At 46.8% G+C, this 144,179-nt stretch overlaps 1 protein-coding gene across 6 annotated transcripts; it reads left to right on the top strand.

The window, feature by feature from the left end:
* Positions 1-30,211: 30,211 nt before the first annotated feature.
* Positions 30,212-126,733, top strand: LOC146201136 (protein alan shepard-like). Of its 6 annotated transcripts, none has more exons than XM_084595661.1 (12): positions 30,212-30,487; positions 52,694-52,872; positions 56,205-56,263; positions 67,792-67,883; positions 85,564-85,724; positions 89,311-89,372; positions 96,705-96,802; positions 97,815-97,852; positions 113,564-113,858; positions 115,302-115,397; positions 124,953-125,038; positions 125,112-126,733. In XM_084595661.1, exons 1-11 carry the CDS (start codon positions 30,398-30,400, stop codon positions 125,016-125,018), a joined length of 1,236 nt encoding a protein of 411 aa, XP_084451787.1. In that variant the 5' UTR covers positions 30,212-30,397; the 3' UTR covers positions 125,019-125,038; positions 125,112-126,733. The 6 variants fall into 6 exon arrangements, with proteins under 6 accessions (XP_084451787.1, XP_084451785.1, XP_084451784.1 ...); XM_084595659.1 differs by having other exon boundaries at positions 52,691-52,872; positions 124,953-125,034; XM_084595658.1 differs by having other exon boundaries at positions 30,214-30,487; positions 52,691-52,872.
* Positions 126,734-144,179: the final 17,446 nt, after the last annotated feature.

Genomic DNA, 144,179 nt, shown 5'->3' with positions numbered 1-144,179 from the left:
CGAGGACTCAGCTCGTCAAGTCGTTTAGTCGTCAGCAGCGGTATTAACGGCTTGTGGTCCGTTTCCACGTGCAAGGTTGATCCCAGCAGGTATTTGCGGAAATGTTCGCAAGCCCTTGTGATTGCCAGTGCCTCCTTTTCGATTTGGGCATATCTTTGTTCTGTATCCGTAAGGGAGCGTGATGCATATGCCACAGGTAGGAGCTTTTCGTGCGACTGCTGTAGAAGTACAGCCCCAAGACCGTATGAAGAAGCATCCACAGACACTGTGTGAGGCGACTGAGCATCGTAGTGAGTGAGAATCGGCGTCCTGCTTAAAGCTTGCTTGAGTTTGTCAAAACTCTGCTGCTGAGCTGGGCCCCAGTGCCAGTCGGCGTCTTGGTAGAGCAAGTCTCTGAGAGGCTTCGTAAAGTCTGCTAGCTCTGGAAGAAATTTCGCTGGGTGGTTTGCAGAGCCCAACAAAGACCAGACTTCTGCCACATCACATGGTGGGTCGAGCTGGACTATGGCCCTGACCTTTTCCGGGTCAGCGCTGACTCCTGTTGAGTTTACGACGTGTCCTAAGAATGTTACTTCTGTTTGTCGAAAGGAGCACTTGTCGATGTTGAGCGTAACACCTGCATCTTCCAGCTTCCTCAGCACCAGCAGTAGGTTCGTGTCGTGTTCCTCAGTTGTCTTCCCTGAGACAATGATGTCATCTTGTAGACAACTCATACCATCTAGTCCTTCGAGCGCACGGAGCATTTCTCATTGGTAGAACTCTGGCGCTGTGGATATTCCGAAGGGAAGCCTCAGGAACTAGAACCTGCATACTGGTGTGATGAAGGTTGTGTATTCGCGAGAGTCCTTGGACAGTGGCACCTGCCAGTACCCTGCTCGTGCATCTAGGCGGCTGAAAACTGTTGGACCTGCTAATTTTGCAAGACACTCGTCCACCGTAGGCATGAGCACACGTTCGAGTATTATTTGTTGGTTGAGTTGACCATAGTCAACGCAGATGTGCACCTCATTGTTCTTTTTTCGTGCGACAACCATATGAAAACACCACTCGGTTGCTCGCTCGATCTTCTGGATGACTCCCTAGTCTTCCATCCTTTCCAGTTCTTTCTTCACAAGTGGAAGCAGTGGAAGAGGCACGCGCCTAGGATAACTGACTGCGTATGGCTCAGCATCCTTTTTGACTTTGATGCGGTAGTCAGTCTTCATGACTCCAAGCCCAGACGTTAGCTTTGGGTATGACGCCAAGAAGTTGGGGACATCAGTTGATTGTGCGAGGGTTTCGTCCAGCTCAAGAGGGCGCTGTAGAATCCCAGGTGATTCTATAGCTGGTCGAGTGAGCAACGGTTCCTTTAATCCTTTGATGATGAAGACTGCTTCTTAGACTTCCGTGTTGCGCCAGGTGACTGTTGCATCGATGTAGCCAACAGTGGCTATCGCTATCTGGCCTGGGCCTATCAACAGCTGTCGCGTTGATTTGATGGGTACCATGACTGTTCTGTCGTACTGGTCATGTGCGATTGCAGTCACATCCGCGCCGGTGTCGACCTTGAAGGTAAAAGGCAAGTTGTTCACGGTAGCAGTAATCCTCCACGGCGTGTTCACTCCGACTTTGATTTCGCCTAGATATAGCTCTCCGAGATCTTTTGGTCGTTGTCGGATACTCGAGGTCTCGTCCTTCGGCTTAGACATGCAGACACGGGCGTAGTGGCCATTTTTCCCACACTGGTTGCACGTCTTGTCTATCGCGGGACACTGTGTCTTCGTGTGGTCACGCACACCACCACACCACTTCGCGGAAAATCTGGATGCGGCAAACTCGGGCATGATCGATTGCCAGCTTACTGCTCGTTGGATGGCAGCGATCCAAACTTAGCGTCGGTTCGCTTCGTAAAGCTTATTCGGGGACGTGAAAAATATTTAATCAGGCCAGTGAAAATGTGTGCAACAGCCAGAGACTGCAACCTAGCAATTCATTTGTGACCATAGAATGCCGCGAATCGAAAGAACGAACGGCGAATGCTCCCCACGCACAGCAGATCCGCCGCGCCTCCGCTACACGGCCAGGCGCACGGGTCACTCCAAAACTGTTCTTCCCGCCGCGAGGGGCGCGCGCGTCGCACCCCTCTGGGGTTTCGCTCTGGGGTTTAGAGATACCAGTGGCCGGGTGAATAAACCGGCGGTGGAAACTAGCACAAAACGACTGGAAGATTGGTGGCTTAAAAGCAGAGAAGTGACATAATGCTAGTAATGTAGAAACAAGTATTTAATAAATAGAGTGATGGTTCAGTTAACCAATCTAAATCAATAATTAGGATATAGAGAGAAAAATGAGCATGATAGATACTGCTACCGCCCCGTCTCAAAGGGGACGCTCCTATATTCCATCCATCCATCCGACTTACTCCTGCACGGTGCCCATACACGATCCCGTAGCGCACCTACAGGTCAGCAGATCTCCACCTTGTACGTGATGCTTAGCACCGCGTTTAGGTCTACCGTCAACTCTTCCACAAACTATTCCAGGTGTGTCTCCAGAATACTGTTGGGGAGCTTGGGGTAGCCCACCGGCCGCTTGTCGATGGTGGCGAAAAGCAAAGCGCCCGTGAGCTGTGCGATGTCAGTGCACGTTAATGAACCCCAGGTAGTCGAAACTATCGGTATCCGCCAATACGACGTCTCTCACAGCATTAGACGCTTTAGGACGTTAAACCCCAAAAGCCAAACCAGACTGCCACCGGACGCCACATCCTCGATTCTCTCAGTGATCATGGCTAACGACCCCACACTCGATCATCTCTATCCCACCGCTTATACCCTCCAATATTCTTGTCAAACTACTTAACTGAACCATCCATCCGCAACAGCATAAACCACGCCGCCGAGCCTGGACAAAGGCTGTCCATAAATATTACGGCTTCGAGACGGATGCCGTATACGGGCAAAGGCCGCCTGCTCGGGCGAGAAAGCAGTGACAACCATGGTGAACAATAACCTTCAGTCTATCGCCACTCTCCCGCTCACCTCTGTCACCTCGTCAGAAGTGGCCGAGGGGACGGCTGTCGCCCTTGCGATTGCCCACACTGAAGCTCGATATGTACTCTCAGATTCAAAAACTGCACTACTAAATTTCGCATGCGGATGAGTTCATGTCCCTGCTTTTTTCATACTGGCCTCGCCCGCTACCAACCCGCCCCGCCACGTGGAGCTCATGTGGTTGTCTGCGCACTGGGGGAACCGAGGCCACTACCAGCTTAGCCCGAGGTATGATACGCCGGGTACAGGAGAACCCCGCGTCAGAGTTCTCCCAGGAGTTCATGCACAGGTTCAGTGAGTTGACTCAGGCCCACCAAACTGAGAGACAGCTCCACCTCCACATCTCTCCTCTCTAAACTATTACCACCATAACCTCCTTTATACTCTCTGTGCCTGTCAACGCGCCGCACGAACAATAGAGCGGCGCCGTCGAGTGAAGTTGCGCGGCGCTGCCGCTTCCCTCGCGCGCTACTGACGTAGAGGTCGAGGCGCACGGGTCGCACGGGTACGAAAGTCGGCTCGGGGCGGAAGCGCTGTTATTCGCTAGCGGGATAACTGTTCCTAAACATGAATCGTGCATATTAATCATATTTACTTGTAAGGCCGACATCCACTAAGCATGATACTTGTTAGGCAATAACACCAACGCTATATGACATTTTATGTCAGGCAGTTTCAAGAAATTGCGCATGGCTGGCAAAACTGCATGACTGCTCCGCTAGCGCCAATGGTAATAGAAAACTTACAATGCTAGTCTACGCTGCAATATAAGAAGAAAGGCACCAGCATTTATTTACACATTTCACAACAGCAATTGTGCTACAAGAGTACCATGTGGAAGTGGTGTGATGAATAGTTGCCACAAGTAGGGAAAAATGTTCACAGTGACTGCTCACTGATAGCACTTCAGAAGCCAGCTTGATCTACAGATAATTGGAACAACTGCATCTCGGTATGCCATTGAGATCTGTAAGAAGAACCATTTCGGTATCACCTGTTACTTTCAATGATTCAGCGCGTCGTACAAACTTTGTTTTTTAACTTGAAAAACAAAAAAAGACAAATATACACGTTGCATATTTTTGTTTCGATCACTCCAAAATAATCATCACAATAGGCCAAGCTGTGTTTTTGTTTTTTCACAGAATTGCGCAGTTAGCGAAGCGAAAAAACTGCGCTGGAGCACATGTAACATACCACACAGACGAGCTAACCAGGGAAGAAGTTAGTATCGCAGTCCAGAAAATACACGTGCAAATTTAATATTATTATTACCTTACTGACGCGTAATAAACACACTTATAATGCTGTCATTATTTTTCACAGGCCTTAATGCGGTTGAGTATGAGTTTTGCGGAGTTTGCTAGAGAGGGACAGCGATTTAGTTGACAAGGGAAGCTAATATAGGCTTTGCACGGTTCGGTTTAACTCACTTTAAAGTAGTTATCTTCACAATAGGTATATCTTGTGTTTGTATTTTATCACAAAATTTCGGAATTAGCATATACTGCAAAAAAAAAAAAAACTTCGCAGGAGCACATCTAACATACTACGCAGACGAGCTAGGCAGGGAAGAAATTAGCATTGCAGTCCAGAAAGCACAGGTGCACATCTAACATTACTATTGCAGTATTAACGCTTAATAAACACAGTGTTTGGTGCTGTCACTATTTTTTACACGCCTCAAAGCAGCTGAACACTTCGCAGCGATTACCGGACGGACAAAGCAAAGCTGGCACTTACCAGTTGGTGCAATGCTGTATTCCTGCAGCACCCGAAGGCAGAGAAAAGTAGAAGCATGACCTTGCACGCCTTGCACACCGCAGAACAGTCCACGAAACAGCGAGAAAGCGGCAGCGCGTGGCTAACTGGACCGCTTTGCAACACGCCGCACCCGGCACTCGCCTGTCGAGGGTGGATGGATGGATGGATGGAATATAGGAGCGTCCCCTTTGAAACGGAGTGGTAGCAGTAGCTATCATGCTCATTTTTCTCCCTATATCTTAATTATTGATTTAGATTGGTTAACTAAACCATCATTCTATTTCTCAAATTTTTTGTTTCTACATTACTAACATTATGTCACTTCTCTGCTTTTAAGCCACCAATCTTCCAGTCGTTTTTTGCTAGTTTCCACCGCCGGTTTATTCACCCGGCCACTGGTATCTCTAAACCCCAGAGCTTCAGGAACAGTTACTGCGCCTGCATCAACTTCCGGGTGGATACCACTACATTTGAGTATAATATGGTAAATTGTTTCACTGCAGTTACCACATACAGCACATGCGTCATCTTCATTGTTAAATTTCTTTTTGTAGCTGCGTGTTCTAAGGCACCCTGATCTAGCTTCAAAAAGTAGGGCACTGCCTCTTGAGTTATGAAAGAAAGCTTCCTTCCTGATCTGCATTTTCCACATTCGGTATAATTCCACACTCTGCTTCTCCTCCATCGAATTTATCTAATTTTTACCTTCTGTGTTTTTCACCTGTTGCTTAATGCTCTTTATTTATCCGTCCTTGTGACTAGCATACTTACTAGTTAGTTTCCTAGTTCTTTTCCTCCATTGTGAGTCAACGCTTTTTAAGTACAGGTATTTAATTACTTTAGCTGCCCATCTATCATTGTCCAACTTCCGCAGGCGTTCCTCATGTAATATTTTACTCTGAGCTTCCCGTACTTCGAAAGATGCCCAGCCAATATCTCCCTGTACCGCTTCATTTGTGGTTTTGCCGTGGGCACCTAGTGCTAATCGTCCAACAGCTCTCTGATTAATTTCTAATGTCGACTGTACCTCTGATTATAGGCACAAAACCGCATTTCCGAAAGTAAGTCCGGGCACCATAATTCCTTTCCAAATACCCCTCAAAACTTCATACCTGTTGTATCCCCACAATTCCCTATGGTTCATTATCCCGGCATTCCTTCGTCCTTTGGCCTTATGTGATTGCTCAGGCCTTCCAATGTATGCCAATCCTTCGTTTACCCATACCCTCAGATATCTGTATTCTGCTACTCTGGGTATTTCATGGCCTTGTATTTTAAGACCCTGAACAGTTGAGCCGTTGAAAATCATCAGACCCGACTTAACTGCGCTAAAACTGAAGCCTAGAGCTTCCCCTTCGTCCCCGCAATACTTAACTGGAGTTTGCAATTCTTCCAGACTCTCAGCTAGCAGCACAATATCGTCTGCATACATCAAACCGGGGAGGCGCTGCTCTACCGCCTTTCCACCTAACCTATTAGACAGGTTAAAACCTAGATTACTATCTTGTATCCTGCGTTCCAGGTTTAACATATAAAGCATGAACAGCAGCGGTGATAGAGGACAGCCTCGTCTTAATCCTTTGTATACTTTGACATCTTCCGTACTTCTTATCCCTTCCCATGTAATTTCTACTTTGTTATCCCGGTATATTTCCTGTAGGAACTCTATTATCTCATAACCGATACGTTCTTTTAATATGTTCCACAGGAGTTCCCTGTTTTCGTTGTCGTACGCCCCGTTTATGTCCAGGAAGGCCAAATACAAAGGTCTATTTCCGCTCTAGATATTCCGATGCATTGGGTAAGCACGAACAGGCTATCATCTAAGCGCCTACCATTTCTAAAGCCATTCTGAAGTTCTCCGAGTATCTTGTTACTTGCTACCCATGATTGCACCTTTAATTTCACCGCCTGCATGGCCAACCTGTACATAACAGATGTTATGGTAATCGGCCTGTAGGATTTTATGTGCATCCTGTCTCCTTTCCCTTTATAAATCAAATTCATTTTACTCTGCCGCCAGCTGCCCGGAATTTGCTTATTCGTTATGACTGTTTCCAGCGCTTTTAACAACGTTTCCTTACTTTTTGGAACCAGTTCATTAATCAGCTTGATCGGAATTCCATCTATTCCTGTAGATGTGTTTTTAGGAATATTTTTTTCTGCCTTTTTCCAGTTTAGATTGGTCCGTTCTAAGCTGCTTTGTATTCTGCTACCTTGTGTTGCTTCCTGATTTGCGGAGATTACCCTATCGTCGCTTTTAAATGACTCGGCTATAACTGATGTAATGTAGTTCACTGCGTTGTCTCCCTTTAAACAATTTCCCTCGTTATCTCGAATCCGATCCTGCTTTCTTTGATTCTTCTTCCCTAGCCAGCTTATATGGTTCCAGAATTTTCTTGCTCCGCCTCTAGAGGCATCGTGTACAGCCATCCAGCGATCGGTGGACTGCCTTATTTTACTTTGGACGAGGGCGTGCACCTCAAGTTTCTTTTGTCGATACGATTCCAATTTTTGGTCGATTTCCTCTTAAGATACCTGTGCTTTCTTTGCCATTCGGTGTTCCCTTGAAGCAGCCCGTCGTTTTTCAATAGCTTCCCTGATTTTCTTATTCCACCAGCTCCTTGGCTTCCTCTTTCCATTCCAGCGGTTTGCTACTTTAACGTCCTTAATTTTACTCCTTATGAGTAGTTCTACCTGTTCATAATCCCAGTCTTCCATGGGGCTTTTCTCTATTGCTTCCTCTATGTCTGCTGCTATCTGCGCTATTTGATCGTCGTTTAATTTTGCGTTTACCTTTTGTCTAAGTTCCATTTCTCTTTTCATCAAGGGTCCCATCTGCAGACTAACACGTTTATGATCACTTCCCAGACTACACTCCCCTTCTTCGTCTATTTCCATTTTTGTGACCTTGCTATAATTTCCCTGCGACATTAGACAGTAGTCAATGGTCGTCTGCCTGTTGCGGAATTCCCACGTGATTTGGCCTTCACATTTTGCTTCTCTATTTACTATAACTAGATCGTGTCGCTCACAGAAATCTAGCATTAGCTTCCCGTTACAATCCATGTATCCATCCAGATCATCGATGTGGCCGTTCACGTCCCCCAGCAGAATAATATTGGCCCCGTCTTCAAACTGGCTTATATCGTCACTGAGACATTCAACAAGATCCTTGTTTTCTTGCCTGCATTGGTGTCCTGTTCCTAAATAAACTACCCCTAGCCATGTCCTTATGCCGGCAATTGTTCCTGATACCCAGACATGTTCTTTACAAGATAATTTAATTCTTTCCCAATTTGTTCCCTGGTGTATCAACATACCTACCCTCCACCCTTTTTTCCATTCTCGTTCTGTGGCACCCTTCCCAGACGTAGCCTTCTATAAACGGCGGATCTTCTAGATCCCTGAGATGAGTCTCGCAAAGAGCGTACACACCTATTTTGTCACCCTTCAACTGCTGTTCTATCTCTAGCCATTTCGCTGTTTTTCTTCCTCCTTGCATGTTTATGTAGCTGATCCTAGTGCTAAATTTCTTTTTTGTACTTTTCTTTCTCGACCTCCTCCTTGCCATTTTTGGGGGCTCAGCCTCCGTTATTACACTTTCTTCTGCTTCACTTCTAACTACCTCTGTGCACGGAGTCCTCGCGGACCCCCTAAAAAAGCTACAGCCCTGCCTGCCAGGCGCCAGCCGATCTCTGCTCCCACCCTTCTGTTAAAATGGATGCCATCTCGCTGAAAAGCCCTACCAAAACCTGCTTTATGTACCTCCCTGTTTACCTCAACCACTTCGAAACACTTCTCCAGGCTTAACGTTCTTATGTCCTGAATAACTGTCACCACGTCCTTTTCCAGCTTTCCGTTCAATCCTAGCACCTCCGGTACTGTGCATACAACTATCTACGTTTGCTGTGCTATCTTCTTGAAATCGTCAACTCCCTTAGCTAAACTTTCCACCACTCCTGCAGCTTCACCATTTAGAACATCGTTTAGCCCCGCGGCTACTACCACCATACTGCGCTCTGCGGAATTTTTCAACAGCCTATTTTTACTCTCTTTCTGCACTGCCCTAATTGTGAGTGAGTGAGTGAAAAACTTTATTAAGTATATTTGAGGGAGGGGGATGTGTAGGTGGGGTCCCTAGTCCGGGACTCCAGCGGCTGCCGCTGCTACCTGCGCACGTGTCACGAGGGCCCGTTGGGCCTCTAGTCCAGAGCTGGATAGGGCAGCCTCCCACCCCTCAATTGTTGGCACTGCATTCGGATCATCTGGAGGATTGTGTGGGCAGGTCCACACCATGTGGTGCAGGCCTGCCTTTTCCCCGCAATATTTGCATTTGGGGTCGCAGAACCCGGGGTGTATTGTGTTTAAACGGGCTGGTGTGTTATATGTACCTGTCTGTAGGCGTCGCCATCTAACTTCCTCCGCTTTGGAGAGCCTCTTGGCCGGGGGTGGATATTTTCTGCGAGAGAGTCTGCAGTGCTGTAACCTCTCCGCATACGTCGCCAGAGGGCCGGGATAGGGCGGTGTGGAGGGTGGAGGGGTCGAGTCCCGGGGGAGGAGAGCTCGGGCAGCGGCATGGGCGCACTCGTTCCCTTCCACGCCTTGATGTCCCGGTGTCCAGACGCGGCATTTGCCTCGGGGTGTCCATAATTTTTCAATATTCTGGCAGCCTGGGGACATATTCGCCCTTTGATGTAGTTGCGGTAGGCAGCCATAGAGTCTGTTATTATATAGGCGCAGGTGATATGCGTGGCGGCTAAAGCAATGGCCACCTCCTCCGCCATTTCTATATTGTCATCGCAGATGGTGAGGGCATCAACCAGTTGTTGTTGGTGAATCACAACCGCTACCGTGTACCCCGCTTCTGACTTTGCTGCGTCTACGTAGTAGGATTCAGTGTCCGTCCCGTACTTTTCCTGGATGTATTTGGCCCGCGCCTTCCGGCGCCCTTGGTGGAACAGAGGATGAATATTGTGAGCTAGGGGATTGGCTATGAACGAGTCTGACCACCCGGGCGGTATAGCCTGTTTTTGTACGAGACCTTGCGGGCTAGTCAGGTTAAGGTCCATAAGAACGGTCTGGCCCGTGCGGGTTGCTGCTAGTCGATTTATCTGGGTGGCGCGTTGGGCGGCAAGGAGTTCTTCGGCTGTATTGTGCACCCCTAATTGCAAAAGACGTTCTGTGGAAGTGCTTTGGGGCAGGCCCAGCGCCTTTTTAACTGCGTTTCGTATAATGAAGTCGATTTGCTTATAGTCTCCCGTTTTGAGGTGCAGATACGGTGTCGAATACACAATTCTATTAATGATGAATGCTTGAACCAGGCGCAGGGTGTCTTGTTCGAGCATACCCCTGTCGTTGGTAGTGACCCTGGCTATCATACGCACAACCTGCAACTGGTGTTTTTGAGCCGAGTGAGGGCGTACACATTTCTGCCCTTGTCGTTGACTTAAAGCCCTAGAACCCTGATGGTGTCCTTCTGTGGTATTGGGTTTCCATTGAGGTTGACTTCAACAGTGGGTCTGCGTTGGCAGGAGCTGTGTAGTATCAGCAACTCCGACTTTTCGGGGGAGCAAGTAAGGCCGCAGTTAGCGGCGTAGGCTTGCACGATGGTTACGGCCTCTTGAAGGCGGTCTTCGATTTCCGCGGTAGAATAGGCCGTGGTCCAAATAGTGATGTCATCCGCGTAGAAGGCATACCGTAGATGCGATACCTGATTTAGCTGGGCTGGGAGTTTGATTAAAGCAATATTGAAAAGTAAGGGTGATAGAACAGCACCCTGTGGCGTGACGCGTGTGCCTAGCTGTATTTGGCTGGGTTCTGCCAGACCGAGGTCGGCGTAGACGGTACGACCGTGAAGGAAATCTTTTACGTATGCATAGGTCCTTGCACCACAATTGATGTGGCTCACATTTTCCAAAATAGAGTGGTGCTTTACGTTATCAAACGCCCCTTTGAGGTCAAGAGCGAGAATTGTCCTGAAGAAAGGCTTGTTAGGGGGGTTTATGACTTCTTCCTTAAGCTGGAGGAGTATAACTTGGGTGGATAGGCCAGGCCGGAATTCGAACATGGTGTGTGGGTACAAGTCGTTTTCTTCAAGATATCGGGTGAGCCTGATGTGTACCGCCTTCTCCATAACTTTCCCTACGCAGGAGGTGAGAGAGATGGGCCGTAGATTGTTAATATTTATGGGTTTGCCCGGTTTGGGGATGAAGTGCACCTCCGCAGTCTTCCAATCATTTGGCAGCCGGCCCATGCGCCAACAGTTGTTAATGTAATTCGCGAGCTGCGTGAGGGCTGCGTCGTGGAGATTGGCGAGGAGTCCCACCGTGATCTTGTCTTTCCCAGGAGCTGTGCCTCTGCACATGGCTAGGATGGCGGCCTGTATTTCTTTGACGGTGAATTCCGCATCTAGTTCCTCGTTTGGCTGCCCATTATAGGGAGGGAGGGGGTCCGTGTCGACTGTGGTGCAGAAGTACTTTTGTTTGATGGTTTGTATACGAGATCTCTATTGGAGCCGCGGTAACCATGCAAGGTTCTTGCGTTGGTCGCTTTTGGAGTTGTTGGGGTCAATGAGGCATCTGAGTAAGCTCCAAGATTGTTTCCAGCTAAGGTTACCACTCAGGGAATCACATCTTGTCAGCCAATTTGATTGACCAAGGTTCCATGCATAGTCCTCTGCAGCTTGCGCTAGGGTTGCGATGCGGCGTTTGAGCGTTCTGTTGTGGCGCTGGTGGCGCCAACGTTTCACCAGGCCTCTGCGGGCGTCCCACAGGTGCAGGAGATGGGAGTCAATAGCAGGGCGGTCTAAAGATGTTTTCAGGGTTCGGGTGTACTTAGAGGACAGGTGCCTAAGGTGCGATGCCCAGGAAGCGTAATCAGTGATATCTGGGTGATCAAGGTCAGCTTGCTCTTTTCGAAACGCGGTCCAATCAGTGATTTTGGCAGTACCGCGCATATGTCGATGCGTTTTGCTTGCAAGATGGATGATCAGAATGAAATGGTCACTGCCTAAAGTTTCCAGTGTGTTTTCCCATGGGCAAGCTTTACCGCCGTGGGTTAGTGTGAGATCGGGGCTGGTGTCACGCGTGACACTGTTGCCAAGTCGAGTAGTTGGGTCGGGTCGTTCAGCATGGTAAGCATGAGGTTTGATATGGTGTCTGCTAGGATGCGGCCTTTCTGGTTTGCTTTCGGGTAGCCCCAGGATGGGTGTTGCGCATTGAAATCGCCCAAAATAAGGAACGGAGCTCCTTGGGCGACAGTGAGTGCCTTTGTGAACACCCTGGCGCAAGGGAAGGCAATTTGGGTGGGTTTACTGTAAATGTTGAGAATGTAGGTGCCCGTACCGTTGTGGTGTCTAGGTAGGATTTGTACAAAGTCGTACTACATCATCTTCTTCTTCTAGATCTAAAGCAAGTGCAAGTGCGGCATCAGATTAAATAGTGATGGTTATGAATAGTGATAGCTAATGATGGTGACTGTTACGGATATTAATAGTAAATGATAGTAATAGGCCCAGATAGTGAGGTAATAGTGGTCGTTGCGAATAGTGACAGTTATGATAGGTCACTTGACGGCATCAGTAGATATAGCGATAGATAGGATAGCGATAGTTAATTAATTGGTAGTTATATGCTTTCTCATTTCCGCACGTTGAAGACTTATATGCCCCCTGTTTTTTTTGTATTTGATTGTTGCGTTCAATGAAATTACGCTCTTTTACATAGCGCATGAGGCCGCAGCGTGCTTGCCTCAGAACTTCAGTGTGTCGGCAATAGGGTCCACCACTTCTCCCAGTGTACCCTGCTGTCATTTAACCACACGCGAAGTCAGTGAGTGGACGCGTACTCATAAAATTATTTAATTCCTCCATCAGCATCATATCAAGACTGCCGTGGCAAACCTGTTCCTTACCTCGAAGCGGCAAGGAACAGCTCAAAATTTGGTTTTATACAAAATTAACTAATTAACGCAGATTATCACGGATCGCTAACTAGCACAGTGCCATTACACTTGGCCTAAGCTTGCCAACGGTATACAGTTCGATGTTGCAGCTAAAATTTAGATTTTAATTGCAATTTACTAAATATCAATTAATTTGGCCCAGTAATTGATCAAAATACATGTACAATTAACCAATAATCAAATCTCATGGTTGATCACGTGACATATACTATCCTTAGAGAGATAGCTTGACAGTAGCGAAATAGACTAAGTCCTGCTTTGACCTTCTCTGATCTTGAAGTTCAAAGCACCAGCCTGGATCGTTTTCCGAAGTTTTACCGCGGTGAAAGATTTCACGCTCTAAAAAAAACACGAAGTCAGAGGCAGTACTAGATAAGGTGCACAAAGTAAAACCGTATCATGTGACTTAAAAAGTGTCTGCTGCACAGAACTTGCCCGAAAGCTTTGTTTATCAGTATTCTCCATTCAAACAGGTCAAAGAAGAAACCAATCAATCCATGAACTTTACTTTCGGCATTCTCAATGCTTTTCTCGCAATTTTTCACAAATTTTGTGCACTCCTGGAGCGCAGACCTGGCCCAGAAGCTCGCGCTTCACTCACTGCTGCGGCCGGCCGGTGGGCGACAAGGAGAAAAAGCGTGTCGTGCGCAGCGCTCGCCGCCGCCGCGCGAGGAGAATCGAGGAGGAAAGCGCGGCGCGGAGGAGAGTGTCGCTACTTTCAAATTATCAAGGGATTTTAGGCAGACCTAAAGAGGCAGACCGCATGAGTTCCGCCACCTGTTGTTGTAGGCGCGCTATCTTAGCGTCGTGAACTCGTTGGCCATCTCTCGGCAGCCAGCGGCGTAACTTGACAACGGAGGAGGAGCGGCGGCGACGGCCGTGGAGCGCGGAGTTGCCAGGCACAGAGTGTATAAAGGAGGCTATGTTCTATGGCACCACCTCCAGACGAGAGCCCTCCCATCCCCTTTCATTAGATACCGGTACTAAAGCCCCTCCAAGGAAAGTAGCGCCAACCACTTTCCTTCTCCCTGCGCTGATATTTTTGAAGAAAACTTTTATTTATCTGGCTTTAATGATACCTTATAAAAATTGCGCAAGAAAATGTGTGCAAAGGACCATCATTTAAAGCGTAAAGCGTCCGCAAATTCAGAGTGCGCATTATTGAAGCGCGACGCATGCCCGCGGTATGCTCAAACACGCGCGTAATGTCGCAAAATTACCAGAGTTTCAAGTTTTGACTACATGGCAGTATGTAAATGTGGTTGGGAAGCCTCATTTGCGTACCTGTTGTACAAGCAGATTTTTGCGTGCCCGGCGCATGAAAGGTTAACTAACTTCCCTGGGTCAGCAATGCCTACGGCAGCTGGGCTGCTGCCCTGTTACTTTTAGAATGATGTAAAATTGATGCTCGAGTTCTTGCGAACATGAGCAATGTTTTCACTAGTGGACGGTATCGATAATGCGAACAATACACTGGCTGTTCTCGTAGCGCAAGGTATCGCTTATTTATTTATATTGCATGTGATTAGAATTTGATAACAAGGACGACCTTGGTTAAAAAAAAAACTGGACGGAAGTTAAAAAAAAAATGATCTCCCCATTAGCACCAGTAACGCTTTGTTGAAGTGCTAATTCTATATCTGTACACAGCGTGCACTTGCATTCTTTCCCAATGTAAGGTTTCGCCGAGAAGCAGCGTCCCCATATTTTAAACATCATTTTAAAAATAACAGAGACACATAATTCTTTTAATGAAAGGAAAAATCACGCGCTCAATATTTATCGCACTAACCACCACGGCACATGGAAGCACAGAGTGCGTTCGAAACATTGCCATCTGAAACGTACGTCGACTCAAAACGAGTAGCAGTGAATGTGAAAAACTGATGATAGGCTTGCGATAAAAAACTTACCAGAGCTAACTAATAACTAATAGCTGTATCATTATTTATTGTTTGTAAAAAAAGACGAATGAGAAAGATGAGAAATCGCAGCAAGTGAGTTAATAAAAGAATATTATTAATAGCGCAGATTAGAGTAGACGCTCAAATTTTCATAAGGAGCAGATTGATTTGCCCATGCAAGCAGTAAACTTGACTGCCAAAATAGCTACATGAACAGCAAAGGACCCAGTAAATGAAAACAGAAGGGAAAAAATGAATGCTGCATTCAAAAACGACATACATGACTGCTGTGCGCGCCACTTCCACAGCGACTCCATCCGCACATCATAATAAAAAACGATAAATTTACTGTGGCAAGCTATCACCGTGAGAGAATTCACCCCATGATGCAAGACAACAAAAGCGCATATGGCGTATACGAAATCAATTTGCTTAATCAGGCGCATTCCAAGGTAATGTGTTTAAAAAAATTAAGAGTGAAAGGAAAGCTGCAGAAGTTTTAGATTATGGCAAAGCTATTAATCCATATCAGGGGCCTGTGGTAGTTAACAGCATTTCTCTGTTATGATAAACCCACACACAAAACGTGCGAGCAGCAGCTCATCCCCCCAATTCAAGGTCGCGTCACGAAGTAGTGGGATGGAACGAAATGCAATATGCCCACGTACTATATACGATCAAAGTGCCCGTGAAATACCTGAGGTGACCCAAATAATCTGGAGCTGTCCACTACAGCCTCCCTCATAGCTTAAATTGCTTCGGGACCACGAACCAAATTAATACGCGTGAGCGTGCGGGGAAGCTATAACCGAGTGTATTCATAAGCCGAGCCTTGCAATCGTGTAGATAATGAAGCTTAAATCATGGCTTGAATAAAGTCGCTCTTATGTCGCAGCTCTCGTGAGAAAAAGGTCAACTCAAATGCGCTAAAACCCGAGCACAGCATAGGCACATGAAAACGTATCTTTAAAGAGTCAGGAGTCAGCAAGGTAAAAAAAAAAAAAAAGCTAATGAACCATGGCACTTACTTCACAAAGCCATGCATTTTTTTTTTTTTTTTAATTTCCTTGAAGTCAGCCCGCCAAACTTTCCTTCTTTTTGCCTTGCACTGGCCGGATGGGAAACAAAAAAAAAAAAAAACACTTTGCAGCAGCACGGCATTGCGATGAAGCTTTCACGTGCAGCAGTTTCGTCGCACTGGTTCGAAAATGGCGTGCGCCGGCAATAAAAAAATATACGCGGAGGAGGCTGGGGAGGCAGGACGCGCGGCGAGGAGGAAACTCCGGGGAGAGCGCGGTGGCGGAAATATCTAATAATGGCAGTACTTTTTGAAGGATACAGCCACGGAACCATCACTCAACCCCCCTGATCATTTTGCAACCAACCGACAGCGTACTTACCCGCGTCCTAATCCAATGCTCGGCATATACTCTCTCGCGAGGCTTGGAGCACCTCACCCCGCAGGAGAACTGCAGGAGACTCTGCTCCACTGTGAGGACCCAGTTCGGCAACAGACCGCTACGCACCGGACTACCGACTTCATGAACCATACGAACATGAATGTTTGAGTGTAGCGGGGCCATGCAGGGGCCTGGCCCCGCTTTAGGTCACCTGCTCCAAACTCCTGTTTTAATAAACGTTTCTTCTATTATACCACTGCACGATAAAGGTCGATCCCCAGGTGGTCAAAATTATTCTGGAGCTCTCCACTACGGCACCTCTTTCTTTCTCTTTACTTTTGAAACTTAGCTTACGTTTTATTTCGTTTAAGCAGCCTGCAGTGGCCAGGCGGCGCTAGTGGAATGCAGCGTTCAGCGCCGCCAACGGCGGCGCGGACTAATCTGAGGCGGCCGGCGCGGTCGGGTTGCGTTCGCCATTGTACGGCGGGAAGCATCTCGACTCTCATTTTCTGCGGTTTTAAGGCAATCGAATACCTTCAGAGCTACTTCCGAAAACCACTACTGGCAAAATGACACCGCCTGTTCGAGAATGGTCATGTTTAGAACGTGAATTGTGTCGACGTCACCGCGAAGTGTGCGCCGCTCGCGACGGAACACCCGCGCGCACAACTTTGAATTTCGCGTGAGTAGACGGAAATATTTTTTTTTTGTTTTTGTAATAAAATTCATTGCCTTAAGGCTTCAGTCGGATATGTGATGATGCATTAAGAAATGAATAAATGAATGAAAACCTTGAAAGTGCAGAGAGAACCTGAGAAGAGATTGATCGCCGTTTTTTTTTTTCGTTTTTTTTTTTTGTTCTTGCTGTTTGATTACAGCAGCATAATTTTCTCGCGGTTGCGCTTTGCAGTTTAATACCATGATGAACACGTTTGTTCGTGGTGCACCTTTAGACAGTGCCGCGGAGGTTACAGGAGGCATGGTGCTGTACTCGCCACGGATGTCGTGGCGATTGCAAGCACTGTGCGGTTGTAGCGTGCGTCATAAACGAAAACTGGCATTTGGTCACGGAGGCCCCGGCCTCCGTCCCATAGGCCTGTGTGTCGGGGGCGGGGAGTATGGGGCCTCTTAGATCAGTGGAAAAATAAAGTTCTTAGCAACAACTACAACTGGCATGCATTTTATACCTCCGTACCACAACCTTGGGGAAAGCCGGCGGGAAATGCTGGTACTCAACGGCAAAGCTTCCGTAAATGAGGTCGTTAGAGTTAGGATTTTTTACTGTTGCTACTAATGATCGATGGAACGGTCTATCGTCTGGGACAAGAAACTCTTCAGCAGCTTGAGCAGTCGGTGCAAGAAATGCTTGGCGCGGAACGATAGAATGAAGTTCCATGCTCCGCGTATAAGTAAAACGGGCCTCCACACTCCGCCACTTCGACTTTTTCAGCACCTTAAGAACTATTTTACAGATAAATATGCTTATCCAAATCTGTAATTGGAAGTTTTGAACATATTTTAGCTTTGAGGTTCCTAATTGACACCGCATTAGAAATACGATTCGCAGATTCACGAGCATTCTTTTTTTTTTTAAATTACGCCTCCGATGAAACGCGGCTGGAATTCGATGCTGCGGCTGCGCGACTTTGTTGCTTTTCTGGACGTTACGTCCTTTAAAATGACAATGCCACTCGATCCTGCACAGCCTATACTAGTACACGACAGATTTTACAGCGCGGAGCACGTACTGAGGAGAGTGCCCCAACCAGCGTGTGACTCCCGAGTCAGAAGTTTATAGCGTTTCTTTCGCTCAACGGACAATCGTCTTATTTTAGCTCCTTGGCGTCTGTACGCCATTTCGAATTTCAGTTACATTACTCTCTCACAGCCACAATCCCCTTCTCTCATCATTCTCTCCAGGTTCTCCCGGCAAGCGGTACGCTTGGGTTTCCTTCGCGATTGTGGCAGTCTTTCTCGCCGCCCCTGCGCTTATTTTTATTCTTGTTCACATCCGTAGCAGTCGAAGTCTCGCACGAGACCCCTGAAGTCACTAAATGAGTAAATCATACTCACTGGGATAACAAAACGCGAACGCAGAAGGAACACAGCGGCCGCAACATACACGGCGTCAGCTTCTGCGCCGCCTCAGTATTAGCTCCCGTCGGCCGCCAGGTGTCACCACATGTCTGAACAAACTCCATTGCAGGTTGCCTATAGGACGCGAGCCGAAGAAGATAATGTGTGCCGGCCTCAATTGGTCGACAACCGTAGTCCGGACTGCCGCAAGTGCCAGCCGCCTTGCGAGCACTCGCCGTTGGTCGAACGGCCCCGACCAACGAGCACCCGAGGGGAAAGGCCTCCCAAGCCTCTTCAGTGGAGTTAGGATGGGGGGGGGGGGGAGGGTGAGGACTAGATTGACATGCCCACACCGTGTGGGATAAGGACCAACGACTCTTTTCACAGTGTGGGCAGTCGGGTTTAATATTTGGGTCGTAGCGAGCAGCCTGGGCCGGAAACCAGAAAGTGTTGGTCTGCTGCTGTCGCAGAACGCTATTTCGTCGGCCTTCGACAGTTCCTTCATCGGAAGTGGGTACCGTTAGTGCTGAGATTTGCAGTCGTCAATAATTTCTCGGAATCGCAGCAGCGGTCGGCCTAGCTCGTCATCGGGGGATCGGAGGTAGGGTGCCCGGAGAACAGGCGCATGGGCCGCATTCCCTGGTAGTCCGTGATAGGCCGGCGCCCACACGATGCGCCTAGGCTTTGATTGCACGTCGCGTACCGCACTGTAAAGCAGACGGTGAACCAGTGTGCCCACCTCACCGCGCATATTAATTTCACAGGTGAACCTCGAGTCGGTGATGACGGTTCGGCATTGGGGGTTAGAAACCGCGAAAGCAACTGCGACTTCCTCGGCCAGATCAGCCCTCTCGGCTCGAGGAAAGAGCTCAATGATCTGTGCGCTGCGGTGCACTACCGCCGCTGTGTAGCGGCCCGAACGGGTCGGACCATATCTAAATAACAGCGCTGGGAACAACACGAATGAAGAAGAACCACAGACACAGGCGCTGACTAACAACTTTCTTCTTCGTTCGTGTTTCGTCTTGTTCCCAGCGCTGTTATTTAGATATGCCATACCAACTAGCGCGACACCTCGCTCTCGGCTCGGACCAGCCACAATGGCGTAGTAGACCCCTGATTTGCAGCCGCGTTTAGAGTGCAGCGCCCGCGCTCAAGCTAAGCGATGGCCTTCGTGGCGGTCCGGATTCATGCAATATTGCATGGGACAGAGTATATCCACAGCTTGTGTCATCAACTCTCGGGGATAAGGCGAGTTTCGTCCTCCGGAACACATGATGGTGCGATTTTGAGGAGCTTGAGCAGATGTCCCCGTCTGCGCCAAACGTGTATACTGGCTAACCGTACGGGCCTCCCGCAACTCCCAGAAGGTGTAAAACACCCCCAGACCGAGAAGTCGGTCCGTGGAAGTCGTGATTGTGTCACAAGCTGCCTTACGTATAAAGTGGAAGTTACGGGATCTCTCCGCTCCTCCGAGCATGCTTCGACATGACTCTCCGGGGCAGCGACCAGCTAAAGCGCGTCCTTGACGATGGGCCGCCGCGCAACCAGTCGAGAGTATAAAAAGGCAGACCGCAGCACGCTCGCTGGAGTGCGCTCTGGGGAGATGTAATCTCACGACCAAATCTCGCGGCCGCTAGCTCTGGGAAAGTGTCTTGTTTTTTCACCGAGCCCGATCAACTCATCGTACCTCCTCATCTTGTACGGCCGCCGCTAGCGATCAATCTTACGACTACGACACCTCATCAAACAAGAAAGCCGTGAGAATTATTTTTGCCACAGGCTATCGGTTAATTTAATATCGTTTTCTCCTTTGTTTAAAAACCTTGATCTGGTGTAGTATTTTACACTGTGTTTTCTGTGTAACTCTTGACTCTACTTACTATATCTGGAATACTTGCTTTGTTATATTTATAGTCTTCTTTTATCGCAGTGCTTGTTCATTGTTGGTTTTTCCTCTTGCCACTTACCGAGTCGTTTTGTATCACCATCGTGTCATGGCATCTTTTTTTTTTTTAATATTAGGCGGTGTAATTTGGACTACTATCTAAAATATCCAATTGTTCGTAAAAAAAAGTGACTTTCTTGAACTTATTCCTCAATCACACACCGACACACGTACTTCACGGGTTGACCGTCCTAACTTTTAAATGTGTTCTCAAACCTCATAGAGGGACGACGGGTAACCGTAAAGGGGTCACGCGCCTCTGTTGACCGTAAAGGCGCGGGTTTATGACAGATTGGAAGATCCAATGCCCGCTTCGCCACTTTCCTAATGATGACGTCGAGTTGTCACATATGACTGCGGTGAGGTGTAGCCACGGGGTAGAATATAGGATGCTGCTGGTAACATGGGCCTGCCCCAGACGGAGCGCGTGACGTCCCCGGAGACCTCGCGACAGTTCGATACCCGCCGTAGCATGTGGCCCACCATGTCCCCGGTGTGCTCATGTTTAGCGATTGTATTGTCTGTTTAAGCCAACGGTGAATAAGGAGACCCATTACTCGGACCGCATCCTCCTCGCGCATAGGCCCCTTGCGCAGGGAGATGTTTATCGAGACGGGATGGGTCTTGGCGGCGCGAATATGTATAGCAGCTCCGATTTGGTGAGGGCGCAGATGAGCCCGCAGGTGTTAGCATAAGTCTCGACTGTAGTGGCTGCTTGCTGGAGGCTGTCCTCCATGGCGCCTATGGATCCTGTGTTGGCCCAGAGTGTGATGTCATGGGCGTAAAGTGTATGGTGCACCCCCTAAAGTTTGGGAATGTCCATCATGGCTATGTTGAACAAGGGAAAAAGCACATCACCTTAGGGTGTACCTCTGGTTTTCATACGGTAAGGACCACACTCCTGATCACAGATCTGGAGGAGTGTTCGCCGCTGGGAGAGGAAGTCCCGGACGTAGGCAAACGCCCTTGGCCCGCAGTTGGTGCGGCTTAGGTTAGAGTGGATAGAGCCGTATTTTACATTGTCGAACGCCTAGCGCACTGATGGCCCTGTCCCTACGCTTGGCGAGGATGACGTCTCCTCGGAATTGAAGCAAGATGTTCTGAGCTGACATATGTGGTCTAAAGCCATTTATTCCAACAAAAGGCAGGTCTGGATGCTCCTTTCACGCTTCACGACTTTAAGGCAGTTCTCGCTATGAGGGGCGGTATGGCTACCGGCAGAGACCGCCAAGCTGTTGGCGAATTTGCCGGATCAGGAGTACGCCCGACTCCTCGAATGTGCCGATCATATTGGGTATGGCTCAGGGCCCTTGCCGGAGGAATGGAAGACATTATTACCTCGTGACTTTCATCCGCAAGCCCGGGAACGCGGTGCACTTTGATAATCAGCGCCCATTTTCCCTTACTTTTGAAGCACAAGATTCACTGCGTCATGTAAAGCCAAGGTCGCCATGGGGGGCCGGAGCCGCTACTGCGCATGCGCCGTAACCATGGCAAACATCTGCGCCGTTCCACAGATGTTCCGCTGCTGCTCGGCATCTCAGAAGATTCGCGCGCCGGCACGGAGAGCTGACCAAGTGGAGCGTGAAAGCGTCTGCCAGCTTTGCATGCGTAGGATATGAAAGTGGATTCTGCCTAGAACGCTGGTGAACTTTGATGCGTTCAGCGGAATGCTGGTTGTGATCAATGCAACGCTCGGTCGCTCGCAGCCAAAGCTTTCGCTCCATATTCGGGTCAGCAGCGTTGAGCCCCTATAATTTTTGATGGCTGCGTTTCGATGGAGGCGAAACGGAGTGGCGTCCGTGTGCTGTGCGATGTCAGTGCACGTTAAAGAACCCCAGGTGGTCGAAATTTCCGGAGTCCTCCACTACGACCGGGTTCGAACCCGACCACGGCGGCTGCGTTTCGATGGAGGCGAAACGAAGTGGCGTCCGTGTGTTGTGCGATGTCAGCGCACGTTAAAGATCCCCAGGTGGTCGAAATTACTGCGTAGCCCTCCACTACGGCTCCTATTTCTCTCTTTCCACTTTCATTCCCACCTTCCTCCCTTCCCTTACGGCGCGGTTCGGGTGTCCACAGAGCAAGTGTGACAGTTACTGCGCCTTTCCCTTCCTGTGAACCAATTTAACTTTAACTTTAACTCCACTACGGCGTCTCTCATAGCCTCAGTCGCTTTGGGACGTTAAACTCCACAAACCAACCAACCAACCTATAATTTTTGAAGCGAAAGCTTCGCTGGCCGCGATGCAGCGATTTCGCTGTGGCACCACTTTCCACCGTAGTTGCACCGCTTTTAGCGCCGCTGCCTAGCAACCACCTCCTCGCCATCTAGCATGTATACGACAAGAGCCGTGCTGGTCGAAATTACTCCGCAGCCCTCCACTACGGCTCCTCTTTCTCTCTTTCCACTTTCACTCCCACCTTCCCCTCTTCCCTTACGGCGCGGTTGCGGTGTCCACAGAAAACAAGTGAGGCAGTTACCGCGCCTTTCCCTTCCTATAAATAAATCAGCTTTGCCTATAGCAATAGCCCCGCCGGGGTGGTGCAGTGGTAAGACGCCCGACTACCGTGCCGGAGTACCCTGGTTCAAACCCGACCTCGGCGGCTGCGTTTCGATGGAGGCGAAACGAAGAGGCGTCGTGTGCTGTGCGATGTCAGCGCACGTTAAGATTCCCAGGTGGTCGAAATTACTCCGTAGCCCTCCACTACGGCTCCTCTTTCTCTCTATCCACTTTCACTCCCATCTTCCTCCCTTCCCTTACGGCGCGGTTGCGGTGTCCACAGAAATCAAGTGAGACAGTTACCGTGCCTTTCCCTTCCTATAAATAAATCAGTTTTTATAGCAATCGCCGCAGTTGATGGATCGTCTGGGATATTCTCCTTCTCTAGCACGAGGATGATAGGCTAGTCAGCTGCGCATTTCCGGCGAGCATGTACTCAGCAATTGGACAGGATTGGACTGGACTAGGTTAGAATAGACTGCATTAGATTGGACTCGATTGGACTGGTTTGGATTGAATTGGACAGGATTGGATTGGATTGTATTTGACTGGAATTAACTGTAATTGACTGGACTGGTTCGGATTACACTAGATTGAATGGGATTAGAGAGAATTTGTTTGTATTGTGGGGTTTAACGTTCAAAGCGACTCAGGCTATGAGAGACGCCGTAGTGGAGGACTCTGGAAATTTCGACCACCTGGGGTTCTTTAACGTGCACTGACATCGCACAGCACACGGGCACCTTGCTTTTCGCCTCCATCGAAAAGCGGCCGCCGAGGCCGGGATTAGATTGAATTGGAGAGGAGTAGGCAGCCCAGCGCCTGGAGCACATTTTTTCTCTACGTATATCCAGGCCTAGCTAAGCTATTTTCTATCCTTCTCTTGCAGCTCAGTTTAGGTTTCCACGAGATGTGTGGCAGATACTACACCTTTTCATTCCTAAAAACCAATTTACATTTACAGGCTAGCAAGCCTCGCCGCGGTGGCGCATTGATTAAGATGCCCGACTACTCTGCCGGAGCACCCGATTTCGAACCCCACCGCAATGGCTGTGTTTTGATGAAGGCGAAACGGAGTGGTTTCCGTGTTGTGTGCAATATCAGTGCACGTTAACGATCCCAGGTGGTCGAAATTACTCTGTAGCCTCCGCTGCGTCACCTCTTTCCTTGCGCTTTCACTCGTACCTTCCTCCCTTCCCTTACGGCGAGGTTCAGACCGCGGAAAAATGTGTGACATATACAGCACCTTTCCTGTAAACCAATTTTGTAGCGAAAGTTGCACTAGCTCGTCAGCGGCGCATTTCGGGCAAGCGCCACTAGTCACGACTGCGCATGCGCCGTAACATGCATGGGAGCTGTTTCTCCCTGGCACAGAAAAAGGGAGGAGAGAGAAAAGAAGTCGCTCAAATGGACCAAGATGCGGAAGATGCCCCGCCAGGGTGGTGCAGTGGTAAGACGCCCAACTACTGTGCCGGAGTTCCCGGGTTCGAACCCGACTGCGGCGGCTGCGTTTCGATGGAGGCGAAACGAAGAGGCGTCGTGTGCTGTGCGATGTCAGCGCACGTTAAAGATCCCCAGGTGGTCGAAATTACTCCGTAGCCCTCCACTACGGCTCCTCTTTCTCTCTTTCCACTTTCATTCCCACCTTCCTCCTTTCCTTACGGCGCGGTTCGTGTGTCCACAGAGCAAGTGTGACAGTTACTGCGCCTTTCCCTTCCTGTGAACCAATTTAACTTAACTTTAAAAGAAGACAGAAAAGGAAAGGCGAGAAAGTAGAGAAGACAGGGAGAAGAAGCCGGTCGAATGGTTCAACACCTTAATGCCTCTCAATTTCATCAAAAGGCCAGCGTTGTAATATACTGCCGGCTTCTTGTTCGTCTTCCAGATTTTACCCCAATTTTCCAGGCGGAGGTGCTGGCAGTGGTGCTTGCTCTGCGCAAACTAGACCCACCATTCTCAACAGTGGCTATAATTACAGGCTCTTATTCCTTGTGCTTGTCGCTTTCTTCGAATATGGATTCGAGAATATTAAACACCTTTCTTTCATTGCTCTCCTCACATTTGAGCCTCATACATATAGTGTGGGTGCCACAGCAATGTGACAGTCAATGAGGATGCTGACAGACTAGTTAGGCCCCGTGTTGCCTATCTTCCCGGCAACAGCGTACATAACAGCAGCGCGATTTCGTCGGCGCTCCTTATTAAGCACGCCGTCGGGATCTATTGCAACATCGGACGAGTGCCTGCATCTAGAAAATGATGACAATCATTGCAGACTGAAGTCTTTTTAACCAGGCTGCGCTGCCGTATTCCGCCACTAAATTTCTATATGCACAGGTCTGGCTTGGCGCTTACTCTCGTCTTCGCATTCTGCGCGGAGCCGGAAACAATAGATCATTTCTTGATATTTTGCCGCCGTTTTACCATGATGAGAAAACGGTATTTGGAGAAGCCGTTGCAACAGCTGGGTCTTAATTTGAGCAGCCAGATTTTATTATCTTTCGGTGCCACCATGCTTGGGTACAGCCACAGGTCGGTTTTTAACGCCATTCAAAACTATTTAATACAATCAAAACGTCTGCCTTGCTAATATGCTTTCCATTTTGCAATCTGTACACATACAAATCTCAGTGCTGTCCTACTGCGGGCGTTATTATTTACCCTTTTTATTTTGGTCTTTCATATTTTTCTTTCCTTCTCTGTTCCCTAGCATTTATTTCTTTTTTTTTTGCGATGTACTTGAACATCACAAAATCTAATATGTGTGCACTCTAAATCTTGGCCGTTCCCCCTGTGTGGGTATGTGCCATTAAATAAGAGGAAAACAACAACAACAATACCCCCATGTGGATATGTGCCATGTTTAAAAAGAAGGAGCAAGAAGATTCGGAAGACGCCAAGAAGACGTGCCGAAACACCTATTACATCATGCGGTTGCTCCCTGAAACCTTAACCGGCAGTCAGGGGAAGGTGGGAGTGAAAGAAGAGACAAAGAGGAGCCATAGGAGAGGGCTCTGAAATAATTCGACCATCGAGGTCCGGTCCGAACCCAACCGCGATGGCCGCGTTTTGATGAAGGCAAATGGAGGTGCTGCGCGATGTCAGTGCACGTCAAAGATCCTCACATGGTCGAATTATTCTGGTGCCCTCCACTCAATACAGAATGCCTGCGTGAAGCTCGGTTTGTTTCTATTTTTCTTTTATTGCGTTTAATCGTGACTTCTAGCAGTGGAGGGCAAGGGCGCATGTGTCTCTGAGAAAAGGTGAGGGAGGGCTTGTAGGCTCCCTCCTGGCTGATGTGCTGGTGGCCGAACTCACACAGTCAGTGGAGAGCGTGCGCTCTTTCCTTGACTCGTTTCAATGGCTAGTTTGTCTGCCATCGAGGCAGCCGGTTATCTGGCTGCTCTTCCGGTAGCGGGCGAATTCTCCCTTCGGCCGCCGTCGCTATGCGCCACGTGGCGGCGGCACGGTCATCACGTGTGAATTTCCGTACACGTGGCCTCTACGCGCCGCGGCAACGACGGTTTTCATCGTCCCCTATCACGCTGCTGCTTTGCAACGGCTACAGCTGTCATTCGAGATTTTCCGATTTTTCTCAACGGCGGCCCCTGCAGTCTTTCCTGCAGCCTACTATCATCATGCCACATGTGGAGGAAGTTGCTTCTTGGAACACTAGCTGTCCAAGCCGCCGCGCTGCTGCGTTGCTGCAGCAGTTACCAACGGCCGCTTCAGCTGCTGCCTGATCTCGTTGCTACGATGATTTCCTGACGACATGTTCGTGATGCCGCAGTCTTCTTTGTGTCGCTGTCCCTTTCGGAGTATAGCACCAGGCCACGCCTGGCTTCTCCGCTGGCCCTAACAAGCATGCTTGCCTCATGCAAGCCTGCTGTTGCCTGCGTGCCGCCCCTGGCGCGTAGCGGCCTTCGCATCCATATGGACCCTCCTGCTGTCCGGAGCGGCGACTGTACGTGGTGGCGGACCGCGCAGGGGCGAGCGACTTCCAGAGCTCTTCGTAGCATTGCCTTCTACCCAGCTTCCGGCATGAAAGCAGATAGCTGTTGGGTGGCAGCCTACCTCAGCGAGATGGTACCTTCGGACCGACACTTACGCGTGAAATGGCAGAAAAGCGAGCACCTTCTTTTCGACATCGCTGCTTCCGCGCAGTGGCAGCGCCCTTCCCGCACGCGCGTGCCTAATGCTGTCCTCAGCTGCACTCTCAGCTCAGCCCCTGGCCGCCTGGTCGCTAACCAGGTGTACGCGCGACCCCCTCCCCCCCTCCATGGACCCCCTCGTTCAACCCGCGTGCACTCCTGAGCGCATGGGCCCCCTATGCACCGCCGGCAAAGGCGGTCCTTCGCGCGATCCGCCGCGGTCTCATCATCAGCGGTCTCACCTGCTGCCACGCTTCCTATCACCACGGCAGCCTTCTGCTGATAGCTTCGGCTTCCAAGAGACCTCGCTGCACCCTTCCCAGGTCGCCCTTCCACCGCATGGTCTTCAGCGGCCTGCTGCTTGCACCCGCGAGCCCGGAGCTGTGTTTTACTGCTGTCGTGGTGTCGAAACCCCTCCCGGATTAGTCAACGGCCACTTCAAGCGTTCTTTCAGGTGATAGAAAAATGCTCGGAATATAACCAACCCTTATACATAGCATTCATTGATTACGAAAAAGCATTTGACTCAGTTGAAACCTCGGCGGTGATGCAGGCATTGCGAAATCAGGGGGTAGACGAGCCGTACGTGAAAGTGCTAGAAGATATATATAGTGGCTGCACAGCTACCATAGTTCTGCATAAAGAAAGTAACAAAATTCCCATAAAGAAAGGTGTTAGGCAAGGAGACACAATCTCCCCAGTACTATTCACAGCTTGTTTAGAGGAAGTATTCAGAGGCTTGGAATGGGAGCAGTTAGGGATAAGGGTAGACGGAGAATACCTCAGTAATCTGCGATTTGCTGATGACATTGCCTTGCTAAGCAACTCGGGGGATGAACTGCAAATAATGATTGATGACCTAGACAGGAAAAGTAGAAAGGTAGGCTTGAAAATCAATATGCAGAAGACTAAGGTAATGTTCAACAGCCTCGGGAAGGAACAGCAGTTTACATTAGGTAGCGAAATACTGGAAGTAGTAGGCGAATATGCCTACTTAGGACAGGTAGTAACCGCAGATCCGGACCACGAAAAGGAAATAACAAGAAGAATACGATTGGGATGGAGCGCATTTGGCAAGCACTCGCAGATTATGACTAGCAGCTTACCGGTATCGCTCAAGAGGAAAGTATACAACAGTTGCATCTTGCCTGTACTCACCTATGGGGCTGAAACGTGGAGGCTAATCAAGAGAGTTCTACTTAAGTTGAGGACAACCCAGAGGGCTATGGAACGAAAAATGGTAGGGGTAACATTGAGAGATAGAAAGCGTGCAGAGTGGGTCAGAGAAATAACTCAAGTTACCGACATTCTAGTAGAAATTAAGAAGAAGAAATGGACATGGGCAGGACATGTAGTGCGAAGAGAGGATAACCGATGGTCGCTGAGGGTAACAAACTGGATTCCAAGGGAAGGAAAGCGTAGCAGGGGGCGGCAGAAAGTTAGGTGGGCGGATGAGATTAAGAAGTTCGCAGGGGTCAAGTGGATGCAACTAGCACAGAACCGGGTTAAGTGGAGAAATATGGGAGAGGCCTTCGCCCTGCAGTGGGTATAATCAGGCTGGTGATGATGATGATGATGATGATGACTTCAAGCCATGGATTATCTGCGTCTTATCGCTCTGCTGGTCTCTTCAGCGCTGTTTGCTTGATGCCGGCCAATTTACCCCCCCCCCCCCCCCCCTTCCTCCCCCGCACACACCCTATCCAACCCTCCCCATTCCCATGGTCACAAAGAGTGACGTCGCATTCATAAGACCAACATAACCTGTGACCATGTACTCCATCCCCATAAAATATCCTCAAAGTAACAGCAGCAACAATTACATATCAAAGAACTTCTGCACCGTGAAAAGGCAAACTGTAGCACGGCCGGTCTCGACTCTCGAGGGAGAGCGCGCGCTCTTTATTTAGTAAGCGATTAGCTCGATTTCATGAAGGCGGAGGTTACTTTTGCTGTAGGTACAGAAGTGAGGTGGTGCTCACAGCTGATAGCGCGGATGCAGGCCGCACAACATTCCCCGCATCCGCCACTTGCCTAAGACTCGTGAAAGAAGGCTAACCGGTTTGAAGAACTTCCTAACTGTCTTTCTTTCTTTCTTTCTTTCTTTCTTTCTTTCTTTCTTTCTTTCTTTCTTTCTTTCTTTCTTTCTTTCTTTCTTTCTTTCTTTCTTTCTTTCTTTCTTTCTTTCTTTCTTTCTTTCTTTCTTTCTTTCTTTCTTTCTTTCTTTCTTTCTTTCTTTCTTTCTTTCTTTCTTTCTTTCTTTCTGCAGTGTAAAGCAACATTATACAAACTGAAACAGCATATGACAAAAATATACGCAAGAGGAAAGAGCAGTCATTCCGCATTCGGATTGCCATACCACGGCCGCTCGAGGGAAGTGCACCTGGTAGAGATGCAAACAGTCTTCTTAATTGCTCTAAATGCATGACGTGAATATATGACTGAGGATAGGATATCATTCCAGCCCCTCACACCACAAAAAAGGCGACATCGGTTGATGACCGTAATATGATTGCTTTGTGCTGGAAGTAATAATTTCCACGTGCGTCTGAACGAGAACTTGGTGAGGAAAGGGACTGGTGATACGATTTCAAATAGCTTTAGTTAAAAAAAAATGTAGCTAAACGGTAGACTCTTATAAGTTACGTGGCATAATGCTATTTTGTAAAATAAAGGCGGCGATGGAGTTCTAGGTACGACGAAATTAATCATTACATATAAGCGCTCGTTTTTTGCATTTTCATCTAGGCTGATGTGGAAACTGGGCTGCATTCAGGGTGGCTGAGGGCAGGCTGCGCGAAGTCAGTTGCGTCTCGACCAGAATACCGCTTTGATGTGGGGAATGTGGGCATCACTCACCGTAACGACACTTTTGCTGCCTTTGCGAACTGCGAGTCCGGCGTAACGAGCATCCTAAGAAGCCGTTTGCGTGTGGAAAGCATGCTGTTTCGCATTTCGCCAACTCGGAATGAGAAGTCTGCTAGGTGCACTGAACGCAAAAGTGCTTGCCTGCGATATAATTCAACCAAACACCGCGCTCAGAGACGAACGAAAAGCGGCTGCAGCTCCCCCGAACGGTTTGAAAGCGGTGAAAGCAGTGAAAACTGCTATGGTGAAGCAATATGTCTCGGTGAAGCTTTTACTGTGAATGATTCTGCACAACTGCCAGTCATCTTTGATGACAGCCTAAATAGTGGAGTTTCTGCGCGCATTGGACGGGCTAGAAAAATATATTCCATGGTTATTTACTGATGAGTTTCAAAATGCGTTTGAAGCTTGGAGAGTTTCGGGCTGCGTTGACCGCGCCGACCAACAGCAGAGTAACCGTTTGGCAGTCTTTTGTAGGGTACCCACGAGATGGAGCCACCGGTCAGCAAATCTGCTCTTGCGGTGGCATTCCTTGAAAGGGGGGGAGGTGCTAGGGGAAAGGCGGCCACGTGACGTCTGGGCGGCCGGCAGCAGCTTTTCCGCTAGCATCCCCTGGCGTGTCAGGAGGTCCTTATCCCTTGCGCCGCGCCCTTATACGTTGCGCCGGGGCCTAACTTTCTCAGGAGCTGCAGCGAGAGAGGAAGCGCTCTGTGGACGTGGTGTGTGCCGTGTGTGTGCCATGGCCAGTGGATTACGGCGCTGAAGAGGACCCAGTGCGCCCGCGAAGGATGCAGCCTTCGTACCAGGCCGGCAAGCAGGCGGCTGCCTACCGGGAACCTGCCGGCCGGAGGCCCGTCTACGCCGCCAACCCGCGAAAGGTGACCCAGGGTCCGGGGAGGGGCTTGGCTGTCACGGGCCCCCTGTCAGCCAGCAATCGCTCGCGCCGCAATCGCCGCCTGGAAATCGAGCGCGCGCGCGGCCATCGGGCGCCGTGGGCCGCTCTTTTTATCGTTGGGCCCGGTGCAGTGAACTCTCGGCGGATCCCTCGTTCAGGCATCGCTGTTGGTCTCATGGCTCTTCTCCCTTTTTTTTCTTTTTCTCCTCCGCTTTCCCCCCTCCCCCCTCTCCACGGAGGAAATATTGCGTGAGGCTTTGACACAAAGCTTTCGAGTGGCATCCGAGAATGCCCACGCCGCGGGCGGAAATTAGCCACTATGCCTGCCGATTTTTCTGCCCGGCACGGCGAAATCGCGTCGGCTCGCTGCGAAGAGGAGGGGGCGATCGGGCCGCAGCGGCGGCGGGGGAGACCCACAGAGCGGGCAAACCCGGGCTGTTGACACGGCCGTTTCCGAGTCCGTCGGTAGGTGCGATGGCGGCCTTCCCCCCTCCTGTGACCGTCTTCCTCGTCCGACTCGAAAAGCCCCTGGGCCGCGCGACATGTGACCAACTTGTCAGAACCGAGATCTGGCCGCAGGCCTGCCTGCTCAACTGTTTGCCGGCACCGGGCGGGGGGCTGGGAGGGGGAGGACTTTTTCGGCCGCTTGTCAGAGCTGTCGAAGGCCGTGCGGCCGATTACGCACTCCTGTCGCCGCCAACAATCCGCGAGCATGATGGGCATTCCGGATAATAAGAGAAAGAAAAACGAGGAGAAAAACCTCTTGCCATTGCGTTGTGTGGACTCGTCAGTGTGAGCTGGCTTGTTAACACAGCGCTCGAACTCCACATTGCTGCAAGCCTGCGCTGTGGACTCTCGCGCCGATGGTCTTCCCATAGTGGAAATCGCTTTCTTAAACTAGAATAATACCCCGTTTTAGAATCTTGTTTTGTCTGAGCAGCATTGCGGACCGCGCGCGTACTGCTTTTTCTTTCTTTTTACGTGACGAACCGACTGCGTAAGGCTTAGTGACGTCGCGTGAAATTCCTGGTTTTCCGTCTAGAGTGCTCGCCTCACCATTTACAGCGACTTCTCGCGACTAGTTCGGGGATTGTTTTGTCGAAATAAGTCGCGTGGTGTAGCAGCGCCTGTTGTGTTGCGGTTTTGTTCGTTTGTCGCCGCCAACTGCTCTATGTAAGTGGCGAGACTGGGTTGACAATAGTGATCAGTTGTTATCTATTCTCATTATCCACCACCAAGTCAGCGTTGGCTCCTCAAAATGTCCGAGGCCCACAACTTCCGCAGCATTCACAGTGGACCAGGTGTAGATGGCAAGGATGTTTCGTATGAAACTGCTGAGGAAATGAAACTGGGCTCTCGGAGGAATGCAGGATATTTCTGAGAATTGTGCATTTTGCCCTGATGTGGATGCCGAACGTGTGTTTTTGCACTTTGTCTCTTGGTGTGACTGCCATCTCCTGTTTCCGTCTGTTTTCATGATCTTGCGCCGCTTGGTGCCAAGAAAGAGGTTGTGCTGTCATTTGTGCATCGTAAAACTCCACGCGAGACGTCGCTTAATCCACCAACCATGTGCTTGTTGGCTCGAATCCTTGCCCTGAACATTTTGCAGGCAGCTGCAGATCAATACTGTTGGTGATGGACATGACCAGTTTTGTGTTCTGCCAAACAATCTTCCTGTGTAGTGGGGCACACTACACAGGAATCTTCCTGGTGTGTGGGGCAAGGAAAACAAACTGAAAAAAAAAAAAAAGCAGATAACAAATGATATAGCACTGCTTGACCATATTTATGGAACTCAATATGACTTAGTCCAGTTGAAGCAATTCATGTATACATTTCATTTGTTTTGGATGTGCAGTATGACTTGATTGTCATCTGTATCACTGTATCTGTTTAGCCAGCATGTCCTTTTTCATCTATGAAATTTCTTTCGTTGATTGTTGTTACAGGCCTTCATCATCATCACATTTCTGTTTACTGCTATTTCCCTAACATCTGCCTCCATTTTCGTGAATTGCCGAGAGTCTGCTGCGGCAAGGTTGTGGAGGATGCCTAGTGAGGTTGATGTTTTTGAGCCTTGATAGATGACCGTGTTCTGTCTGTGCGGTGAGGGGCCTATTTAGGGAAAGGCTTGATTTCATTTGTAGAGTAGTGTGGAAGCAAATCTTTGGCATGCTTACAGTCAAAGGTGCAGTTCTAAAGGTGACGGGTGTTGTGTGTATTCATATTCATAGCGTAATGTACCTTAGCAGCATTGTTAGGACTATTTGTGGTGGCTGTGTGGGAGGGAAGGATGGGTGGTGCCGACTTAAAGTGTGATTATGTGCAATTATGTGCGTGCCGTCCAACGTTAATACCAACTAAACCGCTGAGTTTTTGTAGCTGGTATTCTGCATAGAAATAGCGTTTGGTAGTCAGTATCTTTTATGCAAATTTTGTTTGGTGTACTTGCCTCAATCGATCAGAAGTTGGATGTTTGCATCGTCTGTGGCGGTAAGGAAGCAAAAGAAGCCGCTGCTGCAGGCCACAGCGATTACACCGGTAGCGCCACCTCGTTGCCTTGTGGGCTCGAAATAACTTTTTGCAACAAAACTCTTGAAATACAGCGCAGGTTTGGCCAATCTAAACTTGATTTGTTATTAGAGATAAATAAGTTTATAAAGTTCTTCAAACCTTCTGCAAAACAACTCTGCCCGCCTACGTTCCTTCGCTGAATCTGCATGCGGTCTGCTTTGATTAGCAGCCGACACAGACGATGCGAACATCCGACTTCTTCTGATCGAATGAGGCAAGTATGGCAAACACAAAGTTTAGCAACCCCTCTTTGAAGGATTTTATTGCAGCAAAACACGACGAGGAGGTGTTGGTGGCGCGCTGCATGCATGCACATGACTGGAAGCGATACATTGCCACGCTGCTCTTTTACTGGGAATGTGTATTCCGAGTACATGAACAGTTGTGCACGGATAGTGACAAGAGCTGGCTGCTAGGGCATGTCCGGAAGATTCCAGTCCAGCCCATTTTGACATGCATTTCTCATATTTCATGATACTTGTGCGGTTGAGCTGGTGAGGTGTCTCGTTCGTGTGTACTTCCGTAACCTTAAAATGCCGAGGTCGTTCGCGCAGCTCTTCAGCTTCCGTTGTTTACACTGTGCACACGTCTATTACAGTCTACGATAGCTCAATAAACAACTTATAGCTGCGGATGCCACTGCTTGTAGAACCGCTCGACAGCACTTGATACGTACGTTTACCCTGTTCGTTCCGTGGACACAAAAATGGCCAGCTGCGCCTCAGTTACCCATAATGCACTACGTATAGCGCGTCGGTGAATGCCCCCTATATGTACTGTCAGCTCTCAGAAGGACATTACAGTAATGGTTTTACACTCTATGGAAGTACATTGGTGAAGGTATTTGTATAGTGTGTTTTTGCTCAGTTTGTGAAACACTGAATGGGTTGCGTTCGACCAAAAGCAGTGAGTTGTCTCATTTGAAGAGGATGGGCACTGAGCTACATCGTGCTACATAATATAATACTTTGAGAGTAGGCACCTCTTTTCACCAGTGAAGAGCTGTAGATAGCAAAGTGAGGAGAGAAGATTGGATTACTGCGGCTGCAGCTGGTGCTGGACAAGGTAGGTTGGAAGATCAGGTTAGGTGACCTTTGTCCTGCGATGAGCTGTCTATTTGAGGATCAATAGCTGCAGTGGACACTTGAAAATTTGCCAGAGGTTACTCCTGCTTCTAAAACATTGAAGGGGGAATAGAAACAACTTAGGGAATTAAGTAGTAGTCATTAACTGCATTACTTAGAGGGCATTTCTGACAGCCAAGTATGGGCAGTCTTGCAAAATGTGTGCTTAGAAAGCATCATCAGCGTTGTGTGTTTGCGGTGAAGGAGTATGGGAGAGGAGCCCCTTCTGTATGATGCATTCATGAGGAGTAAAAATTAATTACTTGTATTATGTAGTATAATACACGTCAGAGGCAGTCACCCCATTCACAACTGAGGCCCCTTTGTAGTGATCTCTGGTTACCCTTGCCTAGAGGCACTGAGCAGTTTTTAAAAAACCCTGAGCACTACCGCTCTTGCACTTGAAAAAAATGGGATGGCAGAAGGCAGTATATTAGGGCACCAAGCGTAGCCATGAACAACAGACTGATGCAGTAGGAACAAAACACTCACTTATGTAATAGCAGAATTAACAATGATAAAACAGCACGAAGCGGTGGTTTAAAATTTTAGGTTACCTTACTGGGACCGTCAACTTCTTCAGTGACAGATCTTGCTGCATGTATTCTGCATCTCTGGCAGCTGGAAATTTAAGCTTGCTGTGACAAATATTTAGTCTGTTATACTGTTGAAATCTTGTAATCTTTGACATAAATTATGAGCATCATGGGGAGGCTTTGTGTTCATAGCATGGCGTTTCAATAAAAATGACTGTCGGTGTTGTCTTGAGTCAGGTTCCCTCAGTTTTGTTTTGTGCATCTGTTTTTAACTGTGCACCACCTGCCTGTGCGTCTACACAACTTGAGAACAAAGGAGCACATGCATGCCCCCCCCCCCCCCCCCTTCTCCCCCTTCTCCCCCTTCTCCAGATAATGGCACCGACCTAGTGCCATGGTGTCATGGCTACCGGGTGCAAGGTGACTGTGACATAATTGCAGTAGATCGGCACTATTGGCTGGAGGCCTTCTCTGAGGGGCATCTGCCACTAAATTGTCTAGTTTGTGTCATTGCCAGTCACCCACATTTAAAGGAAAAAAAAAGAAAAGAAAGAAAAGTGAATGAAGGATTAGCTTTGGCTTTGTTCAGTTAAACTGAGACTAGCACAGCAAGCTCTGAGATATTAAGAGGACCGACAAAATGCGTTGCCATAACATGGGTTGATCCATCTTGCGGCAAAACCTTGCCATCACTGGTACATCCATTCACTTACCTACGTTTTTATAAAATACTATAGCTGGATACAACACCGGAACGAAGCGGTCAGTGGCCCTCAAGGGAGGCTCTGCAGCCAATGGCACTGACCGATGTCATGGATAATCCCCTTGGACCTGATAGCATGACATATCAGTTTGTGGCATATTCACCATAGCTAAATTGAATCAACTGCTGCGGGGCGAAAATTGGTCAGCACTATTTGGCTGAAAAAGGTCTCATTTAACAGCATCTGCGACTTTGTTCTTGAGTTATATCCGACTGTAGCCATATGTGGCTGAGTGCATGGCGTTATTGTTCTTCAGGGGGTGTTAACTGATTGCGCTCTCTCGTGTGCACTCTGCGATGAAAAGCAATTCTTCCGCCGCATTGCCGATGGAGCACTTTCAGCTTTCGTTAACATATGGTGGTAACACAACCTTTTCCTTGCTTCATTTAGGTGCTGAATGTGACCCACTAAAAGTGTCGCTAATGAGGTGTTGCTGGGCGAGTTGGTGACTGATCATGGTAGAAGAAAATAGATCAGGAGACGAGACAAGGAAGTAGACACAACACGAGCGCTGACTAACAACTGAATGTATTCGAAGTGGGAACGTATGAGTACACTGAGTGACAGATGCTCAGGAAGAATGCCAACACGAAAAACTGCCATGCTCATCATTAATAGCTAAGATAGGCCAGCTCGTGGCATGACAACGAAACAGAAGGTATGCTTGCACATGAAGCCCCTTTGCGAGCGATCATAAGGGCTTCAAAAATTTCCCTGGCATGTTTTTTGAGGCGTACATCAGTCTACTGTGGTTGAGAAACTGAAAATGCTTTGGACAGTGTGCCAAAGCCGTCTCTTACTGCCTTTCGTCACTTTTGCTAGCATGCAGTCGTCATGCTTGGCTACCAGCATTGTGATACTAAAAATGGGTGCATTTGCTGGTAAAAATTCTCACGTTTATGCCTAAAGTTTTGTAGAAGGGGGTCGAACAGTAAGCATTCCATCGTCGGGAACAAAATTGGGTCCTTAAGAATTCACTTGTTGGTCCCTTGAAGAGACCAGTCAGAGAGGTCAGGGAACGGATGCAAGTGAGCTATGCTAGCTGAGGCTAAGAAGAGAAAATGGTCATGGCCAAGATGTGTAGTGTGGAGAGCAGTCAGTCATGCTACGCCAGCCTACTACAACTATGGCAAGATACAACATAAAAAAAGAATGTCATTTGGTAGCAACAGGTTATGGCCCTGCAGATTCTGTACCACTCTGCTCACCAATGGCAGCAGTAGTTGAAATCATAGCTAGACTGCCTCGGACTAGCCAGAGGTGTAGCAGGTTTTGATCTTTCGCCTTGTTGTAGGCTTTTTATTTGGGTCGGAAGACAAACTTTAATGACCACCTCTTATATACAAATGGATTCTGTGTGCACAGAATTAATATTAATTAAGAATATGTACACAGGAATTCACTGAAGAGAATATTGTATTTAAGAGTAATAAGAATGCTCAGTGCAAAACAGCCATTCTAATATGAAGGATTGAGTCTTAGGTCACCTGTTAAGAATGATGTTTGCACATTAAAGCCGAAAAGGTGGTGACATTGGAGACAAATGGCCGGAAGTGATGCCGAACTCAGATTCAGCCCATTTTCTCACTTTATGTGCTGCTAGCATTGTCAATGTTTTTTACTATTGAATACCAAACCATAATATTAGCCAGGTTGAGGCTGTTTAAGCATGCATTTCACAAGGTCCTTTGCATGCATTTCAGTGCTCTCCCATTTGCAGCAGTAGTGGTAATGCAGGAGTCATGCTCTGCAAAATCACAAGTATGCTATGCATGCTTGAAACCCAAGGGTTACTTCATGCATACAAAATCTAATAATTGTGTTATTGGTGCCGCTTGTTGAAGCTTTGACCCTTCAGTCAGCTGCAGAAAAAAGTTGCACACTTTGGTGTATTTGTTAAAAGATTCTGGTTTTGATTAGCACAGTGACTGCCTTACCAGTGTAACCTAGGCATTGCTAATACTGGCATTTGGGACTTCTCTGCAGTGTTACACGCTTGACCACTAGTTGGCAGGCTGTTTCGTCTTTCATTCATATAAAATTGTGATCTGAGTGCTAACTCATAGATACCTGGTTTGGACAGAACGCTGAATGGAAACACATCTCGGCTCCAGCACCTGATTAGTGCATTAATGGAGTGATTTTGGGTACTTGGTGCTGGAAGCTGAGGTATACAGCACAAAAGAAATCTCTTGAAGACAGGAATGTGGACGTGAATGCGCCCAAAGAAACAAGTGACAGGTGGCATGTTTGTAAGGAACGCGCAGCAAATAATAAGCAGGAAGGGTAAAAAAAGAAAAAAAGAAGCAGTTGATAGCAGTGAAGGTGCAGTAAGCTTTAGCAGGGAAGGTATAATAATAATGATAATAATAATAATATAATAATAATAATAATAATAATAAAAGCTCTGCTGTAACAGTTAACTGGGGTACTTTCTGTTCAGCAGATCACTCTTGGTGCTAGGCAGTAATTTAGGTCTTTTTTTTTGTTATGTTGTGTTTGTTTGCTCTGCAAAACAGCTTTTGTTCTCGCAAATTAAAAGGACGTTGAAGATGTGAAGTGTTACCATTATTTGCTGCTAAATTCACACTTGTTATCAAATCTGCAGTAGCATCTTATGTACTGGAGAGATTCAGAGCATTGATCACACAGTCACAAGAATTGCGAAAACTTTATAATAATGTGCAGAATGTTCAAATATGTAGGTTGTCTTAAGCTACCTGTTCCTTCATTTTGGCTGAGCTGTGCGTGCTTGTGTTGTGTGTGGAACTTTGTCACTTTAAGTGTCCGGGAAAAAAAGAAAAATGAAAGCCACCCTGAACTACCTCTGGACTTGCATAGAAAGCATTGCTGAATGTGCAAGCACAGGAATCCAATTTGTTACCCTTAGCGGCCATCAGTTATCCGTTCTTCACACTGCATGTAGTGCCCATGCCCATTTCTTCCTAATTTTCACTAGCATGTCATCAGCGCTAGTCATTTCTCTGACCCACTCTGCAAGCTTCCTATCTGTTATTAATGTTGCACCTACCATTTTAAACACTATGTTCGCTGTAGCATAATTGAGGAAGTCTGCCTTATGCACTTTTCACAGCAAGATGGTTCCTGCATGAGCAGGAACCATCTTGCTTTTTTGAATTCAGTGACATGGAAAATTTCTAATTAAACAATTACATTATTGCTTATCTAGTTGTCATTTGTGCGGTTGATGTGTTTGCCAGTTTGTAGTTGAATATCCTTTTAAATAGAGGCAATAGCATGCAAATCTTAAAGACCAGTTTGTCGTACACATTTAAAAAAAAAAATTTGCAGGTGAACTTTCGCAAAAGCTGTTGTATAAACTTGTGAATAGATTTGTTCAATTCTTTTAGACTTTTGTCCTTCCTTTTGTTCCTTTTGAATTTCTTTGCATTCCACTGGAACCTTGTTTGTAGTTTGTCTTAATTTTCTCTCGGAGAGAACGAACACTACTTGCATAGTATAGTGTCGGGTACTCAGTGTAGTGAAGCAACACAGGAGGTTTGAGAGGCGTGGCCGCTGAATAGCTTCAGTCATGTGGAGTTCTTTAAAGGTACATGCTCTGAAATTGTACAGTACATAGGCGTTCTTGCGTTTCACCTACGTTGTAGTGGGGCCACAGTGCCTGTTTCTTGGTTTTTCATACCCAGAAGCTGAACATTTAACTTCTGAGCTGATGGTGAGATGGGAGAGTGTGCCTAAAGTATTTGGTACAATTAAATTGACTGGCACCCAGCATCGACAGTTATGTAAATCAGGGAAAGTACTACTTGCTTATGTTATGTACAAGTGCTGCCAATAACATAGTAGGGTGAAAAGTAAAAGGTGTAGAAAGGTTGGATTAACACATGGGATGTAATTGGAAACTTGTATGACCTGACAGTTAATATCACGAGAACATTAAATTATTCAGTGAATTGTTTCTAGTGCAGTTTGCCAAAGAAAGAAGCCTGGCTACCAGTGAAAACCAAAAGGTTGCCATGTTTTATAGACTACTTACTTAGTTAATCATGCAGAATAGTTGTGCCTTCTTGGCAGGTGGTAGTGGCAAGCACCATGCGGCGTGGCCAGTTTCGAATATTGTGAATCCCTGCACCATTGGCAAAAGCGATGCGCTATGCAGTTGTGAGTGGTGAAAAATTGGCACTACGGTTTTCTTGCTGAGGAAATGCAAAATAGGGCTAGGCTAATTTGCTGTAAAATTTTGAATCATTACACTGCACCATTGTTATGTGGCAGCAATGTATTGATTGAAATAATGATGGCCTGAAAATAATGTTAATGTATGTCATTCATTGAAATTTTTTTGGTTGCTTTATTGATGATTATTCTGGTTTCCTTTGGAAAGCTGTACATTAGTGTCATTGCCTTGTACTCTCGATGAATTAGTCATATGAGTGTGCTTACAGCTAATGTCTTATTTAGTCATAATTTTGTCTTAAAATATAGTGCTAGTCTTGGCTTGAAAGATTATGTGATAAAAGCTTGCAGGTAAAGCCAGATACATGGAACACTGCCTCGTTTTCTCGCTTTCATTTTGAATACATATTCCTTGTCTGCAAGCTTATTGTGTTGTATTATTTCAGTTCACCATTGATTGAGGTTGCTTTTGCCTGCATTTTTGGCTTTGCCTTTTGACCTGCTTCTTGCGAACTGATGGGCTTTATATTCGTGGATTTATTAAATATTCCTGATGTGTATTTCCTCGAATATCATGGAAAGTTGGGCAGCAGTGCTTTTTTTTTTAATCTTAAGCATAGACACTGAGTGTGATAAATTCACACTCATTCTCCTTCACTTGTGCACCTTGATACTTTGTTCCAGGGTCTCAATCGCATGGTTGACTCTGAGGGCCGTATATTTCGGGAGGACTGGCTCTATGCATGTTGGGTTTTTAAAGCAAAAGCTTTACTACGCTGTTCTGGAGCTTGGTCGGTATGTTTTATGTGGCCTTGAATTTGCCATGCACTCGGCGCTGTTTGCGCGCCACTTGCGGCGCTTCCTTCTCCTGAATCGTACACCTGTTTCTTCTTCACACACCTGGAAAACTTTATTCGTACCATTGTAGCTCCCAACTGTGCGAGCTTTTTCTTCTTGTTCTCTGCCAGCTTGTAAACCAGGTGGCGTTAATCCCTCCCCTCAAAAAAATAAAGAACGAAATCACGGAAGCGTGAGGTGTGGCAGTACAAGGTAATCAATGCTCGGAGTCACACCACGGTATCACACATTGCCACATTGCCACGACATTGGTTTAAGTCGGGCGATGTGCACAACATCGGAGCGAGATTGGTGATGGCTAGGTTGGCTAATTAACGCGCAAAGCTAACAGCTACAAATACTTAATTGTTGCCTTAATTTGTAATCCTAGAACTTGTATATTGCCAGCTGGTAAACCAGGTGACAATATGCAAATTCTAGGACGTTAAGGTAGCATGTAAGTTATTGTAGCTCTTAGCTTTGCGCGTTAATTGAGGAATTAGCTTTGCACATGTATGTACATAAGCGAGGATCTGCAAGAGAAGCCGCAGATGAGAGCCATTAAAGCTCTCATGCCCTATCCTATCTTTTATTTTTCATCTACATTATGGTTTAAAATTAGCACCGCCCTTTTGGATTCTTGGATAACACCTCTGTTTTTAGTGACTGTAGTCTCTTGGTGGTAATCAACCAATAACACCAAGGTCATGGGTTTCAATGCCAAGAAACAATTGCATCTGGCCATGGCAGGTGCATCGCAGTTGAGGCGAAATGCAACAGAACGCCTGCATCCCTCGTGCGTCGTGAAGAACTTCATATTGTTGGAATTATTTAGGGGCCCATCGCTACAGTGGTTCTCATAGGCCATGTGCAACCCGTGGAGGTTGAATCTCGCCTGCCTGATCAGTCAACCAATAGAAGCCAAGACCAGTTTTTCCCAGGCCCCCATAATGCGAAACATCAAAAAGAAATGGAAGGTTATCCTGTTTTGTGTGTAGTCTACGGCAGTTAGGTCTACTGCGTTAAATATGCACAACATAGCTCTGCAGTCTTATAGTTGTCAGGACTGATAGCGGCGCAGATTAACTGCACTTGTGATGTGACCCAGCTGAATATTTATAAACTACTCTCCTGAACGAGTATGAAGAAGAACTGAACAAGGGTAAATGGGGTACGCCTCAGTTCGCAGATGAGCCAACATTTTGACAAGTGGACTTGTCTTCGTCTGAGCAAAGCGATCATCACTGGCAGGGGTTTAAATATGCTTTTGCTTCCGAAGAAGAAAAGCTGGGGAGGGGACAGTGGGTGCGAAGAAAGTAGGTGTGAAGGAGTGGGGAGGAGAGGATGGATGAGAAGAAAGTGGGTCATGAAGTGAAAGAAAAAAAGAGAAAAAGAAAAAAAAAAAAATCTTCAGTATGCATTTATCAGCCTGGAACCAGGGATTCTGTGGCCTGCAAAAGAAGTAAAACCAGCAGTACCAGGAAAAACTACAATACCGGGTAGGTGATTAGTCACCACTTAGGCAGGTTTGGTGCAGATACACCTTATAAAGGGACAGGCTATGCAAAGGGCCCTGATAAGGCATATATCTAGGGGGACAATTCTTAAAAGGTAGGGGGGGGAGGGAGGAGTACAAAGTCACAGGATAATAACCGCACAGTGAACCACAACTGACAAAAAAAAAAGATCTTAAGTATGTATTTCAAACTGGAACCAGAGATCCTGTGGCCTGCAAAAGAAGTAAAAGTGGCAGTGCCAAGAAAAACCACAGTACCGGGTAGATGACTAGTCACCACTTAGGTGGGTTTGGTGCAGATACACCTTACAAAGGGACAGGCTTTGCAAAGGGCCCTGATAAGGCATATATCTAAGGGGGATAATTCTTAAAACTTTCTGCAAAGGTGAAAAAGTAAGGGGGTGGGGGGAAGTACAAAGTCACAGGATAATAACTGCACAGGGAACCGCAACTGACATTAAAAAAAAAATTAATAATAAAAAAATATATATATTTACAGTCGTGCCTCGTTAATATGTACACTTTGGTTTCCAATCAAAACTGTCCATAAAGCGAGTCATCCATAATAACGAGTCATGAATAAAAGCAAAGGATTTTATTGAGAAAAGAGAATTGTAATTAACGACTGCTTTTGTACATAACGGTGCGCACTGGACTCAAAATTTCACAGAACACCGGCAATTTTGAGTGCATTATCTTTGCCATTGTTGTCTTCTAAAAATTGTAGTGCAGTCTGAAGCGACTCGCTTACCATGACACCCGTGATGTTGGGCTTTGTGTTGGTCGAATTTTCGAGCACGAACTCCTCACTGGCCGATGAATCAGCGTCTGATTCTCTACTCACCGCCACTTCTAAAATGGCCTCTTCACTGAGCAAAGTAGCCGCTAAGTAGCTGCTTGAGATTCTCCTGAGGCGAGGAAACAGCTGAGCTGTCGATACTAGTCCCTCGCAGCTTGGATTGACTGAGATGGCTTTGGCCACTTATATTCACAGATTTCTTCGCGCCTGCGTTCAGCTCTATTCTTTTGCGTTTAACTCCCGCCATGCCAAAACCCAGACTCAAGTTGAGGGTTACAGGCTCCTGATGCTGTGCACTGTTTTGCCTAGTTAACCTTTCTGCCTTTTCGATCTTCTGATTCTTTCTTTTTTTTGCCTTGTGCTGTTTCTGTAAGGAAGCAAGGGAGTCAAGTTGGCAAGCTGCTATGCAGAGGGTTATCGAACATCCCATCTTCTTCGCGCTATATTTATGTGTTCCCATAAAATAAACACTGCAAGCTGAAGTATAGTTTAGAACGACAGCTAGCCGACTACGAAGAGCTCAGACCTTGTCAAGGTCGCATCGTTGACTCGAAGCGAAGCCGACATACGGACCGCCTAGTGTGCATAGTTTGGCAGTTCGGCAGCGCAACAGGGACGAAAACCAGGAGCATGAGAGGAAAGCGCCTCCAGGACGGGACCAGTCCCGGTTGCGTGTTCGTACGTCGCCTTTCTTTTGTCGCTCTACTTTGTGAGTGTGTCTTAACTCTCACCGAAAAGCGTTAACGGCTTCATGGAACACACATTGCGCTTTGGGAAAGAAAACTTCAGTTCCCACCGCCACTGTAGGCACTTGTCTTTCTTCCTGTCATTTCTTTCTTGCGCTTTTACCGGCCTCTCTGTTCACGTTCAGCAGAATTTATTGCAATCACATGTTGCGGTTTTCCCGACTGCGGCGGCACTTCCGCTGCACCCAGAAATCTCCTGGTTCCCCCCTTTTGGGGTCTTTCTTACGTTGACCCTCGGTTTGCTGTGTACGTTCTACTCTGCTCTTGCGCTCCCCCTCCCTTAGAACGGCGACACGCCCGCTTTGGTTCTTTGCAACCCTACAGGACTCGTTCAGGCATCCCGCCGTATTGGCTGTCGTGTAGGTTCGCGGGCGGCGCACCCTTCTTTAACTTGCGTTCGGACTCCTCTGCTTTTTTTTCAAGCACTGTCCATATTAACGAGACAAAAATACATGGGCCCAAGGGGGGCGCGTGCATTCTTCCCCTATCCATTGTCCGGACAGCGAGTTTACATATTAACGAGGCATAAATACATTGAAAAGGTTTCATCCCCAGAAAAACTGTCCATAATTCGGGTCGTCCATATTAACGGGTGTCATTAACGGGGCACGACTGTGTGTGTGTATGTATATATATATATATATATATATATATATATATATATATATATAGAGAGAGAGAGACATGGTTTGCTTGTTACTAATGGGCCAGAGTTAAATTCAAACAAATTCTACCTTGAAGAAGGACGGTCCACCGTCCGAAACTGTTGGAATAAAGTAGATAATCGGGAAAGTTGTGTGACATCCTGTTTATATGTATATAATAATAATAATAATAATAATAATAATAATAATAATAATAATAATAATAATAATAATAATAATAAGAAGAAGAAGAAGAAGAAGAAAAAAGAAAAATGTTTAAGGATAAATTCAAGCAACAAGTGATAAGGAGGAAATGTGTTTAGAGGAACATGTAAGGTTACGCTATTGCGGGAGGGAATAGAGTGTACATGCGTTGTGAATAAACTGTACAATTAACGCTATATGGGATTGTTTTCCTGAATAGTTATGATGCTGAACGAATATACCTAAGGGATTCTAATTTTCACTTAGATATATTTATTCCTGCTGGTTCCAATGCTCTAAATTTATGAATTAGATATGCCTCTCTATATTTTTTGTCCCTTGCAGATTTAAAGCCTGACTGGACAATATATAATTTAATTTCTTCGAACTTATGATCTTTCTGATTGAAATGCTGGGAAACTGTTTTCGGGAGGTTTTTGCCTGCGTCTGCCCGATGTCCATTAAGCCGTATGTTGATTGGTTGCCCTGTATCTCTGATTTACTGTTTGTGACAGGAGGAGCATTCTGGAGGGTAGATAACGTTTGAAGATGTGCAGTTAAAGCCTGATTTTATGTGAAAAGTGAAATCGCTTGCATTACTTTTAACCGTGGTGTCTTTTTGTATATGACTGCACGTCTTACATCTAGGTCGAGAGCAAGGGTGTGGTTGTGTTGCATGCTTGTTGTTGAGTTTAGAATGTACTAGAATACCTCTGAGGTTTGCGTTACGTTTGTATGTTACCCTTGGTGCCTCCGGAAATATTTTCTTCAGGCGTTCATTACACGTTAGCATGGAATGGTATTTCCGCAGAATATTGTTTGTTTGGAAGGGCATTGGAGTATTTAGTTACAAAAGAAGGCTGGCGTTCAGTGTTCGCCTTTGGCCGTTTCGTAAGCACATCGTTGTGGTTTGAACTGCTTGCTTTTTCAAGGGCCATATTAAGGCAGTTATCGGGATAGTTTCTCTGGATTAGTGTTGCTTTCAATGAATGTAGTTCATTTAGTTAGTCTCTATCATCGCTACATATTCTTCTAAGCCGTGTCACCTGTCCTACAAATATTCCTTGCCTACAATGTCTCGGATGATGACTCATAAAATCTAAGTATTGTTGCTTATCCGTTGGCTTTCTGTACAAAGAAGTTTTAAATTTTCCATTTTCCACTGACACCGTGGTGTTGAGAAAGTCTACTTTTAATTGCGACGACTGACAAGTGAATTTAATGCTAGTGTGATGATTATTAAGATGCGAGACGAACGACAAGTGATTCTGATCCATGCTGCTATATCATGAAAATATCGTCAATATAGCGAAGGTATATAAGTGGCTTTCCTGGGAATGAATTTAGTATATTGGATTCTAGAACTCCCATGAATATATTCGCGTAAGCCGACGCGAATGGAGTACCCATGCTGGTTCCAAATATCTGCAAATAATAGGATGAATCAAACTCGAAATAATTTAAAGTTAGGACTAGTTTAATCAGCGAGAGATAAACTTCAGAGGCATGCAGATGGTGGTTGTTGATTAATACTTGGGAGAGGGCGTCGATACCTTCATCGATAGGAATATTAGTGTAGAGTGCCGCGACGTCAAGTGTGACAAGTATACAATCATCTGCAAGATTGGGGGTGTTATTAATATGCTCAATAATTCGGAGAAAGTGAGGTGTGTCCTGCACAAACGAAGGAAGCTGGGTCGGGAGTCTGCTAGGTGTTGATTTAAGAATATTGAGAGGTTTTCTGTGGGTGTATTATTGTTAGAAACAATTGGTCGTCCTGGTATGTCTGTGGTAAACAATGTTTCTGCGGAAACCTTATGGATCTTGGGCAGTAAGTAAAATTGACCTGCTTGTTTGTTTGACGGCTGAAGAAATTTATAGTCCATCTCGGTAATTAGTCCCCTGGCTAATAGATCTCTTATTTTATTCAGGATGACTTCACTGAACTGTTCTGTTGGATCGGTATTTCACTTTTCGTAGTGGCAAGAGTTGTTAAGCTGTCTATATATGCCTTTTTTTTTTGTAATTTTCAACAGGGAGAATCACTATGCTACCACCTTTGTCTGCAGGCTTGATAACTAAGTCAGTTCTAGAAGCTAGGTTGTCAAGAGTTGCTCTTTCAGATATAGAAAGGTTTTTGGGCGTTCGAGCTAGCTTTGTTTTTTCAATAATTTCTTTTGAGACGGATTTAATGTATAGGTCCAGTTCGGGGCTGCGCTCTGCATCAGGAAACCATGTGCTGGGGGCTCTGAGTAGGTTAGAGGCTTCCGGTACATTGTTTGGATTTTCAGCGAAGAATTCCTTAATACGCATTCTTCTTGCGAGTTCAGTTATATCTCGTTGAAGTTCATATTCATTAAAGCTGTTATTCGTTGGGCAGGAGGTCAGGCCTCTCCTTAGAATCTGTTTATCTTTATCGCTTAGAGATTTAGAAATGTCAATGATGTTGCTATCATCTATGCCCTGTCTTGTAGGTGATATCCGTCGTCGTCGTGAAACTGCAGGAGGTATTCTTCACTGCCAAAGTGTGTCATTATTTACCGACAGCTGATCCCTTATGAATTTACGCTGTTTTTTAACCTGAAGTTTTTGTTCTTTCCTTTCCACGAATTCTTTTAGTACTTGATGCTCGTCCGCTGTTAGTGTTAGTTTGGCCATTTGGTTTGGCCTGAACGAGGTCACACACTCAGGGATTCGGGATTAAGGGGATTAATCAGTGTATTAAGGTAAGCATGGAGGTAACAAAGCATGCCTAAACACGCACACACAGTGCTAAAAAGCATGTGTACTGGCTCCAGCCTAAAGAATTCCACTTTCTTTGAAAGAAAAACATAGCGACAGACTGCTTGCGCACAAATCTTTGGAACTTCAGTCAGACAAGCTTCAAGTACTTTATGCTTATTTTGACTCCCTGTTAACATGTATGAAGGGTTTGGTTTGCCGAAGCCTCTTTTGGCCTTGCATAACTAATGTGGCTGCGTGTGTGATCCAGAGCAGAGGATGGCAATAAACAGGCGGGCCAGGTTACGGCTAGTAATGTGCATTGTGCTATGGCTACAGGGTGAGACTGGCATCAGCGACAGCTGCTTACAGTGAAGGGTCAGAGATGAGTGTTTCTCTCATGGAACCTTGTCTCTGTCCTAATTGCTCTTTTGGATTCATATTTAAAAAAAGAAAAATCACATTGGTTTGATGGGTGCCGTTGTTTGTTCAGGAGCAGAAAGTTTTGTTTTCCAGTCGACATTGGCCACCAGGGTTCCTGTAATCATGTGCCGCATTTGCTTGCTTCAGCCTTCTCTGGGGAAACGTGCATTTCTAAGCCGCGCACTTTTGACTCATTTTTGACCAAGTTGCTCTGATCCGTATTGATTTCCATTGTGGCTTACATTTTTCTGCTATCATCAGTGATGTTTGACTTGCCGAGATAGCACAGATATCTGTGGGGGGAGGCCTTCAGTGTGTGTGTGCTGGTGTCCTTTTGTTTCCACTGCTGATATGATAAGCAAAGCCAAGGGTCGCAGGTTGCTGCACTGAGGCGGAGGATTTAGAAGCAGCGCTGAAAAAGAAAGAAGAGCATAGCATGCACTTTCACTTGATTCCAAGAGCAACCTCATTAGTGCAAGTACTCTTGACTCCTTCACCGAATAGAATGTATTGGGAAGCCATAGAAAGCAAGAAATTTGTAATTGGTGGTAGTATTGAGTGTTGTAAAACTTTTGATTGTCCAGATAGTGGACCTTGTCATTGGTAGACTGCATTTACTATGCTAGACATAGCTCCTCATCTCCATTGGAAGTAGAACTGGGACGACTTCAAAATATCGGAATCTGATCTATTATCTATTTTGCTTGTAGTGTCTTAATATGTTAGTGCTTTTGAGGTTAATGATGCTTATTCCCATTCCTACAAATTGTTTACTGTAATGCTGGACTCTGAAATTTCCTGGCATATATATATATATATATATATATATATATATATATATATATATATATATATATGTGTGTGTGTGTGTGTATTTTTTTTTCTTTTTTTGCTTGAAAAGATGACAAGAAAAACTGTCCACAGATAAAGTGTATCTATAGCACATGGAGTGAAAAAGGCCCACACAGTTGCAGCAGTAACTAGCTCAAGTGTGTGCCACACACTGTGCTGGGTTGTATTCAACAGAGGGAATGTTCCTTAGTTGTGGGCAGTTGGAAATTTTCCTCTAAAGCATGGGCCATATTGTGGCATGGCTGCTTGCCTTTTAAAATAACAGAGCTGTCAAAATTTTTTATTGCTGTCTTAATTGTTTTGAATACTGTACTTGTCATGTATCACCATGCTGAACTAGTTGTTCTGTGATAGTTTGTATCATTGCTGCTGGCAAACTAGTATGGGACCATAAGCGTCCATTATCCCTTTTTCATTTCGGATCCATTTGGTCTTCTGGCATTAGTCACTGTTGGGTGAAGGAGTAAGTCATGGCTTTCAAAAGTCAGTAGGGAATGACCGATGGCTCAATGGTGGTCACACTTCTACAATGGCTGCATTATATAGCTAGAGTTGAGCGGATGTGTCACAAATGGAGGTGCCCATCATCGACAACTGGGTCTACATGCAATTTTTGTGATTTACTGCTCATTACTTTCATCTGATGTTGCTGTCGTGCTGAAGTGACACCAAATAAAAATAAAAATGGGCATCTATTTCAAATGGATCCTTCTAGAATTTGGCCCCCGGTTGCTGAACGACCGGTCCGCATTGCAGTATTTACATTCAGAGGCAGTCTGTGTGCGGCATAAGAGATTTTGATGCTCAAAGCCTCACTGATGAAGCAATCAAGACAACAGAAGGTCTGTAGATATAGATAATCGCAATATAGTCAGTGGTCTGATGGCACAGCTTCCGCTCAGGAAGCAAGGCTTGAAGGAATTCGGGCACAACTCGATTGTTCAGTCGTGAACAGAGACGCTGTAGCCCTTCAGAAATGTCTATTCATTTTTTTTTATACAAGCCAATGGCCGATTAATTTTGTTTGATAAGGGAATGAGGTAAGAATTCCACATTGTATAGCGTATGAAGGCAAAATTGCATGAAGACAGAAGGGACATGCACGTAATAATGATGACAGCAAAGTGGGCAGTAATTTCTCTATTTTGGTCATGCTTTAGTTGGGAGCTCTTTTGCAAGTTTTCTATTCTGAGCCGCATTTGTGGCTGCTGTTCCCAAGGTTGCAGGTTCAATCTCAACTGTGATGGCAAAGTTGTGTGGTATGCGTAGGGTTCTCCCCATGGTGGGCAGCAGTGGTTTTGCCGCCCACCTCTTCAATCACCCGCCACCTTCGACAACTTTCTTTGTTGTGTAGCCAGTCACGCCATTTCAGACTGCACTGCTTGTCACTGGCTCTTTATATTTATTTCGTGATGGCGTTCAAATGCCTACTCACATTTTTCTCTCATGCATCCATGTGCTTCCACAGTTCCTAGAGTATGCTGTGATGCAAATGGTTTTCAGTAATTTTTTAGGGTCATTCGATTAAGGCGAACTTTCATACAGTTTGGAAATTTTTTTGAAATCCGAAGTAACGAGATTTTACTATGCTGGCAATGTGGGCGCTGCTTTCTTTTGCTTGCTTTCAGTATTGTTTGTTTCTGAAAAGCTGCATTTTTCTTTTCATGCATTGAGCATTAAATTCCAAAATGTTCCCTTTCTCACCGTGGTATGGTGCCACTGAACGTCCCACATTTTTGGACAAGGCCAACGTAAATCTTGTGCGTTCTAGTACTAGTGGTGCATTGATGTGTAGACAAAGCCAACATGCTGTTTGTAGTTGTGCCATGTGCTGTAATATGGGCCCAAAAAGAAAAGCTGTGCAGATATCTTTGCTGTCGTTTTTTCCTCCCTCAAGACGTGTGCTGTGTTGTCACTGTGTTATTACTTAGTTTATACATTCACTCCCCGCCCCTACCTCCGGTCCTCAGATGTCCACCTTTCAGAAATCTTTGGGAGAACCCTGGGGTGGTGTGCTTTGCAGTTTGTAAAAAAACTATGGGCTCAGTGTGTGTGCCATTGCTTGGCATCTGCACATGGTGTCATGATAGGAAGCACATTGACATTGTCCATGTCACAGAGTGCATGTTTGCTGCATCGGTTGCACTGCTACTTGTGCATAGTGCATTGCTACAAAGCTGGCTTGAGATTTTTGATGGGGATGTGCAAGTCATACTGCTCCCAAACTTAATCAAGTACAGTTTAGCTACAATGCAAACTGGACAGTGATAGAACCCAATCGAATATGAACAGAATATTTGCACTAATATTTGCTACTTCTACGAATATTCACACAAAAGGGGCAATTGCACGAGATGGCCCAGCAGTGACGCTGTGATACGGCTCTATAATGTGTGGTGTTGAAGGTATATACCAACGCTAATTTTCACAAATTCACAGAGATTGCAACATTGAGCACATTAGTCTTAAGAGTGGCAAGTAATACATGTGGAGGTACCTTTTCTCGTTGATAAAGTGAACTCAAGCCACACCTTCAGGCATCAGGCCTATATATTAGACTTTGCCTCCGCGTGAGGCTGGGTGGGCTGAACTTGCATGACCCCTGCTGCACTGTCTAGTCTTGGCGTAGTCGTAGTGACCATGTATGAGTGTTATGAACCCCTACCGCACGAATAGACCATTTCACTGCGTTGAACCCTTGTGCATGCTGATGACAGCGGGATGGTACAGGGCATCAGTATGGTCCCTGCTTTTAAAATACAGTATACTTTATTCGAACCTCATGTCATTGACTCTGATTTTTTCGGATAATTGACTGGGAGGATATCCAGTTTGCTATTGAAATTTTTGAATATTTCACACCTGATGTTTGAAAAAGGTTTATTATTTTGCATCTTTAGATATTAATGGGCTCATGTTAAGCAGTGTTGGCATGTGCGTCAGAGATACTGCATTTCAACTACTGCTGTCGTGACCCTAATCCAATTTTCGCAAGTAGGAGCTCTCTGTGTGTCAAAGTGTTCCAGCTATAATTTCTTGTAGATTTAAATGTGCTGTTGTAGGACTAGTAATTATCATGTTGATGCACATACATCGTAATGATTTTGCCTGAAGTGGGTTTGAAACTGACGTGCACATGTTTGTCTTCTCTGTACTCCCTCTGGCTTCTGTCATTTGTCAGGGCTCCGTTTTTTGCTTGAGGAGCAACCTTTACAACAAAAATAAAATGTAGAAAGCGGAAAAGCTGAAATTCTTAAATGTCATGTTCCTCACTCACAAGAACAAAATCTGATTGCCATTACACACCTTCAGCAGAGTACAGTGCAGTACCACCAAAGTGAATATCACTTGAGCAGTATTTTGATTGACAATGGCCTTTTGTTGCAAAATCGTGCCAGAAATATATTCAGTAAGTATTAATTTCAGTTGAATGAATTTCCACAAGCTTCACGTGTATCAAATGTATGCATGTATCATGCGACATTCTTATGTGTCATGTTGCTGCGAGGTCAGACTACTTCATTCTGGCAGCATGCAGATGTTTTCATACAGGAAACTTCGTAAGCTGCATAGCTTTTTATTGCTTCAGAGTACTGCTTGCAAAACTGAGGGATGCCAGAATTAAATCTAGTGGCTAGCACATTTGCCTTTTCTGTTATTGAAAAAAAAAATTACATTTCAGGAAGACGAGCACAAATGCGGCCAAAGAACTCTGGAAGGGGGGGGGGTATGTGACCAGCCATCATTTGCTGTAAAAAATAAAGTGCATAAAAGTACAAATGAACTCATCTGTATTGGATCATATTGATGTCTAATAGAAAAGTTGAAGAATAACGGTATTTTGTTAAAAGCGGGGCACAGAGCACATGCTTGAAGGAAGATTTTCTGTATTGTGAAATGGGGGAATGGCTTCAGGAACTGTTTGCATGAACTTTACCCTGACCCATCAAAATGATTGGCTGCATGCTTATTTTGCTTCATCACTTTCACTTGAGCAAACACTTCCCTAAAGGCCGCCAATTTTCGTCCAGGCTCTCACTGTACTGTACCTTCAAAATTGCCAATGGCATCCTTTACCTTTCCATGTAGCCAGTTCGCATTGCTTTCTTTCTTTTTTCACTACAGGACATTTGCTAACAAAGACTGTTGTCAGCTTCATAGCAGTTGTGATTTGCTACTCATTTTGTGATGCAATTTGAGTCTTTGATGCATTTTATATATGGGAGCCCTGGAGAGCAAGTGAACCTTCAAGGTCTTTTGGCTGACTGACCCCCCCTTCTGTGTGCAGCAGCAAGGGACCTTCCCGGCGCGGCTGGGCTCTCCGCCCGCATCCAGCATCAACTCAGGCGGGTCGGCCGGTGGCAGCAGTAGTGGTGGCTCGGCAGGCGACCAGCTGAGCAAGACCAACTTGTACATCAAGGGCCTCACCCACACCACCACTGACAAGGACCTGCTCAACCTCTGTGCCCCGTACGTGCTGCTTGGCATCTTTGCAGATTGAACGATTCAATTAGTAGTTGTAAATCAGCACAGGCTGATGGAGGCAGTGGGCTTGAACAGAATGTGAAGTGTGCAACAGAAGTAAAAGAGGTTCAAAGTCTAGACCAAGGCTAGTGCAGAGCTGGTCCAAGGATGGTAATTGGAGATCACTGAAAGTCACCTTCTGTCCCTAATTGAGCATAAAAACTTGCCTGGTGAAAAGGTTGGCATTTCTTACGTGTGTTGAATAGCAAGCCTAGGCATGTTGCAAAGTGCTGTAGAGGCCCAAGAGCAGCCCTGGTTGTCAGCACAGCTTTTCTCTGCTGTTGGCATTGGTAGCAGGCAAGGAAAAAACAAGTGCGGTTCAGTGTGTGTGCAAAACAGCCCATGGTCATTTGATGCTTCACATTGTTGGGGGGTGCTTGTGTATATGTTTAGGAACAGGCTGTTTTCTTTTACATTGAGCGTGACAGCTTCTGTTGTCTATCATGAATGATGTAACAAAAGAAACCAGTGGCAGTTAGGAATAAACCTCTCTCAGTTCACATCACCTGAATCGGAGCACATGTTTCTGGACCTATGGACAAAACCTGCAGTGGACTGAAGGGGCTTGAAATGGAAGAACAAAGGCTAGGATGCATAGCGAGGCATGTCTACACGGAAGAAGGCAGTGAGCAGTGTTCATTACTAGAGAAACTGGTTCAGAAGCATAAAGTGGATGATTTTGCCTATCAGGTGACGCCTGTTTGGTGTTTACATCAGGGAGGGGTATATTGAATCCGCTGGACACAGTGGATTCATGCGTGCTTTTAAGGGCCAAGAGACATTATGGAGAGGAAATGTATTAAAAATTGGCTGCGGCTTTCTTGAAAGTGAATGATGGTACCGATGAGGGCAGGGAGGCAGATCCAGACATTGTCAGTCTGAGGGTCAAGGAATTGATACAAAGGCTGGTTCAGCACTGTGGGGCCCCACATTGAATTAATGATCAATAAGTGTGAGGGTACAGTATATAATGGAGGAAGGAATAACCGATATTGGAGAGTATGGCCATTATGGCCATGAATCCTGCGATGCTGAGAGGAGAGCAAGATTAATCATTAGTTCATTGGAGGCAAGAGTGTTGTTTGAAATTAATTTTTAAAAATAACGCAGTTGCCAGTGTTTTGAGTAGCCTCTAAGGTGTTGGCTAAAGTTATTTGATTAGGACCCCAAAAAGAGCATGCATAATCTAATTTCTTCATTGTTAGTGGCTTATACAAATAGAGCTTAACAGGACTGACTGCAGCTGAGAGATGGCGATGTGAGCATGCAGTTATGCTGCTTACTTAGTCAAAATGCCTCTGTAAGACAGATTGTGTGTGGCATGTACGCATAGACATTCGTTTGCTAAACTGATAAGGTTCTTGCTATAAAATTTACACAGTTTTTGCAGACTGGTTTCATGTTCCACTCTACACTGCTGCATAGCAGGCACTGAAGTGTGCATGTACAGTACAGTTAGGTGCTAGCAGATCAGCATAGAAGCCCTTTCATTCTGCAGTACTGTGCCAAAAGTTTCGCGAGATTCCCTGTTAATTTAAGATGACTGCCTTTAGATCGATGAAAGAGCACCTTTCACTCGCTCAGGTGCTTGCGTCCGTGTAATAGGTGCGTGTGTGCATGACTACAGTCTTCAAAAGTGCCTCGCGATAATCGAAAAGGCCCGTTTTAATTCGTTTCAGCCGTTTTGAGCCACAGCAAACGCTTCCAACTTATGAGATGTTCAATTAATCTCCAGTCCAGTCGGGACAAAGGAAGCGGATACCGCAGGACACTTTGTGCTATTGTTGTACACAGCATAGGAAGCAGAAAAAACTAGGCTCAAACAGATGTTGCTGGCGCGAGACCTGCGCACCGTCGCAGAAGGTATCTCACTGTGTCAAAGTTTTGATAAACTATACAAGCAGAGGGCCCTGATTTTGTGAGAACATCACGCACACTGAGTCGCTTGCTGGCCTGACAGATGCAGGTGAACAGTCTGTGCTCCTGCCGCAGATCAAGAGCTTCATTTGGGAAGAAGTTGTTCGCCAGCTCTCTCTTATTTCCTGTCATGAGAGCCTTCATCCAATCTAGCTCCCAGTCTATGCCAGATTATTCAAGAACAGAACAGAAAGTTTTTGTAGAGGGTGTTTCCGTGATGGCGTTTGTCGACACTGGTGCTGCAGTGTGATGGATGCAGCGCTTTGCCGCTCTTTGAGGAAAGTGAAGATGACCCTTTCTGACCAGCCGTTAATTTTCTTGCGCGCCACTGTCTGTCTCTGCCTTATGCACTGCTCACCATATTCGCCGGCCTCACCTCATTATGGGTCTCGAACCTGTTTTCAAGTCCCTTCGCTTTGTGCCATGGCGATTGCATCGGTATCATGAAGCTCTTCAGTTCTGTTTTCAACAGCAACAGCATAACTTATCATTGTCTCCTTCATGACATGGGGGTTACTACTCAGCTTTTGGAACCGAAACAGCTCTGAAAAAAAAAAAAAAAAAAAAAAAAATTCTGCAGTGTATGTCAAGTTTAGCAAGCTCAACATAGCACCACGTGTTAGCTGGTTCTGTGTGGAGATCACTTAAAAGAGCAACACACAGCACACTGTTTAGTGTCCCTGTTCGTTTAATTGCTGAAGTTTTCATTAATGTTCAGTTTTTTTCCTATCACCATTATGCCTGAGCCTACTTGTGATGAGAAAACAAGGAAATAATTGTATTGTAATAGAAGACCTTGCACAGGGCGCTACGCCATGAACAGTCAAGGGAACCGCTTATCAGAGAGTAGAATTCTTGGATGGCAGGTTCATTGACTGGCGATCCTGAAGGCTTGCAAAGCATTGTTGCCTCATAACGTCATGGTTGTGTGACAGATGGGGACATCTTTGTGTCCTTGTCCAACATCCTTTCTCCTTCACCCCTTCCCTGCCTTTCCTTTTTACACCCTCTCTTCCCTTTTCCCTTCATCCCTGTCACTTTGAATTGATTGTGTGGCAGGGGTTTAGGGGGTCAGGATACAGGCCTTGAATGTGCTGCTCTGTTTCCCAAACATCACTTGGTCTGTCCAGGTGCTTTTGTTTGTGTGCCGTGCTGTGGTTTCTTTGCGCACATGTGGGTGGTGGTCAACTTGTCTCTCCTGGATCTCCTCATCCTCTCAGCCTGGTCTCCGAGGAGCAGGATACAGATACCTTAGCAACAAATGCCTGAATGTCCTACCATTTTGTTTCTTCTGTTCTCTAGCCACATATTGATTGGGTTGATGTAGAGTGCTGACTGGTGGCTGGTGCCTTTCCTTTCAGATATGGCAACATCATATCAACAAAGGCAATACTGGACAAAGACACCAACAAGTGTAAAGGTGAGTGCCTGTTGGCCTTATCAAATGGGGGAGGGGGCAGGATCCATGTGGCTGAGTGAGGGTGGTCGATCACCTTTGTGGAAGTGTGGCTTCTGGCTTTAAAAAAGTTTTGTGTTGTGGTTCCGACCTACCGGCTTTATGGCTCATGTTGGGTTTCTTGCGGGGATAAAGGACGTGAAGCCCTACCGGATAAGATTCCCGAAATTGATACTCATTTTGATGCACAGTGCCATGCTTGGATGTGTGCATGTTCTTTTAAACGATGTTACTTTACGGGTGCCTTTTATGAATAACTGGTGCTTTAGGACCACTGTAATTTTTAGCAGGTATTTTCATTACATGACAGAACATAAATGTGCGGTGATTTAGTATGCATGTCCTTCTTAATGGCATGCAGCAGCTGGCTGTGCCATGCGTGTACAAGGACAAGGCACTTTGTTGTAGCGATGTAATCTTATTTGCAAATTTTGTGGAAATTTTTTATGAGAAAGGCCACAGATTGCAATGCTCCCCTCGTACAAACCATGCTTAGGTGGCAGCAGTGTTACAGTCCATCTTTTGGGTGGTGCAAGCCTCGTGAGGGTGCACTTCCTTACCGCAGGGGCGAGTGTGAAATGCCAGGCCTGTTTGATTCGTCTGCAACTATGTGAAGTGGTTGTCACGTTGCTGCCCTTTGCCGTTAGTTTCACTGATGCAACACTGCCTTCTGCACGGCACCATCTGTTTCAAAAAGTGCATACGTCATGCAAGTCAATTTCGGCAAAAGTACAGGAAAACTGTGCACCTTTTCAGTGGCCAGTGCCGAAATGGTGCAGCTGCTGCTGTCATGGAAGCAGAAGAGTGCTTGCACGTTGTGATAAACGGCAAAGAGACTCGCACTTTTCCACCTCTCAGTGAGCATGGCACCAGAGTTCGCCAGGGAAAGAGCTACACGTGCATTTTGTGCCAGTTGTCGTCAGGTACACATGTATCGAGACTGGTTCATTGCAACTTTTCATCACGATGGGCTGGGGGAAAGTTCTTCATGCTGTTTGTGATATTGCACATAGCTGGCTGCAATTTGTTCATGACACCAAGCCTAACAGACCTGGGATCGGTCATTCGTTTTAGAAGCAGCCAGCACTGCACGCTGTCAGCTGCACCACAAAAGTTTATGGAATTGGCGCAGCGAGTGCAGCTGAATCGAACAGACCCGCCTTATTCTGGTGTAGATGGCTCGTGGTGATCGGTTGGAATTAGTGATGGAATTAGGAATTATGCCACCTGGCCAGTAATCTCTTTAGTGCGTCAATACTTAATATTTGGTTTTATGGTCATGCATTTGAAAGGAGAACAGGCTCATTTGTGCAGTTGTTAGATTACTTCACTCGCAGAGCTTTGGTGTTTTGGGTTTGGTCGCCGTGGTCTTGTGGCATCTTTGTTTACATTTGATATTTTTCTTCAATCAGAAAACTGGACAGACTTGCCTGAATTTCGTGTGCATTTGTAGTGTGTTGGACGCATTTGTGAATTGTGTGTGCGCGTTTTTTTTTTTTTAGAAGTAATTTCAAAGACAGCACAGTGAAATAGTAGCATATTGCTATCAGTTTGCTGGAAACCCTCTTTAATTTTAAAAATTTTGGCCGTCTTGTTCGCTATACCAAATGCCACAAGAATCTGGAATGCTACTGACCAGCTTACTTGTCGAGGCAGTGGCCGTTTTCATAGGGAACTGCGCATCAGTTTATTGCGCCCAGCTGTGGTGGTGCAGTGGTTAAGGCGCTTGACTACCTTGCCCAAGGATGCGGGATCGAATCTGAACCACGGTGGCCGCTTTTCGATGGAGATGAAAAGCAAGGCGCCCGTGGGCTGTGCGATGTTAGCGCACATTAAAGAATTTCAGGTGGTCGAAATTTTCAGAGCCCTCCACCACGGCGTCTCTCATAGCCTGAGTCGCTTTGGGACGTTAAGCCCCACAAATCAAAAACCAGTTTATTGCATCTTGTCTTTCATGAATTTCAGCTCAGCGCAGTGTTATTCTTCAAGTGGTGCAGCGCAACGGCACAAAGCCTAGACAAGAGAATGGGACAGACACAGCGCTTCGTGCCGTTGCGCTGCACCACTTGAGGATGTCAGACCAACAAGCCCTCCAGTTCATGTTGTATAGCAGTGTTATTGCCAACATCTGCAGTGTTTGGGGACGAGATCAGTCGAAGCTGTGTTGGGCATGTCTAAACATGTATATGCCCAAATTATTCAGCCTCACTTGCTACACCCTTCACTTTACGAGGAAATAGTGTGGGCCAAATAAACACCTTCATAGAAATAATGCATTAAATGTTCTGTTCTTTTACAACCCAAATTTGCACTTGCCCTGTTTTATACGTCGATCAGTCAGAATTGTCCATCTCCGCTGAAAGAGGCTGGTAGAATGTTTCACGGGAAGACGTCTGCTATCTCAGTTACTCAAGCACATGTGTATAACATGATTACTCAGCACATGGCTGGCCGTAATGATAATTTGGTTGTTCGAAACTTGCGCGTGTGAGGTGGCTGCAAAATATCTTAAACTTTTGTGAGCCACAAGACTTCTATACTTCGTCTCACAAGAGCGCTGCGAAAGGCAGGGAGCCCTGGTCCATTCAGGATCACTGCCTCTCGCCCTTGCGCACTGTAATAGATAATTGTGCTTCTACTGTTGCCCCCGCCAATTTGGGGGGTGAGAGGCGCGTAGGAGCACAATTGCTTGTTGTAGTGCGCGCGATCCTGATTGGACCGGGGTGCCTCTGCCTTTTGCAGTGCTTCAAACATCTTGCGAGACGAAGTATAGCATTGATGAGATGGGCTTTGCTTTATAAGGCGCTTTCGCAGAAGATTCTCACCTGCAAAGGCAAAGCCTGCACAGGTGGGAAATGAAGTAAGGAGTGCATTACTGGTTGCAAACGTGGCAGGGGGCGAACAGTTGAAGCTGCTGGTGGCAAGGAAGTCTGAGCAACCACATTACTTCAAGGGCTTTCGCGACCACCTTCCTGTGACCTACCATAGAATGCCGTGGACGGCAATAGCAATACAGTCAACGACCGATAATTCGGACTCCACGGGGAATGTAAACCAGTCCGAAATATTGAATGTCCGAAAAAACGAATGAAGCAAAAAATACCTGCTTATTTGTTTCCGACAACAACAGTAAGGCGTTCCTTACTAAGCTTGCCGCCGTGACAAGGTTCTCCGGGCAGGGCAAGTGTTTTGTCTGGAAGCAGCTTGTAGAAGAGACCAGTCTCATCGACGTTAAAAGTGTTGTCTGGCGAGTAGCGACTAAGCAGCGCTTCAAGTTTTTCACTGCGGTAGTTTGCGACCAGTGTGCTACTCACTGCACCACTTTCACCGCACATTTTTTTGAAGGCGAGGTCGAACCGCTTTTTAAAATTCCTGAGCCAACCGTCGCTGAACTGAAATCCTTCGATGCCAAGCCGCAGTGCGAGTGTCTCAGCCTTATGCTTCAAAAGGTGGCCAGAAACAGGAACACGCTGGGCGACAGTAGCGTTAAGCCAGATGTTCAACGCTTCTTCCAACTTCGGGTAAAGGCCTTGTCGCAGCCTTTTCTGTTCAGCTGTTGTCTTCTCCGTGGCCTCAAGAATCTTGGACCTATTCTTCATATAGTCCGATGTCGTTTGCTTGGAGATGTTGAACTCACGGGCAACTTCGACTTGAGAACGGCCGCTCAGCACTTGCTGTAGTATGGCTGCTTTCTTCGCCATTGTCAGCGTCGTGTATTTCCCACGTTTCGCCGCCGTCTGCACGGACCGCGAAGGCACCGTTGGCGCCATTTGCCGTGGCCTGTCGTTGTCAAACTCAAGAGAAACGTCGTATGGTCACTTGAAAGAACCTAGCCTAACGCTACTCACGCACGAGGCACTGAACAAACGAGCACAAACTGGTGGCCGATGGCGAAGACGCGGGGAGGCCAAACATGCCCGAGGGCCAGTCATGCGGTGTGGAGCGCCGCCTGCTGTTCTCCCGTCGCAACTGTCCTGTTCTCCTGTCGCACCGCCGCCTCCGTGATCAGCTCCAGCAATGCCGACGGTGCACCGTTCGCCTATCACGGAGGCCACAGTCGCTTATTGCGAGTAGGCGCCAAAGGAAGGCGCTCGTCTCCTTTCTTTCTTTCTTTTTTTTTTTAACTAGGAACGGCGGCGGGGGAAGCGCGCGCATCGAGGCACCCTGTTTAGAGTCCGGATTATCGAATATAGAGCCGGAGGCTGTCCGAAATATCGGTCGTCCTTACACATCATGTTTATGGGGCCAGTGGCGGTGCCGCAGACCTGTCCGAATAAACGAGCATGTCCGAATTATGAGCGTCCGATTTATCGGTCGGCGACTGTATTCGAGAACTGGCTGCGGGAGGAAGGCACGGGGTGTAACTAGGCAGTGGAGGAAAGTTTGCTTCATCGTGGATGATTGCCTCACCCGTGGCCGGGTGGAAGGACAGAAATCAATCGGTCTCGAATTCCTGCCTGCCAGTGCCGTCATCCAGCCAATGGATCAAGGATGGATCCACAATGTCCACTATTGTCACCAGCTGGTCCACCCAATGCTGCTGTGCTCTGTCACAGAAGGAATACAGCATGGACTAGCTGTACGCATTTTGGAAGAGCGGGTTCAGAGGTGTCATTGAGTGCAGATGGGGATGTAACATATCTTCATCATTCTTACGAGGTGTCCAGATAGTTATTTATTTATTAAATGAAATATTCACCCAGTGTGGTTAAACATCGACTTATCTAGAAGCTCTTTCACGCACGTACAGAATGCTTTCTTTAAGCGTGAACTATGAATTCTTCACGTGAACTTGCTGAAGAAACATCATAAAGGAAGCCGGAAAGGCCGTGAATATATATACAGTCAAACCTCGTTATAACGAAGTCTCATTTTGCGTGGAAATTCGTTCGTTATATCCGATATTCGTTGTAAAAGTACACACATATTTCTACAAAAAAAAATTCTGTTCATAAACCCAAGTAAAGGCTACCCTAAAATGGAAAGCACAGAGCTGGAAAAAAAAAAACATTTTTTTTTTCTTCTTTAAAGCGTGGTATAAGCACGCGAAACCTTACCTTTCATTTCGCACTGCCAAGCAAAAATGAGCACACAAATCGGGATTTAGGCCACGCAGAACTGATTTATTTAAAAAACGACGTAATCTTCATTTGGCGGCACTTCACACTATTCGATAGAATAAATTTCTTAACGAAATCGACACTGTGCAGCGCTTTCCCAATGTCAGCTGATTTGGCCACAGGTAGGTTCTCAAGGTACCTTCTCAATTTCCTCGCCATATCGGCGGCCTCGGTGCTGCTGAGAGCTCGCTCTTCGCCTTCTTCTTCACTCTCATCGCTGCTCGTAGCATCATCTGTAGGAAGCAGCTGATCGGCAATTTCTTGGTCGGTCAATTCGGGCGCCACAGCCAAGTTGTCATCGGCAGCAATAAAGTCCTCGAACGTAACATTCGGAACCTCCATTTGACGCCATGTCGTCTCGTCGAAATTTTCCGCTTCACCTTCAGAATCGTGGCCGTCGTTGGGCTCAGTCTCGCTGGTGGATGGGGCTAGGCCAGCATCAGCAAAGCAATTTCTTATTGTCGACTGTGCCACTTCGACTGTGCGTTTCGGCACCGCCATGCTGCAAGACGACGGCACGACCTCGAGGAAAGTGAGCACACGCGCGGGTCGGCAAAAAGTAGGGGCAGGGGCACGCGGGCAGTGGTTCGATCACGTGCAGGTCACATGCCAGGCAGCCGTTGATGCTAGATTCACTCGCGGTCCCTAGATGGCGTGGCGTGCGAAAGCGCGGGTGATTCAAACACATTTTAGGTGGAGGCGACGCGGGCGGTGGTTCGATCACGTGCCGGTCACATGCCAGGCAGCCGTTGATGCTAGATTCATTCGCGGTCCCTAGATGGCGTGGCGTGCGAAAGCGCCGGTGATTCAAACACATTTTAGGTGGAGGCGATTGATAAAACCGAAATTTAGCGTTTTGAATTTTTTTTTTTTTTTTGCTTCTTTGCGGATTTTGAGTCGTGTGAATACGAAATATGCTTCGTTATAACCGATTTAGTGTCAAATTTTCAGTTTTTCATTTCGTTATACAACAGATAGAACTCCCGTAGAAATAAAGCACAGCCAACCAAACTTTGCTTTTACTTCGTTATATCCAATAATTCGCTGTATCCGTGTTCGTTATAACGAGGTTCGACTGTATGTAAAAAAAAAAACAATAAAAAGTATTCAGAATAGAATGTACTACATTCTCTCTTTTCTTAGCTGTCAAAATTTGGCCTGCCTATCTGTTGCTTTTCTTAGTGGTGTTCTGCACCAGAGTTTCCACGATGTTCCCGTGGCGATTGTTGCGTGTGTGACGTGCCTGTTCTAACTGCTGCACCAATGAAATGCAGTGAAGCCAGATTACCAGGGTAAAAATATGCTATGTGGTGAAGTCCATCTTAAAGGCTTGCCATTCTCATAACATAATGGCTCATAACTGATTAAAATGTTTGTTTTCCATCTTGATTTCCATCTTATAGCACAGCTTGCAGTTCTTGTGATTTTGAGCTTTTTGTGTTTCATGCTGTACATGTTTTTGTGGAGGGTGGCAAAGTGTAAGCTGTTTTGCCATACAGGTTGAACATCTGCTCATGCAGCTCTTCTCTGAAAGCTATGGGGTCATACCCGGCTCAGTGTGACTGAAAGAGCATAGCACTTGGTTGACGTTCTGGAGAAACCAACACATGTACGGTTTTTCCTCAGGACTGCTGACTCGCATTGCCCAAGTCTTCAACTTGAAAGGAGGCTGCTGTAGAGACTTCCCACTTTCCAATACATTTTCATTCACAGAACCTTTGCGATGCTGATGTGTATCACTAGACCAAAGAACTTGAGCATTTCACTGGGCGTGGCCTCTCAGGATTTGTGCGAACGAGCACGAGTTGATTGCTGGTCCCTATGTACATATTTATGTTTGCGCAAATTTTTTGAATGACGTGAGCTTAGAAAAACAAGAAGGAAAAATTTTGGTGTGTTGGCTTGGGAGTCCACATTCAAAGAAAAAGCTGGCATTGTCATGTGTTATGAAATTGCCTGATTGGTTAAGATGGCATGTTGTCTTGTGGTGCTCCATTGACCAATCGCCGAATTTCATGGCCAAGTTGGCACGTGGCGGGTGACGCGGTGGGCAGGCATTTGGCAGGTGCAGTGGTGACAAATTCTACAGTGCTGCCTACAGAAACATTATGTGCTTGGGTTTTCTGTATTGTTTTAATCTAAACTAATGAAACAACTCTGCACTCGTGATGCAGTCTCTCGTTGACCACGAGTTTACGGGGTTCTCGTGTGTGCATCCTAGCAGCAAAATGGCATTGGCCATTGCAGAGTTCCTTCACGGGGCAAACATTTGCTGACTTCCAAAGAAATATTTGTTTTCTATTGACAAAGTTTGGTTTTCTTGCAAACCACATGTGTGCAAGGCATTTTCTTTTCTTGCCTAGATGTGATATAATCATAAAAGAGTGGGGACTTTTATATTCTGTTCTTTTTATAGTGAAAAGTAACCTTGTACATTGTTTACAGTTCTCACTCATGTTCATAAGCCAGTTGTCAGCGCTCTTTTGTTGACTTAACTGTGTGTATATTTTGTTCGCATTGATAGTCTTTTATTGTGCTTTATACAGCCGTGTTCCCCTCTCCCCTCCCTTTGCCTTAACTTTGGGACTTCTCTCTGCATTAAGGGGGGACACCCCTCTTAAAACTTTTTTCCTTATTTATGGGTGGATCTGACTGAAACTTGCACCATTAATGTACTTTTGCATGCTGATTTCAAATATCTGATTAGTTTTCTTGTAGATGAAATAGCTTTCAAAGTAATCCCTAATTCATGTTCTTCGTTTGGAGGTGAGTTAATTACTAAACACTTTATGGCATGAGGAGAATAGCCCTGCCAGAGTGATCTAGAAGGATCATAGAGTGCCGCTAGTCATGAATTAACGTGGTAGAAGAATTTGAACCAAAGTTACAATAAGTCAAACTTTTATGAATAAAAGCCCAGGTTGGCACCTAAGATTGATAATTAATTCGGTAAATGTTGCCGCATAATAACTGTACATATTTTTGTCCTACGGCACTGTCGAAGGTTTTCTCTTTCTAACAAGACAAGAATGAGAGCTATAGCACAAATAGACTAAGAGATATCTCTCCTCCAAAATTGCAGCACCCTCAAAATTGCAGTTTTGAGAAAACGAGGAAAAACACTTCACAGCATGTAGGTGTAAATTATGTCAATGATTGATATGTCAACAAGATCAGAAACAGGTGGAAAGTGATCTGAAGCGAAAATTAATTGCCTATGCCAATTTGAGCCAAAGTTACGCAATAGGAAACGCTTGAAAGGAAAATTCCATTTGGGTACCGAAGACAACATAACCTTCTCAGCAAATTTTCTTTTGTCGTCACTGCATTTACCTTGGTTTCATGAGACTCGCAGGATTCCCTTTCTAGAAAAAAAATTTTTAAAGCAATAGCAAGAACAGGACCAGAGATATTGATCTTTAAAAAATGCAACACTACCAAAATTGGGGGATTGTCGGAAGCACTCAAGCCTCACAGCATTTAATCAGGAAGGGCAACCCCAAAGACCTCATGCTATTAAAATGCACCAGGAGCATAGTCGGGGTGCATGCTGTCGCGGTGTTTTCTTTTTTCTGTTTTAGCAACGCCAAGCGAAGCCGCCCGCTTCTTTGCAGAACGTACGCTACGGTGCAAGTCCTTTTCTTCAGCTCTCCTGGACCCAGTTGCTGTCACATTTGTACTGCATTCTTGCAGAATTGCTGCTGCTGTATGCTTGCAGCCGGCATTGAAGCGCAGCACAGCTTCTGCTGTGGCTGCTTCCACAGCAAACAGTGATGAGTGCCGCTCTTTGTGGATCAAGGTCCAGATGACCGAGTGGAAGCTTTCGTTCGAGTTCTGGGTCTTCCCCCGAATGCACCTCTGCAGCAGGCTCTTCTCTGATAAACGACTATAAACAGGCAAAAGAGCATCAGCCACATCTCTTGGCAGACTGTAATTGTGCTTTGGTGCAGGCTCAGGCTCCTCTTTTGCCTTTGCAGCGTTGTGGCGGCACCATGACTTCTCACCGGTAGGACACAAACTGTGTTTGGGGCAGTCATCAGTAGATGTGATGTAGTAATATGTCGCCATCACAGCTCGCTGCATGGCATCCACATCACCTACATTTGATCGAAGCGCTCGGCCATAATATATTGCCAGCTTGTCAACTAGATCAGCTGTCAGCCTTCCTCTGCCGCCAAGACTTTGCTTCCCTGCACCCTTGTGTCTCTGCAAGAGGTTGCGCAAAGCTGCTCCCATACGCTTGTGCACGTGATTTATGCAGTCCTCTTTGACTATTTCAATGTAGCCATAGATTGCAGCATCTTTAAGAGCACTGAACGTGCGACTGTCCCCATCGCATAGCATGGTTGTGTAGCGCATGTTGTGGCGCTGCAGAGATCTTTCAAACAGAATTTTGCCAGCCTCTACTTCCATTTGACCAGCCTTGGAGTTGGTGTTTTTTTGGCACTGGTGGCGTGATTTCCAAAGTTCGTAGCCGTCAGTGTTTGGCTTGGGACCAATTTCGCAGCCCAGACAAAAGTTTGACAACACCACATAATCAAGCACGTAACCAGTGAAGAGTTCCACCACGGCACCGACACCTATATGTGATGAGTGTCCGCGCGTCATCCATGTGCCGTCGTAGCACACGGCAATGTTCCCCCTATGCCCAAAACACAAGTCATCGTAGACCTTCGCCACTGCCTGCGCGGCTTGTGCCATAGCGGTCGTGGCGGCTCGGGTAGCAGCGGGTTGCAGTGTGTTCTTCAGATGCCGTTGAAACGTCTTGTTGTGCATCCCGCGCCGCGACAACCCCATCGCCGAAAAGATATCGTTCATTGCTGTCTGGCCGTTACCGGTCGACAGCATTGCTCGACTAGCCAGAATATTCAGCTCAAAAGGATTGCACCTTTTCTCGCCGTCAACCCTCCGCGAGTTCCACTCGGCCGCAATCTCACCGCAGTTGTCGCACAGCACGATCAGTTTTACGGCGAGGCCATAGCTCCGGTCGCTGGTAATTAAACGCACGCATCCACGACACGTTTTGCACCGCACGGCATCCAGAAGGATATTCACAATGCTGAGGTCAATTACCGCATAGGAGGCTGTTCCGTCCGCATCTGACTCTGCGGACGCACCACTTGCATCGGCGAACAGCGCGGTCTTTCGTGCCGTCGCCGGCGTCGATACCAGTCTATCAAGCGTAGCCTGCTCACGGGCACTCACTTGAGTTATGTCACTGTTAGTGACAGGCGCGGTATCAATACGTACACGACTGCAGTCGGCACGAAGAACGGCGCCGTTGTCCAGCGGAATCGGAGAAGCGTCGCCGCCCGCAACGTGATCGTCACACAATCCCGCAGCACTGGCACTTGCTTCTTGCACAGTATGCAACGAAGTCGCATTCTTAACGCGTTTCTTTGGTTGCTTTCGCCCGAACTTGTGCAAAGAGCGGTACTTCTTCGCGCCTGGCATGACTCTCGCGTTGCACTAGCGTGGTCGGCAGAAAGACAAAATGGCGTCACTGGGAGTCCGCATTTCAGGGCTAGCTTGCCGGAACCAACCAAACGACGCCATTTTGATCACGTGCCTTAACCGGCCAATAGTAGCGCGCGCTGCATGCTATCTTTTTGTTTGTTTTTTATGGGGAAGGCGGAGCGCACAGGGTTGCTTTCCGAAAGAAAAAATAAGCCGAAAACGCGCGCTTTCGAACGAGACCAAAATCGCCGCGGTGGAGCGCGTAGTTCTCATGCGCCGGGCGATCGAAATTGGGTGTCGTTTGTCCACAATTTAAAGGGCAGTGGGTGTGGTACTGCATTTTTTAATCGCTATAACTTCATAAATACGCGGGGTATAAGGATGAAAATTTGCGTGCAGATGCGGAATAGTGCGAGGAATACGAAAATGAAAAAATTGAAAATCCGATTTTCAGGCCGATTTTCGGTGCCAAAGAGCCGTGTCCCCCCTTAATCAGCTGCAATATTCGATACCTGTGCAAATTCTCATTCAATGAACCTTCAAGCAAGCAACTTCACCTGCATGTTAGCATCTGATCTGGACTGGTTATGGCAGCGCGATCACTTGCACAGCAAGTATGTGTTATGTGTTGAATTGTTCAGCGTTGATTTCATGGTGATGAAGCTTACTTTGTTCAAGTAGATTGAGGTTGGGTGAGGAACAAAGATGCTGGTAAATGGTCTGAGTTTCAAGGTATTGGCACTGCCTTTCCATTTTGTACCTGGAACTGAGCATCAAAGTTAGTTGGGTTAACCTTTGGAGTTCCTCATGGATCAAAGTTGGGACATGCATGCCCAGTGTTTGTGGACTTTATCTGATGGCTTGCGGACACTGTGTGGGGTGGACTGCAAGTTGTCCTGTACGGCCTTTCTGCAGGGTATGGATTTGTCGACTTTGAGTCTCCTCTGGCGGCTGAGAAGGCAGTCAAGGCCCTCCAGGCACAGGGAGTCCAGGCGCAGATGGCAAAGGTGAGAAGGACCACCCTAGCATCTCTGCTGCGTCAAACGCCTTTGTGCATTGGTGCCACAGTGGCTCATCTCCAGCGGGAGGGGAGGAAAGCACAGGCGTTGAAAAAAAGCTCGCTTGGCTAATTTGGTCTGGTGCTTTTTGGAGTAAGCTGTGTAATTCCAGCATGCGCATAGTTAAGGGCCACTGCTATGCTTCGTGTGTGTGGGGGGGGGGGGGAACTGATTCTCATGCTTTTTCCGCCAGCATTTGCATTGCCATTTTCAAGATGCGTGCTTATGGGAATGTAATGCAACAACTGGTATGCTGCCTGATAGAAAATGCAATTTTACTAGTATTACTAGACAGTGTTCACAGCCATGGAAGAATGCACACAGTCAACAACGAAAGAAAAATATCCGAGTGGCAAAGCAAAATAAAGTAGTGTTATACAGAATACTTGCTGCATCATAGCTATGAGGTCGCGGCCGTTACAAAAGATTCAGCGAATGGAATGTCAGCAACTTCATACGCAAAGGCGTTCCACTCGGGTATAGTTATAGGACCTGCGACATTACACTTGTCTTATTGTGCTTGCTCTTCCTTTTCCTTGTTTGTTGAAATGTGTGTAAGTATGAAAATTCATTTTTGCATGGTTTTTCACAATGTTGTGCATCATTTATAGGTTATATAGTCTACAGCGGATATCTAGCGTTGGGAGCCTAGTTCGTATTCTGAAGTCTGAAACAGAGATACTTTACCATTAGCGTTATAGATTAATCTTAATGCTTTCTTTTGCACCTCTTCAGTGTGGTTTGTTTTTCTTGCTGTGAGGGCCTCACACAGTGTTAACATAATCGAGCAGTGGCCTAACAAGCCTTGTGAAGTCTGCTGGTTTGTTTGTCGCACTGGCGCACTGTACCGTATCATACAATGCCACTTATATCATTCTGTGCCAGTTCTTGTCATTCGAAAATTTGTATCATCAAAATGAACAAAAATCGCTATACAGAAGAATAGAAAAGGCATTCATGCAGATACGCTCGCGACCGAGGAGATTTATTTACAGTCGCATGGCCGCAGCTCACCACTTCCAGCGTGTATGGCATGACAGGCGGTCACGACGGCGGTGATGTGCCTCCATGAATTTCTTGCAGTGCATACAGCATGACAGGAGTTAGCAACATTGACAACGTGTGGGCTGTGTGATTTTGCAACATGCTCTTTATGGATACAGCGGAACTAGTGATTGCAGAATCAATGATGCAAGCCACCACACACCTCCACAAACTTTTCTTGGCTTGCAAAGTGCGACAGGCGTTGGCAACATGTGTGCCACACATCGCTGTGAACTGTTCGCGATGCATACAGCATGGCTGGCGATCGCGGATTCAGTGATGTGCATGTAGTGCATAGTGCTCAAAGCCACAGTCATGGTTCTTACGTTTGTATCATCCATAGTGGCGCGAGAGAGTGTTTGGAACATCAGAAATTTTGCACACTGTACACAGTGAACTCTGGCCGGGAATTTTTACGAATTAATATTAGTTGGATTTGTATCATCGAGATTCTACTGTACGAGTAAAAAAACACAAATTTGTAGGTATAACTTTCGACAAAAAACTTGCATTCCTGCCTATTATAAACACTTCCAGAAAAGAAAGCATTACAATCTTTGAACATATTGAAAGTACTCTTACTGAGATATTGTGGGTCTGGTGTTCCGGCGTCCAACAACGAACACGCAGCGTGGAAAAGAAGAGCCTTATTTCAGATGGCTGCTGGTATATATAGCCTACAAACGGCTGCATGATAACGGCCAGAGCGCATGCGCTACTGATACAATATATTGTTACGTGGAAGATTTACAGTCCCAAAGCTGTCCGCACAACTAACGTTTATGAGGGCACCGATTTCACAACACTCAGCGTCGTCGTCTTCTCGGAGTCTGTTGCACTTCTTCATCCTCATCACGAACAGCGAATACAGCTAAGTAACAATATCTTCCTCGGTGTAATTTTTAAAAGTCTGAGAGCACAATACGCGACACTTGTTGGAAATTCTGGTCGTAGTGAAGACGATTGGGCTGTCTCTTTTGTCGGGTGGATCGCCTTGGCACAAATTGCGTGGGCTGTATTGTAGACTGCGATGCTTCCACATTTTCCTGGGAAATGTCTTCGCTGCCAGAGTCATCTTCCGTTAAGGGGGGACACTGATCTTTCGGACCAAAAAATCGCGAAAAAATCACTTTTTAGAAAATGTGATTTGCGAAATCAGTAGCTCTTTATCTACCTATCTGCTAAGTTTTTCACCTCTAGGGTCGGTATTTTAGTCACAATGCCAATTTATATAATCGATGTCGCCCAAATTTGGGCTGGAAACGACCCCCGAAACAACCATTTTCCGTGAGGCATAGCTCCCATTTTGTGCGTGGCACCGTAGCCATCTTGGTCTCATTCGAAAGAGCTGCCTTTCATCTTCAAATTGCCGCCTCTGCTGTGTACATTCGCCCATTGGTCGCATAAAAAATAGCAAAAAAAGAAAACATGGCATTTGCAATCCCATTGGCTTTCGGGGTGCACGTGACGATAAGGCGTCACCGCATTGGTGGAGCTGGCTGACGGCGTCTGCTCGGCGCGCCCGGGCCGCGGGGAGACGGCGGAGACGTGACGCCGGCCGCACTTGGTTCCAAACCACGAGGTGCGTTCACAGCAAGAATTTGTGAAAAAAGTGAAAAAAATAGTTGAATAATCATCTCAAGTGATGCCCTGCCCCGGCTGTGTGCGCTCAGGCCGACGAAAATCGTGCACCGAACGATCGTGTGTACGAGCCTGAAGTAGGCCTAGCGTGTTCCCCAGCACGGGGGACTGCTACTGCCAGCGGTCGCACCCGCCGCGACAGGGATAACGCAGGCCGCAGATGAGCAGAAAGATAAGCTCAAAACAGGAAAGCTTGAACTCGCGCCAACTCCAGCAACGAAGCGGTAGACGGATTGTGTTCGTGACGATGACGGCAGCGCGGCAGACAGTCCGCTTGGCGATGCGGAGTTCACGATCGTCAGATCTAAACAGTTTGCCGAGATTGCCTAAGCGTAAAACATACGGCGGCGATATTGGCATTTAAAAAAGTGAACTGGGATAAGGAATCGCCGTCAAACTTATTCTCCAATGCGTAAACTGCGGGACACGTCTTCGTAGAGCTCGCCGCGCATTTGCGCCGATCGGACCTCGTTCATAGTCCTTAGGGAATTCACTTGCTTCCAGTGCAATGCAGAGCACTGGGAAGCAGCAAACAGCTCCAAATTACATTTCTTTTCCGCAATAAACGTTCCTCACCGCGGTCTTATGCGAGAACGTAGCAAAACGACGTACGTAAAAAACAAAAATAAAACGCTGCCTGCATATGACTCATGCAGCCGAAAAAGTGACAACTGAATGTGCTGCAAGTGCAAATCAAAATGAAAGAGGCGACACTTGACGTTGGAAAGCAAAGAGACTACATTCCTGGAGGTTTATAGCCATTTTAAATTGTAAACGTGTGCATTGCACCAGTGAATGTCTGTTAAATAATGCCCTGTTTCTTTTTTGCTCTTTTCTCAAAACATGCATTCTCGACCACTTGCAGTTTTGTGGCCTTAATATCTCGGCAGCTATTGCTGATAGAGTAATAATTTCTTTTTCAGCATGAAGCCAAATATGTGGAGCACACAATGTTGAAAGTAGATTTTTTAATTTCTTGTTCAAAATTTTTAAAATGGCTTTTTTTTGTGACTTTATATGCTATATTTTGACCTTTTTATTTATTTATTTATTCAGATACCCTAAAGGCCCGCTGGGGGCATTACATAGGGGGGAACATAAGCCAGAATACAATTCATTGTTAAAGAAACAATCAATCAAACAAATAAACAACAACAACAAAAAAAAGAACAAACATAGCAATGGAGATGGTGAAGTAGCACTCATATAACAACACACCCAGAGATAACATAGCATTATATCATAGAAACTGAGTTTAGTGCAATCGCGGGGAAAATTCATGCAAAAGAAAGAAGACAGCGGTAGGAAAAGAGCCGGCAGAGTGGTCCAAAACATTTACCGTGAGTGTAATGATTCAAGGTAGGTTTTCAATGCTGACTGAAATAAAGGTGATTCTGTTATCGTGGCGATTCTGGGTGGCAGTTCATTCCATTCTTTTGTTGATAAGATTAATGGTGAATGTTAGTACTTTTCCGTCCGGGCAAAAATGGGTTTAACTTTATGGGCATGATCAACGCGATGTGACGTATGAGGGGCTGGAGAAATATGAGACCGGGTGAACGGAGTGCTATTATGATAAAGTGTATGAAAATACAGTAAACGGGTGATTTTTCTGCGCACTGATAGGGATGGCATGTTGAGTGTTTCCTTCAGAGATGAAACGCTTTGATATCGTGAATAGGATGACAAGATGAATCGAGCAGCTTTATTTTGGACGGATTCAAGAATGTTAGTTAGGGTGATTTGATAAGGGTGCCAAATTATTGATGCATATTCCAGAGAAGGACGTACAAGGAAATTATAAGCTTCAAGTCTGGTGTCCCTGTCGGCGAGATATAAGCGACGCTTAAGATAGCCAAGTTTCTTTTGTGCTTTAGACGTAATTTGCTGTATGTGGTCAGTCCATGTTAATGTAGAATTTAGGTAGACGCCAAGGTATTTAATCGAGGAGACTGAGTCTATTAAACCATTATTTATAGTGTAGATATTGGGAGAAGACTTTGAACCTATGGAAAACTTTATATGTTTAGTCTTTTCTGCGTTAATTTGCATCTGCCAGTTGCAGCACCATGCCGTTAGCTTGTGTAAGTCAGATTGCAAAGTAGTTGTGTCGTTAGGGCTGCTTATATCTCTGTAGATTATACAATCATCGGCAAAAAGCCGAACTGTAGAAGTAATATTATCAGTTATATCATTAATGTATATTAAGAATAAAAGCGGGCCTATTACCGAACCTTGAGGGACACCAGACCTGACTGGTGCTGGACTGGAAATAGTACTGTTCAGTTTAACGGCCTGAAGACGATTGGTGAGGAATGCTTCAAGCCATCTTATTGTCTTATTATCTAACTCCAGATTGCGTATTTTCATTAGTAATCGTTTATGAGGTACACGGTCAAAAGCCTTTGAAAAATCGATAAAAATGCCATCCACATAATGTATCAGATGCAATGAAGTGTGAATGTCTGTTACTAGTTCGTAAAGTTGAGTCTGGCATGAAAGCTTCGGACGGAAACCGTGCTGATTGTTTATCAGCAAATTGTTTTGGTTCAGGTGGGCCATAATGTGGGAGTAAAGAATGTGCTCGAGCAGTTTACAACTGATTGAAGTTAGCGAAATAGGCCGGTAGTTGCTGAAAAGTGTATTATCGCCAGATTTAGGTATTGGTAGAACATAGGCTAATCTCCAGTCATCAGGTACACATCCAGAATCAATTGATTGTTGAAATATAAGGGAAAGTATAACAGCTGAAAACTCACTTGTTAGCCTTAAAAGTTTAGCACTCACGCCGTCGGGCCCTGGGCTAGTCTTCAACGGTAGACGGTCTATAGCGCACTTCACGCCATGGGCGGTGATGATAATGGACGGGTATGCGAACGGGATGCTTAGCCTGGGGAGCGTAAGGGAATTGGGGATTGGATGTTCTTGTGTGAATACGCTGGCAAAGTGCCTGTTAAAGTGTTCGGCGCACTCCTCTGGTGGTAGTATGTTGCCATCTGTCCCTGTCATGGCTGGAATGGACTGATTTTGCTTAGGATTTACCATATTCCAGAACTTCTTAGGATCTGTTTTTAAAAGATTTGGGAGAGTGCAATTAAAATATTTCTTTTTCGCATCAGCAACTGTTTTTTCGGCAAGCCTAGAAATTTCCTTGTATTTCTGCCAATCTTCATGGGCATTTGACCGACTAGCTTTTCTATACGCTCTCTTCTCCCTGTTTAGGTGTCTTCCAACATCCCGAGAGAACCATGGGTCGCTTTTACGAGATGTTATTGTACATTTGGGCACACATGAATTTTCTATATATTTTAGCTGATCTCGAAATAAGCACCAGTTTTCATTAGTTGAACGGCTCGCGAAGCTGGAGTGAAACTCGGTTAAAAAACTATCTAACATGATATTTATTCTTTCGGTATCTGCGCGCGCATAGTTTAGTATTTGTTTTTTTATTTTTGTTTTTTCAGTGCGAGGTAGAGACAATGAGCAATGAACGGCTCTGTGATCGCTGATGTTTTCCATGACTTGAGTACATGCAAGGTCAGGACTGTTTGTCAGGATGAGGTCTAATACGTGATTTCCGCGAGTTGGTTTATCGACTACCTGGGTGAGGTGATGGTAGTGAAGGCAGTGAAGAAACCGAAGATTTTCTGCGCGATCATGCTGTGTGTTAATAGATGAGGTGCTCCAATCTATGGCTGGATAGTTAAAATCACCGCATATGACTAGAAAACAGCGTGGAAATTTGATCAAGATTTGATCAATTGCGTCACTGAACAGTTCTGAGAAATTAGAGCGGCAGCAAGCACCAAGGACACAATGAATGTGCGAAAAGTGAACAGAGACCCAGATTATTTCTAGAGGCGATTCAATATCTATGAGCGATGGTTGGAACTGTTCCTTTACCGCAATAAGCACTCCTCCTCCTCTAGCCCCGATCCTATCTCGACGGAAAAGTACAAACGACGATGGCAACATTAGTTCGCTGCTGGCGATGTCGTTAGAAAGCCAAGTTCAGTTCCCACAAGGATGTCGGCAGAACAAGTGTGAATTATTGTTTTTAAAACATCAAGTTTACGAAATATGCTGCGGAAATTTGCCAAGAGCAGAGAAATCGGATTTGGTGTGGCCGTTTTCTTACGTGGTTTTACATACTGTCATTCAGTGGTTTCCTCTTGGTTTTGGGAGTCAGAAGTATCGATTACAGTAGCAGAGGCGCTTTGTTCTTGCACATGAGGGGCAGAGATACGAATAACACAGTCTGAGGCTGAATCATAGCGATAAATGCCGCCCCTCATGTGTAGTTTGTTGTAGCGCACACTGAAACGCTCGTTTGCACTGCGTTGATCCTTGGCGAAGTCGCGTAGCCTTTTTCTTTTGTAAAGAACTTTAGGAGAAAAATCCTCATCCAACCAGACTTTTGGTGTTTTGACATCCTTTAACTTGAATGCATTACTTAGAACTTCGGTTTTAGACTTAAAGTTAAGGAATTTAACAATGATTGGCCGATGACTATCAGCACGACGCTGTCCTAACCGGTGGGCTCTTTCGATGTCGCTGACTTGAATACCAAGATAGGTACCTATAAATTCTTTGACAATGCGCTCGGATTCAGCATATCCTTCTTGTTCGACTTCAGGAAGGCCTTTGATGATCAAATTATTTCTTCGCATGCGGTTGTTCATGTCCTCTACCACACCAATCAATTCACTGTTTGTTTTGTTAATGTTCACCATGCATTCCTGCACAGAGTCGCTCATTGTGACAAGGCCGTTTTTGAGCCCCGATACACCAGTCAGACATTGTTCAATACTGGACACTCGCGCATTTATGGAGTTGATCTGCTGATTGATTTCTCTTAACGACGTAGTGGTTTCAGCGTGGCACTCTTTTAGCAGCGTGAGTACATCGTCAATCTTAGGACCTGGGTTAGCCTCTACGTCGCCCGCACAGAGTAAGAGCATTGCAATACACATGGATAACATAAGCGAAGAAGTTTTAGGGCACAGCATACGTAGAAGGCCACATTCTGATGCGAAACGCTCACTACGGGAGCAGTGAATTGACCGACGAGCAAAAAATGAACCAATGCGAGCACGGTACGTACACACGTCAATACCCATTTAAGCAAATATCAAGACACAGTAATAGGGATTGGCAGCCACTGAGGTCAGGAACTTTGAAAGAACAAAGAAATAAAATGCCTACCTATAACAGCAAAGGACACGAGTTACACATGTGCAGTTGTGGCTGCGAATCCCAGGGCGATGATGCCAGGCGGTGGTTTTTATAGGGTTTGATGGCGTGGCGACCTCTCGTGGTTGGCCGGCGTCCCTAGTCACGGTGCGGTGCAGGATGATCGCCGGTCCTCAGCTGGCACACCTGGGAGCCAGATAAGATGGCGAGCTGGTCCTCGGTAGATAGCAAAGATGAATCAATAGGGCTTGGCTGGCACGAGGCAAGGTACGCCGATCTATAACAGCAAAGGACACGAGTTACACATGTGCAATTGTGGCTGCGAATCCCCTTTATGCTTTGCTATGCAATAAAACAAGAAATAATTGCTTAATCAAAAAACTGCTTGCAACATTGTGCTCCTCATTCTTTCTAGTGTCCAGCAATGTGTTCACCTGAAGTTTTTCTTCAGTGATCATTTTGCAATTGTTCTTGTAAGAACTAGACTAATTGGTGTAATTATCTCATGAAATAATTGGATCACAAAATAAATAATTGCAGTTTTGGAATCTGCACAAAAACTACACAAACCCACCAAGTTGCATCAATTTTGATTGGTAAATAACGAAAATAGTTTTAAGACCAGTGTCCCCCCTTAAGTCGCTTCGGAATGGCTCACGTGTGACTAGAAGATGTTGTCGGTTGCATCGAAGCACTTTGTTGTCCTCTGTAAGGACGCGATAGGACCTTGGTGCCACCAGGCCTATGACTCGAGTCTTGCAGTCCCATGCATTCCCTGGTACTGTAACAACTGCATCTTTTTTTAGTTCGGGCAGATTTTTCCCTGTGGAGGGCCTTTGCTGGCCTGGTTGGCATCGGGACTTCTGTAGACTGGAGCATGACGCGAAGTCTGGTAGCCGAGTGCTTAACTTTCTGCCTTGAAGAAGCTCTCCAGGGGACCGGCCTTCGGCTAGTGGAGTCGAGCGATAACCGAGAAGGCCCAACCAGAAGTCCTCATTGAGTTCGCTAGTCTTCCTCATTATTCTTTTGACAATTTGGACTCCCTTCTCGGCGAGACCATTGGACCGTGGGAATCGCGGACTGGACGTTACATGCTTGAACTCGTATCTAGAGGCGAATAAAGCGAATTCATGTGATGAAAACTGAGGACCGTTGTCGGCGCAGACTTCCAACAGAATTCCATACCGTGCAAAAATTGAGCTAAGCTTAGCAATGACAGTGCATGTCGACTTCAGGGAAGTTTGAAAACGCATTGAACACGCACAGGTAGGAGTTTCTGCCGTACATAAAGATGTCAACACCCACCCTGAACCAGGCATGGTCTGGGATCGGTCTAAGCGCCACTGGTTCGGTTTCTTGTTTGTATGCGTATTTTTGACAAACAGAGCAGGTCTTCACCATGGTTTCAATGCCCATATTCAGTCTCGGCCAGAATACCAAGCGACGGGCTCTCGCTTTGCACTTATTTATGCCTAAGTGACCTTCATGAATGCGACCCAGTATTTCAGCTCTCATATTCTTCGGAATGACGACCTTTGTCCCCTTCATAATAATACCCTTAACTTCTGATAACTCAGGACCAAAAGGTTTCATCCAGCCTTTAATTTCTTCTCCATTCCTTAGTTGCTGCAACACTGTCTGCTAGTCTGGATCAGAGACTGTCGCTTCTGCCAGTCGATCAAACATTTTCTTGCTTGCCAGTTTTGAAGTCACTCTCACTGCATGAACGTCGACGTAATCAGTGAAGTCATCACGTTCACTTGGAACAGCTGGTGACGATCTTGAAAGCATATCGGCCAGGAACAGCTGCTTGCCTGGAACAAAGTGAAGAACGTAATCGTATCTTAGCAAGCGCAGGAAAAATCGTTGCAGTCTTGGTGGCATGTCACCAATGGCTTTCAAAGCAATTGCTGTCAACAGTCTGTGGTCTGTTTCGATGGTGAACTTGTGGCCGTAAACGAAATGAAAAAAATTTTTCACAGCCGAAAGTAATGGCCATTGCTTCTTTCTCGATTTGCACGTATGTTTGTTCTGCCTCTGTCATTGTGCGTGACGCATAGGCGACTGGCCGCCAACTACCACCGTAGTTCTGAAGAAGGGCAGAACCAATCCCATTTTTCGAAGCATCAGTAACGACCTTGGTCTCTTTAGCAGGACCGAAAATGGCTAGCAAAGGCGGACCGCTCAGTGCGTCACGGACAGCTTGCCATTCTTTACAGTGGTTTTCAGACCATTCAAAAAGGGCGTCTTTTTTAATGAGGCTTAGTAGATGCGGTATATATTTCCCGAAGTAGTTCACTACCCCGAGCATTTTGTGAACGCCGGCTTTGTCCTTTGGCTGAGGCATTTCACCTAATGGTGTGGTCAGTGCGGGGTTAGGTCTTATTCTGTCTTTATTTATGACGTCACCCAAACAGTCAATTTCTGTGATGCCGAATTTGCATTTCGCCGCATTGAGCGTCAGGCCGGCCTTTTTGGCTAGTTGCAAGGCTATGCGGGGGTGAGTATCGTGCTCTTCCCTTGTGCTCCCCCATATCAATATGTCATCGACATAGATTTGGACTCCTGGAGCCTGGTCGAATATTTCATTCATAGTTCTCTGGAAAACCTCAGGCGCCGAAGCAATGCCAAAGGGAAGTCGCAAGAAACGGTAGCGCCCAAAGAGTGTTCCGATTGTGCATACCTTTGATGTAGATTCATCTAAGGGGATTTGGTGAAACCCCGAATGTGCATCGATGCATCCTTTTTTCTTGCTGCAACAAACGGATTCACCCAATCAGTGGGTTCGCTGACTTTGACCAGGGACTCTAGCAATGCTTCACCCGCTTCATCCGATCCAGCTCTTCTCGCAGGGACTCTAGCAATGCCAAGGGCACCTGTCGCACCAGCTGGACTACCGGTGTTGCATCCTCGCACAGAACCATATGGTAAGGGCGTGCTAGACAGCCTATGCCCTGAAACAACCCGGGAAATTCCTTAACCACTTGTTCAGTGCTGTTTGTGTGCACAGTGTTCACAGAACGCGACAACAGACCTAACGCTTCACTTGCAGACAGTTCCAATATGGCCTGGTTGCCCTTTTTTACAGGGAAGAAGTCGAAGTACCCACTTTGGTCGTTCACAACCACTTGGAGCATAGCCACGCCGATGTGCTTTATAACGTCACCGGTGTATGAGCGGAGGACAGAGGGGCTTGCTCTTAACCCAGACTTCGCTTTGAGCCTTTGAAAAACGGAATGAGGCAATAAATTTGCTTGCAAGCCTGTGTCTACTTTCAGAGACACTACTTGGGAAGCCACTCTCGCGTGAATGACCCAATCAGCTCTGTTGCCTAAGCTGACGTCGAGTATTTCAAAACCTTCCTGCTCGTCGCGTACTTCGCTTACTTGAGACACGTTTTTGCAGCAGGCCGAAAAATGGTTAGCGCCACGGCACCGGAAGCATGTTTTGCCGAACGCTGGGCATCTGCCGCATTTGTGGAAGCGGTTGCACTTGGAGCATTTGAACTGCCAGTGTGTTTTTATCCGAGCAACTTCCTGTTCTCGTTGAGCCTCGTCCTGCTCTGAACATTCTGCACACTGTTCACGGGCTGAAAAGTTGCCTTGCTGGCGCACTTCAATTCGTGCTACTTGCTTCTCCGCTTGAGTCCATGTATTGTTTTGTTCGGCGCGTACCTCTTCAGCCTTGCAAATTTCCTCCGCCCTCAGCTAAAGTAAGGTCCTTAACTTTCAGCATCTTTTCGCGCAATTTCAGATTATTTGTGCCAAAGACAACCTGGTCCCTGACCATGGAGTCACTCAAGGTTCCAGAATTGCAGCTTCGTGCAAGTCTCTTCAAGTTCAAGTCCCGTGAAAAGCGTTCGAAGGGTTTGCCTTCAGCGTGCGTTTTTGAACGAAAGACATACTGCTCGTACACTTCGTTTTGCTGCTCTTTGCAGTATTCCTTGAACTTCTTTGTAACAGTTTGATAATCTTCCTTGCTTTCGTTCTCCGAAAACAAAAAGTTGTTGAATACTTCTAGGACGTCTTCCCCGGCTACGGGGAGCAGCAGTGCAGTTTTGGCTCCTTCCTTCCGTGGTTCTTTCGTCGACTCCGTGGCCTGCAAGAACAGCTCGAACCGCTGCTTGAAGAGGCTCCAGTTCTTCGCGGTGCTACCGGACAACTCCAGCGGCTGCTGTGGCTTCACTAAATTCATTGTGCAGTGCACAGTGACGCTTAGATCAGTGCGCTACTGCATACGTGAATGCCATCCCACTTCTGACACCATGTTCCGGCGTCCAACAATGAACACACAGCTTGGAAGCAACAAGAAGAGCCTTTATTCCAGATGGCTGCTGGTATATACAGTCGAACCTGGATATATCGAACTCGAGGGGGATCGCGAAATAGTTTGATAAATCTATAATTCGATATACAGAAATCGGCTTGAGACTTCGCTTACGATCGTGAAAAATGATACTATATTTTTTGCGTAATCAACCCAGTCGCTTAATGAACCCACCCCCTACTATTGCACCCGAGAATTAAAAAAAGAAAAAGGAAAAAAAAGCGTTTGGAGGCACGTTCCTCCGTTTCGACCGTCGCATTCACAGCTCATTTATTGGTAGCGCGCCAAAATGGTATACAGTGATATGTCACGGCGTTTTTATCTTTTGTCTATACTTTTGATAGATCCTGCGGTGGCAGGGAGAGAGTCCCTGGTTTGATTTATCACGCCACGCTTGGGGTGGGCGTTGTCCACTGCCACAAAATCATTGGAAGCGTGATAGCTGCAAATGCCATTTGAAGAAAACAATGCTAAAAGTCGGTGTTATGATTGCAGCTGACCACATGGAATTTTTGTTGATTCATAAATGTAATGGACGACTCTCGCAAAAAAAAAAGCCTGCCGCTTCTTAATGTTCGCAGCCGCCATGGCTTACGCTGTGCCACATGTTCAGCATAAGTAAGGATGACTCTCGCAAGAGAAAAAAAAAAGGATTGTAGCTTCTTGACGTCCGCAGCCGTCAATAGCATACGCTGCGCTCCACGTTCAGCACGACGGCAATGATAAACGAATACCGCAAAAAAAAATAAATTAAGAAAGATCTGCCGCTTTTGCGTTCGCAGCCGCGCACGTGCAGCACGACGACACAAGGCGCGCCGTGGGCGCGCATCGCACGTCAGCTGCGGCGCAGAGCGTTCACAACACACACTGGAGAAAGCCTCTGCCACGGGTTGAGCTGGCTTGTCCGCACATGCGTAGTGCGTGCTGCTGTGAACGAAGACCGGGAAAGAGTGGAAGGGCAAAGATAAAGCTCAGCAGAGGAGTGGGCACACCCTTGCGCTTAGCTCTATTGTGTTTTTCCCTCTCCCGAACACCACGGCTGCTCTGGTTCCCTCTTGTTCCTTCACACACGTGGCTTGCAAACGTCACGCACTGGTGCGCGGCGGCAGCAATCACCGCAGATGCGGGCGCCTTTGGGGAAAGGGCGCGGTGCTGTCCTAGACCTGCTGTTGCTGAACTGTGCCTTCTTATTCCTTCCGCGCGTGGCTTGACAACATCACGCGGCAAACGGCCGAGGGTGATGCAGTAGTCTTTGGGGAAGGCGCACCGTCCAATGCGTGGTGTGGAGTTCGATATATTGAACGACAGGTGAAATTGAGTTCGATATACGACGCAGCTTTCCTATACTTTTACATGGGATTTTCAAGGGGATATTCCGTGAGTTCGATATAACTAAAATTCGAAATATCCGGGTTCGATATAGCCGGGTTCGACTGTATAGCCTACAATCGGCTGCATGATAACGGCCAGAGCGCATGCGCGACTGATACAATACATCTGGCATGCCTTTTACACATTTGCTATTATCTTGCTTAGACTGGTTGTATAGCTTATGATTCAGCAAGGTGAAACATCCGCACAGGATGTCACCCTTAAGCAGTCTATGCGTAGAAACTAATAAACCACCGCTGGCACACAGAAGATGCTCACATACATGCTCATTCATTCTATGAATCAGTTTGCTACTGGAACAACTTTTTCCTCTATAGTTACAAAATGCTCATCTGGAACACTCCTCAGCAGTAAACCCCAGTCAGTCAGACATTTTCCTTGACGCTTCCGCCGAGGTGGCGCATTTGGCTACGGCGCTCGACTACTGTTCCCAAGGACGCGGGATCGAATCCCTGCCTCAGCGGCAGCTTTACGATGGAGGCTAAAGGCAAGGTGCCCGTGTGCTGTGTGCCATGTCAGTGCACATTAAACAACTTCAGGTGGTCAAAATTTGCAAAGTCGTCCACTACGCCGTCTCTCATAGCCCGAGTCTCTTTGGGACGTTAAACCTCACAAACCAACTTTGCCAGCTATTGCAGGGAGAACTGATCCACCTTGGTACTGCTGCTCTCTGCATGCGACTTCAAGGAGCATAGACACCACATTTTTGTTGCATTTTGTTTGCATCACCCGTGGTTTTCGGCTCTGGCCGCAAATAATCTAGAATTGAATTTTTTTTCGTCAGTTTCAGTTAGTTTCAACAGCCGAGCAGTGGTTATGATGCCATAGTTAGGTTAGGTCACGGGAGGGATAAATAATCTGCGGTGCAATCACTGCTGCTTAACTCTTTCTCTACCGCGGAAAAATGGCCGATTTTGGGTGTCTGGAAACAAAAATTATTTCTTCAAGAAACGCCCAATGGATTGCGCATCGCAATGTACCAAATTGTAGCTTATTATTTACACTTTTGAATAAAACAATTTCCAGAGTTGCGTGTCCAATAGATTTTGAAAGTTTATTTTCTATATATGATGAGAACACAAAAAAAAGAAGACAAGCAAAACACAAATAAGCGGCGACACTGAGCCGAAACTTGATAGGAAAAAAACTGAAATATACAAACTGCTGCACATGTTCGTAGCTGTCATTCCTGCAAGTCTCAGCTTTGTGAAAAAATCACTACACTTTTCATGGCCTTTCAAGTCAAGGGTCATGAGAGCTGTGCCACTCTGAGAAGCAGTCACGTGAGGAAGTGAAGCAGAGGTATATCTGGCATGTGCTGCACATAACATTTGTTCTGAGTTCTGCTTTTGTTTTCTGATAGCAGAGCTTGCAGTTCCTCCTTTTCTCCATTTTTTTCGGTTGGTGGCGAATGGGCTCTATGGGTGGAATGGGGGCGTGGCCTCTGAGACGAAGTGTCGCTGTCCGAGCTGAAATCTGACGTTTGTACGTCATTCTCAGACTCATCACTGCTGCTCTCATCGCAAAAAGCGGCATCAAAAGCAGCAGACGTGCTCGGTTTTGGCTTCTGCTTTTGGCGATCGCGGAGCGAAACGGACATCATGGTCGCGGACCGACGCTCCTATGCCCTGTCAAAGTTTCAGCTTTCGCGGCGCCCCCTCACGTTAGAAATGCAGAAAACAAAACTGAAAACGAGTTAGTTGCAGAAAAACAAACTAGATGGCGCAGCTTGTCCGTGAAAACTGGCTTCAATTTTTGTTTGGCGGCATTTTCAAATCGTCGGACATATATGTCTGATGGCCTATGGCGCGGTAGCGAAAGAGTTCATTCGTAATCTTTTTTCATTGCACTTAATTAAGACTACAAAGGACTACAAAGAAGTGATTATATCATAGTTTTTCATCCCTCGTGCAACCTAGGTTTCACCTTAGTGTGACAGCCATCACTCTGCTGTTACAACTGAAACAAGTTAGAAAAAAAAAATTTCAATTGTAGATCATTTAGTGGTCAGAGGCGAAAATCACATGGTGATCCTTGTACAGTTTGTCTTATGCATTGTTACAAAGAATAAAATAAGCAAAAAAAAAATTAGGTGTCTGTACTCTTTACACTAACACAATTTCACAAGAAACATTCACCGCATGAACACATAATTCCAGAACATTTAGCACACTGGTTGAAAAGTATACAAGGATTACTCGGCATTTTACACAGATGGGTCAGAATCACCGGATTGTGTTGGAAGTGCAATGATACAAAACAAATGGGAGAAAGCAACCACAGTATGCATCAATTTCCAGTGTTATGCAATCTCTCTGGCAGTAGAAAAAATAATGAAGGAGAATATGAACAATTGTTTTTACCGATTCTCTAAGTGTACTCGCAGCACTCCACCCTCGAAATGCAGTTCACCACTAATCGGTGACATACTTCGCAACACAGCAAAGGCCACAACACAGGGAAGCAATGTAAAAATTTGCTGGGTTCCTAGCTGTGTCAGAGTTAGAGGAAATGAGAGAGCAGATTGTGTGCTGCTCAAGAAGACACCAAAGCATCCCTAAATAAAGATTGCTTGAGGTTAATACACCTCAACCTGAGAGAAAAATGCCTAGTAAAACTTATCTACAGGGATCATGCTTATACGAAGAGGGTTTCATTGGCGTTATTTTATGTTGCCTGTGCATTGGAACACACACACACCTTACACACAGTTTTATTCTTACGAAAACAAGAGACCAATATGCGAGCTGCATGGAGCAGAGCTGACAATAGAGACTTTTAGTATAGCGTACACAGACACACGCAGAGGAATAGCGCACGCCAAAAATATTGTGACGCGCACTGCGCATGCGCTATACGATACCCAGGACCGAGCTCTTTCGTATGATTGGCCAGCGTACGCCGAAACTTGAGTTTATCGTGCCCAGCCCTCATGTACGATGGGAGATTAGCGTTGACAAGATGGCGGCGTCCAGGCCGCCCGCTTCAGAGTGAATTTGTCTTCGTTACCGCGTTTTTGGGTGCGCTGCCGCCTATAAACGGCACACGGGGTCTTCGCTTTGCCGCATATAGCATTCAGCTCAAATATTCAGTGAACAATTTGCTTTGTTTATTATTTCGAATGGCGGCAGCGCAGTCCCTAAGCCTGATGAGTAGCGTTGCTTTGTTGGCATGGCAATGCCATAAAGCGGATCGCCTTTGCTTGACTGCTTACACGTGTGTATCCGTAAAAATATGCTTGGCAGTACGTGGCTGAAAGGAGGCCGGTACTCACCATGATGGCAATACAAGGTAAAAGTATTCAACATGAGAATACCAACGTTGGGGAGTACAACGAAGCTGCCGCAGCAACGAAAATGGCCAAAATCCCGATGCGACTTGGCTAGTTTTGGCTTGGAAGTAAAAAAAAAAAGCCTGAATGTGTTTTTTTATTTTAAATCTAGATGTCTCCACCGTAGTTTGCGTTTGCGCTTTCGTACGGCCAACTAAAAGCGCCGAAGCAACACACGGAGTAGCGTCCCATAATTTGCTGGCGTTTATTATACAAAAGCGTCCATACGCTATACTAAAAGTCTCTAATAATTAACAATTTATATTCATGCACAAAGCTTGGGAAACTGAGAGAAAGAAAATACTTCCCATAATTCTTGGATAAACACATCCTATTCCATCCTAGCTTATTCCAAGGACGAGGTTCACCTGTTAATATTTCCTCTGCTGTTCCATTCTTAAAAGAAGTAAAGCTCTTAAACCAGTTAAAGTGCCTATATTTAAACTTCCGACAAGAGCGTTTCGACAAGGGGGCTTGTTTTTGTCTGGGCCCAGACAAAGACAAGTCCCCATGTTGAAATGTTGGCTTGACCTGCGAACTGAGGCTCTCCTTCAACCTTTGTTTGGTGCTATTTCATACCTTTAGCTTCTTGTCACATATGTGACACGTGAAATGGCCTTAGTTTAAGCCTGTATACCACACAGCACAGTGGGTGGGTGTGATAATGCCCCCTCTCTCTTTTTCTTTCTTCCTCCATCCAAGCAGCAGCAGGAGCAGGACCCAACCAATCTGTACATGGCCAACCTGCCGCTGTACATGGTGGAGCAGGACCTGGAGCAGCTGCTGCAGGCACACGGCTCCGTCATCTCCACTCGCATCCTCAGGGACAACAGCGCCCAGTCACGGGGTGTTGGATTTGCCAGGTACCCACTCGATTCTAAGCCAAAGGCCTGGGAATGTTCTTCTAACGCGGGATAATCAGAAGATGGCAACAGTTGCAAAATGCTGACATTTGTTCGCCACGAACCTGGCCCCGCTCACATGGCATTGCTGCCAGAGCTTTTTCAATGAGTGTGCACCTAAAGCTTTTCGGGGAGACACCCCTGGCTGCAGCAATCCATCTTGCTCTACCACTCCTAGCATTCCATGCTTGGTGCAGCGTGGGTTAGTTCAGGCTGTTTAGTGAGCCGTTGTACACATAAATTTCACAGCCAAAATTTAAAGGGCGTGTTGAGGTAGACATTGACAACATATGCATCAACAAGGTAGATGCCGCATAACAATTATGAAATACATGTTCATTAGTGACTCATTTAGGTGTTCGTTTTTTTCCCCACCTGGTTACAGAGTGGTATTTCCTGCTTGGTGGCCTTCCACTATGCTTTCTTCATTTCCCTACAAGCTGTGTAGTATTGTTTATGATTCTTAATGTTGTTTTATTGAAATGACATCATGAATTTGTAGTACCGTAATCATGCGAATATAAGACGGCCGAGAATGTAAGACTACTACCTATCGGGAAAAAAAAAATGTCTTTTCTGTTTTATTGCAACAAACAAATGCAGCAAACATCACTCGCTGTCACTGCTGCTGCTGGCCTCTTTTTCGCTATCTTCCCACAACATGTGACCCTCCGTGCCTTTGAGGTTGTCAGAAATTCCGCATTTGTTGAATGCGTGGACAGCCATTTCTTCAAGGAATTGTGCCAAGCGTCCAGGATCCACCGCGCGAGCTGGGACGATGATGCTCGCTTCAACCTCCCAGTAGGCGCCAGCGCGGGTCCCCCTTGCTCCATCCGCTCACAGTAATATTTACAAACGTCCCTGAAAGGCTTGTTCAGACAGACATCTAAAGGACGACGATGTCGCACTTGTTGTCTGCCATTGAAGCTGTGCTAGCGTCATCGGTGTGCCCCCTGAACGCACCCACAACCAGCATCGAACATGGCCTCAGCAGCGCTCCTGGCCAGCAGAACTAAACGGTGCGGAGCCAGTCGTTGAGCATGTCCACAGTCATCCACCCTTTTTCATTACAGCAGATGACCACACCAACAGGAAAGTTTTCTTTTTTCGGCAATGGTCGTCTGGTTGAAGATAATCTAGGGGGAAAGCCTTCTACCGTCTGCAGTACAAGCTAACATTACGATCACCCGTAGCTTCTCATTTACCGTCATCCAAACTTTCACATCTTTAAAGCTTTAAAGCCAACTTTTGGACATTGTAGTTGACCGGCATGTCAAAATGCATCAGTGTTTGATCAGCGTTGCCTATTTGTCCCAATCTGTAGCTGTGTCAGCGTCGCGAAACTAACTTCTCTTCAAATTTTTCCGGAAGCCTTAAACACACTGAAGTCCGGCGGTGGAGCAAGAATCTCGCGCGGTTCATAAAACACTTCAGCCAGCCTTTGCTTGCTTTGAAAGTTGTGCGACTAATCCCACGCTCACGGGCCTGTTGTCTGACTTTCATCTGTATCGTCTTGACGGCGACACACCTGTTCCTGAGCTCATTCACATGCTTAGCCAAATCTTCCTCGAGCTCTGCATGACGCCCGCGTTGTGGTCTCGTAAAGGCTTTCCGCAAACTTCAACACGCTGCCAAACTGTTGGCATTTCACAGCCACCTGTGCACGTTCACCTTTGAAACATGGAAGCGTCTGGCTGCCTCCAGGCTGTTCCCAGTCTCGTTCGCAACAGCAGTAACTTCACTTGAACTGTGCCGTATAATGACGCCTGGTTTCATTAATCGCGAAACATGCGCAAACCGCACCGTTCATATCCACTGATGATGTGTGTACCATTTTTCTAGTTTGCAGTGAACTGTATTATGAATTATATTTATGAATCTGAGCCTGTCATAGAGCTTCGTACCTTATGTTGCTAAAAAAAGAAAAATAAAGAAACTACCATATTTACTCGCATAATGCTCACACTTTTTCACAGAAAATTGATGCTAAGTTGGGGGGTGCGATAATTATGCGGGGAAAATTTCCGAGCAAATGTTTTGGAGCGCTAAAAGCAAATTTAAATAGGTCTGAATCGTGATTCTTAGGCCAACTATTGTAAATATAACCAAAACATTACTTTCAAGCAGAACTTACCCTAGTTATAAATGTACAGGGTCGCCAAAAGCACAAATTGCTAAAGCACTTTATTTGCCGCACGCAGTCTCATCACTCCCCGTGTTCCGTGGTACAATGCTCACAGCAGTCCATACAGTTCTACTCTTGATCAGAGGCTTGACCCGAGTCCGTTTTGACACTGCAATCGCAGTCTCCAGAGCAGACTACGCAGAAATCGTTGACGACCGAAGTGCCTGTTGGTAGCGCGGTTGCTATTCTGTAGCTCATACTCGAAAGTTTTCAACTTGAAAGCAGCTGTATAACTTGCGTACTGCCCCATCGCAATGCGGCACCAAGAACACGGTAGACGGTGGAACAAAGCAAGGAACACGGACGAAACGAAGGAACAATGACGAGACACAGAGACGCCTCGCAAAATGGCGACGACTGCGAGCATCATGGAGGTAAAAAAAAAAAAGAGCATAACCTATGATGATGATGATCTACCCGAGCACACTATTGCCACCTGGTAGCACGTGCACACAATGAGGACAGCTAGGTTCAGTAGCGCTCCAAAGATGGTGCTTGTTACTGCAGCAGACAGCTCTCGCGGTGGAAATATTGGTGGTGCGATGATTATGCGAGGAAAAAAAATTCAAATTTTTGACGCCCAATGTTGGGGGTGCGAGCATTACACGAGTGCGAGCATTATGCGAGTAAATACGGTATTAGCTTGGAGTTTAATAAAACTTGCAAGTCATGAATGACTTTTAGGTAGCATTGCAGTGGTGCTGATTGATTTGCTGGACTTAAGGGGTGCCCTGAAAGCAGTTAGAACAGTGGAGTGATTGTCTGAATTGCAGACAAAGCTGGCACTTTTGCCTTCTGCCGCGTTTTCTGGCTGTCATTTTGGACTACTTTTGAGGAGGTCCAAGTGGACGTGTCACACTAGCGTTGCTGCCATCTCTTGTCCCTGCCCTTGGCTTTGTTTTCTGTCTTGCTCAAGTGTTCAGTGCAGTAAAAGGCGTCATCATTTGCTCATCACATCAGTTGCTCCGAGGACAAATAATGGCACCATAATGGCAGAAAAGGGCAACAAGTAAAAATTGATGAGTAACCTTTTCGGTGCTTTGATCAAGTTGGTGCAGACTTCATTATGGTTCTTTATTTTATTTTTTTTTCAAATACCTGAACAAATACCTGGCACATCCAATTCAGAAGTGCAAATGAAAATGACCAGCCAAGCTGGTTATTATTCTTGCTTTAATGAGATACCAAGTGCGTCTTAATAATCATTCGTTTTGAAAAAGAGAAGTGCATCGGAAAATGTAAATCAAAGCGTATGCAGGTGTATTCTCTTTGTGCTCGCTGAAAAAAAGAATAGAGTACAATGAGGTGATGGTATTTTTCATTGCCTGTTACATGTCTCTCTTCTTTTTTCTTTTGTTGTAGGATGGAATCCAAGGAAAAATGCGAACAAATTATTGCCACCTTCAATGGGAAGGTGCTTGCCGGTGAGTGCTTTCATTTTCCCCCCTTCATTATTGTGGTTTGCTGAGGTGAGTACGCAGGGACTGCAATGAGTGTTGGTGCACTGCCGCAATCGCTCGGTGTGTAGCAACGGGAAATTTTCTGCATTGGGAGGGTCGTGATTTAGGGCTTGGCTTGTGTGTCTGTGACACAATGCAGCAGTGGCTGAAGCTCCCCTGTTCAGGTGAAGTGAAGGGGCACTTTTTGAGAACCCTCCCACTGGTCTGCAACATTTTTCCTTCTGGGGCAGTGGAGATGCCCTGGCAATATTCAAGAAAATGATATTCGGAATTTTTGCATATTTGCACGCTTCACTGTATTGCCTGACTGCGTAGACTTGCAGTGCTGGGAAGTCCACTTCACAAAAGAGGACGCACCTCTTCACAAAACTAGATGAGGCCATTTTGCAAAGAAGACCTTCTTAACAGTGTGTGCAAAGCGAACCACTTGATGAGACCGGGAAAGAATGATGTTCTCACTTGGACTTCATCTCATATGCACACAGCCATCGTGCAGATGTTCATCAGATAAAATTTCTGTGATGCAAACGAATTTTGGCAGCTTTTTCAGGTCTATTTAAGGGGGGACGCGAGTCTTAAACTGGTCAAAAGTGAGCGAAAAGTTGATTTTGAGAAAAATGCATTTTCGGAATGTTTGTACATTTGAGCACTAGCCTTCAAAATATCAACTCTGAATTCGGTCGGGAAATACGGTAAAATGGACACTTAAAACGCCACGGGAGCCTCGAAATGGCCAAAAAGGGGTGAAAATTGTTCGAACTTCCCGCGCGCACCGCGGGTGAAGCAGCCGGCTGGCCGCCGCCATCTTGGATTTGTTTTGAAGCTTGTTTTTTTGTGTGCATTTTGCGGCATCTCCAAATGACGTCGCTCAAACGGAACGACCACTGTCGTGGGTTTTCTGAAAGCCGTTTCCGGTCTGCTGATTGGCCGGAGCGCGTGCTCGCGAAGCGACCCCTTGTCTCGCGCTTCCCATTGGCCAGCGCGACTGACTTGCCATTTTTTTTTTTTTTTTTTTGTTTTTTTTAATGTTCTTCGTCGCGGCTGCTACTTCGTTTGTTTATCATGCGCTTTCGCGATCGTATCAGTCGTTCCCGCAGCCGGTGCTGGTCTTTAGACATAGCTCGGTGGACGTAGCCGTATCAGGAGTGTATTGAAAACAGAAGCGCCTAGCGAGTGCGCGTCGAAGAACGAGTACAGCGGCGCACTGCCAGGGTCGCGCGACGTGTTCTCGACCTAGCTGCAGCCCGTCCGGCGGCATATAATCGTTTGCGAGCGGTTCAGGGGCATCAAAGATAGCATCAGTAGATTTAACTGTTCAGCTGATGCTCATGGTCCCCACCGACGCTACCACTTCGTTGCTTTTTTATCGCGTCGCTTCAGACGACAGGTGAGCCTGACATCGCGCCGTTGCCCGCGTTCCTCTTCCGCGGACGATTTAGTTTTTTTTTTTTTTTTTTGCCGATTGCCTAAGTAATCGCGTCGCTGCGCTCAAGGGGTGTGAAAGTTCGAGCTTTAGCTATAGCAAGGGACCCTGTATGCAGCCCTACATGCGCTGTACAGCAAAGTAGCAAAGTTTCATTCTGGAACATTAGCCAATTTATTAGGTCATTCTAGTATGCCGCTGTGTTTTAGCCTTAAACTTTGTGCAAGTTTATTGATATTGCAAGACCATTTTATCGTAATTTTGAGTATTTGTTTGCCTTGAAGGGCACTGCCACAGGCATATGAAGTGGTAAATGAAGCTTCTCGCGCTGGTTCTAGTGGCAATATATTTAGACTTTGTGGCAATCTTTTACCAGTATTTGGGGAGGGTACTGTTATATGTTTAGTATATACCCTTTCTCATAAAGAACAAAGCCTCACAACGATTCCATTTATATTACCATAGCTGCAGTGTAGCAAAAGTTAAAGGTTGTCTCAAAATGCAAATACGTTTTTCTCAGTGCTGTTTCTGGACACTGCACTCAGCCTTACTGTGCTTTTTCTCTACATTGTCGCCGAGTGACAATGACAAATTTAGCATCACTGCAGTCATATTGAAAAGGTCAGGGGGTGATCCAACACTTACATCCCTCTATCGAGATTTTTGCAAATTGCCATTAAAATAATATTGCACGTCAAAAAATTTTGCTGATTTCTTTATAGCATACACTACCTTGGCCATGGGTAATGGTGATAGCTTCAGTTTTAGTTGACATATTCAAAATCCAAAGACAGTTTTGGAAATGGGAAGAGCATGACATTTTTGGTGAGAAATATCACAGTGTGGCTACTGATTGTTCAAGTTATAATATGTGGTCAAACTTCAAATGCCGTTTTCTGTTTCATATTTTTGGTCGATCTCTACAGTCTTACGCATGGTTTTGATAACTTCTTTTTAGTTCACTTAAATAACTTTGGTACCATTTTCTTCAGAGAGAAATGAAGTACCCGATGACATTTTTAATTCTTTAGTTTAGGCAATGGATAAATGTCAATTTGAGATTAGCTTAATGAGTTCGTGTCAAATAATGCAGCCTTTTACTCTCAACATAATATGTGAGGATGACGTGCCTCTTTGAGGAAAACGAAGGATGTCATCGGGTATGGGGAGACATTGGCTATCAATCTATGTAATTAAAAGCAACAAAATGCAATGAGAAAGTTCATTAAAGCTGCGTAAGAAATTCACTAATTATGCTCTGGACTTTGTTAGATAACTTTTTTAAGACCACCAGCTCAATTATAATTACATTTTTGAAATCGGGAGAGAACACCACATCTGCGTGCAAAGTTTCGTGAGATTCTAGCCATAAATAAAAAAGTTAGTTTTAAGACCCTCGTCCCCCCTTAATGGACATTTTCTGCGGTTCCTTGAAGACTGATTTAATAACACTTTACTGTATTCAGCATTGATATGACAGCTCCACCCAGTTTCATGCAGGCTCTTCCTCTACAGAGGACGAGTGCACAAAATTCTGAGTCAAATTTATGCTGAATTTTTCAGTCAAGTATACAGTTCTGTGGGATTGTAGTTTAGTTTTATTTCTGGAATAAGTAACATAAATGATGTTGGCTATTTTTTTAATTTCCCTCTCTTTTTTTTTTTTTTTTTTTACTTACCAGGTATTTAATATTCAAAGAAGTTTTTTTGCCCACATTCATATTTGATTCGTACTAGAACATTTCTGTAATCACACACCTCTGCTATCAGATTCTGGCTTTGTGGCTGTAGAGGTAGGCAGCCCAGAATTGATGCCATGGCACCTAATTATACTCATTCTTCTCATTATTAATTGGGGGTGTGTGGAAGTGTCATTGCTTGTCAAATTCGATCGCAGTCTTTTGCAGATGCTCATTGATGCTGGTGCTTTGGCTTCCACAGTGTTCATTCTCTGTGCAGGGTAATGAAAATTCTTGGTGTCTAGCTTTTGAAGCACTCTTGCAAATGACTCATTTCATGCTGTGTAAGTCCATTTTGTGGGTGAGGTTGGGGGGGGAATCATGCTGAAGCATTCCATGTTCCTTACAAGTGGTCCACTGGCCTAGTTTATATGAATTTCCCAAAAAGTCAAGTGCTGTCCAAGGGCACCATTCATGCCAGGAAGGTTTCGGGAACTGAGATTTCGGAGACGAAAAGTTTTCTTGCACACTTTTTATATACATCTGGGCCTAAGCACTGTGACGGTCGCATGCGCGGGAACTACATTTGTCAAGAACATTTGAGTGGATGTAGTTGTGGAGAACCATGTCTCTCTATGGCCATCAGATGGAAGCAGTAAAGATATAGTAAAAGGGTGACACTGACTTGCAGTGAGGAAATGGAATGCTTTGTCAGATCAGACAATTCTGCTGGGTTTGACGCTGCAAAGCTTCCAGAGCATGCACAATGATTCAAGTAACTACAGTCAAACCTCGTTATAATGAGCATGGATATATTGAGTTATATTCAATAAAACGAAGTGGAATCGGTTTCGTTGGTCGACGCTTCATTTCTGTAGTATAGTTCTATCTGGTCAACAAAACAAAGAATCCTAAATTTGGTACTCGATCAGTTAAACCGAAGCAGTTTTTTTTTTTTTTTTTTTTTTCACTCATATGGCTAGAGGTGTGTAAAGTAGCCGGAAAAACTAAGAAATGCAATGTTTCGGTCGTTTGAATCACCCACTACAGAAGTATGTTTAAAATTGCCCGTCTGTTCGTGTGCTACCATCTAGAGACAGCAACAAAACTAGCACTATGGCTGACAGACGTGACTGGAACGTGATCGAACCATCCCCTCTTCATGCCGCGCGCCCTTGCGAGAGTCCATTGATGCTGTCACGCAAAATGCCACTGCAGGGCTACAAACTATTTCTACTTACAAATAAAATGAAGACATTTAGGACAGTCAAGAGCGAGCGCAGAAAGTGGATGTTGCCATGGGCTTCATTATTGTGCCTAGCATGTCAACAGTCTTGAAGGCGAGGCAGAAGTCACGACATGATTGGACCCAGCATTCAAAGTGGCACTTAAAAGCGGTGTCTAATTATGCAGCTGTTGTATCCACTCACAAGCGTTAGTTAAAAAGCAAGGTGGTAGCATTTTATTGTTCATGACTTGGAAGACAACGCTTTCATCAAGTGTTCAGTGTTGTGGGCACCTAGGCAGGTCTAAGGGGTAGGTGTGCAGTCTGGAGCTAAAAAAGATCAGCACAAGAAACCGACGATCACGGTGGAGTTATCTCACCACCCAGAGCTGTGGCTCGCAAATCTTCTGATACGGCCATTCCCATGTTAGCAGCACAGGGCAGTGCAGCAGGATGCAATCTTCTGTCAGGCATGCCACTGCCCCAGCATTGAAGCTGCGGCTCGGTAAAACTGTGCACATGGCTTTTTTCATGTCTCGGTCACCGTGAGCTGTAATGGCTTCGTTTTTATTACTGTTTTGCTGTCCTTGGTACCTTGTTGGACAGAACATATGTGAACAAAAGTAGGCATAGATTTTACGCAGTGTTACAGAAGCTCGACATATGCATGGGATTTATTATTAGTGCTACTAATTCGTGTGAAGTCACTTAGTTGGGAAAGTGGACTTACAAAATTAACGAGAGCGCTGTCCGGCCAATTACAAAATAAATGTGGCCACCAGCAATGCATGGAACGTCTTCCTTCCTTCTGATGAAATTCGGAGGGGGCTCATCTAATTCACAAAGTCTCTTATCCCCATTCCAACTATGATGCGTGATATTTCAGGCTTTATTTGCTTGTTTTATCACTTGGACAGTAAACCGCACTAATTCAGGTAAGTATTCAGTCTATTCAGTCTTTCTCGTGGTGAAGCGAGTTGTTCACTAAAGTAACTGCCAAGCAAACAAATGAAGAACATGCAGTCTCCAGCTTCATCAGTTACGTATGAGGGCAGATCTATACTCAAAATGAAAGTCTAATGAGCCTCCTCACCCCTCCCCCTCTTGGGACTGAAGAAGGGAAGTTGCCTGGCACTCATTACTGGTGTGTTTGTCCACTGCATTGCCATGCATTGTCACTCTGCCTTCCCAGCGGTCTTTCACTTGTGCTAACCTTTTTCTCTCACGGCTGTACTCACAGTGTGTGAAAAAACTTTGGTAACAAGTGCTCTTTTGGCAAAGCGCCAGGAGTCGTACGGCAATTTAACTGGCTCATAGGGAGATGCTTTTGAAAGATGTCAAATATCTCAGTGAGTGCTACCGCCTACACCAACCAGACCATACTGTGGATGGCCAGGCACCTTGTACCCCACCCCTTTGCCTTCCACCACATTGGCCCTTTGAATTAGAGGTGTGCACGAGCCGAAATTTTTAGCCCGAGCCCGGCCCGGGCCCGACGCTACAGAGACGAGCCCGGCCCGGCGCAGCTTTGAAAGTGCCTGAACCCTGCCCGGCCCAGCCCATCACGCTATAATTGCAGTTGAAGCGATGATACAGAAGTGAATAGTTTCCGGATGATAACTTTATCCAAGGTCTTGAAATCTCGAGTTCTCATGTTTGAAATAACAAATTTGGTGAATATATAAAGGCACAGCACATACGTAGAATTAACGTATTGTGCAAAAACAAGTCATGCATTGAATTGAGGCATTTGCATGAACCTAGTAGTGCTGAAGTTTTGTTTCGGTGCTATAACTAGTGGCTGGAATAATTAAAAGGCTCTTTGATAAGAAAGCAAGTTTTCGGTAGGCAATTTGTTTGCGTCTCTGAAAGTGCACTAGCTCTAAACCTAAAGAAGGGGTTGATTTTGTTGCCTTATACTCAGTGAGCTCGCCTGGCTCACCGTGTGCCTTTCAAAGGAACTTTTCGCAACCAGAGAAGCAAGAGGAAACTTGCACCGCAGAAGCGTTGAGCTATGTCTTTGAGAAGTCTTTGAGCTATGTTCCGCTTCAAACGAGGCCATGTCTAGGCAGGAGTGTTACAACAGAGAAGTTTGATAGGCGACAGCGTATAGTGCGAATCTTGAAACGGATACCTAAACATCAGTGCCAGTGTTACCCAAGTGGAGATGCAAAACTCTGAACTAGCCTACGAGCAGCCCCTCTGCTCAGTCACTGACAGCTGCCAAAGATCCATTCGCGGTGAGGAGGCGAGGAGGAAAGGTGGATCGACGCTGGGAAAGGTTTTGGAAGCTCTCGTGTAGTGAGAGTGTCGTAAATACTGTGGATTCTAAATGCTTATCGCACTGTGGCCGCATTCGCGCTTTCGCAAAAGTTGCCCGTGTTCGTGATGGGGGTGTGCGGCCCGCCCGAGATAAATATACCTTTGCCCTGGCCCGGCCAGAGCCTAGGCGAGAGGGCTTCAAGGCGGCTCGAGCCCGGCCCGGCCCGTGGGCCGGATACGGATTTTCGGGCCGGCATGAGCCTGTGCACAATTCTGCTTTGAATAGAGAGTGCCCTGGCCAACTGAAGCACTTTATTCAGGTCCATTAAAAGTCCCTGCAAGATTCATCAAGAAACCTTTCATAATGCGTTAAGTCCATTAGCTGCTGTATATGCATTTGTCCTGCTAAACAGACGCAGAACTCATTTAATATAGTAGCAGATCTATTACGATATTAAGAGTGCCACAGAGTAAAGGGGCCTAAAGGCTTGCCTACATATCTCTCCTATTACCACAAGTTTTTGGGCTGAAAATATTGCCTCTTTGTTGGAAAATTTTTGCGTGGCCGAGTGAAAAGCTCCTGGCTGGCTTCACTATGCTACTGGCCAAGTGCTGAATTGTTCACATTCCACTGTATCTCCTGGCGTGCAAGTTAAACATAGTTATGTGGCTGGCATTTGCTAGGATTTAAATATGTGTTCCCACAGGGTCCAAGGAGCCACTGCTGGTGAAGTTTGCAGACGGTGGCAACAAGAAGCGCACCCTATACAAGAACCACGAGCATCGCATGTGGCGTGATGGCGAGGTGAGTTGTTGACATAAATGCGAGCAGGAAAACCGTCGTTGTGCCACACTCCTGGACAGCTTTCTTTTTGGGTCACCGATTGTTTTGCAAACACAGTAGGGTGTTGTATCGAAGTTTCGGAGCTTGATTGGATATCTTGGCATCTCTATACTTTGGCTGTGGGCTGCAGAGTGCTCAACATAGGAAAGGTCGTGAAATTTTCGAAGCAGTGAGGAAAATTAGACCGCACTCCTCACTGAAATGTGTGTTTGTGTTGGTAGCACTGCTGTGAGTGCTAATAAGTTCTTGCAGCTGCTTTACCACCATCCGTTGAAGTGCACAGGATTCCATTTGCTCTATTTATGATTATTTTTACTTCCACGGTAAAATGTGTGCTCACACCTTGTTGAGAGCTTCTCAGAACAAGGAGAAAACACGTCTGCTTTGACTGTACTCTCTAGACAGCTCCAGAGTTTAAAAATACTAAAAAAAAAATTGGCTTTCTACAGCCTCCTTTCATAGCTGCCACGCCTTCAGTTCTGTTCTCTAACATATTGCCGAAGTTATTCACTGCGCCCTGTTAACAAGGCTTGGTCATTGTGCACAGTTTTCGGTACCAGCATTTTGGGGAAGAAGCGGAAGGCATACTTTCTGAGAAGGGCTGTGTGAAACTAATGCAGAGCACTTTGTTTTAGTGTACGCAGGGACCATCATGGGAGGTCAAGCTAGGAATTTTTATTGCTAACTGTTTAGGGGCAACAAAACTGGTGCCAGTGTTCAGCTGGTACACCAGTCACTGTATCCACAGAGGCATTCTGCGGACTGAGTCAAATCTCAGCAGTGCATTTATAATTGAGGAGGGTTAAGCTGCTCAAATAGGACAAGAGCATGAGCCTGTCAGACTGTAGAGCAAAGTGAATTGTGGTGCATGGTGTTGCTGTACTTCTGGCGTGAGAAGCCAGGAGTGTTAAAATTTGACTTTTGTTGAGTGAATGTGTGCGTGTGGTTTGTGACCTCTGACCTGTCTGTGCAGCCCCTGACGTACGAGCAAGGTGCCCTCTCACAGAACGGGTGAGTACCCAGGGTTGCCTTCTCTACCTGGTTCCATTGGCTGACGGTCACTCTGTCGGGCTAGGGTTCAGGTTGACCTCTAGGGTTATCTGCCACAGGCACTACCCGAATCTCCAGCATCAGTCCTCAGGGTAGTCGTGTAAGATGTGTAGCACCGTACCAGCTTTATGTGATGCCCTTCTGGGCCGCTGGGAATTTAAGGGATGAGGGGCTGACAGTGATTGACTGCTTCGTCAGGCACCATTGAGAACGGTGATTATACAGTTAAAGTGTTTTTGTTTTTACAACTTTATGTCCATAGGATACCATGTGCCTTTAGCTTCTCTATATTTAGCGGACTTTCAGCGTTACGAAATTTTATTGCTCTCCCAGAACGAAACCAAGGAAAAAGTACCACGAGCTGTAGAATGATTGAAAGGGGCGCATACCGAAGTGCACACTGGACTGCATTCACGAAAGGGGGCAGAACCAACCCGCAAGGTGTAGAGCTCACAGCAGATAAAAGCGTGAGGAGGGTGGAATGCACTGCCGGCTATGAGTGGAGAATTCCTCCATGCTGGAGGGCGCCATCCTTGCTGTTGTCTATGCGGAGGAAGCCAGGCAGGAAAGCCTGTCATCGGCGGCCATTGCTTCCCTGCTTCCCTCACTTAAGGCCACAGCGGAGGTGGCGGCCAAACGCTATGTCGAATCAGCATGATTGGGGACGCTGAATCCAAAAAAGGGAGTTGGTGAAGGTGGAACCAGAACTTTATGGTCACATCACACCAATCACTGGCATAACAGTCGGCTTTTGGCACACACAAATGTTCTACTTGTCAATGGTCTTAGTAATGTTGGTAATGTTTCGGGGCAATCTCTGCATGCCAAGAGACAAATTTTGATTGTGCAAAATTTCAGTTTTACGAAGTAAACAGCAAATTTTGCCGGCTTCCTTATATCGAGGTTTAACTGTATCAAGCTATATGCCATGCACGCTCGAGAGTGCCACCTTTGCTGATGGGACTGCCGCGATCACTTCTCACAACATGAGATGTTTTTCAAGCTTGACATGCCATCATCAACATCAGCTGGACTATACCCACTGCAGGGCGAAGGTCTCTCATTTTTTTCCTCCAATTAACCCGGTCCTGTGCTAGCTGCATCCACTTGACTCCTGCTGCGAATTTCTTTATCTCATCCCCCAACTAACTTTCTGCCGACCCTGTTGCGCTTACCTTCCCTTGGAATTCAGTTTGTTACCCTAAGCGTCCATCTGCTATCCTCTCTTTGCACTACAGTGCAGTCCACTTATAACGATACCAGTTATAGCGATATATCGCTTATAACAATCAAAATATCATTTCTTCCATTGCCCGTATGTAAAAATAAACCAGATATAATGATCGATTATCGGCGGTACATCGGATGCAACGATAAATTTATCGCCTCCCGGTAGGTGTTTACCACGTAACTTTGACTGAATATTCAATAAAGGTAAAATATTAAGAAGACAATCACGTGAAACGGTAGCGGTGGCGTAGCGGTAGAACATCCGCCTCGCATGCAATAGGACCGGGGTTCAAATCCCGGTGCCACTCAATTCTCCACCGGATAAAAAAATAAAAAAAAAAGATCCACGTGTCGATGGAATTGCATAAACAGGTTTGGGGTGCGACCTAATGCCGGTGAACACCTCCGGCAACGCACTCCCTCACCAGAACACGAGTCGGCCACCCTGGTGCAGTAATTGGCCGCAACCTCTCATGATTAGTTCCATAATGCCCTGGCCCTCAGTCACCAGCGGCTGCGGAACAACTGACCACGGCGGCAGTCAGACCTGTGACGAAGCAAGGGGGTGCTAAGAAAGCCTGGCTCTGCTGGACAGGCCGCTATTGGAATCTGACCCTGGCAACGTTTAACGCTAGAACCCTAGCTAGTGAAGCTAGTTTAGCTGTGCTGTTAGAGGAACTAGAGGGTATGAAATGGGATGTCATAGGGCTTAGCGAGGCTAGGAGGCCGAATGAGGCATGTACTGTACTAAAGGATGGGCATGTACTGTGTTATCGAGGTTTACCAGAAAGGCTACAACTAGGTTTCCTTGTCAATAAGTATATAGCAGGTAATATAGATGAATTCTATAGTATAAATGAGAGAGTGGCAGGTATCGCAATTAGGCTTAATAAGCGGTATAAACTGAAGGTTGTACAGGCCTATGCACCCACATGTAGTTATGATAACCAGGCAGTTGAAACTTCTGTGAAGATGTAGAATCGGCAATGTGAAAACTAAAGACACAGTATACTGTACTAATGGGCGACTTCAATGCCAAGGTAGGGAAAAAGCAGGCAGAAGACCAGGCAGTAGGTGACTATGGCATTGGCTTTAGGAATAGCAGGGGGGAGTTACTAGTTGACTTTGCAGAGCGCAATAACTTTAGGAATTAAGAATACCTTCTTCAGCGAATGAAAGAACCGAAAATGGACTTGGAAAAGTCCTAACGGGGAGACTAAAAATGAAATTGACTTCATACTGTGTTCAAACCCCGCCATTATGCAAGATTTGGAGGTAATCGGGAAAGTGCGATGCAGTGACCACAGGATGGTGAGGTCTCGAATTAGCCTAAATCTGAAGAAGGAACGCAACAGATTAGTAAGAAAGAAACCCATCGACGAATTAGCGGTGAGGGGGAGGGCAGAAGAGTTCAGGATCTCGCTACAGAATAGATATTCAGCTCTAACCGAGGATGGCGACATTACCCTAGAAGCAATGAACAATAATTTCAGAGATATCATTACTGAGTGCGCGGTGGAAGTAGGCGGTAGGATAGTTAGAGAAGATACCGGTAAGCTGTCTAAGGAGACAAAAGATTTGATTAAGAAACGCCAGAGTATGAAAGCTTCCAATCCAACAGACCAGATAGAATTGGCCGAGATATCAAAGCTAATCAATAAGCGTAAGGTGGTCGATATAAGGAAGTATAACATGGAGAAAATTGAGCGTGCTGTAAAGAACGGGGGAAGCCTTAAAGCGGTAAAGAAGAAATTGGGCATAGGCAAAATCCAGATGTCTGCGATAAGGGACAAGGCGGGCAACGTCATCACGAATATGAACAAGATAGTCAAAGTAGCCGAGGAGTTCTATGCAGATCTCTACAGCAGCCAAAGTAGTCAGAACCGTAATGAGATTGGCGGTAGGGGAAAAACAGTCGAGACGTTCCACCAGTGATGAAGGACAAGGTCAAGAAAGCATTAGAAACTATGAAAAAGGGGAAATCAGCTGGAGAGGATCAGATAACTACAGATTTGTTGAAGAACGGGAGGGGGATATCGTTCTAGAAAAACTGGCCACCCTGTATACGCAGTGCCCGGTGTCATTGACGGTACCGGAACCATGGAAGAATGCAAACATTGTCTTAATGCAAACATTGTCTTCATTCATAAGAAAGGGGACTCTAAGGACCTTAAAAATTACAGACCAATCAGCTTACTGTCTGTTACGTATAAGGTATTTACTAAGGTAATCGCTAATAGAATCAGGACAACCTTAGACTGCAATCAAGCAAAGGATCAAGCAGGTTTTCGGAAACGGTACTCTACTATCGATCATAACCATACCATCAACCTGGTGATAGAAAAATGCTCGGAATATAACCAGCCCTTATACATAGCATTCATTAATTACGAAAAAGCATTTGACTCTAGAAACCTCGGCGGTGATGCAGGCATTGCGAAATCAGGGGGTAGACGAGCCGTACATGAAAGTGCTGGAAGATATATATATAGCGGCTGCACAGCAACCATAGTTCTGCATAAAGAAAGTAACTAAATTCCCATAAAGAAAAGTGTTAGGCAAGGAGACACGATCTCCCCGGTACTATTCACAGCTTGCTTAGAGGAAGTATTCAGAGACTTGGAATGGGAGCAGTTAGGGATAAGGGTAGATGGAGAATACCTCAAATAACATGTGATTTGCTGATTACATTGCCTTGCTAAGTAACTCAGGAGATGGACTACAAAGAACGATTGGTGGCCTAGACAGGAAAAGTAGAGAGGCAGGCTTAAAAATCAATATGCAGAAGACTAAGGTAATGTTCAACAGTCTCGGGAAGGAAAAGCAGTTTACGTTAGGTAGCGAAGCACTGGAAGTAGTAGGCGAACATGTCTACTTAGGACAGGTAGTAACCGCAGATCCGGACCATGAAAAAGAAATAACAAGAAAAATAAGGTTGGGATGGAGCGCATTTGGCAAGCACTCGCAGATTATGACTAGCAGCTTACCGGTATCCCTCAAGCGGAAAGTATACAATAGTTTCATGTTACCTGTACTCACCAATGGGGCTGAAACATGGAGGCTAACCATGAGGGTTCTACTTAAGTTGAGGACAACTCAGAGGGCTATGGAACGAAAAATGGTAGGGGTAACATTAAGAGATAGGAAGCGTGCAGAGTGGGTCAGAGAAATTACTTAAGTTACTCACATTCTAGTGGAAATTTAGAAGAAGAAATGGGCATGGGCAGGACATGTAGTGCGAAGAGAGGGTAACCGATGGTCGCTTAGGGTAACAAACTGGATTCCAAGGGAAGGAAAGCGTAGCAGGGGGTGACAGAAAGTCAGATGGGCGGATGAGGTTAAAAAGTTCGCAGGGGCCAAGTGGATGCAGCTAGCACAGAACGGGGTTAATTGGAGAAATATGGGAGAGGCCTTCGCCCTGCAGTGGGTATAGTCAGGCTGATGAGAACGTGAAAACCCGACATATGTGGCGAAAACGAAAGAAAATTAGCACTATCATCGCCATCGCCGATTCTGCGTCTGAGGAAGATGGCAGCGACCATAATGACGGACGGCGCGATAGCTCACAAGATGAAATGGCAAATACATCGGGATTCTTGTCAGGGTTTCAAGGTTGAAAGCCTCGTGAAAAAATATGGACATCCGCACTCTACGATTTTAAAGATCATCAAGACTGGGGATGTCCTTCAGTTCATCCAGTTACTAATCGGTTTCGTGCACGCAAAAAGGACTGCTGACAGCATACACGCTGCGCTACTGGAAACGATGCTCACAGCGATTGTCAAGCTTCAGCTGCTGCACAAAAGAGCGCGAATTTCCAACTTTAAGTATGCTTCAAGTTATTTTATGGCTATCGATATATGCTGCAATAGAGTGTTTAGTGCTCTTTACTATGATTAGCGTTGTTCAACCCGATTTATTTATCGTAAGTAGGCAGGTCTACATGCATGGTAAAGTCCATGGGTGTTTTTTTTTTTTTGTCTTTTTTTTTTTGCCGGTTCAGATATAACGATAATTGGTTATAACGATCGGATTTTCAGGTTTTCTCAATATCATTATAAGTGGACTGCGCTGTACATGTCCTGCCCATGCCCATTTTTTTCTGATTTCCACTAGAATGTCAGTAACTTGAGTTATTTCTCTGATCCACTCAGCACGCTTCCCATCTCTTAACGTTACACCTACCATTTTCTATTCCATGGCCCACTGCGTTGTCTTCAACTTAAGTAAAACCCTTTTCGTTAAATTTTAAAAAATTTTTTCAGCCCTATAGGTCAGTACTAGTAGGATGCAGAGTTTATACACTTTCCTCTTGAGGGATACTGGTAAGCTGCTAGTCATAATGTTTGAGTACCTTCTAAATGCACTCCATCCCAATCTTATTCTCCTAGTTGTTTCCCTTTCGTGGTCCGGATCTACAGTCACTACAGTCGAGCCCGCTTATAACGATCCTGAGTGTCACGCGTAATTCGTTCGTTATATCCAAAAGTTGTGACATGTGGGCCGCTCACAAAAAAATCGACATCAATGAAAAAAAAAATGTTTATTCGGAAAAAAAGTCTGCGATTGTTGCCTACCTCCTAAACGCGCATTCAATGACGACGGTTTCAAGCTTGTTCAAAGCTGCGATATGTTTGTCCCCCAAGGCTTTAAAATATACAAAACTTTTAAGTTCCTCAATATGGTTCACTGCTGTGCTCGTGCTTACGGCCGCTGGCTCCGATGGCTCACTGTCGTCGTCGTCCGATGCTTCGGCGTCGCTTGATGCCCGCACTTCCTGGATGACCGCCTCATCACAAAAAGATTCTGTGACTTCAGCAGCGTCGTCGGCATCAACAAAATCTTGCATATTATATTCAGGCTGGCTTTGTTGAGTGTCCTCAGTACCCGCTTCAGTTGCGTCGGTTAAGCCAGCCTTGCGGAAACAATTCCGGATGGAATCGGGCGTCACTTCCATCCACGCTGCTTTGATCATTTCCACCGCCGAGTACAGTGAGATCTGGAGGAGAGGCACATTGACAGCGGGACGATCAACTGCAATCAGCATCCGCTGCACAACACGGCGCCGGTAGGCCGATTTGAACGACCGTATTACAGTGCAGTCCACTTATAAAGATATTGAGAAAACCTGAAAATCCGATCGTTATTTATTTATTTATTTCCAAATACTGCAGGCAGCAGCGCTGCCCAAGCAGGAGAGGGGTTACATGTTCTGCAATAACAGTTCAGCAAACATATTTTCATTGGTGCATTCAACAATAAATTGAGGCAAACGGTTCCACTGATGTGTTGTGATGGGAAAGTATGAATTCTTGTAAAGTTTGGTCCTGGCGAAATATGGGCTTACTACTTTGGAGTGGTTCAGTCTACTAGATCTCTGGGGTGCAGCAAAAATATAGGTATCACGTGACAAACCAGATATAACCGATTATCGTTATATCTGGACCGGCGGGAAAAAAATAAAAATGAAAAAAAAAAAAAAAGAACCACACCCACATATTTTCCCATGCATGTAGGCTTGCCTACTACTAGCGATGAGTAAATCGGGTTGAACAACACTAATCATAGTACTGAGCACTAAACACTTTATTGCAGTATACATCAATAGCCATAAAATAACTTAAAGGGACACTAAAGAGAGAAAGGAAGTGGGTTTGCATCGATAGAATGCCAGTTCCTGATTACAAAAAGACCACTCTTACTGAAAACAGAGCTGTTATAAGGTAGTAAAGAAGAATAACAGAAATACAGGTATCGCCACCACAGCCAAACGGCCGAGGCTCGCAACTACAAATCACGTGACGCGCTAGGGATCCCGGAGGCTGACAAATGCGAATTACGTTGCATGTTTGAATGCGGTAGTACATTTTTTCTCAAACATGATAACACGCTTTTATCATACGTAAACGACGGCGAAAAGACAACGTAAACGTTGCAAGGCAAATACAAAAATATACTCGGAGGCGTCACAGGCGCCCACTTCAGTTGTGGTGCATTTCGTGCGCACTCGGATAGTTTGTTTGAACCTGCAGCGCCTGAATTAAGAGCTTGGAGCAGCAGATGCGCCTTGATGGTTCCCATTTGAGCATTCGGAGGCACGAGCGAGCGAAATCCGCTACCGCCGACACGCTCCTTCGTTCACACTTCTGCGCCAACATATCGCCGCTGTTGCCGCTTCGACTGCGACCTGACCACTTGACTGCAGCTACGTACGCCACGAAAAGCATACATATGCTAAAGGCCCGTTTACACTAGGCCGATGCGACGCCGATGCCAACTCGACGCCGACGTCGGTGGTCGGCGAGTTGGTCGGCCGATCCTGTCGTTGATGCACCGGTCAGTCCCACTAGGCCGACAATGACGCCAGCATGACCAACGACCGCCTGTCGTCGTAGTGGGACAAGTTCCCAGACCAGCGATGCTGACGAAACGCATCGGCCGACGGTCGCCCGATCAGTCCTCGGCAGATCGTCGAGCAAGCGAAAATGGAAGGCCGACGAACGACATACTGTGCATGGCTGCGCTTCCCTGTGTCATATACATTTTAAAATATAGGCAAGGAAGGATGGTGTTTCATCATACTTCGACACTCTCGGGTGTGCTTTTTTCGTTGAACATGAGTCCACGCCGGCCCCGTTGAAGGCGAGTAGGCCTTGCGAGCCCGCAGGAATCGTGTGTGATTTCGACGATCGTGGGGAGCAAATTATCATGTTTGAACGAGTGTAAATGGTCATAGGGGAGAAAACCTGGGCCAGGGGGCGCTGCGCCGCTCTGTGCGTCAGCGCCCTCCATGGAGACCCCGTCAAAATCTACGCGCAGCCCGGCCGCGTCGTCTGCTAGCCGCCGCATAGAAAAGCATGTTGTCGTCTGCTCCGCGCTGCTTTCTAGCACGTGTTTGCGCGCGCGCGCTCGGTTGTTTCTCTCCTCCTCCGGCCGCATTGTGGCCACCGTCGCGCTCTAACAATGAGGGGGGAAGAAGAAAGAAAGAAAAGAACTAGAAGGAAAATAATGACGGCGCACTTTTTTCGCAAAGCTTGTGTGGAAACGGTAACGGGATGGTTGTGGGCCTTTCTTCTTTTTCTTTTCTTTTTTTTGGGGGGGGGGGGGATATCTCGTACCGTTCGTGTGTCGTACTTCTCTAACTGGCGGTGCTGAAGCAGCCATCGTGGAACCGGGTCGGCCTCAAGAAACAGATATTCGTCATTAATGCGACCACTTTACGTCAATCATCCTATCCTCATAAGCGATCCTGCTTCGGGAGCTCAAAACTGCGCGTTCGCTATAGGAGATAACTGAACTAGGAATTGCGCAGCGTAACAGTGGAATTAAGAAGACAAAGATTTCCGCGGAGAGATGTCCCCGTCTGCATGGAAAGTCGTCAGACATTTCCTCGTTGTTCGCCTCGTGGAGATGAAACTGCCGCAAAAATGGCATGCCTCGGCTTCTGGGGAATGACCCAGGTCGGTAAGAAACCCCTCATCGTTAACGGTAGCTAGGTCATTGATTTCGGATGGCAGCGCCGCAGCAGTTAACTTCCCCTGGCCGGTGTCGGCAGGAACCAAAGGGTAAGGCGGCATGCTTTGTGCCTTTGTAGGGAACGCATCCTAAACGCGCCGAAAACAGGCTCCACGGCGCCGGCAGCACTGCCTAAAACGTTTGTCCCCAAAGAGCTGAATAGGCCCCTTTCAAGTGACCAGTCACAAAGGGAAAGGAAGGAGCACTCGAAGGCTGGACCCTTCATTCTGTGAACATGGACAGAGGCATCAAGAGGTGCCGCCTCAAGTCCTTCAAGATACCTGTCGTTTGCCTCCCGCCTTCAAGCAGCGAATTCGCGTTCATTTTTTTTTTTATGTATGTCTGAGCCTGCCAACAAGCGCTCTTTGAAAACAATGTCCGGCGATCAATTAATCATAATTTCTTGCTTTCAAAAGCACCGATAAAAAACATGCCTCCAGCCAGCCTCTATGTCATCCGGGGCACAGAAAAAAGCAAAATTAAGAAATCCCACTGGCAAAGAGCGCCGGCTTTGCGCGCGAGAACGCGCCACCAACCCCCCTCGTCCTCACTCTCCTTCTCCCGCCCCGCGTGCACGCGCGGCTGAACGTAGCACGCGCTCCCGAGCGAGCGGGCTGCGCAGACTCCGCAGACAGCCACGCGCAGCGCGGGCGCGGATGCGCGTAGGTTTTGTAGTTCCTCTCCGCTCCGCTGGAAACCGAGCGCTGGCGTCGCGGAGCAAACTCCAGCTTTGGTTCCCTATCGAGGGTAGGTTTGGTTATAGTGACCTAAGAACGATGTTTGCTTTTATCGCGGGACGCCGGTACAGAAAGTGGTAAGCGCCGGCGTAACCCGGTCTGCCGAGCAATGTTAAGGGCGGCTGGTAGTAGTCGGCGGCACTCGTGGGACACAAATAACACCGTTTTAATTCATGCAAATGGTAGCCGAACATACTTCCGGTTAAAAGGAATCAGAATCGAGCATTGATGGCATCGAAGAAAGCAAATACAATTAGCAGGAAGCGCTGCTCTCGTGCGATGTCAACAACCAAATCCCAAACATTTCTCATGCGGTATATCGCCTCATCGTCGGTTCTTGCGGAGTTATCGTGTTGCGTAAATGCTTAATGTGCAGCCGTAGCGCGGGAAGAGAACATACCCGAGTAAAGTAGAGCCCGGCAGGCAGTTGTTTTGCCAGGAAAACGAGCAGCGTGTGTGTATGCACACAGATGTAAACTGCAGCCGCGATGGCATGCACTCGTCGTCATCGGCGCATTCCCGATAAAATTTCTCGCTCACGCGGGATATGGCAAAGCGTTTACTATTATCATGAAGTATTCATTTAGCGAACGCGTGCGCTATTTGGTGAACAAGTGGTAAAAGGCGAGAAGCAGGTATCGAAATCAGTGGCCCGAGGTCTGCAGCAGACGAGAGACGCGGTTGTGGGCGGGGCGAGGTGAAGGCAGCAACTGCTATTGGTCGGCGCGGGCAGTGAGGCATCGCGTCGTCGTAGTGTGACTAGGAAATCTGCCGACAGCAGCCCGATCGCTTCGCTCTCTGCGTCGGCCGACCAACATCCCCGTCGGTCGGCCATCGGTGCGCTGTCGGCGTCGGCGCCGTGTGACAAGCACGACGACCACGCAAAAAACGCGTCTGGCGATGGTCGACCGACGTAGATCGGCCTAGTGTAAACGGGCCTTAAGTACCGAAGGAAAAACGCATTATCATTCAATTGTTCACTAAATCATGGCACATCTGACCAACATATACTGCGTCAACAAGACCTTCAACGTGCTATTTGCAGGCGTCGTAAACAAAAGGGGCATACTTGCCGCTCATACCAAGAGCGTCGATATATTGCGCTCGTCGCCCGGCGAAAAAAAGGGCCTCGGGTAAAAAGTAAAAACTAAAAATAACGAAGCACCAGAAATACATTACAAAAGGTTAAAAAAAAAATCGATTTGTAAAAAAAAAAAGAAAAAAAAAACGCCAGTAGCGGTAAGACTCGAACTCGCTACTGCTTGCTCCGTAATGTTCGGCGCTAACCCTTCGGCTACGCCGCGCCACAGGAACCTTGGAAATATTTCTAGTTTTTATGTCATGGCCCCATTTACAATAAAGTGTTTCTGCTGCCGGTTTAAAAATCACAACTTCTTGATCATCGGCGCATGCTGCCTTCTCTCACGTCTTGCAACTAATGTTCTGGATGCCTATGCGCACTATATTGTGCACTGGATCCATTTTAACATGTGGAATTTCACAGCGCTGGCAAATGTAGTGGCGCCGGCACTTCGGTCATGTTCTGCTACCATGGATGTAATTTTCGCTGCACACGGAGCAGTAGCACAAACCTTGAAGGAAAAATGTGCGACGAAGCTTCAAAACTGACAAGCGCAGCAGCGAGGACACTATTTTGCTGGTAACTAAATCTTATTTGTATGTAAACATGTCAGGAAGCGTTGCGATGACCGAGGGCTCGGTTTGTTTATACACAGTGCAAGAAGGAGCGCAAAAGCTTGAGAAACATGTAAAGTATTGTGCATTACAAGCGCTCTGTTTTTTTTTTCTTCCTTTATGGGCCCATCGCTCGGTAAATTACTCTCTTCATCGTTTTATTTATTTCGGCTGAGGCCGTCATTGCGAGTACGCTGTTGCCATGTTGGCCCTTGAGGGATGCGACGCCGAGGGCTGCGTCGGCTCGCTAGCTATCACGGAGTCTCCGCTTACGTAATAGTGTGCGTCACTCAACTCCGACTACGTAGTCGGAGGGCACAGTTTGAATTCGACTGGCGGGAACAAGAAAAAACCTCAACTTCTTATCGCAATATCTCAGCAATTATTCGATTTTTTGCTGCCGGATATGCGGCGACAGTGTCACCAAATGTAGTTTATTAGATTTTCATACCATCTTTGGCTGTCTTTAGTGTCCCTTTAAGTAAAAAAGTCGGAAATTCGCTCTCGCTTGAGCAGCAGCTGAAGCTTGACAATTGCTGTGAGCATCGCCTCCAGTAGCGTGTACGCTGGCGGCAGTCCTTTTTGTGTGCACGAAACTGATTAGCGGCTGGATGAACTGAAGGACATCCCCAGCCTCGATGATCGTTAAAACCGGAGAGTGCGAATGTCCGTATTTTTTCACAAGGCTTCCAACCTTGAAATCCTGCCAAAAATTCCAATGAATCTGCCGTTTCATCTCGCGAGCTGTCATGCCGTCTGCCAATGTGGTCGCCGCCATCTTCCACGGACGCAGAATCAGTGATGGCGGTGAAGATACGGCCCACCCTTTGGGCGGCTGTGATTGCGATGATAGTGCTCATTTTCTGTTTTCGCTGCATATGTCGAGTTTTCACATCATTGTCTTCTTAATATTTTATCTTTTATTGAATATTCAGTCAAATTTTCGTGGTATACATCTTTCGGGCGGCGATAAAGCTATCGTTGGATCCGATGTACCGCCGATAATCGATCATTATAGCTGGTTTATCTTTACATGGAGGCAATGGGAGAAAGGATAAATGTCAAGAATTGGATCGTTATAGGCTATATATCGCTATATCTGCGATCGTTATAAGTGGACTGCACTGTATGGTCATGTCCAGTGGTTGCGCTTTTGATGTCGCATTTGGGGGCGAAAAAGTAGCTCAACTGTTTTTTAATGGAGCCTGCACATGGTGGGCAGTACAGTTGTCAAGAATGAGAAGTACTTTGTGCCCTTTCTTTGCCATGCTGCTGTCGAAATCGATGAGCCATTCCGTGAACAACAAGTTGTGTCTGTACCGCACAGGTAAGTGCGGAAGCAACGTGACCTTTTTGACTTGCTGATGACAAATGGCAAGCACCGATCGCTTCCATTTGTGCACAGCAGTGCAGTTGTCCGCACTTTACTGTGCTTACCGCCAACACATTTGTCGCCCTTCATAATGTGCGTTTTGCCAGGCAGCATTTGGTAGAATAGGGCCATTTCATCAGCGTTATATACGCCTCTTTCAGCATACCTTGATACACGGGCCACGTTTGTTGACAGCCACATACTGACGTCTTTGTCATTTACTGCTGCCGATTCGCCATTGATGCACTTGAAAATTATCCCGTGGCAGAGCTTAAAGCGATAGAGCCAGCCGTTTCCAGGGGAAAAATCTGGGAAGTCCAGGAGAAATGCAAGGTCTTTTGCCTTGGACAACAATAGCGGCCCGTTGATAGGCACATTGCATGCCTGAGCGTCAAGGAACCACTTAAAGGGGGGCCCTGGTCTTAAGACAATATTTTTTATTTACTGGTCGATTTTGATGAAAGTTGCACCATTTATGCAGCTTTTTGTGCTGATTTCAAATATGCACATTAATTTTATGTAAGCCATTTAGTTCTGAAGATATTGAGCACTTTATGTTCTTTGTTTGGAGGTGAGCTATCGGTAAAACTTCAGGAGCTATAATAAAACCTGACGTATCAAATCAATTTAGAACACACAGAGAATGCAGAAATCAAGACTGAACGTCCTGGTTCCATTTTAACCAATGTTACAGCTTGTCAAAGTTCACAGACCAAAAAGCCACCTTGACACTCCAGAAAACATGGAAATTTTAAAAACTTTCCACATTAAGTACCACAAATTCATTTATATTTTTGCACTGTACATGAGTTTACCTTTCTGGTGCGAAAGGAATTATAGCAATATCATAAGTAGAACCAGAGATATCGCACCTCCAAACATGTACCGTCCTCAATATTTTGATTTTGAGAAATTGAAAAACGTGTTGATAAAATTTTGAAGCACCAAAGCTAACAGTAACTCATTAAAGTTGGTTCTGACTAGCTTCTGGTGCCAATGCATCATTTCACATCAATGTAATTCGCCCTCAAGGAATGAAATTTCCGGTGAACGGAACGCATGGTCCGGAGGCCGCCACCAAGACGAGTGCGTTTGCATCGTGACCTCCGCAAAAGTTGGTGCCAAGTTCTGGCGAGCGATCGTGATTCACACCAACCGAAATATAGGAATGGCCTGAATCGCAATCTTTCGAACGACACCAAGATTGTGCCCGTGGATCGTGTATTTCTCGAACTGCGGGAGATCGAAATTCGGCGCGATTTGACCTCAGTTTAAAGGGCCATACGCGCAGATTCTCGTCTTTGGAACGCTGTAACACGCAAATTAGGTGATATTTTTCAACAAAACTTCGGAGATAGCTGCGGAAAGATCTCAGAATCGCGAAAACGAGAAGATTGAAAATCTGATTTTATGACCGATTTTCGGCTGCAAAGCCCCGGGTCCCCCCTTAAGTAGTGCGTCTTCAACGTCTGCATGTGTGGCCTTCCGTAGGCGCTTCCTTGCCGCGGGGTCCATGGCGGCACTCTTGTAGATTTTATCTTTCTCTTTCAGTATTGTGGATATTGTCGACTTTGACAAACCACACTTTTTAACCAGTTCGTGGTTCTCTGCGCTTCGATAATTGGTCTGACTAGGGTTTTGTAAGCCAGGCACTTTACATCTGGGGTAGCACTGTGCATAGTGCGTCGCAGGTACCATAGTGTTTTAAAAGCTTTGGAAATGACATTTGCAGTGTAGGTATTCCATCGTAGGTCTGATGCCTAGGTATTTATACTGATCAACTCTTTCGAGCATGTAACCATTTATTTGATAATTGAAATTAAGAACATTCTTTTTCCTAGTTACTAACATGAACACAGACTTTTTTAAGTTTAACTCCATCTGCCAGTCGTTACATCATTTGACTATTCTTTGTAGGTTTAAATTTAATTTATTCTGATCATCAATCATATTTACGCTGCTGCAGTCGTCAGCAAAAAGTCTTATTGGAACATCAATGCTACTTTGCATTGATCATTAATGACTTGTGTCTTAGTGAGTACTTTGACGTAGTGGGGAATAGGGAGTAAAGTAAAGCAAGGTTTTTTTTCTCTGACATGTCTACCAAAATATAGTGGCTTCTATACTGTACTGTGCGCTGTCAACCAGTGGAAAAATTTGTGGCATAAAATACTAGGTAGGAACAGCTAGAAATCTCAGAAATAAGTTAACAAAAACGCTTAAAAATAAGTAAATGAGCATGTTAGACAAGTCCAAAGATATGTTGCATGAAAACAGTTGAATGGCATTTCAGCGAAAGGATATTTACAGATAGTGTATTTTTTGCTTTTCATGGGTAACTGGCCTAGATTTTCTCTTTCACCTGCACTTTACCTCTCTCAAAGAGCAATGTCTGCTGTTTATTTTTATTATTTTTTTCTTTCCTACCTATTTCGAACACATTGATGGATGTCGCAGTTTGGCCGAGGTCAAAAGATCATATCCACCACGGTTTAAAATGGTCAATGTTAGACTCGTGGATGGACATGGTACATGACACTACGCTTCAGTTTAACTCTAAGACTTATTGTTGCTATTCTAGGCTCACAAGATTAAAAATTGCAGAGCTTTTGCACCTTTGGTTGTGAAGTAGAGCTCTTGGTCTAAAAATAGCAGCCACTGTGGGATATAGGGAGAGAGATAAGATAGTGGAAAAGAAAAAAAATAAGCTGTACCAATGGCATAACCTGAGCTGGTTTCATGTCCTCATTCCTGAGCTCACTTCTGTTAGCAATCGTCCTCTCTCTCTGGAAGGCTTTTTTATAGATTATTTTGGACGCCCCTGTACCCTACCAGAAATGCTGCTCGCAGAGCACAGTTCACTGTGGCAAGCATTTCACTGATCCAGAGCTGCTTGCACTTTCTTGCACGGGATTTTCTCAACATGCTTTGAGTGACACAAACATTTGTTCGGCATATCCAGGAATGCATTGTGTGTACATTTCTAGTGGCACGTTTTTGCAGTCGGTAAAGTTGGTTAAGGTACATAATGTGTACATTGAGCCCCAAGGCTCAACAGAGGAGAGAGGAAGTGTTGTTTTGTAGCAGCAGCTGAAAGCCGAGTGCAGGCTAATCGATGACCAGATGGATGGCCACTGCTCTTGGCAGGGTGGGCCAGCCGTTGGTGCCGGCAGCTGCGGCAGCTGCGCTGGGCGGCTACCAGCCGCAGCAGCGGGGCTACTCGGCCGCCACCCCCGCCACCTACACGCTGCATGGGGGAGCCTGGATGCAGCCCGCCCAGTACATCATGCAGGCACCCCACCTGGCCACCACCCCACAGATGCTTCCCTCCTCCCTGGAGCCCCTGGCGCACGCCTACAGCCCCATGCTGCCTCAGCTGACGGCCCAGATGAACCAACTCTCCATCCCAGGGGCATCGGTAAGCACTAAATACGAATAGAAAAGCGTATAGTCTCTGCAGCCAAAGTTGAACAAAACTAGACTTGTCTCCACACGGTGTACATAGAAATGCATGTAGTAGAAAAATCTTTTATATCTGAGCGCTATGAGCACTGAAAACATTTATTAAGATAGTCAATTTTTACAGCACCTCTAACAGAGACGAGCGAAGCGAACCTGTTGAGAGCCACCAGTAGCCTTCCGTCAGCTAGGCTGGCTTCGCATGGCCAACATTTTACCGAGCTCTGGCTTCCCGCAAACAGTGTAATTTGGAAAATGACTCTGTCCAGCCGAAGCCTACCACCAGTCCTCGCATCGTGTAGTTTTACATTGTCCTTACGTGGCTAGCTAACGCAGTCACAGGTGCCCAAGGCCATGCCAGGCAATGCTTTGTGCACGAAGAGTGATCGTGAGGAGGAGTGTTGTTTGCAGGGTTGCGGTGCACGATTTAAAATATCGGATGTATCATTTACGGGAGTTTGATTAGCACATTCTGCAGTGGTATTCTTTTGCATGGGGTTTTCAAAGGGAACCTTGACTTTGGTATAGGCAATAGATCAATACATTCGGCATGAACTGTATTGCATTTTAGCGACACAGGCTGTGCTCCCCTGGCAGCAGGGCAGAGTAATAAATGCATCTTTAGGGGCTGGACAACGGCTAGCATACTTGAGTTTGGCTGTACCTAAGTATGTTGTTAAAGCTGTTGCTTCACAAAAAGTAATGTTTGTTATGCGATTGAGATGTGTTGTTGCCTTTTAATGCCCAGTATTTATTTAATGGATTCTATTAATGGCCATTTAAAGTGGCTGTAATTTAAACAGAAGACTGTGAAGCCAACCTCAATATGAAACTTGGTATTGAGTGAGCTGTGAAGAGAGCACTAGTAGTTGGTGAATATAAAAGAAAGGTACAGGGAACTGGCATAATGTTCATCAGTCTTCTCTTCTGATTGTTGTTGTTTTCTGTGTTCACTTCTCTTGTTAAGTGCCTAAATTTTCTCTTTTGCTTACTAATGTTTAGCCCCTTCCTGCTTGGGCCAAGACGTTGCCTCACAGTGTATCTAATAATAGTAATACTAATAACAGCAGCAATAGAATCAAATTTTACTGAAAAAAAGTTCAATGGAGCTGATCTCACTGACCCTTAAAGTAAGAGTTCCACGTATGGCACTCTTTCATTATGGTAACAGACTTTAGACAGTTCACGGAGCCAGGCAGGACAGGGAGACATGCCGAAATGCTGGCTGTGCCATCTTTCTGTGTTGTCTTGCCCAGTCCTAGTTCGTGCACTGGTTTCTATGCCTGGACCTCAGGGCAGTAAACTGCTTGGTCGCCCACTTAACTGGTCTTTCAGTGTTGTATGCATGGTTCTTGTTAGGAGAGCACTGTGCTCACAGGTTTCCTCCATCGCTGTGTTGCAGTACATGGCAGCAGCAGGAGCTCACCCTTACGGCAGCCCAGCACCCACCCTATACCAGCAGGCCCCCCAGTTGGTGCAGCAGATTCCCCTTTCCGAGGTGGGTCACTGCTGCCACTGCTTCTTTGTAGCAAGGGTCATCTAAGGCAGCTGGAAATGGAATGGAAAACAGTGAAGCCAACTTCAGAATGAAACTGATGGATGATTGAGAGAACTGTGAAGAGAGCACTAATGGTTGGTGAACACAAAAAAAGAAGAAAAATAAATGTGTGGGGAACTGGCATACTGCTCAGTAGTCCGGAAAAGGAGCAGTAGCTTATAGTAGGGGGAGAGTTATTATTGCAGGTGGTTAGAGATTGTCTAGGTGATCATATATTTTTTAAATGCGCTTCTTATGTTAATAAAAAGTTGGTTAAATTATTTTAATTATCTTTGCCTGAAAATTTTCTTGCAGAAATTGAAGAGTGCATTGACAAATAAATGCCTATTCATTGTTTACTTCAAAGTAACTTTAACACCCCTGCGAACTTCTTAACCTCATCCGCCCACCTAATTTTCTGCCACCCCCTGCTACGCTTTCCTTCCCTTGGAATCCAGTTTGTTGCCCTAAGCGACCATCGGTTATCCTTTCTTTGCGCTACATGTCCTGCCCATGCCCATTTCTTCTTCTTGATTTCCATTAGAATGTCAGTGACTTGAGTTATTTCTCTGACCCATTCTGCACGTTGCCTATCTCAACGTTACCCTACCATTTTTCTTTCCGTAGCCCTCTGCATTGTCCTCAACATAAGTAAAACCCTCTTTGTTAACTTCCATGTTTCAGCCCCATAGGTAAGTACAGTTGACTCCCGCCACAACGAAATTCATGGGGCTCGCTAAAAATTTTGTGATCACGGAATTTCATTGTCAAGAAATCCGAAAAAAAAAGAAAGGGACAGAAATGACTCTGGAAACCACACTATTTTATTTCCAGAAATCTGTTAGCTTTTTCTGCTTTGGTTTCACCGCCAGCAGCGGCGTCACACGAGTTTCGCACTTTGCTAACAGAGCCATGGCAACATCATCATCGTGAGTGCCAAGGAATTGCCGGATCACGTCGAAGGCATCCATTACCTGGCACTTGGTCGCTGAGGCAGTTTTATCCTGGACGGAGTCGTCATAATCGGACGGTTCTTCTACTTCACGGACACTTTTTATAATGTCCTCGTCGTTCAGTTCCTCGTGAACAGTCACCTCCGCGTCAACGCCAAGGAAGTCTTCCAGCTGTATGTCAGCAGAGATGCTCCCGGTCTCTTGAAGCGAACACCATGTCGCATCAATCTCTGGAGTTGATGACGACGGTATGCAGTCTTCTGGGGCTGCGATGGTGCTGGTCGCCGCGCCAAGAAAAAAACCGGCTTGCTTGAAGCAGTTGCTGATAAGTGTGTTCGGTGTGACAATCCATGAAGCGGCCATCACTTGCAGTTCCATGAAGAGGTCCACTTTCGTCTCTCTTCCCGTCTGAGTGTTCAGGAGAAGCCGCTGGATAAGCCGCTCACGGTAGGCACACTTCACACTCCGTATAATTCCCTGATCGAGTGGTTGAATTACTGAAGTGCAGTTGGGCGGGAAGTAGCGCAACTGCACACTTGTCAGCTTCACGTCGTCAATGCGATGGGCCGAACAATTGTCTACGAGCAAACAAACCTTTCGGTTTTTTCTGCTCATATCACTGTCAAGTGCACTCACCCAGTCTGCAAAGACTGCACGAGTCATCCATGCACAAGCGTTCGCAACATACTTTACAGGAAGGCTTCGATTTCCCTTAAAGCATCGCGGTTTAGCACTCTTCCCGATTACTAATGGAGGGCGCTTATCCGACTCGTCCAAGTTAGTGCAAAGCAACACAGTAATTCTTTTTTTTTTTACTATGTTTTCCTCCGTGGCAACGTTGCCCTTTAAAGTCGAAAGTCTTCGCTGGGAGCATCTTGTAAAAGAGGGCAGTCTCGTCGGCATTGTATATGTCGGGTGGAGCGTACCGACTCATGATGTGAGGAACGTTATTTGCAGCCCATGCTGAGGCACCTTCCTTAAAAAATAAATTGGTTCACAGGAAGGGAAAGGCGCAGTAACTGTCACACTTGCTCTGTGGACACCCTAACCGCGCCGGAAAGGAAGAGAGGAAGGTGGGAATGAAAGTGGAAAGAGAAAGAGGAGCCGTAGTGGAGGGCTACGGAGTAATTTCGACCACCTGGGGATCTTTAACGTGCGCTGACATCGCACAGCACACGGACGCCACTTCGTTTCGCCTCCATCGAAACGCAGCCGCCGCGGTCGGGTTCGAACCCGGGAACAGATTCGCCACACAAAACCTTTCCGACGACGTTGTGCCTAGCTTTAAAACGATTTAGCCATCCTGTACTGGCCTTGAAATCGTCTAGGCCTAGTAAGCAGTCATAGTTAAGGGCCTTCTGCTGCACCATATGCCCACTGAGCGGGATATTTTTTGCTCGCGTGTCTGCAAACCACGTGTAAACAGCCTTGTCCAGCTCATCATACGTCGGCTGCGTCACTTTTTTATGCTTGGCCGATGTTCCCAACGCAAGTGCCTTGTTGACGCTGTCCTTGCATTTCAAAATCGTGGACAGCGAACTCGGGGCGATGCCGAAGTCCGCTGCAATGAGTGCCTTCTTCCGTCCGCTGTCCGCTTGGGCGATGATGGCTGCCTTATCTTCAAGCGAAAGAAAGTTTCATTTTTTAGTTGGTGGTGACTTCGACATTGTAGCGACTGGCAAAAACGGCGAGGTCGTGGTCGATAATCCTCATGAATGACACACAACGAGAAAATGGCGGTGCGATGCCGGCGACACGATGTGAAAGCAGGGGAGGGAGAGCTGTCCCAGACAGTGGATTTCGTTGGATTTGTCTTCAGCCGGCTTCAACCGACTGCGCCGAAGACGAGCTAAGCCGTACAGCCCCAAAATTTTTAAAATAGACTGCTCACTGAATGGCGAACGCTTGCGAAAAATTCGTTGAAGTGAACGCGTTCTCACAAATAATTCACTTTGGAGAGAATTTTTAAACATTACTTCCTATGGGAGCTTCGCGGGGAATGGAAAATACTTCGTTGTGGCGAAAATTTCGTTGAAGTGGCGTTTGTTGTGCCGGGAGTCAACTGTAGGTAGGGGTCAAGTGGATGCAGCTCGCACAGGACCGGGTTAATTGGAGGAATATGGGAGAGGCCTTTGCCCTGCAGGGGTTATAGTCAGGCTGAGGATGATGATGATGAACTTTAACACAGTGCATCTTTCTGAACTTAATAGGGGTACTAAAAGGAAATATTAAACCAAGGAAGACATATGGATTATTCCTCAAGAACACTGTTGCTATTTTTTTCTGCATGCAAAGGTGGTTGCATTGCAAAGAAAATTGGAAATGAAAGTCTTGAAACTCTTTTGCAGTCGAAAAATGACTGTTTTATGACACATTTGCGATGAGCCTCTCTGAGCGATTGGGGGTGCACAAACGCGGCCAGAAACTGGTACCAGCCATTGGTCAACTTGGCTTTCGTGGTTCACACTTAAGTTACTGTGGCATAGGGCACGGTTAAGTGGAGGAATATGAGAGAGGCCTTTGTCCTGCAGTCGAGGTGGTACACTGATTTAAGCCAAATTTTAGAACTATGTGCAAATATGTGAAACTACATATTTTGTTCTTTCATTATTCGATTTGCAGGTCGTTTTCACTTTTGAACTTCTTGAACATTAAAAACTACAAATTTCTGATAACCAAAGGTCATTGCGACATCTCCAGGGAGCAGCATCTTGCAGTTGTCACATTGATAAAATTTATCGTTCCTCACTCAGTTGCCTGCCAATGGGCAGCAGTAGCTTGGTGGCAGTAATGCTAGGCCCTGCATAAAATGCACTGACAGCAGCATGCTTGTAGGTCTGAACACAAACCTCACTTGGACCGTTATGATAAATAACAGAATGGCTTGGTTTGCAGATGGTAGTCGGAGCCCATACTTGCTGCTGTAATTGTTTCTGAGCAACTGCTTCGATCGTTCTCAGTTTTCGTCACAACCTAGAAAGTGAATATCTTAGCCTACAGGGGGAAAAAAGGATAGTATGTGACAGAAACGAGTCTCAAAGCCAGCCTGCACAACTGTAGCGGGTGTAGCATAGGCAACAAATGAGGGACTCGTTTCCAAGATTTTATTTAACGACAGCATGGTATGCCAAAACTGATATGTGCAGACTAAGCTGGCTACTTATCAATGCTATGTTTAGAGTGGCGTTACACAACCAGTGCCTTGCATTTCACGACGTTTATTTATTATCTAAATTAGTGACTGTAAGTTGCAGTTTACCCGCGATACATTAGTGGTGCGGGGAGTCTACTCCAATTAGACTCAACTACACTCTGTAAGTTGCAGCTGGAGTCATTATTTGTCTCGAGTAATGAAAAGCAAGCTCGAGCATTTGTCCTGCAGTGTACGCAGAGCTAATATAGAGTGCCATGCATACAGTGACCTCATGCCTCCACCTGTAGAAATCTCCCCGGTTGAGGCCATTACATTGGAAATTTGCGAATTCATTTGCGTTGCAATGAAACTTCAAACTGCTGTAAAATTTTGGACGAATGATTAGAGAACTGAGAGGATTCCAAGGAGGTCGAAAAAATGCCAGAATTGCCCTCTGAAGAACCGGGGTTGTTTGAAGGTACGTGGTGCTAAAAACCAAAATTTGTGATAAGTTCGTTTTTGTATTTACAGTCGAACCCGGATATATTGAACTCAAAGGGAATCGCGAAATAGTTCGATATATCGACAATTCGATATACAGAACTTACGATAGTGAAAAACGATAATGTATTTGTCACATAATCAGCCCACTCACATAATGAAGCCACCTTCCACTTTTTCACCCGAGAATTTTGAAAAAAAAAAAAAAAAAAGCGTTGGGGCTAGTTCACATGCAAGCGATTGAGCGATCTCAGTGACTAGCGGCAGCGACAGAGTGAAAAATTTCCAACTTGTTGGAACTGCGTCGCTCTTGCCACTTGAGCCACCGCGGCAGCTCAAAACAAGATTTCTGTGTCGCCGCGGCCAGATATTGCTAGCGTTTTCGCTTGCATGTCAATAGCACGCGCCCCTCTATTTCGGTCGTCTCATCCGCAGCTCATTTATCGGCAGCGTGCCAAGATGCTGCACAGCGCTAACTTCACGCCGTGTTTATCTTTTGATATTTCCTGCGGTGGCGGGGAGCGAACCTGGCAGAGTGCCCGTGATGGCTTGATTGCACAAGCCTATTTCGATTTAGCATGCCGCGCTTGGGGCCAGCGTAGTCCTCTGCCACAAAATCATTGCAAAGTGTGATAGCTGCAAATGCTGTTTGAAGCGAAAAATGCTAAAAGCCAGTGTCATGATCGCAGCTGACCACGTGCCTTCATTGATTCATACCTGCAAGGATAAACTACTCTCACAAAAAAAGAAAGAAAAGAAAACTGCCACTTTTTAACGCCCGCAGCCATTATGTCTTATGCTACGCCGCGCGTACAGCACGACAATAACACTCCCACAAAAAAAAAAAAAAAAAAAAAAGAGAGAGAGAGAAAGAGAGATCTGTCGCTTCTTAACGTCCGCAGGCACCATAGCCACGTCATCCGCCGTGCACAGAGGGTTCACAATACACGCTGGAGAAAGCGTCCGACATTCTGTCTGCCACGGACTGAGCTGGCTTGGCGCATGCGTAGCGCGTGCTACTGCAAACGAAGGCTGGGAGAGAGAAAGGAGAGGGGAGAGGTAGCTCAGCAGAAGAATGGGCACACCCTTGCGCTTCGCTCTATCACATTTTCCCCCTCTCGTTCCCGTCAGTTCTCTCTGGTTCCTTCACGCACATCGCTTGCAAATGTCACGGACTGGCACGCGCGGGAAACGATTACTGCAGGTACGTGCGCCTTTGGGGAATGGGCGCAGCGCTGCCCTAGACCAGTCGTCGCCGAACTGTCCCCTCTCATTCTCTCCGCGCGTGGCTTGAAAACGTCACGTGGAAAACGGCTGAGGGTGATGCAATCGTCTTTGGAAAAGGCGCACCTTCCAGTGCATGGTGCGGAGTTCGATATATCGAACGACCGATGGAATTGAGCTCGATATGTGACGCAGCTTTCCTATACTTTTACATGGGATCTTCAAAGGGATATTCCGTGAGTTCGATATAACCAAAATTCGATATATCCAGGTTCGACTGTATTATTGTTTTCATTTCCTCGACCAATAGAGGACCTCTCCACAAAAGTTTATTCTTGGAGTGCTCAAGACAAGCAGGAATTCTCGTACAGTTGAACCGCAATATAACAAAGTCCTACTCTCAGGCTACTCGTGTTAAATCTCAAATTTTGTTACGTCGAGATTCCAAATAAAGCAACAGGTTCATGGAACACTGCTAGTAGATGGGAACTTGTAAATTATGAATTCAGGAAATGAGCAAGACATTCTAGCAATAATAGCGCTAGAGAGAGAGTGAAATAACATGTGCATCCTTCAAAAGTTTGGTGAGGATCCAAGGAGCAGCTCTATCCCATCCTTGTCCTCCTCCTCAGCCATCGACCTAGATCTCCCGGATCTGAGCAGCGGCCAGGGCGTGACGGATGACTTGACATTGTCCTTTTTCATCCTGTTTGATAGTAGTGCTTCCCAAAACTCCTGTCGTGTTCTCCAAATCAGAAGCATAATGAGTGATAGCAAACGGACGCGAAGACATCATTTTTCTCCATGTACGCAGAGCCAGCATAACACTTCATACTCAAAGCCGCTGCCAGATGTCGCCAGTGGTATCATCATTATTCAATGTTTCAAACAGAGACAAGAGTGCCTAGATCACCTGATCTAGGGACTTTAACGGGGATGCTGTTGTATTACAGTGAACTAGATAGATGTTAGTTAGCATCGCCTACACTGGCGCGGCAATCTTTTGGCCAGGCCTCATGTACGCGTACTATATTCACTTTCATCACAGCCCACCTTCCACATTTGATGCTAAGAACTAGAAAAAGAAAGAAAGCTAGTCTTTAGTGCGTCGCTCCGTTTCCTGCAGTCCACAGTGCATTTCTTGGCAGCGCCCCAAGATGCTGTGCAACAGGAACATCACGGTATGTCGCTTGGCATTAGCAACGTTAGCTCTTTTGGTGGAATGAACGGGAGGTGGGGCGAACTAGGCAGAGTGCAGATGCCTTCAGAAGAGTGCCTGCGGTGGCTTGCTCGGCTCGTCCAGTTGCGCGAGCCTGGTTTCAGTGCGTTTAATTTATCATGCAGCGATTAGGGTGGGCGCCATCCACTACCACTAAATGATTGGAGCGTGTGATAGCAGCAAACGCCTTTGAAGCGAATGATGCTAAAAGCCGCGTCATGAGCGCAGTTGACCGCATGCTTTCTTTGATAATTGATCGCTGGGAGGATGGAGTGACAGATGACTCTCTTAAAAAAAAAATGAACCCTTCCCTCAAACTTCTATTTTTCTTTTAAAAAGGTTGGGGGTGGGGGTTCATTACGCGAGTAAATACAGTATTTCCGGTTAGCGCTTTGTCGTTCCGACTGGCCAGTGACGTCATGGCATGACACGTTCCAAAGCCTCCATACCACAGGTTTTGTATGCACACCTCTGATGGCGCAGTGGTATGCTCCTGTCATCATCATTTTGTTTCGCCCGCAGATCCCAGACTGCTGGCAAAATTGCCATGTAAAAGGGCAAATTTAGTAGAATGCGGTGTGTCTCTGCTGAAGTTTTAGTTCTCATCCGATTGTCAAGGTGGCTGCTGGTACGTACATGCATGCGATGCGTGAGGACTTTGTAAATCGAAAGTGCGGCATAAAATTACTTCGTTAATTCACACCCAACAAAAATACATGGTTTTCAATGGGACAGAGATTGGGAAATTTTAAATATCCGTTACATCGCAAATTTCGTTACATTGAGTTTCGTTATATCGAGGTTCAACTGTATATCGAAAGGTTGGCAATGCCTTTGCACTCTTTAGGCCCAGAGAAATGACCCACAAGCGCCATTTTCGAAGGGCACATGTGGGGTGTGTGTATTCGGCACTTCCTTTTTCCCAACTAGCATGCGTGCTTTCATCAAGAATGAAGTGAGACGTACGGAAAATTGTAGAACAAGCAGGGAAATCTAAGAATGGTGAGCCATGATTTGCTAGAAAACCAAAACTTGAGGCAATTGGCACAAAAGTAGCATTTGACATTTCAAACATCTTTTCAGGCTATGCGAGGGCTCGCTTTGTCAAACAGCGCTTGATCGCATCCGCTTCTGAATCTTTCTTGCATTTTCGGTTTCTTCAAGCATATATCTTTGTTGGGAAAATGGCAGCTATGAAGTTCGCATCGAGGTACGACCTAAGTAGACAAAGCCGCTTCACGAAAGCGAGCGGCCTATGCAGCACAGGCCGACTTGTCTCAGAATAACTGTGCAGAGAGCTGCAGCACTCGTTCTAGATTTCAGTGACGGAGGATCAAAGGACTAAAAAGGGTCTTAGACTAGCTGGGCATTGCTTGTGACACTCACACTGCCAAGATCATAGAGAAAAACAGCAAGTTTTGTGTGATGCGGGTGCAAGCAAGAGCACTCCAGAGCCCAAAGGCGACCAGAAAAAAAGCGGCACTGCTGCTGAGCAGAGTATAGGTGAAGAGGGACTAGCGTATGATGCAGGGCGTTTTTTTTTTTAGCACTGGATCTGGAGAAATAAAGGTGGGGCGATTTTCAGTCTTTAAAGTTCATTTTTCTATATTTCTGTTTTTTCAATAAACTGTCAGCTTAGGAAAACTAACCCTCTGCTATCAATTGATAATACTAGTGCTGTATTGGACTTTGGAGGAAAATTTTTTGGGGAATACTGTGTAGTCTGTCTGTTTTTTTTTTTTTTCTTCTTCTTTTATTTCTTACTAAAAAAAATTACAAAGTGGTGGTTATGAAGAAACCAATGCCATTCTTTATATGACGGGATTCTTTTAAAATATAACTAAGCAGTATAATTTCAGTTGTGTGCTCTAGACATCATGAGGTTACATAACATAGAAAATTTGGAAAATTATTGAATGATAGTTTTCCTAAGCAAGCATAGCCATCTTTGTCACCTAGGTTGTGTAATGCCCTTCGTACTTATTCTACACATAATGAATTTTAGCTGAGGTGGTCCCAGCAGTGGTACAGGCTAGCCTTCAAAATTCAGGAAATTGAGCAGGCAGTTCAAATGTTCACTCTTTTGGGTTTACTATCCATGCACCTGCCAGACTGGTTGTTTATCCTTTCAGCAGCACTTGCTTGCTGTGCATATCTGCACTGCGTGGTTTTCTTAAGGTGAGTGCATCTATCTCACAGGTGGGCTGCGTTACCTTTGGGAGAGGCGGCATGGTATGAGTACTAGCAGCAGCAGCATAGGGCGCAGTTTGCGGTAGAGCTCTCTAGTGCTGCACTGTTTGAGGGAGACTTTAACTTCTGAAGGTGTGGCCGTGGCTGTGACTATGATAAGACTGGCACATTACATTTCGCAGGTAGCAAATACAATTGGGAAGCAACACAAGAGAAGGGATGTCTGACAATGACAAATCTGCAGCTTGACCTTTTTGCTGGTGCCTTGTTGAGAATGGGTGTGCGCGCGCATGCAGGACCCGTCGAACGGAGGCCTGGGCAACGGAGAGGATGCAGCCTCTTACCAGGGCTACCCCAAGTGAAGACAACGTGTGACAGGCAGGTGAGCAGTCCATGCGTGTGCCGCGGGTGCAGTGCGCTGATTCTCCCCTGTCTCCCCCCTCCCCCCTTTGCAGAGATCTGACCGAAGCGAGCGGTGTGTCCCAGCCAGCGGGGGGGTGCGCTGTGCGGCCAGGCACCTGTGGCGGGCGTCTCGGGGAGGAGAACGCCGTTTCTGTCAGCGGCCAATCAAAACGCGGGACTTGCACCCTTTTCTTCCTTCTCTGTTTTGTTTTTATCCTCGTTTTTTGTCAGACCCCTATTCCCTCTCCCCACTCCCCTTAGCGGTGCGTTGACATGGTGGCGAGACAAGGGCCCCAATGTGATGGCGATGTGTAGTGCGCTCGATAGCTTTTCTTTTTTCCTCTGCCTGGCTGCTGTACATAGTGCAGCAGCTATGGGGCTGTACATAGCATGCGCACGCGAGAGGCTTCCCCCCACCACCCCTCCTTGTCTTTTGATACACACACACACACACACACACAAACATGCGCTCATGTGCAGCAGCAGCAGTGAGGGAAGCGGGGCGGCTGCCACCACACGATGAACGCCCCGCCGGTGCTCTTACTCCCCCCTGGCGGCGTTTCTTTGCTCTCATTCCACTTTTGGTCCTCGCGAAGGTGCAAACCAAAGAGGGCGTATTTTTCTAAGGTTTTTCTACGAGGCACCCTTTCCTGCGAAAGCCCCCTTCCCCCGTGACACAGGATGAGTATTAACCACTATACGATGCTGTGCCAAAAGCAGGTGGAAACACACTCACACATACACTGGAAAAGCAGCAGCAGCAGCAGCGCACACACAACGAAGTGCCTGCGCCGATGGGTGCTGGGCGCGGAGGAGACTACAAGGCGCTTCTGTTCTCAGGGTAGGCTTTTCCCCCCTTTGGGAAGGGCCCCCGCCAATGGGGAATGCGACCGCCGCGCTGTTTCTTCTTCTTCTCTCCTCGCTGCCGTCTTCGCAGTGTGGTGCACACCTGGAGCGGACACACCGTTGTCGCAGTGCCTTCCACACACACGTTAGTTGCACGTCTACTTAGGACGCCGTCAGGGCCGGACCCCTGGGCGGAGCCCGTTTCTTTTTCCTTAATTTTACATGATGGACGGGCTGCAGTACTAGTAGTTTTCGAGAGAGAGAGGGAAAAAAAATGACATTGTGACGCTTTTTCGAGCAATTTTTGGAACCTGTTTTCACGGAGGCGAAACCCCCACGTCACACATTCCGCCGGCCCTCTTTCGCCACCTCCCCACCAACCCTACCTCCTCCCTTCTGTTCCAACCCCTTTTTTCACGTGCTCGCACGGCCGCGAGTGTTGGCAGCAGCAGCAGTGGAACGAGTGGCCCCCTATGCAACAACAACGCGGTCGTTGACATTCCACGGGGACCCTTTTTCGCGGCCGTCTTCCTCTGAAGGGACTACTGGCATCTCTGCAGCCCATCGCCTGAATCGCCATTGTCCCGTGCGTGCTTGTGTGTGCGTGTGTGTGAGAGTGCGTGCGTGAGAGACAGACTCGCCGAACTGCTCCTCTTCCTCGTGACGGACAGCTTGATGACGCGTCCAGTGGTGCCGCCAGCCGCTCACCTGGCCCCCGAGCGGCCGTCTTTTGCAAGCCCCGGCTGGGCGCGTCCCCTTTTTTATGATGCTTGCTTTCCCCATTTTTTTTCTCTCTCTGAGCGAAATAAAAACAGTTTTTTTTTCCACACCTGCTGTCCCTGTTTCTTTTATTCTGTAGACTTCTTGCAAGAAGCAAAATTGTGCCACTTCCATAGTGCCAGGATGGGCTTGTAAGCTGTGAAGTACCATGTGCTGGTCTCCGTCTTAGCTATTTCTGAGCATGGACGTGTGGGTTTAGATTCCCAGTGTGCCCACCAGTGATGCAGTGGGTAGGAGCTCTCCCTTGGCTCAGCCCTTGTGAGGTGAAATGTTTGAAAGAAAGGGCCTTTGACGCCACCTTAAGTAAGCATCACCTTGTGCCATAGTACCCCGCAGCTGCCTCTAAGTCATTAAAGCCCATAATCTTTATCATTATACATAATAAAGCACGAGTAAGCTGCAAGTACATCTTGGTTACCGATTTTACAGTTTTCCCTGTAGCACCTTAAATTTTGGTTCATGCGCGAGCCTTCAATCTCATTCAATTGCCAACCAGTGATTAACCATTTTTCATAAAAATTGATACAGTCATGTCGTACGCATACCAGCAATCAAGTATCATCATTTGCTTCTGATGCCTCGCTGATTCTAGCTGCTTGCTGTGGTCAAATACAACAAACTCTTTGGCGAATTCGAGTGGGAGAGCAGGTGCACTCGAGAGCACTTCGAAAGTGCTCTCAGACAAGCAGGCGCTTTCCAGTGGAAGAGCAGGAGTAGAATCACTGGCTTCTAATGTAGAGGAGGAGGGCTTTTCCTCTGCTGAGAGCAGCCGAGTGCGCTCCCTGCTACTCTCGTTTAAAGCGAGTGTAGAGGAACTCACATGGCATAAAGCGTCATATCCGCGCCATCTTTTTTCTCTTGAATCGGCGACGCTCAAAATGGCGGCTGCAAAGCGTCGGCGCTCGGCGAGCTCTTCGGAATGAAGCGAATTTGCGTCAGGAGTGGAAAGCATTGCTCAGGTGCTGTATGCATGTTTGAGAGTCGCTGCTAGGGCCAAAGGAGGCAAATTGCCCCGCTGTGAGAACAAGGCGTACAAAACAAGCGGTTCTTTACGGAGCGTTGGCCTCTCTTCTGGTTGCAACTGCCGCCACTGCGGGCGGGCGGAGAATGCTGGGGAGAGAAGTGCGGTCATGTGGTTGTGGCGCGCTGCTCTCGACACGCAGAGAGCGTTCCCGTGGGAGGACAGTTACACCCTTGCTTGGCGTGCTCTTGTACTGCTCTGCAATGCTCGGCGCTTCGCTCTCGTTCCCCCAACCGAGTGCGCCATTAGAAAAAAGTGGCACCCACTCATCAAAGGAGGCCCTTCACCCCCTGGTGTCGACCGACCCTCTGAGGTCACGGTTAATTCAATTACAGCATGATAAACTTCATTTTGTCTGCCACTTCCTGTTTTTTCTGGCTAGGAGTTCCAAGCAGATTATTCTTGATGAGAATCAGTCGACGCCATTGGATCCAGGGGGTTCTTTGAGGGGTAGAAACTGCTTTTTTTTTCTCTTATCAGACTCTATGTATGTTCTGGTGTAGGCTACCTATGTTGATCGTACCCACTGCACCCGGCCTGGGTGTGCATGCGCAGCTGGAATGTTCAGGAACTACGTTCAACCCCCTCCAAAAAACTTAGACTATTTCAGTTGCAAAAGAGCATGAACGAAATGTGTGTATGTGCATGTCTCTGCGATGAATTTTAAGATGTCATACAAATCTCCTTGGACCTCTTGAGAATGATTTGGTTCAAAATGTGTCATCCAATATGTTTGCTGAAAACATGTTTTGGAGAGGTTGTGGCGTCTAGGGGTAATACTAGTTGAATCTTGCTAGTAGTCTCCTTGTACAGAAGGTTTGAGGTTAAAGAGAAGGCTTGAATTTGAATTGGAGACAACAGTCCACTTTAAGAGAGGTCGTAGCGGCATCATTAACTGGCTAGACACATGCACACTCTGGGAATTAATGATGGCAGTATCCTGGTTGTACACTGGCAGGGCAAATACTGCAGATAAAAAGAAAACTTGTATTCCTTTATGTTAACTGAGTGAATCCCAAAATGAGAGCAACCGTGTCAGATGCAGCAGAGTGGATTGGGAATGGGAAGTAAATGCTAATTTTCTACCACGATTTAAAATCTTGAAATCCTGCACAATGAGAACAAAAGAAGCTACAGAAAATCAAATTTCCTCTGAGTGCACCGTGTGTCATATTCAGAGCTACTAGTGTGAATTAATTTTTTGCCATGAGCTTTGCAGGTAGGGTAAGTGACCTTTCCAACCAGACTCTGAAGCCGCTAGAAGAATGAACCTGTGGCAGTGTGCGCAACATGCAGAGATGGTGTCTGTGGATATGCTAAAAAGGCAGTACAGGTTCTTGAGAAAGCACTGACAGAATTCAGTAAGTAAAAGCAAAGAACACCAAACGGACCTAGGACTGGGTAGCTGGATTTGCAGAATAGCAGTGGGACATGAGTGATGGCAGCTGCTGCTGCACGGGAGGCTTCACACCTTAAAGTATGGAAATTGGACTCCCCTTGATTGTGGTGTGTGCACCTGAAACATTGTCTCCTAAATAACATTAGTCGAACTGTTCCCTCGAGTTTTAGTGTGCTGTTTGCGTTATCTTGGTGGGCCGTCTGTTGTATTTCAGCCTGCATAGTTGTGGATACCATTATTATCATAATTTCTATTTAAATTTCACCTTAGCCATCGAGTTCTTTCCTTGTGTTGCATTTGTGTAAATAAGTTAATGGTCACTTTTTCAAACTGTTGTTCCTATTGGTGTCTGTAGCATGTACCATAGGAAGAAAAAAGAATGGCCTAAATTTGCAAGCTTTTGTCGAGTTGCAGGAAACTAGGGGCCTTGATATTGAGGTCCATAGCATGAGCCTTGGTTCAAACAAGGATGAAAAGCATGAAACCGGACAAGTGCTTGCTTGCAATTGTGTAGGAAGAGAAAAGATTTTATCTTCTAAGTGGGGCAGCTGTGCCAGAAAAGCACGGGACAGCGGAAGAGGAACAGCTAGCCCACCTGTAAAGTTTTATCTCTGATTTTGATTGAATTAAGGTGTTTTTTGCTCCCTTGCATGCTTGAATTGAGATACCAGACCTCAGTAGATCTTGACCACAGCGATAAGTTTGCGACAGTGTTCATCTTTCTTAATCATCCAGAGGAAGTTATTTCTCTAGCATTTGTTTTAGTGCAGAAGCACTACTTCACAACCAAAGCTGCAAAACCCAAATCAGGTGTGAGGCCTGACCTTGTGAGTGCATCTTAAAACAAAGTGTAGTACGAGCAAACGTAGTGACAACTATCCACCATAGTGGAGCTGACCGTTGACCCTGGCCGCCCCCCAAAAAAGGCAGAGGTCACTGCAAAATTTATCTCTGCTAAATTGAAGCAAAATTGATATCAAAGTGCAATCAACTGCTCCCATTTCGATGGTAGCACTCAAATTTGGTCTTTGTCACGTGAATATTGACACACATAAGTATTCCAAGTGGACCATGCTTCTGCATAATCTACTGGTGGATTTTTTTCTATTCTGGAGGTATGTTTCCTTGCCTGAAGTTAATGATGCAAGGGCTATTTGTACTTTCTTTCCTTCATGGAACACTTTGCAATATGCGTTGCTAGATTTCCTTGGTGCGTTATTGCTGCATTGGCATGGCAGAAAGGGTGGTGTGAGTTGGTGCCTCGATACCTTTCCTCATAACTTGAAGATGACCGCTATGGCTTTTTTGTTGGTCTGGTGTGTTCCTATGCGCTGAAAAGGGAGAGTGGCATTTTTTTCTTTCAAATTTGCAATTTAGAGTATCCAGGTCACTGAATTTCGATGGGGTATGCTAAACTCTTCATAGTAAGGAGGATGAACAGCCTATAACCATTCTACACAGTAAAGGCGCATAAAGATGGCAACCCCTTGCAAATGACCAGGAGCACGTGATACTTGGATGTGTTGCGATTTCTCCCGCCCCTCGCACGGCGTCGCTGCCGGTCGCCCTTGGCTTCGCAGGCAACACGGCTGACACGGCAGAAGGAAGCACCGACGGGGCTGCGGCGTCACACGAAGAGGGGAGCGGAGTAGAATCCCTTGGTGCAGTCGTGGAATGCACGAAGAGACGGCTGGAGTTCTGGTGGGCACGAGGAGCAGTGCGGCCGGAGCGGCGCAAAGACGTGGAGTGAACTAACATCTATACTCTCCGTTTTCCTTTTCTTTCTGTTTTTTTATTTTTTGCTGGTCAGATTCCACTGGGTGACCGCCCGTTCAAAAGGGTACGACCATATCGCCATCGCCAAGACACAGAAACCTCGCAAAGGACCTTAGCACAATACCTGCAGCAGTATCTCTCTACTTTGGAATAGACGACCCGTACAGAGTTCAGGGGTAGAAAAAAGTCGTGGAATTCCTAAAAGAAGGCCGCACCGTTAGTTCCATCAATGTTCAGGATATGTATTACACCATCCCAAAACCTGATACCGTGACCGCTGTCGAGTGCTTTGGACCAACAAAGTTTCGGAACCAATGTGGTTCTAGTGTTCGTGTTTTTATACTTGGTTCAGTATTTTTTTTTTTTTACAATATTTATTGCCTCAGGGCATCAGTAGGATATGAGATGAAGAATGAACTAATGATTCAGTTGTACTTGGGATCTCTGTTTGTTGAATTTGAAGGGAACCTTTCGAGCAGCGCTCTGGGACTGACCTGTACATGGCAAGCACCAGCTCGAAACCCTCCGAGTGCTCGCATGTTTCCTTTATGTTGACGATTTTTGTAGCGAAAGCTACACTGCGCTAGGTTTTCAAGCCGTCGGCGTGGCACCGTGTGCCATATGCTGAGAAGGAGAATGACAGGAGACGAGGCATAGAGTGCTTCTTCCCAAGTCGAAGCCCCTGCTGCACGGTGGAATGAAAAAAGGCAGTACAGGTGGGCCGAGGAAAGTGAAGAGCAGCGTGCCGAGCGGTTGGAAAAGAGACGTATGAGTGACGCAGCAAGACGGGCACGTTTGACTGCTAAGAAGAACATTGGATGTAATGGTGAGGTTAACCATTTACGAAAAGTGGACTTTGACATTTTGGTGAGTTTGGCTCTGCTATTTGAGAGTTTCACCGTCGCGTCACAGACAATCCATTTGGAAGTGTGTGTGGTGTTTTCATTTGGATAAATAAACTTTAAGCCGTTGCCTAACCTGTGTGCTCCACTATAAGCTGAACCTTAGCATAGGCAACCTGCAATGGAGTTTGCTGAGACATGTGGCGCCACCTGGCGGCCGACGGGAGCTAATACTGAGGCGGCGCAGAAGCTGACGCCGTATATGTTGCGGCCGCTGTGTTCCTTTTGCGTTCGCGTTTTGTTATCCCAGTGAGTGTGATTTACTCATTTAGTGACTTCAGTGGTCACGTGCGATGCTTCGACTACTACGGATGTGAACAAGAATAAAAATAAGCGCAAGGGCGGCGAGAAAGACTGCCACAATCACGAAGGAAACCTAAGCGTACCGCTTGCTGGGAGAACCTGGGGAGAATGATGAGAGGAGATATTGGCTGCGAGAAAGTAATGTAACTGAAATTCGTTTTGTTATGGGGCCATTGGCGTACAGACGCCAAGAAGCTAAAATAAGACGATTGCACGTGAGCGGAGGAAACGGTACAAACTACTGACTCGGGGAGTCGCACGCTAGTTGGGGCACACTACTCAGTACGCGCTATAAAATTTGCTGTGTACTGGTATATGCTGTGCAAGATCGAGTGGCATACGCCCAGAAAAGCCTCGGCGGCCGCTTTTCGATGGAGGCCAAAAGCAAGGCGTCCGTGTGCTGTGCGATGTCAGTGCAGGTTAAAGAACCCCAGGTGGTCGAAATTTCCGGTGTCCTCCATTACGGCGTCTCTCATAGCCTGAGTCGCTTTGGGAATTTAAACCCCACAAACGAACCAACCAACCAACAAAGCCTTGCAGCCTCAGCATCGTATTCCAGCCGCATTTTAACGGAGGCGAAATAAAAAAAAAAAAATGTTCGTGGATCTGTGAACCGGATTTCTAATGCGGTGTCTATTCGGAACCACAAAGCCAAAATATCTTCAAAACTTCCAATTACAGATTTCAATAAGCATGTTTATCTGTAAATTAGTTCTCAAGGTGCTGAAAAAGTCGAAGTGGCGGAGTGTAGGGGCCCGTGATACTGTTTACGCTGATAATGGAACTTCGTTCTATCGTTCCGCGCCAAACATTTCTTTCACCGACTGTTCAAGCTACTCAAGAGTCTCTTGTCCCAGACGATAGACTATTTCATCATTAGCAGCAACAGTAAAAAATTCTAACTCTTAACGACCTCCTTTACGAAAGCTTTGCCATTGAGTGCCAGCATTACCCGCCGGCTTTCCCCAAGATTGAGGTACGGAGGTATAAAATGCATGCCAGTTGTTGTTGTTAAGAGATTTATTTTTCCAACGGTGTAGGAGGCCCCCTACTCCCCGCCCCCAGCACGCACAGTTTTCGTTGATGACGCACGCTACAACCGCACAGTGCTTGCAATCGCCACGACATCCGTAGCGGGTACCGCACCATGCCTCTTGTAACTTTCGCGGCACTGTCGAGAGGTGCACCATGAACAAAAGTGTTCGTCATGGTATTAAACTGTAAAGCAAAACCGCGAGGAAATTATTATGCTGCTGTAATCAAACAGCAAGAACAAAAAAAAAAAAAGAAGAAACGGCGATCAATCTCTTCTCAGGTTCTCTCTGCACTTTTAATGTTTGGGCATGATGTGTGAACGCAATAGGTAAATGAAAAGCTACGTTTACAACATTTTTTATTCATTTAATTATTTCTTAATTCATCATCACATATCCGACTAATGCCCTGAGAGAATAAATTTCGTAAAAAAAAATTCCGTCTACTCACGCGAAATTCAAAGCTGTGCGCGCGTGTTCCATCGCGAGCGGCGCGCACTTCGCGGTGACGTCGGCACCATTCACGTTTTAAACATGAGCATCCTCGAAGAGGCGGTGTCCTTTCGTCAGTATTGGTTTTCGGAAGTAGCTCTGAAGACATTCGTTTTCCTTAAAACCGCAAAAAATGAGAGCCGAGATGCTTCCAGCCGTGCAACGCGAACGCAACCCGACCGCGCCGGCCTACTCAGATTACTCGGCGCCGCCGTTGGCGGCGCTGAACGCTGCGCTCCACTAGCGCCGCCTGGCCACTGCAGGTTGCCTATAGCCAGGGGGCCTTTCGCTACACCACTAGGCTTAACCGTCGGTAGGCCACAGCTTACTTTTGCTGTTTTCCCGATGATGCATGCAGTACTGTCAACCCCAGCTTGGCTCTCAATTTGTTTGAAATGGCGTTCAAAGGATTGAAGTTCACATTTGAACTGCTTGAACAATCGTTCATTAGGTTTTCGGACCTCAAAATTTATGAGGGTGTAGAGCACACGTGTTGTCTGTACAATACTAAATGAGAGAAGGCGATTTTAAGATATGATTCCGAACATTCAAAGTTAAATGGTCCATCGCCCACACATGTACGATTCAGAGCATCAGGTAGTTATGCGTACATAAGGTACATAGAGCAAGAACTTAGCCAACAGGTTGCAAGCTTGAAGGATAGCGGGTACCCTGATATATCCTGCTGGCCTCGATTTCGGCAAATTCTAAAAACATTGACGGCAGAAAACAAAAAAAAAAAGACCCTTGCGTACACGGAGTATATCAATTAAAACTGATTGCTGGGCTAGTTGGTGCATAGTCACATAAAGGAAAGGTTAATAGCGCAAAAAGACTCACAAATAGGCACAAATAGACACACAGGACCGGCGCTGCCTGTGTCTATTTGTGACTGTCTTTTTACGCTATTAACCTTTCCTTTATGTGACGGAGTATATATCGCACGGTCTCAAAAAGATTGTAGGCAGGCACGATGTCCCTGTGGTGTTCACGCCACCCAAAAAAAAATATCGGGCTGTACGCGGAAGTAAATACATTTGATAAGACTCCCAAACCACACATCAACCATGAGATAAGACACGTCGAATGGGATACCGCGGCGTGGTCTATTCCCTTCTCATGCGTAATGAAGTATGTTGGCCAAACGGGCCGTTGCATAAACAAAAGGCTAAATGAGCACGTCAACTATTGTAACTCCGTCACGCATCCAGGATAGCTGGCGACGTATTGTTAGCATTGGAAACGCCAGCCTCAGTTCGAAAGAACTGCAATAATCTCGCATTCTAACAAAACAAAGATGAGCGTTTGTAATCGAATCCGCCGGTGCCGAAATGTGTATCAGCAATGTATCACTGTCATTGTCTGAGGAAGAAGTTGACCTGCTTAGGCTATCGCGATGAGTGTGTCCAGCACTATGGCCTTTGATGATTGATTTCTTCAGGTTCCCTAGTTTTTATGTTGCACTGATGACGATCACGTTTCTTCCATTAAAAACCAGTTGTAAGTTCGCGCTTCTTGTAGTTCTAGGTGTTATAGCGCGTGGAACCACTACAAAGAGCTCCTAAATGTTGTATATACTTCGAGGCTTTCGGACTGCAGGTATACAGTATATTGTTACGGCGCGCGCCGAGGAGCGCTGCGCCAGAAAAAGAAGAGGCGCGGGACGAGCGCGAGACGGGCGCGCGGGCAAGTGGTGTTTGCCTGGTGTCCTCCGTTCTTCTGTGTCTATCTCTAGGTAGGCACAGCGTCCCACAACATTTTGATGTCAGAAGTGGGATCATGCCGCTCACCCGCTCCCAAAGTCAAGGACCCGACGTGCCAGACGACAGGACTCTGCCACCAGGCGATGGCGCCGACGACGCAGCGGCTGGCGCAGCTAGACCTAGACGCTCGGAGGGGCTCGGTCCTTCGCAGCAGCTGGATGGCGGTATTGAGCGCCTCCTGGATATAGTTACTCAGCGGATGGACGCATGGGAGGCCCGTCTGACTGTCCAGGCTGTGGAGATGGAAGCTCTCCGGCGCGACTTCCGTCGCCTTGTGCCAGCCGAGCCGAACACAGGTCATGAGTCTTTAGGCGTCACCGCCACCGCTGCCTCCAGCCCTGCCGTCGCTGGACCTGCTGTCGTGGCCGCCAATAACGTACTCGGCGCGGGTACATCATTGGACGTAGTGGAATTACCGACGTTTGACCGCACTATCTCGTGGGATGCTTACCGCATCCAACTGGAAGGTATTGCGACGGCGAGAGGCTGGGACGAGCAAATGAAGGCATGGATGCTCGTCTCCAAACTGAGAGGCCGCGCAACTGAGCTGCTGCAGAACGTGCCGCCCGACCAGCTGGGCTCTTACACCGTCCTGGTGGGCCTCCTGTCCGACCACTACAGTGCTTCAGGTCAACCCCGCGCGCAGTACCACCGCCTGCGAGCCCGCCGTAAAGAGCCCGGGGAGACATACCAGGACCTCGCCGCCGCCATTAAGCGCCTGGTTCTACAGTCGCTGCCGGGGGCACCTCGGAACGTCGTGGCCCTGGTCGGCACCGAGGCGTTTAACGACGCCATCCTACTCCCTGAGGTGCAGCGCTTGGTCCGTTTTGGGCGTCCTGAGATCGTTCGCGCCGCCATGGCGCTCGCCATCGAGGCGGAATTGACTTTGTTGGCCACATGGAGATCGCCACCATCTGCCGCGCGCACCTTCTCGGTGCAGACTCCCCGATTGGCAGTCCTTACAGTGGCCTCTAACCGATCCTGAGGTATCGACACCCGCATGACCTGCTTCCGCTGCGGCCTGAGGGGGCACTACGCGAGGGACTGGGCTAGCCTTCCGATGTCGGAAAACGTCCCCACACTCCTTCGTTCTCCTTGTCCCCTCCTTTCGTCAGCTTCGATAACAACTGAAGCTCCCTACGTACTCGTCGATGTCGCTCTGCTTGACCGGCACGTAGAGGCCTTGGTCGACACCGCGGAGTGGCTGTCAATGTGCTGGACTAATCGTTTATTGTTAACGATCGCCCCACCGGCTTCTTCCAGCCGCCAAAACCCGGCTCTTAGCTTTTAACGGCGCCCCGGTGGAGCAAGTCGGACGTGTCATCGTCAATCTGACAGCGCTCGGAAAGACCCTCTCCACCGAGTTTGTTGTAGCAGACAGCCCTATTAGGCCAGTGGTACTCGGGTGCGGGTGGTGCCAGCAAGCCGGAGTCGTCCTTAATTTTACCACAACAGAACCACGGGCGAGCAGAACTCTGCGTGGGCCGGGTTGGCTTAGCCGGATTTCCAGTCTCGGTGTCGCCCTGTGGCAGTCCCTGGTGTCGGCGGCCAAGCGTGCCTCAGAATCTGTGCGTTACCTCGCAACGAAGTGGCCACGTCGAGTCAAGCCGATCGATGTCACTGCCGTGACTGTAGCGTCCGCCGTGACTCTGCCACCAGGTGCGGCAGTGTGGGTGTATGCCAAGCTTGATAGTCCGATCACAGCGGACGTGCTTTTCGAACCCATCCGGTATTCAGCTCCAGCCCGTGAGATGACCTCCCCTCGAAGCCTTCTGCCTGTGCTCAAAGGAGAGGCCCACGTATTTATGCTTAACATCAGCCGCGCACCTCTCGTGCTGACTCCTGGCACTCAATTGGGTACAGCCTCAATCCTGAACTCCGGATCACCGGTTGCGTCTCTGCAACCTGAAGCACCGCCTCAGCACCCTCCAGCGGCGGCGGTCCTACCATGGGAAACATTTAATTTTGTCCCCACCCTCACCGACGCGGAGCTTGCCTCTCTCAAGGCCTTGCTGCTCGAACATCGCAGTTGCTTTGCTCTAAGCGCCGGTGAACTCGGGTGCACTTCCTGGGCCCAACACCGAAAACCGCGGGCCCATTCATCACCAACCTCGCCGTGTAGCGCCAGCCGAACGGAGAGTCATCCAGCAGCACGTATGCGACATGCTTGACCAGGGAATCATTGCCCCGTCTTGTAGCCCTTTGTCCTCTCCTGTAGTCCTTGTGCGCAAGAAGGATGGAACACTCCGCTTCTGCGTTGATTATCGCAAGTTAAATGCTATTACTCACCTCGACGTCTGCCCTCTTCCCCGCCTCGACGATGCGCTTGATCGCCTGAAGGGGGCCCGTTATTTTTCCACCCTAGATCTGCTTTCGGGCTACTGGCAGGTGCCTGTTCACCCCGATGATGCGGAAAAGACGGCTTTCGTGACTTCCGACGGCCTTTACCAGTTCAACCGTATGCCCTTCGGTCTCTCAAATGCTCCAGCTACCTTTCAGCGCCTCGTGGACCGCGTTTTAGGCAATATGAAGTGAACTATGGCGTTGGTCTACCTGGACGACGTAATTGTCTACGCGGCTACGTTTGAAGAACACCAAACGCGACTCAAACTCGTCCTCGAAGCTTTTACCTCTGCTGGGCTCCGCTTAAAACCAAAGAAATGTTTCTTCGGTTTTGGAGAGGTGACGTACTTGGGTCATGTTGTGAGCCGGCACGGCATCTGTCCCGACCCTGAAAAACTAAAAGCGCTTACGGCTTACGAAGCTCCCACCACCGCCAAGGAGCTCAAAAGTTTCCTTGGATTTGCTTCGTATTTCCGTCGTTTCATTCCGGACTTTGCCAAGCGAAGCGCTCCGTTGACCGCCCTGCTGAAGAAGAATGCAGCGTGGAGTTGGACGCCGGTCCAACATCTCGCGTTCCTTGACGTCAAGCACGCCCTCCTTAAGCCTCCCACATTGGCCCACTACGACGAATCGGCCCCCATCGTCCTCCACACGGATGCCAGCCAAGATGGGCTCGGCGCTGTCCTTCTGCAGGAAGACGAGTCTGGTGACCACAAATTCTAGCTTATGCCAGCCGCCAGCTTTCCGACGTAGAGCGCCGCCGTCACTCTTCGGAACTCGAGTGCCTCGCCGTTGTCTGGGCCGTCGAGAAGTTCCGTCCCTACACCTGTACGGCCGTCATTTTACCATAGTCACGGACAATAGCGCTCTCACTTGGCTGCAGTCTGCCAAACACTTAATGCCAAGATTGCACGCTGGTCACTGCAACTTCAAGAGTACGATTTCACCATAGTGCATCGGCGCGGTTCTGCCCATCAAGATGCCGATTTCCTTTCTCGCCACCCTTTTCCCGTGACGGCTTTGACGGATTTCAGGACTGCACAAACGCAAGATCCCGACATTGCGGCCATAGTCCAGTTCCTTGGCACCGCCGCCGGCGCAGGTCTCCGTAAACTGCGCCGGGTCTATCGAATTAAAGATAATCTCTTGTGTCATGTGAGGTGGCTCCGTGGTCGACCACCCGTGTGGTTGCCAGTGGTGCCAGCAACACTGCGGTCGCAAGTCTTGCGCGGCCTACACGACGCTCCCACAGCTGGTCACCTTGGTCGCGGCAAGACCTACGCACGAGTGCCGGAGCGCTTTTGGTGGCCTAATATGTCCAGAGACGTCAAGGAACACGTTGCGTCCTGCCAGACGTGCCAATACCGGAAATCGTCCACACGAATAACCAAGCCAACCCCGCAGGCTTTTTCGCTGCCGAGTTCACCTTTCGAACTGGTTGGACTGGACCATTTGGGCCCATCCCGAAGACGCCCGCCGGAAACAGGTATATTCTGGTTGCGATTGACTACTTTTCCAAGTGGGTCGAAGCACTGCCCATTCCAGACACCTCTTCCGCTCATGCCGTTTTGTTTATGGAACAGCATCTCATTCTTCGGCATGGTGTGCCCCGACGCCTCATCACGGACCGTGGGAGCTGCTTTATGTCCAATGAATTTGAGCGAGCCCTCCGCTCCTTCGGCATTGCGCATTCCACTACATCTGTCAATCATCCCCAGAGCAATGGCCTCGTGGAGCGTGTTATCCGCACCCTCACGGATATACTCGCTTCCTACATGGCTCCGTCCCACAGAAACTGGGATCGTTTTGTTTCTGCGGCAACTTTTGCACTCAACACTGCGAGGCAAGAAACAACGCATGTCACGCCGTTCTCTGTCGTCTTTGGCAGAACATCCTCTATCCCTCTCGACGCGCAGTTGGGCCTTCCCCATCAGACTGCGTCACCAACTGACTCCGCCCAACAACTTCGTTACGCCCGCCTCGACGCTCAGCGCAACCTTCTCACGGCTCATGCGCGTGTGCAAGTGGCCAATGCGGCAGTGCCACCACTTCCCTCCTTCCGGTCCGGTGACTTGGTCCTCGTTCGCCGCACCATCCGCGCGACTGGCCGTGCCACGAAGCTCATGCCCCGATACCGCGGCCCTTACCGTGTCGTTGAACGGCTCGGCCTCGTGACATACCGCCTCGAAGACATCCTAGAGCATCGACCATGCGGTGTGCACCACATTTTCCCGGAGCATTGTCAAACATGAAGCGATATGTCAACGACGCCAGCATTGACTCCGACTTAGATACCGGGTCATCACCACTACTGTCGTCGCCTACTGCCTCATTGCCTTCCCCACGAAATGCCGCCCAATAAGTGGAGCGCCTGCAGCGCCTGCAGCGCCTGCTCTGCCTCCCCCCCCCCCCCCCCCGGTGGAAAGATGTTTTTTTTATTACGTCTTTTTTTCTGCTTACGGTAGGCGTTTACCTTGCGGCAGAACTAAGTTGCTTCATGGATGTAGGGGTGGGGGAGCGGTTAAGGGTGGGGGTGGGGGTGAAGGTTGGGATAGATATGAGGGACCGGTGTCCACTTCTTCCTCGAGGTAGGGTCGTCCCGAGGTCGGCTCCGCGAAGTAATGGCCTGGTCCTTCTTCCTTGAAGTAAGAAAGAAAAGTTCGCCAGAGCCGGGTTGCGTCTGATAGCCCGATGTGCGATGGGGGATCGACCCATGCCTGCAGGGTTGCATGTCGAAGCCCGCCCAGAGACTTGAGTGCTCTCTCTCGTACTGCGTCAAAAGTAGGGCAGCTCCACAGGAGATGTTCGGCCGTGCCTCTGGTCGGGCATGTCGGGCACTGAGGAGAAGGGTATACCTGCGGGTTTATGAGGTGCAGCTTCGCGGGTGACAGAAGCTGACCAGTCTGGGCTCGGCGAAGGAGTCCTGCCTCCACTCTCCGGAATGAGCTATCTGGGCGGCGATAGTTGCTCAGGGTTGGCCAAGTGCTGGAGTATGCTTCGACGATAGCGTTGTGCTCGATGCCGTGTCTCCGCCCTATCCATATGAGGCGACGACGGATGCGTAACGTCCTCAGGGGGCCACGAAGCGGAAGCGAATGTGGATCCAGGCAAAGGTGCGGAAAGAGCTGCTGCGCGCGCTGCCTGGTGTGCCTTTTCGTTTCCAGTGATTCCTTCGTGTGCAGGAATCCATTTGATAATTAAGGTGTAGCCCTCCTCTCTCAGGCGACGGGCTTGTGTTCGAATAGTGTTCAGAATGGCATAGTCTGCTCCCCCTGCGCGGCATGCAGTGTACGCTGCTTGTGAATCTGTGAACATGGTAGGTGCACGGAGCCCGATCCTGTCTTGCTACTATTCGAGTAATGGCGAGCGCCGAGGAGCGCTGCGCCAGAAAAAGAAGAGGCGCGAGACGAGCGCGAGACGAGCGCGCGGCGCCAGCGCGAGGGTTAGAGAACAAAAGAAGAGCGCCGGGGCAAGTGGTGTTTGCCTGGTGTCCTCCGTTCTTCTGTGTCTATCTCTAGGCGGGCACAGCGTCCCCCAACAATATAGAGCATATGTTACCAGCAGAAAACTTAAGGATGGGGAGGGAAGGTGAAGGCTTGTCCCACCCCTTTCAAGCAGGTTTTAAACCGAAAAACCAGGAACACCATTTTTTTTTTTCAACGAAAAATGTCTAAGAAATATATCTGATCCCAATGGGGCCGTCTCCGCGACCATATCCTTTTCAAGGATGTCCCGCATATCCGGCCCCGGCTAGTTACGTTTGCTAATTCTACATCCCCCACCGCCCGTCTTTTTGCTGCGGGAGGTGGTTAGTTCGAAACCCACCGCCGGACACCCACCGGTAAAAATGGGTACAAGCGTCCCCCGGCCTGGCGCTCGGCTTTTCCAGGGGTGTGCGTTTGGGAGAAGCTCCGTAAACCCCGCTGCGCGCCCCTCCTCCGCAGTGGGCCCGAACCCAGTTTCGAACCTCGCAGACTGCAAAGGTGGTTCTGTTTGTCTTGCAAAGGTACTTCCTTTGAGCCTCACCTGAAGTGCTCCCCTTAGAGCCTCAGCTGCAGCAGTCCTAAAAAAAAAAAAAAAAGCTCAGTCGTTACGGTGCTCAACTGATGATCCTGAGGTCGCGGCTTCGATTCCGCAGCCGCGTTTCTTTGGAGACGAAACGCAGGACCCCCGTGTACTGTGCGGTGCCACGAACCAGGTGGAAAACAGCTGCATCGCAATTAACTGTAGCAATGATTCCTGGTCGCACTTCGCTAATGCTGCCGTTTGACAGTATTATCAAGTGGTGGGGACAAGGCCGATGACAACAAATGAAAAGCCTGAGAGTTCACTGAAGAAACTATTACGCTGACGCGCCCGCAGAACAGAGGTGCTCGTGGGTCGTCGAAATAAGAATGCTCGTCGCACACGCCAACGATCAATTTAAAGGCGGCAAGGAAACACTGAGACTAGCGTCATTTGGAACATTGCAGAAACGCATGCGAGTGGCAGGAATTTTCTAGACTCCTCTCGACGCATCTTGAGCGACAAAGAAAATGATAAAGCAGCATCTCGCGACAGCGATTGAGCATGAACAAAAATGGACAGAATCGATCATCACGCTAGAATCGCGAAAAAAGAACAAATAAAGACGAATCATTCGAGAGCACACGCGATCGGTTTTCAAATGATGACCATGTCGCTGTGGCTAATCCACCGTTTCTGGAATTCGCAACGAGGTATGTTTCACCCAATCTGTAAAACGTCTTTCTGCGATTATTGCTGATTAGAAATTTCCATTTGAGAAGATTAGCGCAGGCGCCTCACCATTTTCTTACCAAAAATGATTTTTGTTGCTTTTCCCGAGAGCAAAAACAAAAGAGAAACAAAGCCCCAATGAAGATTTGTCTGCTTTTCTGGCAAGTGTTGCATTATATTATTTAAAATTATAGACGTAAATATAAGACCTAGCGCTTGTCCTGAAAATTGCCAATCTTCAGTCCTACATTTTGCACGACTAAATAAAGTATTGGCCCTTAAACTTTTCGAATTTATTACTCAGGTCCCGTTCTTTATTTCTGGAAAAATTTGAAGCTCTAGAGTTGTGCATTCTTTCTGCATATTATTTTGAAATCGGCCAAAATTCAAGAATATAAAAAAGAGACAACTCTGATTCGAATTAAAAACCGCTAACCGGCTTCGATCTTTATCGAAATCAACTGAAAACAATTCTAAGTACTTTATAAATATTATGCACTGAAAAGTATTGCATTATGTAAACTAGAAATATAAAAAGAACGCATTTGATTTTCATTTTCTATAGAAGGCGCTTAAGGCTTCCCGTTAAGGAGTAGGCGTCAAACTTAGTATTTGCTGAATTTAGTTACATTTTATCTGGTGCAATATCCAAAGCCAATCAATGCTTATAAATTTGTTTTCGGCTTGTCGGTATGGTTAAAGATAGCTTAAAATGGAATAAATTCGCTTTTTCTTGTCATTTCATGGGAGAGCACTTGAACTTTTTCTCTACCCTGCAATCTCTTTTATTGCGGGGTGCTGTGCTAATCAATCCAGTTCGTAAATATATTGTCACGAAGACGGCGATTTACGAAAAACAGTAAGAGGGCACAGAGTCAAGAGTTCCAGCTAGAAGAAGAAGCGCACGAGTCTGTAAACCACCAGGTTGCATTATTCCCCCTCTTGAAAAAAAAAAAAAAACGCATGTTCAGAAAGAAATGTGCCGGGGGCGAAGTACGGCTTTCAGCTGGAGATGCTGGGTAAAACATGGGAAGAAAATCGAGAGTCTGCAGCAGTATGCATTGAGAGCGGATAGCTAGAATGCAAGCACGGAGGGAATAGCGCTGGTTTCACCAGTCAGGGAATGCTTATCTGTCGTAGCCGGCATGATTGGGGGTCGGGCAGTCGGAGTCCTGAGAGACTCAGGCTGCAACACGGTGGTGGTAAGGAAAGACTTAGTACGGAAGGAAGATATCACTAATATGAAGTCTCCAGTTTACTTACTTGACCTCTCGGTCCTAATGCTCCCAGAAGCAATTGGCTCGATGTCGACACCCCGTACTTTAAGGCACGACTTCGCGCTAAGTGCAAGGAGAATTCCCTGTACGATTTGGTGCTGGGAAATGTGGAAGGTGCTAGGCCAGCAGGCGACCCCGATCCAAAATGGCACAAGACAACAGAAAACGAGACTACGAAGTCCAATGAAGTAAAAGTCGAAGAGTTAGCGCTTGACACCGAGAGCACCGCACACATTTCGGATGCCACTGAAGCTTGTCCGTTAGTGACTAGAGCGCAGGCATGCAAGGATAAAACGCTGAAAAAGTCCTGCAGGGCCTCCCTAGTGTATGCCGCGAAGAGTTGGTTGAAGAGCAAGGGAATGACGCGACCCTACTCTCGTGCTTCGATCGCGTGGGCGCGCCGCAAGCGAACAAGGGAAATGGTAGCCACCAGTTTTCATTTCTGACT

The sequence above is a fragment of the Amblyomma maculatum genome, chromosome 2 (genome assembly GCF_055883805.1).
Source record: "Amblyomma maculatum isolate TAMU_Amacu chromosome 2, ASM5588380v1, whole genome shotgun sequence".
In the NCBI taxonomy this organism is placed as follows: domain Eukaryota; kingdom Metazoa; phylum Arthropoda; class Arachnida; order Ixodida; family Ixodidae; genus Amblyomma; species Amblyomma maculatum.
The sequence above is the reverse complement of the archived record's forward strand: the minus strand, read 5'-3'. Positions and strand labels throughout refer to the sequence as shown.

Excerpts from the sequence above, each read along its gene's own strand:
- LOC146201136 (XM_084595659.1), top strand. The coding sequence starts at position 30,398 with ATGCAGCCTTCGTACCAGGCCGGCAAGCAGGCGGCTGCCTACCGGGAA. Across the intron at positions 30,488-52,690 it reads ACGCCGCCAACCCGCGAAAG|CAGCAAGGGACCTTCCCGGC; the intron begins GTGACCCAGGGT and ends TTCTGTGTGCAG. Across the intron at positions 115,398-124,952 it reads AGCAGATTCCCCTTTCCGAG|GACCCGTCGAACGGAGGCCT; the intron begins GTGGGTCACTGC and ends GCGCGCATGCAG.